This window comes from Leptodactylus fuscus, chromosome 3 (genome assembly GCF_031893055.1).
Source record: "Leptodactylus fuscus isolate aLepFus1 chromosome 3, aLepFus1.hap2, whole genome shotgun sequence".
Classification (NCBI taxonomy): Eukaryota; Metazoa; Chordata; class Amphibia; order Anura; family Leptodactylidae; genus Leptodactylus; species Leptodactylus fuscus.
The window spans coordinates 202,971,149-203,087,472 of record NC_134267.1 but is presented as its reverse complement, the minus strand read 5'-3'; the positions used below and the strand labels follow the sequence as shown (position 1 = coordinate 203,087,472).

At 43.4% G+C, this 116,324-nt stretch overlaps 1 protein-coding gene and 2 non-coding genes across 4 annotated transcripts; 2 read left to right on the top strand and 1 right to left on the bottom strand.

The window, feature by feature from the left end:
• Positions 1 to 11,704: 11,704 nt before the first annotated feature.
• Positions 11,705 to 92,462, top strand: NCK1 (NCK adaptor protein 1). 2 transcript variants are annotated; one of them, XM_075269059.1, is made up of 6 exons: positions 11,705 to 11,859; positions 46,650 to 46,722; positions 52,862 to 52,906; positions 62,746 to 62,992; positions 86,533 to 87,242; positions 90,417 to 92,462. In XM_075269059.1, the coding sequence occupies exons 4-6, from the start codon at positions 62,764 to 62,766 to the stop codon at positions 90,609 to 90,611; spliced, it is 1,134 nt and encodes a 377-aa protein (XP_075125160.1). In that variant the 5' UTR covers positions 11,705 to 11,859; positions 46,650 to 46,722; positions 52,862 to 52,906; positions 62,746 to 62,763; the 3' UTR covers positions 90,612 to 92,462. The 2 variants fall into 2 exon arrangements, with proteins under 2 accessions (XP_075125160.1, XP_075125161.1); XM_075269060.1 differs by lacking the exons at positions 11,705 to 11,859; positions 46,650 to 46,722; positions 52,862 to 52,906; positions 62,746 to 62,992 and adding an exon at positions 73,409 to 73,610.
• A 9,323-nt stretch (positions 92,463 to 101,785) lies between these two features.
• Positions 101,786 to 101,858, bottom strand: TRNAK-CUU (transfer RNA lysine (anticodon CUU)). Its single transcript has one exon. It is a non-coding gene; the product is annotated as a tRNA-Lys (tRNA).
• Positions 101,859 to 101,967: 109 nt separating this feature from the next.
• TRNAG-GCC (transfer RNA glycine (anticodon GCC)) lies at positions 101,968 to 102,038 on the top strand. Its single transcript has one exon. It is a non-coding gene; the product is annotated as a tRNA-Gly (tRNA).
• The last annotated feature ends 14,286 nt before the right edge of the window (positions 102,039 to 116,324 follow it).

Sequence of the window (116,324 nt, the reverse complement as noted above, 5' to 3'; positions counted from 1 at the left end):
AAGGGCATACAGAATTTTTTTTAAAAACTGCATGCCCTATCTGTTGTACCACAGGGACGATTATATAATGCTATCTCTGATGGAACGTGGCATAAAAACCTATATTTGCAGAGGGTGCTGTGTTATGGTTAGAAGTTACTTGTTCAGAAAGGAAAAATATCTTTGCACCGTGTTAGCCAGTGGATATGAAATAAAAATTTTTGGAGAAGTCTTCTGTAGTTGATACCTTTATTAATGGCTAACTTAAAAAAAAAATGATGACATATTGTGAGCTTTCGGGAACTACTAGAATGGTCCCTTCATCAGGCTGGTACCAGCCTGAAAGATCGCAATATCTCATCATTTTTTTTAAGTTAGCCATTAATAAAGGTATTGTTCAGAAAGCTAACACCAGGTTCATACCAACACTGGCTCTGCGTTGTTCTGGTCCATCAGAGGACCAGAAAAATGGAGTGACAGACTGCTAAAATAGTGGCTCCATGAACAGCCATTGACTATAATGGGGTCTATTGTTTAAAAACAGCAGTGTCCAATGATTTTCTGCAGACACTGCGACGCAGTCTCCGAGTCTCTAGTGCAGATGGGATCAGAACACTGTTACAGCATCAGGACTTTGGCAGCACTGGCCAATCCAAGTGCAGGATAATGTTACATAGTCAGAGGAAATGGAGACAGGGCAGGGAATCATGTCCCTGTATATACTCAGGCACAGTCCAATCAATGTTGACAGTACCAAACTGTGCAGGGATCACTCCATTGACATGAGGAATGGTAACACCCAGTTGTCAATTTATACAAAAATATTCAGGAAGAATAACAGAGGAACAGCACAACGCACAGTCCTAAAACAACAAGGGAATTAAGTGCAGGATTCCCATAATTCATGGTGCACATCTTGTCATGAATTAGGTGCATCCTTCAGGAGCCTTTGTACCTTGGATAAAATCTACACTAGCTTCTTATTAGTGAAGATTTCTGCTGTTATGTACACAACAACTATGCCCATATCCCTCCTACTTTGAGAATAAAGACAAGGGTGGTGTAAAAACACCACAACTACCCACTGCTTACAACTATTCAAGTAACAACTGATGTTGCAAACCACTGGTTTGCAATTCTTCTTACACTAAAAAAAGTGGATAAATTTCACAATGAATCTTACGCAATATTTTCCAGAAATGTTATTTTTCTTGTTTATACAGTGTAGTTTTACAGACATTGTCATCACTCACTGTTCCCAGAACGGCTCACAATCTAAATTCCCCATCAATATGTCTAACCGCTTTCTGGCATCCGTCGTAATAGGACAGCAGATGTCGGGTATTTAACTATGGCGGCTGCGCAGGAGCTGAGCGATTGCCATATCTGTCGGGTCTATGCTGAATTATACAGCAGAGACCTGGCGCTAATGCCAGCAATCAGTGCCAGAGCTGGCAATCCACTGCCATGACAGACGGGAGCCTATTGAAAGCTCACTGGCTTTCTTGACATTCATTTGTATGGAAGGCTGCTTTATGCAGCCTGTCATACAAATGTCGGTAGTTTGCAATTAGTATGTAATAGACATTGTAATCCCCATTGTAATACATTGCATTAATATTCAGGCTCTCTGGGGTTCAAGACTGCTGGGGGGGTGAAGAAATAAAGTATATAAACCCCCCCTAAAATAAACAAAAAAGAATTAAAAGTTAAAATCACCCCCCTTTCCCTAGAATACATATAAAAGTAAGAAATGTGAAACACATATAAATTAGGTATCTTTGTGTCTAAAACTACCTGGTCTACAAAATTCTAAAAATATTTTTCCTGTACGGTGAATTCTGTAGTGGGGGCGGGGAGGGAAATAAAAACTGCCAAACTGCTGTAAGAAAGTCGCACAGATGCACTTTTTCTCCACTTCCAACCCATTCTGGATTTTTTTCCAGTACATTGTACAGAATAATAAATGGTACCATTATGAGGAAGGGGTTAAAGAGTTGGAAGAAACTAATATACTAAGAGGAAACCCATGCAAACAGGGGAAAACGCTATGCAGAAATTGTCATTAGTTGGAGCTGAACCCAGATCTGCAAGGCAACAGTACTAACTACTGAGTAACAACATAGCTGCTGTCATCTTTGCAAAAATGGCTACAACAACAAAACCGAAAGATGAAAATATCCCAGTAAATTTTATACAAAAACATTGGGGAATGTATTAGGTCGTACATTTCCTTCACTGTTCTTAATCCATTTCCCTATAGGAGCTAGACATACCAGAATCATTCAGAGGCTGCGGCCACTTAATAATTTATTCGCACATCGGGAGGTCCCTCTGAACTCTCATCTACTCATTACTCGCTAATTTTCAGGTTTCCATGTAGACTATCATTGGTGGCCCCAACCATGTAATCAATTTATAATAGGTTGAAAAAACTTAGACAATTCCTTTACTATTTATTCAAGAATACAGGACTTTGAATGATGAAAATCTAATATATTTTTTTTATTACATTGAATACATTTTTATTTATACAGTGCCCAGATACTCTATAGCACATTACATAACTTCTATGGAAAGTAGCTCCATATAAAGTAAGTGAAAACAGAATGGCAAAACAAAATACATTTGCAAGAATCATTATGTTTCTGCAGTTTTCATAAATTATCACTTCAATTGACTAGAAAACGATGGGAAGCGCTGAGCTTCTAAATTTGGCAGCGGATCTGATAGCAACAATATGGCTATTGTGGCACAGAATATTCAGCAGTGATATCATCGACTATGTCTTCCCATTGTTGTATCCATAGTGTTTGCTTGTAAGATCTTTAAAGTAAAGTAAGGGTAAGTTCACACTGAGTTTTTTGGTCAGGGTTTTGAAGCTGTATTCGCCTTAAAACCCTGACCTAAAAGACGTCTCCCATTGAAATCAGCGAGGTGCTCATTCTTGGCCTGAAGACACTCCCTTCTCCGGACTAGGCCCATTCATTGGGCCTAATCCGGAGCAGAGTGCGCGGCTGGATGCTGGTGCAGTGCACCTGCTTTCAGTCGCGGCTGCCCAGTTTTTGGATTGGAACCGTTCCGATCCAAAAAATCCCATGTGAACTTACCCTCAGGATCCACATTGTTCTGTCTTTGGATGACCTGCTGCCAGTCTTCTGCTATCTAGCAACAGCAATACTGTGACAAGTAGGCAGATGCATGGCGATGACGTCACAAGCCTCTACCTACCTTCTCTACATCCTGGACTGCTTAATAAACACTCCGACTGACGTAGGGCACAACTGATTTATGTAGAGGCTCCAGTCTCCATTGATGGTTAGGAACTGGTGTGAGTTATAATAAATATGTCAGGCCGAGACCCCTCCCGCCCTTGCCACCTCTGCTCTCCACCCATTCATACTTGCTGCAAAAAAAGCCTTGTGTCAAATGTGCGTCACCATGTCACTTTTCTTTGCCAAAGGGATTGATAAAAGTCCCCCATTATGTTATTCTTGCATTCAAAAATACCAGAAAGGCCATGAGAACGGAGCCGAATATGAAGGCTATAAAATAATCCAAAAATATATGTGCCAAAATGTGGCCTATTATAATATACAACTATGAAAAAGTTATATTATAGAGCCCATAGATACATTGCACCTCAAAAATAGTCTTGAGTGGACATGTCTGTCCTTAAAGGGATTCTATCATTAGAATCCCGTTTTTAGCTAAACTCGTGTAGGAATAGTCTTAAGAAAGGCTATTCTTCCCCTACCTTTAGATGCCTTCTCCGCACTGCCGTTCCTTAGATATCCGGTTTTCGTCCATATGCTAATTAGTTTTCTTGCAGCACTAAGGGTGTCCCCTGTGCTGCGAGAAAACTCTCCAGCACCGCCTTCTTCTGTTCGCTGCCTCAGTCTCTTCTTTCCTGGTCGACCACAGGAAAATGGCGATGAGCTTGCGCAGTCGGCGCTTTTTGAAGAAGACGTGACAAGACAAGGAAGAAGAGGTGGAGGAGGCGAACAAGAGAAGGCGAACACGTCAAAAGTTTTGATTGATGGGGGTCTTGGTGTGAGACACGGAGTGCTGAGCTGAGTACTGGTGCCCTTTTAGCTATGATCATCTTGATATACAGGGCACATAAGGACTGCAGGCTGTCCTAAAATCATAGTTAGGATGCTAAGTACCTTTGAACTGTTAGAATCTTTGTGATAGTCACTTGTGACTGTAACTCAGATAATATGACTTTTAGTCTAGGGCTACACACTTACAATTCCTGTCGTGCGACTAAGGATCACTGGGTCGCCCTGCAGCTCATTCACTAATGTTAGTGAATGGAGTCACATTGCAATCCCAAGAATGCCCATAACTTCAAGTCGACAATTGCTTGACTTTTTTGCAACCTGAAGTCATGTTCAAAGCACTCTCTGGGTCTCAACGTGAGTGAAGGAGTCGCAGGTGACCCAGTTATTTTTGGTCACGCAATTGTTATGTAGCCCAAGCTCCATTTTCAATTGTCCTGTAGACCTAGTCTCATGTGACTAACCAGGATCCTGAATACACAGTCATTGTAGACCACCACAAAGGGTAAATGAATGGAAATACCCATGGTGGTCTCTGTGTCTTTCGGCTCCTCTTATGACTTCTCTATAATAGTAGTCTCTATGTAGTTCAGGTCTTAGGCTGTCCATTCACCTTAGATTTCCATGGTTGTGGCCAACCATCTAATGCATATGTGGCCTCCTCACTCTCTCCCAATGGCAGAATGGCAGATATCTTCTTGTTCATGGGGAGATAAGCGGCTTCCACGGGAGTCTGGCAGTGGCTTTCTCTCCTCTGCCATTTCAGAATATATACACTACTCACCATATACATGGAAGTGTCTGGCCAGACATCTAGTGGGCCAAACTTTCATCTGGCCAAGAACTATCTTACATGTATGGCCAGAATTACTGTAAGCTCAGTCTTTGTGACAAAAGATAACACATCACATGTACAGTAGACATAGCCTAGAGACTATTAGGGAAGTTCTTTACGAGCAATGCTCTAATAATACTTTCTCGGGTAATAACACATTTCCTTTTGCAGTTTAGGAGAAACATTATTGAAAAAACTACTACTAATAATAATAATGGATGAGTCAAAGGTCCGGACCGACCATATCCATAGAGTGATGTCATTATTACTATTATGTGTACTTATGACTTAGATTGATGTGCCCGTCTGTTATCTAAAAGATTTGCTCTCGATTTCCGGCATAAAAGGGAACCTGTCATGTCATAAATGCAGTTCTGTGGGTAACATGTTAGCGTGCATTCACACGGAGTAAAATGGAGTGTAATTTGGAGCGTTTACGGAGCATATATGGAATGTTTACGGAGCGTTTACGTAAACGCTCCGTATACGTTCCGTAAACGCTGCAAATTACACTCCATTTTACTCCGTGTGAATGCACCCTTAGAGAGGAGATTGATATATAGTTTGTGGTAAAGGATTCAATAGTACTGTGCTTAGGAGTCCACCTAGTGACTGATAGCTGCCTTTATATGCACAGGGAGGACTGTGAATCAGTAGGTCCGCCCACTGGACTCTTATGCATAGAAAGTCCAGGGATTTAAATGAATAAAATATAAGTTATACTGAATTTTTTCCCATTCAACTAAATACTAATCTGCTCATATCCTCTTGTTCTATATATTGCTGCCTGCAGATCGGACACCATGTCCGACATGACAGGTCCTTTAAGGCCTATGGACATTTGTATGCGAGAACGTAGAGTCACTCTGTAAGAGCGGCTTCACTCTAGCTGACCTGGCTTGTCCATGCATTTCATGGATGTCCACTCATGAAACATCCCCTTTAACAGCCATCAGCTTAAGTGTAACTTCATTATCTGATGTGTAATTTGGTTCCTGACTTTTAAAGGGAATCTGTCATGGACTTTTGGATGATAAACTACCTACAGGTCTTTATGGACAGGTGGCTGTGTCCCAAATAGCACTGTCTGTAGCCGTAAATAAAGACATAGAGATGAATCCGAGGAGTCTCAGTAGACTCATCTCTGGTGCTCCCAATGTCTGTGCAGCTCTTCACTGATGCTGGGGAGGTATACATCACTTTCCCTGCGCATGCGCATAAGGTGTGGTGCACGCACACTGATGCTGGGGAACACTAATTGTAGACACAAACTCTAGGATAAGGCTGTTTAGGACTTTAAGCCACCGTTCTATAAGGATTTTTGAGTGGTTTAATGTCCCATTAAGGTTCCCTTTAAAAATAGCATCAAACATATTTAGGGTCAGCTTAGTCAACATGAACCATGTCCCAGAAACTTATCTCAAAACAAGACTGCCACCTATCTGGAAATGTTTTATCAGACGTAGGGTACGCAATATGAGTTTATTACCGCTGACTTACCTCTGCAATTTACTATGAAGTAAAAAAACACTACCTGTAATAAAAACTAAAGCGCATTTAGTTTTTTTTTTCTGTTTAGCTTTAGACTTTGGGATCTCTAGGTTTTTTCCCTGCACTTCCTCCAAGCAATGCACTCTTGTAATGGAAGAGTTAATAATTAACGTTCATGGAAAATCCATCCTCGCAGTCCGCCCTGGGAATCAGGCCAGCGCTCACTGCTGCATTTTTCATGGATAGTCTTGCTTTGAACATTTTCCATTTGAGTGCACGGCTTTGAGGAATCTTTCTCATGTCCCCGTGCCATGTAGTATTGGTGGTGGGATAACAAAACCTAGCTCAACAAAGACGCCCAGTTCACTGCCATGCTAGAGAAGATACATTCTGCCAACGTATTTTTGTATTGTGCTGGTGAATGAGTGCCATGTTTTTGTCTATGAGTGTCAATTGCACAATAAAAAAATCAACAACATTTTGTGTATTGGTGGAGTGATATCTGTGTAACACACTTTCTTCATATAGTCCTGTCTACAGCAGAAATACGTATGTTAATAGGGGGTATGACTTACAATAGGGGATAAGTGTCAGATCGCTGGAGGTCCAACTACTGGGACTTCTAGTGATCAGGACAATGTGGACCCAAAAGTTTTCCTAAATGATCCATGTGAGCGTGGCCCTATACTCCATCTGCTTCTATGAGGCTGCTGAAAGGGTGTTCGGATCTTCAGCAAGCAGACCTTTATTCTCTATCCTGTGGACCGAGGATAAGTATAATTTGTTGGAAAACCCCTTTAGGTCGGGGCCCCATGGGACGTGCTGGAAAAATCACGGCGTTGTACAGTGCAGGCCTGCGAATCCCATCCCCACTTTGTGGAAAAGATTGCAGCGCGGACACACCGTGATTTGCAAAGCCGTTGCGGAATGCGTTCACGCAGCGGTTCTTCCCGCAGCGCTTTAGTGCTGTGGATACGGCCCGTGGGGCCATAGCCTTAGGCCACATATTGCGGAAACACAGCTTCTTTTGTTGCAGATTTTGCTGCAGTTTTTTGAGCCAAACCTAGGTGTGGCTACAAAAGGACTGGGAAATATATAGAAAACTCTAAGGGGGCATTCACACGGAGTAACGCCGGGCGTGTATCACAGCCGTACACACCAGCGTTACAGCAGACTGCCGAACACTTCCCATTCACTTCAATGGGAGTGCTCGTAAACGCCGCTGTTACGAGCGCTCCCATTGAAGTGAATGGGAAGTGTTCGGCAGTCTGCCGTAACGCCGGCGTGTACGGCTGTGATACACGCCCGGCGTTACTCCGTGTGAATGCCTCCTGCTTCTACATTTTGCTCAATCTATTCTTGGCTTTGGCTCAAAAAAAAGCAGCAAAATCTGCAATAAAAAAAGCTGTATTTCTGCAATGTGAGGCCTTAGCCTTAAGGTACGTACCCCAACGTAGCATAAACATTGTAATTTGGCTGTGGCGTTTTACAGTATCTGTAATGTGGATGGGATTCTGGCTATTCCTATCCACACATTGCAGGAAAAAATCTGCAGTGGAAATGCTATTTACACTTGTGTTTGTAAATCGCAGCATGACAATTATACCTAGAGAAATGCTGGCGTTTTCCGTATAGGTATAATAGAAACAGAAAGTCCACAGAGGAAAACTCTGTGGACTTTCTTTGAAAAGCGCTGTGGGAAAAACTGCAATTTGTTTCCACTGCAGAGATGTAGCAGTGCTGAGTATACAGTACAGCAGGGACGAAGCAGAAGAGTAGATAGACAAGTCAATGTACAGTTATGGAGATGTAGCAGAGTCCAGTATATGACACAGCAGGGAGGAAACAGAAGAGTAGATAGTATCTATCTACTCGCGAACTTCGCTCAACTTACCTGCACAGATCCACTGCCGCTCTCTGTTCTTCTCGCTCCTCTTCTCTCTCATTAACATGCCTTCAGAGCACCCTGCGCGCCCCCGCCTCCATAAACTAGTGTTAGAGATGCTGGGAGAAGGCGGGGCTTGTGGCTTAGGAGAGTGTGGGCGGGTACTGGGAGGGGAGACGTGATCTTTTTTAATCACTACACAGCGTGGAATCCAAAAATTGAAACAATTTTTGGACTCCATACTGTGTATTGAATAGGATCATTTTTAAAATCCGATCTTCTATTATTAAAAAACATCCCATTGGCTTGAATTAGGATCGGAATTGGGTTCGGGTTCGAATGGAAAATGATCGGAAATTGGATTTTAAAAACGATCCTGAAATTTCAAGATCGGCTCAACCCTACTCCTTACCCTGTATAGCGGCCGAGTACCAAGCACCGAAGTCTATGGGAGCTAAACTGTAGTACCTGTTATCAAATACATAATGGCAACAAAAACCCAGTTTCCCATTCATGTGTAGAGTGATATAAAATATAACATTTATTAAATTCAAGTATAAAATTTAGTCCCAGTTCACTTCTGCGCTTGGGTTTCCATTCGGGGATCCGCTCTGAAAGCAAACCTAATCTGCATCAAAACGTGGTTGCCTTAGGAAACCCGCAGACCCCATAGACTATAATAGGATTCGTGTGATTTCTGCTCAGTTTCCGCACAAAAAATACATTTAGAAAAATGCTGCTTGCAGGAATCTTCTCTCTGCATTTTTCATGTGGAGAGGGGAACAGAATGATCTGAACACAAATGTGAAGCGGGCCTAAGAAATAGATGAGCAAATATTAAAATTGCTAGTGACATGTCCTCATGAAATGTTGACACTATATAACAACCAATATGTGGCTTCTAAGGGTATTCCCTAAATCCTTTCCATTACCACAGCCATAGATAATAATGACCTATGAGCAATCACAGCGCAGAGAAAGAACAAGATATGATCTCTGATGAAAGAAGTATACGCGTCTACGCTAGATTAGATCTAATACGCCTGCCCAGAATGCACTATATGGCAGTCATTTCTCTGACATCTGAGATTAAGTGTGATGAATTTCCTAGTGCTTGTGCACTATGGAGTCTGCACATGCACTTCAATTAATATCTTCTCACCGATGACCTGAGAGAGTCCTGTTTCCATGCCACTGTGCGCACCTATGAATCTGATCATGCGCATTAGAGACTCTGTCACTATAAATCACTTTACACAAGAAAGGGAAACTGTTTTTTTGTTGTAATATCAAACCCTGGCCAACTGTTCCTGCCCTGTGTTGCGTATTTGTAACGTGTTTCCCCGAAAATAAGACAGTGTTTTATATTAAATTGTCATCCTAAATATAGGACCTGTCTTATTTTCAGGGGACGTCTTATGACAACCGGCAGTCATGCCGGCACTTCCTTAGCGGAGCGCCGTCATGACTGCCGGTTGTAGGTATTGTAGGGGAGGAGGGTGGGGAAGGTATCATACTTAACTTTCCCCTCTTCATAGCAGCGCTGGTGCAGCTGTTCGTTCCGACAGCGGCAGTGGTGGGCGGGGATTAGCGAGGCTTCCGGCGGTGGCGCTGGAGAGCCTCACTTTACTGGCATTGCAGCTGGCTGCATGCTGTGCACTGTGCTCCGTGTGCACAGTAAAGCCGGCTGCTGCCTCTTCTGTATGCCGGCTGCTGCCTCTGGGAGAGCCCATCCTACAGCAGCAGGGACAGTGGACACAACAGCAGAGGCAGTAGCCAGCTTTCCTGTGCACACGGAGAACATCACACAGTGTTCAGGTCAGTTCAGCACAGTGCTGCAAAGATTTTTGGGCATGCCTTATTTTTTGGGGCGTGCCTTATATTAGGCAATTCAACAGCAACCCCCCGCATGCCTTACTTTTGAGGGGTGTCCTACTTTCGGGGAAACACGGTAAGGATAGGTCATTAAAAAAAAAAAAAAACATGTTGAACAACCCCTATAGAATTGCAGGGGTTGTCCAATGAATAACAGTACAGGATTATGTGCAAATATTAAAAAGAACTACAAACTCACCCCATTCATCCCCCACCACAGTGCAGTGGTAACATTACAACACAGGGACATCTGACCTATTCTTTTCTATGGGCCTGTACAGACAACCATAAAATTCATGGTACTGCGTGTGAGAGGACAGTCCGGGCCACAAAATTAAGAACATACCCTATTCCTGTCCAATTTTGCAGCCCGTGCTCCGTGACTCCTATTCAATTAACGATAGGGGCTGCAGAAGCACGGCCAGTGCACGGGTGGCAAACGGGTGACATCCCCATGTCCGCCGTGGGTTGCCCATGCTTTTAATTCACAGCAGGCCGGTTGCAGTAGGGTCGCCTGAATGTTCACACGCCGGAAAATGAAGAGGAACTTGAGGTGGGCATCAGCATTGGATTCCTCTTCATTTTCCGCCCACCCGCGATGGAGAGCATACCGTTGCAGCTTGAAAACAATGGGAGGCAGAATTGGGGTGGAATCAGCGAAAGATTGTGTCATACTAACAGGCCCTTAGGCTACAGGTCCATCAAAGATGGCACGTGAAGGTTATACGTGTACCTTCACCCATCCATTCACTTTCTTAAGTGAGCCCTGGCTGTAATATGGGCAGGAATAGGACATGTCTGGAGTGTCTCCTCTGACTCACTGCCTCATACATAGGACAATTTTGAGATGTGATGTCACAATATGACATCATGATACTCATTTTGTGGTGCTGTGTTCTAGCTTAAATTGCTTCCATTATGTCACAATGATGAGACAATAGCAACCAACCGAACTATTGCCCTGGACAAAAAGGCAATCTGACACCAATGTGTAACATGGGACAGTAACACGACCAAAGCTTGCAGGGCTGCTCTCCATAGGCAGCTACTACTACCCCCAACATCCATGCCCCTGTGACATATCATGATACCATATGTCTGTCATGGGCATGCGATTCAGTCTAGACAACTTCTAAGTTTTGCAACAATTGCATAGGACCATGACGTCATAGACCTCTACTACACAGTGATAAGCTGTGCACACAAAAAATCCAGCGATTACTACAGTCACGACATCACTGCCAGCGTACAGTACATTTTTGCGCATGCGCTTCTCTTTAGCTGACGTCATCCAATCATTCACCCTCGATGCAGGAGGAAACGGCTCCAAGGGGCGTGGTCATAACCTTCTAGCGTACTACGTCACCATCGAGAGATGATTGACGTTTCATGTGCCTACTGTAACTGACTGTATTGCTTGACCACGCCCAGTAACTCTTTGGCTGCCTCAGGTGTCTGTGGCAGATTTCACTTTTGATACTGTCAAAGTGCACAGGGGGGGCGGAGGGGTTAATAGGCTTTTTCCCTCAGAGGGGGAGGTGGGGAGCAGATGGGCGTGGTTATCGGAGGTGGGTTTGGACACGTCATCTGGGCGTGGTTAGTAGGCGTGGCCGGGCTGGTTCCGCTGTCTGTAGTCGGTGGAGGTAGAGATTGCGGGTGCTGGGTAGTGTGGCGGGTGATCGGGGCGCTCCAGGAGCCGGGTCACCAGGGTGTTGTGCCGCAGGATTCAGGTGAGTGTGTGCGGCCGCCGCTGTGTGCTGGAGGCGCTGCATTGTCTGCAGTGTGTGGTCCTGCAGCGCTCAGTGTGAGGCCTGGGGAGCTGGCAGCAGCGGCTCACTCATCCTGCTGGAGTATATATACATATATACAGTATATACCCTATGTGCTGTGCCTTGTCACTGACCGTGTGGAGCCTGCTGCTGGGCGAGCACTCACTGTATATACATGCCCGGTATATACTGTATGCAGAGGCATTGTTATAGTGTGCTGCAACGTATGCTGTATACCTAGGCTTTGTTACAGTATATATACTGTATATATATATCTATAGAGAGTGAGATACACAGATACTAGAGCAGTACTGTATATATAAAGTGCTATATATATTGTATGTATAGGCATTGTTATAGTATATAGCTATTGTATCAGCAGTGACTGTATACAAACAGCATATGCTGTATGCCTAGGCTTTGTTACAGTATATATACTGTATATATCTATATATATAGAGATACATACTAGAGCACTACTGTATATACAAGTGCTATATACTGTAGGTATAGGCATTGTTATAGAATATAGCTATTGTATCAGCTGTGACTATACAAGAAGCATATACTTTATGTCTAGGCGTTGTTACAGAGTGTGTGTGTGTGTGTATATATATTAGAGTAGTACTGTATATGAAGGTGCAATATATACTGTTATAGGCATTGTTATAATATAGAACTGTTGTATCAGCAGTGATACAGTTTATACTGTATGCCTAGGCTTTGTTATGGTATATATGTAGCTACTGGTGCACTACTGTATATACATGTGCTATATATACTGCATGCATAAACATTGTTCTAGTGTGTTTAGCTTCTGGAGCAGCAATGACTGTATGCAAGAAGTATATACTGTGACTAGGATTTGGTATAGTGTGTACTCACACACACTAGAGCAGTACTGGATACACAAGTTTTATATATACTGTATGATATAGGCATTGTTATAGTGTGTGTGTGTGTATATAGTAATGGAGTACTGACTGTATACAAGAACTATATACAGTATGCTTCTGTAGTGACTGTATATACTGCATGTATAGGCTTTAGTACATATAGCTATTAAAGCAGTACGGTATGTACCAGTGATTTAGGATACACTGTATACTGTGTGTACAAGCATTGTTATAGTGTATATAGCTGTTGTAACAGTAGTGATTGTATACAAGCTCTGTATAATGTCTGTATGCATTCATATTGAGACTGTATATTCTTGCTTCTGGGACCCCCACTTACCTGAAGAATGGAACCCCCTTATGTCGCTTGCATGTCTCTTTCCATAGTTGCCATTATTGTATAGAGCAAGGCCTTGTCGCTGCCATTCATTTTCCACAGACAAGGTGGCTGCAGCCTCCTTGTCTGATGTGATGTGTCAGGTAAGAGCCGGGCCCAGCACTTATACGATACTTATAGTATATCCTGTGGCTATGCCTGGAGTGTTTATATGCCCAGGCTATGGGGCAGCTTTAGCTTGTAGATTGGTATGGGAGGTTTACTTGGCATATGGGTGGTTTTACCGTGGCACCACTGTGGGCGCCTAGCACCTTCATATTGTATGAAGAAGACCCTGAGTGTCTTGACATCGCCCAATAATTGTATTCTTTTGTGTAAGTGACCAATATAAGGCAATCTCTATATTTTTGAGGCCATTGTTTGCTTTTCTGTTTTTTCCTCCCAACAGAATTAGTTGTTTTTTTTTCTTCGTTAATTGGTGTGAAAGTTGGCAGTGCCATCCACCATAGATATAGTTAGGGTATCAGTAAAGACGAGCAAATGATCGTGTATGCAGGGCAAAGGTCAGCCGATAATTAAAGGGGTTGTAACTGGGAGTTTAAATTGACTTTCCTGATCCAGTGGTCAATGATGATGGACTTGTAGGTTCTGGCCATGTCATGTGATCAGAAGCCTACACCGATCCCCAGGTCGCTCCTTCCCCTTCCTCCTTGCCCGATTTCACAAGCAACTATGAGGACTGGCCTTAGGTCTCATGTGCACGACCGACAGTGTGTACAGTCAGTGTGCTAGCCATGTTTTTCACGGCTAGCGCACTACCCTTTCATTTCTATGGCCCCATACACACGACTGTGTATTTTCACGGTCCGCTATATGGAGTCGTGAGCAAAACTCAGGACATGTCCTATTCCTGTCCGTTTTGTGGACCATGTTCACTGTTTTCAATGAATGGTTCAGCACACGGGTAACATCTGTGTGCTATTCAGTCATCGGATCGCAAAACACTCACACGGTTATGTGCATGTCGCCTTACTATGGTACTACAGCGTAAAAGATGTGCAATTGCCATGACACATCTCATCTTGCGTTGGTTGGGAAACATCTTGGGGCCCAATTCCCTGCCACCAGTTTGAAGGTAATGCCTCAGTGTTATAGAATCTCGCAACCTATCTGTCACACTTCTCATAGGTGGGGTCTTCCATTACATATACTAATGTTTTAAGACCCCCATAAGAAAATAAATCAGTCAAACCATGTAATATTGGCGAAATATGTCAACTCTCCTATATGGCAGGGAGATGATTAATCTTCATAATCGATGATGGGCTTTGTTGAAATGATCAGACTCAATCTTGTGGTTAGATACGTCATTAGAGGGGACCAGCAATGTCTTTATGGTTATATGGGTTGTGTTTAGTGACCTATCATAGTGCCATACCCCGCAGTGTGTATTCCTATAACAACCCACTAAGGTCTGTGTAGATACAAAAATCTCTAAGATTGAAGGCCTGTGAGCTGGGGATATATATTTGGCAAGAGCCCCATTACGTTGACCCTCTCCGCTCACTAGAATGACTTGGCTCTGTAGCCATGTGGCAATCCTCCATCCATTAGCTATAATGGGATAACCAAGCGACATCCAAAGAAAGCCGAGCCAGCAGGAGACACTATGTCTGGAATATGGCCACGTTTCCATAATTTGTTATGGATGCACATATGTATTGTATTTTTATTGAACAAACTTGGCTCCCCATAAGGTTTTGTTTTCCTATCGCTTCCTCCCAACAGCATCTGTTGAGTCTAGTATTTGCAGTTACATTGCATTAATGCCTCATGAATGACCTCTTAAAGGGTTAAACATGGTGCCCTAACATGTTACTTGACTCTCCAAATGCTTGGACATGTCCACTGGCTTAGGTAGGTCTCTGCTCCGACTGACACTAGGCTCACACTAAAATTGGGGTCCCCATGGGGACCCGAAAGACAGTGCATGTATGCTTAAATCCGGTCCCTGCGGACCCATAGATTATAATGGGGTCCACTGGGTTTACACCAGTTTTATACTGAAACAGGCTTGGAAAAGTCCTTCTTGTAGGACTTTTCTCTGCCGATTTTAGGTGGAGTCTCCAATGCAGATGGGAACCTAGCCCAAGAGGACATCTCCAAGCGTTTTCTGTTTGTTGAATGGCACCCGAAAGTCAAAAGTAGCATTGATCCCAGGCAGCGTTGGGTTGTGGAGAGGCGAGTATGGTTTTCTTATATTAGGGCCTCCATGTTTAACCCTTTTAAATATGATTTTTATCCTCCTAGAAGACCCCTTTAAGTGACAAGTTCAGCTCTGCGGCATCTGTACTAGCTTGTTGCTTAGATTTGCTTTGTCATGTTTATACTACTGAGGCAGGATGTAGTACTTTTATTAGAAAAATTCGGCATTGTTTACATAGTCTGCATTGTTACATGGTTATTATCTGTCCGTGTTTACATATACAATATTGACCAGTGATATATATGTTGCAGCTTTGTGCCCGGAGCGCTGCTCGTCTTCCTGACGTCTATGCAGTTTCTTAAGAATAGATAAACTGTAAAGGATAGGAGCAGAGATAACATAGACTCCCCCAGAGGCAGGAAACCGCTCACAGCGTCAAATATCTCGAATATCTCTTTTTTTTAAATATCCTTTTTTTTTTTTTTTTCCATGACAAGACTACAGGACTTACTTAGGGTATGTTCAGATTTCATCCGTTCTTCTGGTCCATCATAGGACTAGATTGGACCCTCCTCCTTAAGACTTCTATGGTTTATCCTTTCTACATGCTAGAAATGTCTGAGATGGTTTATATGGACACTGTCGCACGTTTTCCAATGCATGGTACCAGTTCGACTTGACCCGCTTTTGATGGTTTTCCATTATATGGAAGTGTAGAAGGGTACTTGTTTTTGGCAAGGCACCAAGCCAAAGCGAGGTCATGTGACACAACAGTGCTTAGATAATTGATTGACAACATCTACCACGCATGATAGGGAATGTGTCCCAACATTGAAGGTCTGACCGTGGGGTCCCCAGCAATTGGAAGAATGCAACCAATTTGATCTGGTACCTTGCCATGGAAAATTGGTTTTGTGTATTGTTGGTTGAACTAGAGTCCGACCAGTTGGATATTTCCCAATGTCTAAAAGGAGGTGTCTCTGCTGCTTCTAGCATTTCTCGGTGACAACTCTCCCGGGCCTTCTGCTGTGCCAGGAATTGCAACATATCCTTATTGAAGTGAGGAAATGTATTCTGTTTGCCTGTAGTGTTCTATCTTTTCACAGAGCTAGCTGGAGCGTCCATAGCAGTAGAAATATTGGGTGGAGCAGAGCACTCCATAGCATTGCTGACACTACCATCCCACCCAGTATGTCACCATATAAGCTTAATGTGCAAGTCGGGGCACATTCACGCAACATGTGACTGCTGAGGTGGTGACCACAGTGTGGAGGATCAGGGAAGCATCGCCAAGGTTTGGGATAAGATATTACTGCTTTTATTTTATAGGATCGCCATCTGTTTGTGAAACTTGGCGTTGGAAACCCCTTTAAAAGGGGGTGCCCTGAGAGTTTAATTCACATTGCAACCTCTTTCAATTTTATGAAGCTTGGCCTAGGAGTTTCGGGCTGGTTCCAATCCTGGATCACATCATCAGAACCAGCCCTCGCCCCCAGGTTTTTTTGCCTCCTTCCTCCTTTTCCTTGTTCACAGGTGCTATGGTCCTAACATAGGTTAACGAGAAACGGCCTGGGGTCCGAGGGTTCAGCTTCATAAAATTGCTGGAAGAAGGAAGGTAAATTAAACTCCATGGACATCCGCTTTAAAGTTGGGACTAAATGGTATATTAAGTCAGATGACTTCCAAAGTTTTGTGGCACTTACCATTGTACAACAGTTTTAGAGATGCCCCCCCCCCCTCCCAAAAAACCCCCATACAAACAAAACAAAAAAAACACATCACCAAATCAGAGATCAAATCACAGGGAGGTCACATTTGTCTGCAGCTTAAATTTTTGCTGTGATGACAAAGTAATGGGATTTCCATCTTTGCGATGATCACAATTATTTCAGGTTGCTATTAGAATACCTCCGCTCCCTTAGGAATGTGTTGTAGCGGCCGCACACCAAGGGGTTAAGCGCCGGCCGCTAACATGCATTCCTATGGAGCAAGGTATTAGAATCTAGTATTCGAATCATCTCTTGTCGCTATGTGACCCCATTGACAATCCTTAGATCTAATGTTGAGTGACAATACCTTCATGTTGAGTAGTCAAAGTTGTGTGTAGTGATCCCTGAGGGTAAGGTCACACAGTTTTTTTGCGCTGATTTTGACGCTGAATCCGCCTCAAAATCGGCCTCCATAAAACCCCTCCCAATAGAGTTCTATGTGGACAGGTGTAGTACTTGCTCCAGTATTTGTGGCTCTTTTGTGCGTAGGGGGCCACTGAAATGTTTTGGTTCGCCCTTTTATCCGCAATTATGGATGTGTGCATGGGACCTTGTATAATTCTGGGTTTAAAACATTGTCTTTTTTGCCAATAGATTACCGTATATGCCATATCCACTGTGCACCATTACCTGTATCTGTCTTCTTATAGGTCTTTAGTAAAGCTTGCTGTCTCCAATCTTGGTTGTTTTAAATGATTTCATCATTAGAATCCATTTTTTAACTAAGTACACGTCGCCATAGCCTCTTCTCTTACCTTTCTTTTTCTGATCCGTGCCACCGTTCCTGAGAAATTTCTTATTTCTTCCATATGTAAATTAGCTTTCAGACAGCACAGGGGGGCATTCCCCTTTGCTCAAAACAGTACAGGAGCCTCCCCTGTGCTTTCCGAAAACTCTCCAGCAACACCTCTCTCTTCTTTTCCTGTCATCCTCTCCGCTGGGTCATCCGCCACATCTTCATCCAAAAGCGCTGTCTGTTCATGTCTATCGGCCATTTTCCTGTGGCCTCTTACGCAAGTGTCCGTTTGGCCACAGGAAAATGGCTGAAAGACATGCGCAGTCGGCATTTTTGGCTGAAGATGCAGCTGATGACCTAGCGAAGAGGCGCTTGAGAGAATATTCGGACAGCAAATTTGCCTTCCATTGTTTTGAGACAGTAATGGATGCTTCTGTTTTCAGCATGCTGCACATAGTAGCTTTCTGCTTGGCTTTGCCGCAGATTTCGCGGCTGATTCAGCTGCAAAACCTGCAACTCAACATTGAGTCTGCGTCTGAGGCTAATACGTGAGCAAACCCTTTAGGAAAGCTGAAGCTCTGCTTTGGTTTTCCATATGGGATCCACGGGGGCCAAAATTTGGAGATGAATTTTAGGCATAAGATGGCCTCAAATTCTTTACCAATTCTTATGTGAACTTTGGAGGTCCAGTTATCCTCAGGATGATTTAATACATTGCTCTAATGAGCATCTTTTTCAGTTGTATTGTCCATAATTCACATCACAGATACATGACATGGGACGCCATAGATTTTTGTGTGTTGCTTTCTGTAAGCGGTGGTGCCAGAGCTCTGGCAGCTGCTTATCCTATTTCATTTACTACAGGGATCTCAAACACGTAGTCTATGGACCTTCTGTAGCTCCGAGGTTCTAATCTGACGCACGGCTTTCTTCCCGGATCTGCTGATCCTGGATTGGCCAAACTGGGGGGAAAACAACCCCCAACCGAGTTCTAAAGCTTCATAGTAGATACTTAGCTCTCTGCTCCCTGACAACTCCTACGCTCTTCACTTGCTCTTGGCGCTTTGTTGTGACGTATATGCACCCGGACCAGGAGAAGAGAGTGCTCCCGAGAGCAGTGAGGTAAGTAATGGCTGGGGTCCAGTGATGGGTGACATTAAAGGGGTTGTCCCGTTACAAGGATCCTATCTATAATGCTTGTTAATGTGGATGTAAGACTTTTCCTAAATACATTGCTTCAGCAAAACTGCTTTGTTTGGCCACTATCTCACTTTATTCATTTTTTTTGTGGCCACAGCCCTGACCTAGCTGCTCCTGAGTCAAGTGATGTATCAGCCTGCTCTCAGGGGGAGGGAGGAGGGGCTAAGTGCAGGGGAGCGAGCCTGGAGGGGGGGGGGGGGGGGAGGGGGAGTTTACCCTTTGGGGGAAGATGCCGCCAATACAGGGTTAGACGCCGGCACAAGTGAAGTCAGCAACACCTCTATGCTTCTGCCCTGCATGAAGCAAGTAGCGGCAGAAGCGATGCTGCTATTCCGGGGCGGAGGAGCGGAATAACAGCATCGCTTCTGCCACTGCTGGCTTCATGCAGGGCAGAAGCATAGAGGTGTTGCTGGCTTCACCTATGCCGGCATCTAACACTCCCCAGTATCCGCTGTAATAGAGAGGCGGATGCCGGGGACTGTTAGACACCGGCACAGGTGAAGCCAGCAACATCGCTATGCTTCTGCCCTGCATGAAGCCAGCAGCGGCAGAAGCGATGCTGTTATTCCGCTCCAGGGTCACATATGCAAAGCCAAGCGGCGAGATGCCGCCGGCCCTGCGTGCACGATCATACACCAGTCTAGCCTTCACAGTGCAAATACAGACCTGAGACCCTGTCTGGTCTGTATTTGCACTGTGAAGGCTAGACTGGTCTATGAGCGCGCACGCAGGGCCGGCGGCATCTCGCCGCTTGGCTTTGCATATGTGACCCCGCCCACCAATGACGAGACAAAGCCGGAAGACAGAAGAATTCACAGAAACGAAGACTGGTAAGTATGCGACGTGGGAATAACCCTTTAAGCTGTGTGGGGCCACGGCTGGGGTTATTGAACAATACATTTGTATGGTATAAAATTTGTAAGGAATGTGGCCCATTTGCCCAGTTGAGTTTGAGACCCCTGATCTACTACAATAACAAAAGTATGATAGCGACAATAGCCATCTGCGAAAGATTCTGCTGACCGGTATTGGAAGTCTATGGACGCCTTACCTGGGTGATTCAGCTTCATGGGCCTTTAAAGGAACTCTGTCACCCAAATCACAAAACGGTGTTTTCCCTTTGTGAATATGGGACTCTGTTACAGAGTCATTTTTGTCAATGTCCAAATAAGCTTTTTGGAGCAACAAGGGCGTTGCCTTTGCTTCTAAAAGGTAAGCTGAAAACCTCTTTTGGCTCTAAAGTCATTTGCACATTGACACAATTGACTATATTCAGGCAACAGAGACACCGATTCACAAGGGGAGAACACCGTGTAATCCAGGTCCACCTAACCCATCTTGGTTGGCAGGCTCTGGTGGCAGATTGCTTTTAAGATGGGTTCAGCTGGCGACTATATGCATTATTTTAGTTTGTTTTCCTTTAAAACAGATGAAGCAGAAGCTATAAAAGTCCCAAAGGCGACCTAATGGTTATTAGCGGAATAGTTTTTAGTGGATCATTTTCGGACAGTACCCCTCGCTGTGTTTGCTGCGCGGGTAGTGTGAGAACTTTATTCCATGTAGCGCTGGGATTACACAGCTGTGAAGTGCTCCCAGTCCGCTCGCTCTTAGCAAACACAGCAAGCCATGTGAAATTCTGAGGAATGTAATAGCATGGAGCTGACAGGCCGTCCTTGAGCGCATCCTGGGCACGTACTTCCATTACTAAGTGTCTTGGGAACCTTGTTATTATTTAACCCCCATGACTACCAAGCACTTTAATGACAGGTTTGGGTATTGTGGCAAGTTCTGGTTTGTTACTTCTAGTTGTGTTGTAATCGTATTAATAAGTATATAGTGTAAGGTGTACTTAAAGGGAAACTCCACCTTCACCTTACTCATTGTTAGGAAATGTAGTAGTTATCCAAGGCACAGAAGGAGAGGATTGGGGGACGGAATCCCTGCACGGAGTTCGAACAGTGTTGTGAATCCAGCCTTAGTGTAAGTTCACACAAAAAACGCCTCTCAACTCTCCCATTCACTTCAATGATTTCTGCTTGGTTTCTGTCTGAAAAATATGGAGAGAAAAATCCTTCTTGTAACTAGTAGCGGAAAAAAGACACGAGATGCCCTATCTTGCCATGGACGACGTGGCTGATTCAGTCCGCGCCTTGAGACATGCTCCTGTTCCGGCCTAATCAGGAGCGGGATTCTGCGATGGATTGCCGATTCACTGCATCCCGTCGTGACTAGCCGTGCGGAAGTTTGCACGGTGGAAACCATTTTGCGCGTGTGAACATACCCTTATATTATGCCGTATTGGTATTTTGTATTGCACAGGACACTTTAAGGATACATCCACATGTAGCTGCAATGCTGCAGGTTTTCTGTCCAGATTAGTCTCAGAAAAGCCACATATACATAGCAATGCCAGTGACTTACACTGGGTTCACACCAGCATTCGATCTCCGATCTCCGAGACTTTTCAAGCCTATTCAAATGAATGGGCTTGGAACATGCCGGCAGGTTTCCGTCTCCTGCCCCTGTTTTGTGCAGGAAACGGAAACCTGCAGAACGGAGACTGGGCGCAGATGTGAACAAGCCCTAACACCAACTGAGTTATCCAGGAAGATCCCCCGGGCTAAAGACTTGGTATTCCAACAACCACTAAGCTCCCCCTAACTGCTAGGAACCCACAGCGACCAAGACCTTGCATCTTATATATACCTAGTACGGAGGATAGGCAGGTACTGTGTGCACTGGCTCATAGCAGGAATACATGGAATTCTCTGATGGTTTTAGATGCTTCACCTTTTGATACATTTGGAGCAAATCACTCTGTCTCCTATACATAGACTGACTTAGTATATACCAGTTACTGTGGGTCGCTTTCTGGCAAAGCAGGCATTGCTTAGTGGGCCAGGTTTTGTTATAGGGCCCGTAGTCTATTCCCTATTTTTATGTAAGACCCTCTATCTCTCTTGTGTTCAGTTGCTCTTGCTGACTGAAGGATACATGCACAGTGTTCTCCCCCATTAGGGGTACCAAACCCTATAACACTGAACCCCATGGTTTTTGCAATGTAACCTACAACAGGATCTGACATAGTAATATCCCAGTGACCAGAGTGATGTAAAGCTATACTTTATTATAGGCAGTATCAGCAGCCACATCTAGTGCTATTATGTAAGGAATAGAGATGAGCGAGTACTGTTCGGATCAGCCGATCCGAACAGCACGCTCCATAGAAATGAATGGATGCACCTGGTACTTCCGCTTTGACGGCGGCCGGCCGCTTAACCCCCCCGTGTGCCGGCTACATCCATTCATTTCAATGCGTGCGTGCTGTTCGGATCGGCTGATCCGAACAGTACTCTCTCATCTCTAGTAAGGAACAATCCGGAAAAAAGAGAAACACAACGTAGACTTTTTTTTTTTTTTTTATTGGCAACATTGTAACTAAATTATTACTGACACTTTAAATTAAATTATGGTCACAGTGTCTGACAGGTCAGGAGGTCAGGCGCGATGGATGGCAAAGAACTTTCTGTTCACTTTGATCAGTCCTACCGTTGTCCTTAGATGAAAGCCACTGGACCCGAAGATCCAGAGGAAGGTGAAACAAACCCGCCCGGAGAGTTATACCTCAGGGGGGCCAAAAATTCCTTCCTGACCCCAGAAATGACTATCTGATATCTCCCTGGATCATATTTGGCCTGCTGCCTACTCCAGCGTCCAGCAAATCCAACGTTGTTGTTTTTTTTGTTTTTGTTTTTTTTTAGATTGTGAGCCCCATATAGGAATCACAGTGTACTTTTTTTTTTTTTTTTTTTTTTTTTTTTTTTTTTTTTGTATGTCTTTGTAGAATGGGAGGAAATCCATGCAAACATGGGGAGAACATACAAACTCCTTGCAGATGTTGTTCCTGGCAGATTCAAATATAGAACTCCAACGCTGCAAGGCTGCAGTGCTAACCACTGAGCCACCATGTTGCCCCAAGTTTATCCCCATTCCCTTGAATTTTCTTTAAAGTGTTCTGCTTCGATTACTGGGTGTCTGGGGCTGGTGGTCTGCTGTATCTACATGAGAAGTGGGGAGGGTCTCATGTAGCACAAAAGCAAATCCAAGCCTAAATGCACATGTGCTATGGATTTGTTGCTGATTTGAAAAACCTGCTATGGAAATAGTATGCAGCATGTGTATTGTTTCAGTGGTTGTGTACGGGTCCGTGGAAAATGGAGGGAGCGACACATAGATGGCATCCATATGCATTCTGTGTTTACTAGAGATGAGCGAGTACTGTTCGGATCAGCCGATCCGAACAGCACGCTCGCATAGAAATGAATGGACGTAGCCGGCACATGGGGGGTTAAGCGGCCGGCCGCCGTCAAAGCGGAAGTACCAGGTGCATCCATTCATTTCTATGGAGCGTGCTGTACGGATCGGCTGATCCGAACAGTACTCTCTCATCTCTAGTGTTTACCACAGACCCGATCCATAGAACAAGGCATCTCATAGAGCCTATCAATAGAACGGACTCAGCCTTAAGAATGGACAGGAATAGTATCTGTTGGGCAGTAACACTGTGTTTTCTGTGGGGGGGGGGCGAGTAGTGTTGCCACACACTTGGCTAGTATACACTAATTTGCGTTAGCAGAAAGGCTGTCTTCATATGGAGGAATTTGGGGGGGCGGGCGGGTTTCACCCCGCATCTGGGGCAGATTCCTCCTGGCATCTGGGGCAGATTCCTCCTGGCATCTGGGGCAGATTCCTCCTGGCATCTGGGGCAGATTCCTCCTGGCATCTGGGGCAGATTCCTCCTGGCATCTGGGGCAGATTCCTCCTGGCATCTGGGGCAGATTCCTCCTGGCATCTGGGGCAGATTCCTCCTGGCATCTGGGGCAGATTCCTCCTGGAATCTGCCTCCCATTGTTTTTAATGGGAGAAAGAGATCGTAGCAGAAAGCGGAAAGAAAAATGTCCGCAGGCTGAGACTTCCTGCCGATTACGGCCATTCTTACAGGCCTAATCAGAAGTGGGAAGCTGCGATGGAATATCTATACACTGCATCAGCAGCCTGTAGCGAGTAGACCGCGGAGAAAATGCCAGTGGCAGAAAATGAAGAGTGTTTCCTCTTCATTCTCCACCATGTGAACATACCCTTACAAAACCTATATGTTTGGAATGGCTGTACAGACTTCATTAATTATTGGGCTTTTAAACTTTATAACTTTCTTGGGGGACGTGTTACTATATGGAAGGTCCATAATGCTGAACATGGCGTCCCTACATCTCCATAATACATGGGTGTGCTGTTATACAGGCTCTGCTCATATGGCTTCACTGTGTGAATGAGGACTAATGTTACATTTCCTTGTTTCATAGACAGCCATCTATATGACTTGTAACCACAAGAGGAGGGGTCCGCATACAGCAATTACAGGCAGGGGCCTCTTCTGTCTTCCTCCAGCTGACTTTTGTCAGCATTATTTTTATTTTGGCTCCCGGGAACTGTGGGATCTGATCACTTTTCCTGTGGGGGTTGTACAGCTTAAGTCAATGGAAAAATCTTAAAGGTGCAGGACATCATTGCCTGTCAAAATAAATAGATTTGCAGCAGATAACATCTGCTTTTCATTTCCCTCCTCTGGTTGTCTTCTGACTGTGCGCTATACATGGTAAATAAGTCTTTTTGGGCTCCACCTCTTCTCTATGTCATTTCAGATAATTATTTATAGGTATTTCAGCATGTGGAATTACCAGCTCGAGCGTACATGTGGGATCTAGCGCATCCTTTACACGTGATCGGTTTTATTCACCCTTATACGTGAAGTGTGCTGGGATGCCATTAGGGATCCTTGCTGCCAAAAATAATCCCATGTAAGTCAATTAGCTGTATCAAAGACAGCCATGATGTTAGTACAAATAGAGCCCAACACAATATTGTAGCCCTTTTAGGCCTCGTGTACAAGTTTTTTGTATTAATAACCGCCATATATCCATTTTCAGAACAATGGAAGCCAATGGGAGTGTTGACTTGTCTGTTTTTGAAATTACCCATGAATATGATCTTCTAAAAAGCAGCAACAGAACCAGAACAAGTCTATGGGGCCGTTTTAATGGCCATCAACATGAATTTGCATCTGTATGACAACTGAAAAAACAGATCAATGGGTTGGGGTGAAAAAAAAACAAAAAAAGGTTATATTTTTCTTTTTGTAATGAACCATAAGACAGTCTTATATTATTGTTTTTCTCAAAAAAAGGGCTAGGGCTTATTGTTATTGTAGGCCTTATTTTTCAGGCTGTGGAGTGAATCAGAATCTTTTCTGATTCACTCTAGACAAATCTTGTAAAATATATATATATATTTTTTTTTTTTACAAGATTTGCACACTGGCACTCCTTTCACATGGAGGATTCAGGGGGATGTTGGTCCCCCATTCTCCTGCTTAAAGGGGTTCTACCATTATGGACACTTATCCTGATTGCTAGGGGGTCTGACTGCTGGGTAGGGCCCTCTTTAGATAAGGGATCTGCCCTAAATCCCTTTCAAAGGCTCCATTTAGTGTACGGCTATAATGCAGCTTTCATAGAGGAACATCTTGCCTCCCTGCCTTCTATCCCTCTGTATACGTGTATAATTCTTGGATTTCATATGCCTTGTTGCATCCAGTTCTTTATGTGGAAAGGTCTTTCTTCTCTAGAAATTTCTGAAAAAATATCTTTGTACATTTTTGTTTCCATTGGAGACAGTAGTGCAGTACAGTCCGTTCTACAGAGCGCTCTGGTCTCACTGCACTGCCATATAGTGCATATGTATGGTAGGGAGAAATCACTCTGAATTTAGTAGAGATAGAAAAATATAATTTTCAGCTCACCATATACCGTAAGTTCAATAAAATCCTCAATCCTGGGAGACGAGAAAAGACTATGTGGACTGTGTGATGAATACAAAAACTTTTGGTAAAAAGTTACATCGTTGCATAATGCTACGCGTTTCGGCACACATGTACCTTCCTCATGGCATAGAAACAGACTGAAATATAAATACAAATCTTTAAAAACCATGCAGGTTTCCTAGTAACAATAAGTCATGTGTCGATCACGTGACCTGTGATCCACCAATCAAAAATCCAGAGAAAGAAGCAATTCATTCATTATGATAAAAGGGATAACATTATATACATATACATAAATAACAGTGTCTAGAAAAGTTATAAGTAGGATCTTAAATGTTTACAATAGCTGAAGGGGTATAAATATGATCTTGAATATTTTTAATAAATGTACAATAAATCAGATTGAACATTGAGTCCTTAAGGCCCCGTTCACACGCGGGGAGCCGCGTCACTCTCAGGCCACAATCCGCCTGCCACGACCGTTACGGATTCTGACAGTTGCGGCTTTTCCCTCTGGAGTAGGCTCAAATGTATGGGCTGACCTCGGAGGTTGCTGCTGCGAGGCGGATGCTGCGGCTCAATGAGCTGCGGAATCCGCCTGAAGAAAGGGCAGCTCGCAAGCGGTCTCCATAGAACACCATTGTGAGGGGGCGGATTATGATGTGGATTCCACACCATAATCCGCCCCCTCTGTGCCCGTGTGAACAGGCCCTTAGGATGCCTTGTTTTAAGACGCATTATCCAAAAGGTTTCTCGTAACAAAAGTTTCTTTTTCCAGTCTCTCCCTCTTGCTGGTTTCTGTACATATTCTATTACAGGAGCTTCAGTAGTTGGGTGAGTACTGACACCCCTTTACTGTATATCAGGTACAGCCCTGTATTTGGTGTAGCGACTGTACCTACCATAGCAGCTCTAAACTGACCTGCAGAAGGATCCTGTGACTTCATTCAGTATGAAGAAGCTACCGAAGTATATTACAAAGTTGTGCAACTTGTGACTCAATGATTAAGCTGTATTTGCATGAAAGCTGGAAAGCCCTCTAATGGAGAAATCCTCGAATTCTTTTGGCTTAAAGGGGTATTCCCACCTCACATACTCATCAGTCTTTACTGCTGTAAAATCTTCTTTCTTCCTGGTTTCTTGCATCATTTGGTGGGCGGGGTTTCACATGCAACCTGTCGTTTAGCTCCGCCCCAAATTTATATGTAGCTCCGCCCACCCATATTGGACTATGAAGTACAGGCAGCAGCAACTCCATTCTGTGTTACATACAGAGACTGCCTGTCTCTGCCATAATGAACACAATTGAATTAGCTAGCCTGATAACTGGGAGAACAGAAGAAATGAAAGCAGCTCCTCTATCTGAAAGCAGGAAGCTAGGTCACGTGGTGTAGACACAGGAATAGCTAGATACACAGGCTCGCTCCGTGCACTTAGCCCCTCCTCCCTCCCCCCTGAGAGCAGCAGATACATCACTTGACTCATGAGCAGATAAGTCAGGGCTGTGGCCACAAAAACTTGAATAAAGTGAGATAGTGGACAAACAAAGCAGTTTTGCTGAAGCAGTGTATTTAGGAAAAGTCTTACATCCACATTAACAAGCAGTATAGATAGGATCCTTGTGATGGGACAACCCCTTTAAATTAGAAATTCCCTTTCAGCATTTATCCTGCCTAGCCTCTTTGGCCATGCATGTCACGTTGATGTTTAGAGGGAAACTTAGATGGTATTTTTTTCCGGTGGCTATGGTATTTTTGTTTTAAACTATGTATTCCTGGAGGGTCATGGAGATTTTTTTTTTTCTCTAGCAAGTTATTAAGTAACTTTTATAATTTGGATTTTATTCAAAAAATGTTCTAAAAGAAAATATTTCAGCAATTTTATACGCCAGCCTTAACAGGGTACAGCTGACTTATGAGGAGTGTCTGGCATCTTCATGAATGGGGCGTACTAGATTGGTCATAGGAACAGGCATAGCTTTCCATTATAACTCCTGCCAGAAAACCGATGTAAGTTATAATAGATATGTTGGACCGAGGTGCCCCGCCGCCCACATTTGCACATCGGGGGTTGTAGGCCAAAATAATATCCCTTAATTGATAAATCTCCCCCAGTAACTCTTCTGGATACTCGAGGTGGATATCCACTTCTGTTCTCCATCTGGTCAGGTGAATGGACGGTCTTCAGTATGCACTGGTAGCTGCACTGGTACATGCAGTAAAGTGGTTCAAAACTATGGTAGTGGAAGCAATTCAGATAATAGAAATACATTGCTGGTGGTAAACTAGAGCTCCATCTTTAATAATCTTGCTGCACTACTAGGTTTGTTTATAAGGTTTCTGGAATGTCTCCATCACGACCGAGGCTTCTGCTCCTTCATAAACTGCCTACGATCTTCTCATTTCCACTATTTGCTTTAGCTGTGTAGGATGCTAATGCTGCAAGGTCACTATGTAAAGAGAAGCAGATGTTGGAGACAATTAAAGGTCCAGCTCTACTATAGTTTGGCCTGACGGGGGCAGTCTTGCCAATAGATATCAAGCTTGCCATGAAACATTGAAGTTATGGTATAGCTAGTGGTGGGTGTATCAACATAAGGTCTCACTGCTGCTCCAAGATGACCAAAGAATGGACCATGAACATCAGGGATCCAACAGCACGAGCGCCTGCTGGTCACATATTGATGGTGTATTATCTTAAAGGGGTTATTCAAGACCAAAAACTAGATGTAGTAGCACATCTCAGCCACTGTGCCGTGTATGGCACTGTCTGCTTCTGACTGCATAGAGAGCAGCTGATTGGTCTGACGCCTGTACCCCCGCCCATTTATCCTCAGGATAGATCATTCATTTTTGGTCCCCTTTTATAGACCATCAGTGTTTGTCTCAGAAATCCCCTTTAATTATGAAGAAAATCTGGCGACTCTGTTGACGTTCATGTTTTAGTAAGTCCTTGTATTTTCCATGACCTAACTTTGGTAACTCTGTGTGTTGTTCCTCTGTTATTCCTCTGAGAAATTCCCTTTTTCAGAAAGGGCGTGTCCCTACACGTGATGCTGCAGCACTGATTGGACAGTGTAAGGCACGCCCCCTACTGGTAACACCCAGCTATCAATTTATTAATACATTTCTTGGAGGAATAACAGAGGGACAACACAAAGTTAAGCCTCATGTGCACAACCATGTACCATACATCTTTTTCACACTGACTTATTCCTTTCTATGGCCCTATACACACGACTATGTACTTTCTAGGGGTCGTGAACCCGGGGCAAAACTCAGGACAGGCCCTATTCTGTTCCTTTTCGGCCTGTGCAGGCTGACATCAGTGAATGGGGCTATAGCGCATGGATATCACACATATCTTGTCTGTGCCATTTAAATACGGCCCCAGCTACATCGTCTTATAGGAATTTATGCTACAGAATAGTTTCATGGGGGGAAAAATGGACAAGCCTGGAGTGGCAGCAGTAAACCGATATAACTGCATAATGTAGCTTCACACCTATGTTGGAATTTCTGTTCTTCGGGTCCACTTGGGAAATCCAATCTGCTTAAAAAGTAGTTACCCATGGACTCCACAGACTATAATGGGGTCTGAAAAACAAGCAGGACATTTCTCACTGCATTTTGTCAATTGGAATGGGGGGCTGAATTCCCGAACGGTCACCCAACGCAGGTGTGATTGTAGTCTTAAAAATAACCAAAAATAATGTGTATTTTTCTAATGCCAGGGCATATATCATTTTTTCCAGAACTGAGGATGAGAACTCATCTGATAACACTAACTCGGTATCTGACTCTGGTTGTGGTATATGTCTGTGAGATGATGCGTTTCCGGCCAATAATGAGCTCCAGACCGGGTGATGTCAGATGTCTTGCTGTGCTCGATCACCGCACATCCATGAGGAGGAAACACATTTGTTTATTCATTGTGCTTGATTTTTTTTTTTATTAAATTTTTTTTACTGTGGGGATGAAGCTTTGAGTTTCTGTGAACACACTGCCTACTAAACGTCCATTATTATTATTATTATTATTATTATTATTATTATTATTATTTTTATTTATTTTTTTATTATTTGGGACTCTAGACCACCTACAGTTCCTTATAGATGGCGGGTTTAGTGTCCCAGATCGCCCTGTTTTAATTCCATCCGTGCCCGCAATTAAAAATAAATGAATAAATAAATCTTTATACTTAGAGGTGAGTCTCATCGGACTTCCCTCTGGTACTCCTGGCGTCTGCACAGTTCTCCAATGAAGCTGAGGACGTACACCCCGTCTTTACTGCGCAAGTTCTGGAGGTACGGCGCATGTGCACTGAAGCTGGGGTATACCCCTCTGGCTTCAGTGAATGGGCTTGAATGGCTTTATTTCAGGGCGATTTGACAGGTTGCCTTTTAAAGGGTCATGGTGGTGGTGGGGGCTCTGATTTTATAACACTTGGATGACTTGGTGCTTTCTGTTCCCTGTTCACTTTGAAGGGGGGTTCCGTTACAATGTCACGAAGCATCAGAAGAGACTTGGTGTGCACATTTGGTCATATACATAAGGCCTAAGTAAGAAGGACTTTCCGTGGAGGAGGTCATGTGCTCCTGATCCTTCCTATTAGGCCGTACAACAACGGGTATGTGGAAAAACCCATTGATTTCCTGCAGTGAGCCATGGTCGCAAAACGAACAAGAGCAGTACCTGTCCTGAGTTTTTTCCCAGGCTCATGGGGACTGTGTATGTATGATACATGGACATGTGTATGGGACCACAGGAAATAACGTGGAGCCTTAGCCAGAGGGGTGAGCCACTACAAAGGACAGTTCTTGGCACGTGTGTCCGATATATCCCGTGTCAGCCATCCATACCCCTTGATGCAGATTTGTGGTTGTTGCTGAGTGCGTACATGTATTGTTACTGTGTGACAACCTGAATAAATTCTAGCAAATAGATGTAAAAATATCTAGAAAGTGATTGCTTGTAGTTATTGCCACGGGTAGTGAACCCCTGTATTTGATGGGTTCACGCCTTAGTAAGTTATTTTATTACACAGACTGACCATTTTTATTCTTCAGATTCTTTTTCCGACTGTTCTGTTCAATCCAATTTTTTTTTTCCCACTTTGTTTCTGATCCAGGCAATTTTAGAGTTAGTTTCATCAGTGTCGTAGAAGCCTTTGATGGCTGGAGAGGGCCTTAGTTGTGGCCGAGATCACTCACCATGACCGCCTGTGAAGTGAAGGACTTTTCTTTCTTCAAAGATCACACGCTGTAACTCCACTGACATGTACAATGTCTTATGACTAGTGATGTGTGTTGGGGTGGTATGTCGCTGTAAAGGGATCATTTTAGTATAAATCTATGAAATGACTTCAGATATACATAGAAAGCGTTGACTGAAAATGGCTCTGGTCTCTTTAGCTCTTTTTGTGTCAGCTTTCTGGAAAGCAGATATAGTATATAGCAGTCAGTATGGCTGCCAGTATACGAATAAGTTGCCATCCAGTTTCTTAGTGTTCTGATCATTAGAGTCTGTTTACTTGGAGCTGATTTAGTAGCGGATTTCACCTCAAATCGGCGCCAAATTTTGAGAGGCAGAAATCAAAGTAGAACACTTAAAAAAAAAAATATCCTTGTGGACCATGTTCAGCCCTACATGCGAATTGTTTTTCCTCAGGATGATGGCATCTACCAGCAGGACAATGCGACGTGTCATAAAGCTCGCAGTGTACGTGCGTGATTTGAGGAGCACCAGGATGAGTTTACCGTACTCCCTTGGCCAGCAAATTCTCTGAACTTAAAACACAATCGAAAATCTGTGGGACCACCTCGATCGGGTTGTTCGCACCATGGATGCTCAACCACGAAACCTAGTGCAGCTGGCCACATGAATGGAGTTGGCATGGCTCAACATCCCAGTGAACATCATCACAACATGCCCTCTCTTCCTGCACGTCTCGCAGCAGTCCGCTCTGCTAAAGGTGGTTATTCTGGATTTTGACAGGTGGTCACATTAATGTAACTGCACTGTGTATTTGAGAAATCCTGGTCAAGATGAGGATAACTGGCTGCAAGTCCTGACCACTAGGGACTTACAGAAAGTGCATGGAGCAGTGCTGCTCAGTTGTTTCCGTAAATCCTACCCCCATGGACAGGAGCTAGTTTTTCCCCATCTGGACCATGGTTTGCTGACATAGGAATAGCCCTTTATGGCTACTGCTATATGGCAATACTGGTCTTATGACCTTCACATCACAAATATTACAAGGCCGGTTGCTCCTAATGTTAGTGATGCAGTTGCCTATAAACTCAACAGACTTGGATTTTTTCTGTCTAGCTGCAGCAATGTGGGGTTTACAATGCAACCCCCTTTCAATACCCTGCATGTAAGAATTTAAAATCAGCCCCCATCCTTAAAGGAGTATTCCCATGTACATAATCATATTTATATTTGTAGACAAAAGTTAAACATTTTTGCAAATATAAGTAATTACAAATTCTGCAGAGTTTTAAAGATTTTCTGTAACTTTCTTAGTGGTGACAGTCTTTTATTTTGATCGGTTGCCACGGATGTGACCACTAATGCAGAAACTTTCTATGGTCTGGGACTTGTCAGGCACCCAGCTATGATTTTCTTATTGTACCTGGGTTATCAGGCAGGGACACTACATGTATGAGAAGATATCCCGGCCACAATAAAGAAATCATGGCTGATTTTCTGACCTTAGAAAGTTTCTGCATTAGCGGTCGTATCCATGGCAACCGATCAAGATAACAGACTGTCACCACTAAGAAAGTGAGAGAAAATCTTTAAAACTGCAGAAGTTTTAATTGCTTATATTTGCAAAAATGTTTAACTTTTAATTATCTACAAATTTAAAAATAATTATGTAGATGGAAATACCCCTTTAACCGGTTAAGGACCGCCGTACGTAAATTTACGGCCTGCGGTCCAGGTACCTAAAGACCGGACTATTGTCAAAATACGTCCTGTCTTTAGGTACCTTCTTGGCGGGGGGAGGGGTGCGGGGAGGACGGGGGTTAGGTGTTACTAACACCTAACCCCTTCCTCAATAACGTCCAGTCGGAACTGAGTCCGACTGGACGTTTTAACCCTTTCGATCGCGCCGTGAAACATCACGGCGCGATCGAAAGGCATCCGCCAGCAATTGAAGCTGATCGGCACCCCCCGCGGCGAGATCGGAGGGTGCCGATAGCAGTAAAAGGTAGTCTGGGGTCTGGCCAGTGACCCCAGACTGCCCGGAGCCCCCACATACCTGGTGATCCTGCCAGGACCTTCTGATGTCAGGCTGTGCGTCTACACAGCCTGACATCCTGCTACGGAATGCCATGTGGGACACCTGCAGGCTGTGTCTCGCATGGCATTCTATATCAGCACAGTATTGCTGATTGAAGTGTCCTAAATGGACACATAAAAAAGTAAAAAAAAAATAAAAAAAAAAATAAAATGAAGTGTATGAAAAAAATTAATAAAGTAATAAAGCCCAAAAATCCCTTTTTCTCTATAGAAAATGAATTATATAAAAAAAGAACTAAAAAGTAATAAAAACAATGCATATTTGGTATTGTCGCGTCCGTAACAATCTATACAATAAAACTGAAATAATATTTAATGTACACGGCGAACGCCGGAAAAAAAACCCGGAAAAAACTCGCCGGAAGTAATGATTTTTCGCCGTCTCACCTTACAAAATATACTATAAAAAGTGATCAAAAAGTCATATGCATCCGATAACAGTACCAATAAAAAGCGCAGGTTGTCCCGCAAAAAATAAGCCCTCAACCAACACTGTCAACCGAAAAATAAAAATGTTACGCCTCTCAGAAGATGCTATGCAAAAAACATTGATTTATGTCCCCAAATGTGTTTTTCCTCTGCAGAACTAGTAACACATAAAAAAATAACATAAATGAGGTATCGCCGTAACCGTACCGACCCGCAGAATAAAGGACACATGTTACTTATACTGTACGCTGCATGGCGCAAAATTAAAAAAGTAAAACTCAATGCCAGGATTTATTTATTTTTTATTTTTTAAATCCAGCAAAAAAGGGTTAATAAAATGTATTCAATAAGATGTAGACACCCAAAAACGGTGTCATTACGAAATGCATCTCATCCCGCAAATAACAAGCCCTTATATGGCCGCGTCACCAGAAAAATAAAGAAAATATAGCATCTAATAATGTGAAGACAAAAGTCCGCAAAAATCGCCAAATTATTAGAACACAACTGGCTGCGGCAGGAAGGGAATATATAAGCGGTGCGAGCGGATATCAGGGGACACCCCAGATTTACAGCTTATGAGGGAACGGACACCAGAAGTGACCCCTAAAGTGACCCCCAGAGTGACTCCCCCAATCATAGGAGCTACTGGGACATAGTAGGGAATTTGGTGTCCCCAATGTCCTCCGCACCGCTTATATATTCCCTCTTCGCCATCCGCTGTGCAGTCACATCTGGCATACTAATCCTCACTACACCCCCTGATACATTCTTTGAGGGGTGCAGTTTTCAAAATGGGGTCACTCCTTTGGGGAATCCACTTTTCTGGTACCTTACAGGCTCTACAAACATGACATGGCGTCCAGATACCAAACATCTGAATCTGTACTCCAAAAGCCGCATCGCGCTCCTTCCCTTCTGCACCCTGCTGTACGTCCAAACTGCAGTTTATGCCACATGTATGACATATGTATGACACTGGTGTACCCGGGATAACGGACGTAATGTCATATGTGGGTATAAACTGATATTGGGGCACAGCCGGACACAGAAGGGAAGAAGGGTTATTGGGTTTTTGGAGCGCAGACGGTTTGGTTTTTGGATGCCATGACACTTTTGCAGAGCTGAAACGCCAGTAACGTGGAATCCCCTGATATGAGATGTTATTTTGGAAACTACACCCCTGAAGGATTTATCCAGGGGTACAGAGAGCATTTTTAACCCCCAAGTGTTGCTATAACTTATTATCCATAAATGAATACGAAGCTGATTGTGAAAGGTGAAAATGACCATTTTTCCAGGAATACGTCCTTTCAGTGCATAATATGTTATGCCCGACTTGTATCAGAGATGAACGCTCTGAAAGCTGTTGTGCCCAGGATACCCGCTTAACAGTTTTTGGAGTGTCTCTGCTGACATAAAGTCGGGCACAACATGTTGCACACTGAAATGGCAAATCAGTAAAATTTTCATTTTTAACTTCTCTATCAGTTGCGATTTCATTTCTGGAAACTAAATAAATGCAACACTCAAGGGTTAAAAAAATCTCGCTACACCACTTGATAAATCCCATCAGTGGGCTAGTGTCCAAGATGGGGTGACATGTCTGCGGATTCCACTTTATTGGCAATTCAGGGGCTTTGCAAAAGTGGCATGGTGTGCTCCAAAAACCAATATAGCGCTCCTTTCCTTCTGTCCCCGGCTGTGCCCAAACAGCCATTTATACCCACATATGGCATTAAGTCCGTTATCTGGGGTACACCAGTGTCATACATGTGGGCATACACTGCTATTTGGGTACCCAGCAGGGCGCAGATGTGAAGGAGCAATATGTGCTTTTGGAGTGCAGATTTAGATTCTTCGTTTTTGGACACCATGTCACATTTGCAGAGACCCTAAAATTGCCCCTACAAAATGGGGTCACTTCTTGGTGAATTCCAGTTTACTGGCACCTCCAGGGCTCTGCAAAAACAACATGGTGCCCAGAGGGTCCCTCTAAATCTCTACCCCAAAAGCTAAAACGCACAGTGGTCCTTCCCTTCTGAGCCCTGCTGTGTGCCCAAGCAGCAGTTTACACCCACATATATAATTTTTTGCCCCTCGGGATGGCCCCTTAATAGTTTTAGGAGTGCAGGTCTCTGACAACACAAAGTGGGTGCAACGTATTGGGCACCGAAATGGCATATTTTTAAAAATTTCAATTTTCATTTTGTACATTAATTTTTGGGAAGCATTTTAGGCTCAAAATGATAATACCCCTTGATACATTCCTTGACAGGTGTAGTTTCTAAAATGGGGTCACTTTTGAGGGGTTTCCACTGTATTGGTACTTTAGGGGCTCAGCAAATGCGACATGGCACCTGAAAACTATTCCAGCAACATCTGCCCTCCAAAATCCAAATAGCGCTCTTTCCATTCTGAGCCCCAACATGTACCCATACAGCAGATTATGGCCACATATGGGGTATTGCCGTGCTCAGAAGAAATTGTGTAACAAACTTTGGGGGGATTTTAATTCTTAAACTATTTGCAAAATTAAAAATATGGCGCTAAATGGACGATTCATTGGGAAAAAAAGTAATATTTCATTTTCACGTCCCAATGTTAATAAAATCTGTGAAACACCTGTGAGGCCAAAATACTCACTCTACCCCTAGATAAATTCTATGAGGGGTGTAGTTTCCAAAATGGGGTCACTTTTAGGGGGTTTCCACTGTATTGATACTTTAGGGGCTCTGCAAATGCGACATGGGATCTGAAAAATATTCCAGCAAAATCTGCCCTTCAAAAGCCAAATAGCCCTCTTTCCATTCTGAGCCCCGCCATGTTCCCATACAGCAGATTATGACCACATATGGGGTATTGCCGTGTTCAGGAGAAATTGTTTAACAAACTGTGGGGGGGCTTTTACTCCTTTAACCCCTTGTGAAAATGAAAACTTTGGAGATAAAGTGACATTTTAGTAATTTTTCATTTACACATCCCAATGTTAGTAAAATCTGTGAAACAACTGTAGGGTCTAAATGCTGACTATACCCCTTGATGAATTCTGTGAGGGGTGTGGATTCTAAAATGGGGTCACTTTTGGGGGGTTTCCATTGTTTTGGTACTCTAGGGTCTCTGCAAATAAGGCATGGCGCCTGAAAATTATTCCAGCAAAATCTGCTGTTCAAACACCCAGTGTCGCTCCTTCCCTTCCATGCACTGTCGTGTGCCCAAAAGTCAGTTTATACCCACATGTGGGGTATTTCTGTGCACGGGAGAAATTGCACAATAAACTATCAGATGCATTTTCTCCTTTAACCCTTTGTGAATGTGTTAATTTTAGGTCTAAATGAATGTATTAGTGAAAAAAAATGAAATGTCTAAATTTCACTGCCATATTATTTTTATTCTTATGAAATGCTTAAAGGGTTAACAAACATCCCAAATGCTGTTTTGAATAATTTGAGGGGTGCAGTTTTGAAAATGGGGTAATTTATGGGGGTTTCTATTATACAGGCCTTTATAATTACTTTCAGAACTGAAGTGGTCCCTAAAAAATTGGTTTGGAGAATTTTCTTGTAAATCTGGAAAATCGCTGTTACACTTTTAAGCCTTGTGACGTCCAAAATAAATTAAAAGACCATCAAAAGATGATGCCAATATAAAGCAGAGATATGGGAGATAATATTTATTCATGTATTTGGATGGTATGACTATCTGCTTGAAAAGTAGAGAATTTCACATTTTGAAAATTGCAATTTTTTTCAAATTTCCATCAAATTTCCTAGTTTTTTTTTATAAATAAATGCAAAAATATTGATTAGTGTTTACCACTATCATGAAGTATAATGTGTTACGAAAAAAACAATCTCAAAATCATTTTTGTAAGTTAAAGCGTCTCAAAGTTATTGCCATTTAAAGTGATACATGTCAGTTTTGAAAAAAGAGGCCTGGTCTTTAACATACTTTTGGGCCTGGTCCTTAACCGGTTAAAGGGGTATTCCCACGTCGCATACTCACCAGTCTTCGTTGCTGTAAATTCTTTTTTCTTCCGGCTTTGTTGCGTCATTGGTGGGTGGGGTTACATATGCAAAGCCAGCGGCGAGATGCCGCTGGCCCTGCGTGCACGCTTAGACCATTCTAGCCTTCACAATGCGAATACAGACCCGGCATCCGCCTCTCTCTATTACAGCGGATGCCGGATCTGTATTTGCACTGTGAAGGCTAGACTGGTCTATGAGCGTGCACGCAGGGCCAGCGGCATCTCGCTGCTTGGCTTTGCATATGTGAATACAGACCTGGCATCCGCTGTAAATAGAGAGGCGGATGCTGGGGAGTGTAGACGCCGGCACAGGTGATTGCAACATCGCTATGCTCCTGCCCTGCATGAAGCCAACAGCGTCAGAAGTGCTGCTGTTATTCCGCTCCTCCGCGCCCCCCCGGAATAGCAGCATCGCTCCTGCCGTTGCTGGCTTCTTGCAGAGCAGGAGCATAGCGATGTTGCAATCACCTGTGCCGGCGTCTACACTCCCTGGCATCCGCCTCTCTATTACAGCGGATGCCGGGTCTGTATTGGCAGCCCCTTCCCCCCAAAGGGTAAACTAACCCCCCCCCCCCCCCCGGCTCGCTTCCGTGCTCTTAGCCCCTCCTCCCCCCTAAGAACAGCAGATACATCACTTGACTTATGACCAGATAAGTCAAGGGATGTGTAAAAAAAATGAATAAAGTGAGAGAGTGGACAAACAAAGCCGTTTTTGCTGAAGCAGTGTATTTAGGTAAAGTCTTACATTCACATTAGCAAGCAGTATAGATAGGATCCTTGTGATGGGACAACCCCTTTAATGTCTGTGGGTCTTTTGACTCCCTTGTTTAGTAGATGTTGGAGGAGAGTGTCAAAATCACTGGGATTGGCGACCGTTACTCTTTGTATGGCCAATTTAAAAACCTTTTACTCTCGGGCCTGTTAGAAAAGTACTTGATGTAAATTGTACTGAATGTAATTTCATCAGTGGCTGTTTATTGGAGTTCTCCACTCCTTCTGGTCCTCAGCGGTGTCATGTGACTGGCACGGTAATTGTTATGCCTACAGTAAGTCAGTTCCTCTACTTGCTCCTTGTGAGTCTCTTAGAAATGAATAGAGAAACTGATTTCCTGTTGGCACATAAAACACTGTAGCGATTGGAGTGTTAAAGCTGGTCACATGACACAGCTAAGGACCAGAAGCAGCCATCAATTAGATTACCTTCACTACCATTTACTTCTTGTCATTTTTATAACAGGTAATGCTACCTTTAAAAGTCTGTTCCAGAGAACCCAGCATGTCTGTCTAGCTCTGCAGATCGATAAGTCAGGGTCACCTGAATCAAACAGTCTTTTCCCTTGTAAGTCGTTGCCTAGGGAGCGCCGTTTTTGTCAATATGCAAATTAGTTCTTTGGCATTACTATTGCTCCATAGAGTTAAATGGCATCTTCCTTGTTGTTCTAAAGCTCGTTTGTATATTGACAAAAACAGCGATATATTGGCACCGATTCACAAGGTAAAAAAATCTGTTAGCTTATGGTCTCTGGAATTGGTCTCTGCAGGGCTGGGTGATGGGCTACCTTTTAAGAATGCAAAGTAAAAGCTGAATATCCTGAGTATTGTCTCCCCTTCATACTGAGGTGCATCCCATTTGTGGCCTGTGATTCGGCATACATGGTATACAATTGTCTGAACTCCATAGTAGTATAATAGACGCTCTCGGGGTAACTTGCATCTTGTAGATTCCCTGCTCTCATGTCTGATACAGTTCAAGGGTTTCTGGTTTTATGTTGAAAGTTCACGCTGCGCTTTGTGTATTGATTTGAAAAAAAAAAGTGTTAAAATGTGTAAATTGCCTGTATTGTTTCTGTGCTGTTAGAGAAGCGACCGCAGCAGACAGGAAATGTAAGTCCTGATGTGTATGAACACAAGCGCTATTTGTGGTGAATGACCTCTATTTTTTGGCTGGGAGATGGTCCTGCATAGTCTGCTTGGTCTGATAAGTGTTAATTAAGATTGTTGATTTTTTCGGGTGGCTCAACTTCTTCATTCATAACCCTGACCATCTCTGTGCGGTCCGTAACAGAGCGGACGATTACGAATACGATTTACCACAGTCCAACGTTAGGCCTTGTCGTGTGTGTAGTGCGAGGGGGAAGTTCTGATTACTCTGTTACGAGAATTATGGAGAATGTCCCATCCAGCTCTGTAAAAATGGATCGTAACAGGACCCCCCCCCTTTAAATCATTTTAGCTCTGAAGACCCTTGAGATCGGAACCCCCTTGGCCATGTTCATGATGCCTCAGCCGTCTGTTCAATTTGAGATCTGTCGGTGCCCGGGCCTTTCAGTTTTGCCCGATTTCAACGGCATGTCAACCCAAAGAAATCAGTGTTCCCATGCACACATTGCAGTTTTTGTGAAAATATGTTAGAGCATGTCCAGTGTAGTAACACCTCTACAGGAATTTTCCACTTCTGCATGTTACACCTACACGCTGGCTTTCACATGACTAATTTAGAATTTGCTGACCTCTTTGAGGATGGGCCACGTACTACAGCACTGGCCACACACCGAGCCGTCAGTGATTTCACTAAACAAGGTGTTTTTTATTGGCTATTATTTTACAGGTAACCCCCAAAAAACATGCAACAAATAGCACCTCAACAGAATTCCCTGGAGTCCCACCATGGCATATGGCAGCTTCCTCAATCTCTGCTGATCATCAGTACTTCTTAAAGGCAAATACCGCAGCACTTGTAACTTAATACTTGGCGCTCTTGCCTTGCAGGATAACGTGGGGTCACATTTTTACATAGTCACGTGAAAGCAATTTTTGAAAAGGCCTTTAGGGTTTGTTCAACCAATGTTTTTTCCACAAAGATTTGTGGTGGTTCCCACAAAGATCCTTGAGGAAACCGTTAACGAAGTTTCCTATTGACTTATTGGGAAACCGCACCCTATATTCATCAGGTCAGGTGCGTTTGTTGCCATGTGCGCTTCTTAAAAACCATGCCATAGAAAGAGTTGACGTGTCTATTATTGGTGTGGAAGCCATAAAAGGAGACTTGAGGCGCAAATTCATAAGTTCCTGTGTGCTAGGAAACTGGTGTATAGGGATGACATTAAGGCGCGCATTTGAAAAAGCCTTGCGCCAAATATGTGTCTCAAGCCCTGGTTTACGCTCTACCCTTCATGTTTGGTGAATGTGGGCGGTACGGGGATCGAGGCCCGACTAATTTTATTAAAACCCGTGCCAGTTTCCTGGCGTGAGTCAGATTTTAAATCTGTCAGTTCCTACCTGGCATAGATTTACATTTTGGTGATGAGACTTCTGACAGGCTTAGGAACAGGCCGCAGCCTCTTCATAAATCTCTCGTCATTGCACAAGTCGCGCTGTTTATTAAGACTGGTGTATGATACGCCAGTCTTAATAAATTTGCTCCAGGGTAATTTTTTTTTTAGCGCCGATAAATCCTATTTGAAAAAAACTTCTACTCTAAAACTCCTTGAGCTTTACATGAGGTATTGGGTGAAGTTTTAGTAATGGCCACAAATATTTTTATAGGACGGTGAAGAAGTCTCGTTTAGTCGGGGAAATACGGTCAACATATTGGCCGTGTTTCAAGGACTGAATTTGTGCCGAAAAAATGTTACACTTGCTGTACCTCTATTCTTTTTGTGATTTAGACACTTTCTAAGACTGGGTTCACATCTGCGTTCAGAGATTCCGTTCCCCGTTCCGCATTTATTCAGGTGGAAACCCCATTATAGTGTATGGGGTCCTCGAATAACCATTTTCTAAGCAAATTGGGTTTCCATTTTGTGGGTCCCCAAGTTGATTTGAAGAATGGGAACCCAGGCACAGGCGTGGAGTTGGAGTAACACTTATTTGCTCAGTTGCACCTTGTCTGACAGGAGTTGGTCTTTTTGAATGGGGTTGAAATTGGGAGCCTGGAAATGCAACAAAATTTTGTGGCAATCTAAAATAACTATAAGGTTAGACTAGACAGTCCAAAAATAATCCAGATTTTCAACCAGCATTAGACACTTTGGAAAGTCTGGTGCGTTTTAAGACTGTCTAGTCTGACTTTGCGCTGTCTAAAAGTTAGACAGTATTAGTTTATCTGTCCCAGTGTGAATACACTTTAGGTTTCCTTCTGTGTCTTCTCACAGAGATCCATTCTTTCTTTTATTTGAGGAAAAACCTGGGCTGGTTTGCAGAAGAAGGAAGGCTGGAAACATTTAGAGGAATGGTTTAGTAATGTTTCCCCTCTTCCTTTCTCATGAGATCTCGTCCTGTGTTTGGTTGGAAGATTATTGGGGCTTCAGCACACGTTGTGACTTGTGTATTCTCAAGCCTGAATGAAGGGAATGCGGCATTTGTCCTATCTTATTTAATGAGCTGTATAAGATAAAAATAATTTTATTGGCCGGGTAATATCCGGTCATCAGACGGAGCAATGAAAGGAATTAATTGCCGAGAAATGCTCGCAATGTATGATGTCATGTGATTTGACAATGAGTGATGATATCTGAACAGCGCTGCCAAATATGTTGGCGCTATATAAGTAAAATAAATGGCAGTTTCCCAAAAGATGAGCGATGTTAATCTGTACAATGGATATGCTTTTTTAAAGAGGTCCAGTGATAGCTGTAGAGATGTGGGCATGGCTGAGCTCCTGGTCATACTGTACGTGACATGGTCACTTTATGTGACATGACCTGCACATTTTGTGCCCATGATATGCTCCGGAAGGGGTCGAGCCTCAGTAAAAGGAGTATGGTCATGCAGGACTCTCAAGTTAAGTTAGCAAGTGTGTGTGGGGGATATATATATATATATATATATATATATATATATATATATATATATATATATTAATGTGTGTGTGTTCTCTTTTTAGAAACCATGTTCTCCATAGAAATTAGTCACTGTCTTTATTGCATTTTGGCGTAAACACAAAAAAAAGTTTGCATTTTATGTGCTGAACATGCTGTATAGCCCCAACCTTAAAGAGGTACCACAGGACAGGGGATAAGTGTCCAATTGCTGGGTCTCCCCAGTGATCAGGAGGATGGGGCAATTGTAGTCCCCCTAAGGCCTCTTTGTGAATGTAGTACCAATGTGCATGCGTGACCAGCACTCCATTTACTTCTATGGCACTGCAATTCGTCTGCAACCCCATAGAAGTGAATGGAGTGCCAGTACCGCAAGTGCACTGCTGCTCCGTTCACAAGAGGATTTGGGGAACCCCCTGCCCCCAATCGCCAGGTCCCCCAATGACCAGACACTTATTCCTAGGACAGGGGAAAAGTGTCTATAGCTTCACAATCCCTTTAACCCGAAGATCTGCAATTGGTTAAACTGCTGCATCGTGATATCTTCGCAGAAGTCATAGGTGTAAATTTTCAGTAACATTTCATAATTTTTTATTTTTTTTCCTTCTGAGATAAGCTATCACACCGCAGCAGTCTAACCAATTGCAGAAGTTCGGATTATCTCTACTATTTCTGTCCATATATCTATCTATAGGCAAGCTCTTCACTTCAGAAGGAGATTTACTGATATATACCCTCTACTTAGAAACAAAACCCGATATGTTAATGGAATATATAACATGTCTATACATCTGAACATATAGACTTCATTGAGAGTGGCTCCTACTTGGCGGCCGTAAGATGTACATGTGTTGAAGACAGTTGCAAAAATATTCCGGTTTATAGTCGCGCCAATCCACACATTTGCATATTTTTTGACAGTATTTACTTTTTAGTTTTATTTCTCCGAAGAGAAACTACTAAAATTAGCATCCTCCGAATGTACCTGTCATGCAGTTATGACAAATGTGAATGTAATAGTGCAGGCGAAGTACAAGCTGACATGTCTCCTGCTCCTATTAATATTCATGCTACAAATGGCGCTAAAAGCTTGTTCTCACTTCATTTCACCCCCTCTTACTTAGCAATGTATTTTTCTGTTTGACATTATTGAGGTGGGGGCGAGGCCTCACTCCTCAATCCATGATTGGGAGTACATGTCCTTTTGCATGGGCAGCGGAATGAGCAAACCTCAGCCGAACGTCAGCAGAAAATTAATGGGTTAATTCTATATCAGGCTTTAAAAATGGTGGCAAATTTATCGAAACATTTGTAGAGATGGATCCCACTTTTCTTTATGCCACCTTGTACAAGAATTTTTTTGTTGCGGGTTTTTTGAGCCAAGGCCAATAATAGCTACAAAAGGAATGGATAATATGTAGGAAGATCTTCTACTTCTACCTTCTCTATCCACTCCTGACTTTTGCTTAATAAAAAAAAAAAAAAACGCAGAAAAATCTGCAACAATATCCGCAGTGTGGGGCTTGGGGTTAGGGTAGGCTATTACAGCTATAGGATCACACTACTAATAGCTGGAATGGTGTCGGAGCTCTACTGAACTCAAATGTCCTATTCTATTCATGGGCTATAAAGATATTTTTTGATAGGCTTTTTTGATAGTAAGTGGATAGCCCTTCCTATATTGGTCTATACCAGTGATGGCGATCCTTTTAGAGACCGAGTGCCCAAACTGCAACCCAAAACCCACTAATTTATCACAAAGTGCCAACATGGCAATTTAACCTTAATACTGTGCGGATCCACAATTGTGGACAGTTATGGACGGTCTGTAATAATATCATGCATCTGCTATAAAACTGATACTATGTGATAAAAATAGTGAAATGCCCCCCACACAGTGCAATCTGCTCCACAGTGGCCAATACACAGTATAATTTGCTCCACAGTGAGCCCCACACAGTGTAATCTGTTCCACAGATGGGTGCCCACAGAGAGGGCTCTTAGTGCCACCGGTTCACCATCATGGGTCTATACTCTGTGGAGTGCTTTAAAAACAAAACAAAAAGGATGGATAGAAACATAGCTGTAATGTGATGCCCTTATATAGTACACAACTCTTTGGACCTTTCAATAGGTGCGCCTCCTCTGAATCTGGTGCAGTTGGATTTTTTTTTTTTACTCTATGGTCTCCATGGTTCCTGAGCAAATATTTCTGATAATTTCAGCAACCATTATGCTAATTAGACTCTCTATTATCAGGTGGGGCAGATGGAACAGACAGACAAGGACCACCCACCTGACAGTAGGGAGAGTATTTGGCATATTTCCCATAAAACAACCTATGGAGGCTACACATTAGAACTAACCGAAGGCTCCATGCACACAATTGTGTGTTTTCTGAGTGTGCTAGCCTTGTTTTTCACCCCTTTCTTTTCTGTGACCCCATGTATTATAGACCCGTGTATGTCATGGTGATCTTGGGACAAAATTGAGGACAGATCCTATACCTGGCTGGATTACTGAATGAAGTGAGTGGGTCTGTGGAGACATGGTTTGCACATGGATATCATTAATGTAATGTTCAACCACAGACAGTCTACACGCGCACGGTCTTGTATATGTAGCCTTAAAGTCTTCTTTATAATGACAGATCTGCTAGAAGTCCATTTTTCATGTGTCCCCCTATATTACAGCAATAGCTCTATAATACGTCCATGACTCCTGTATTGGGTCTCCTATATCTCTCTGAGTGCCTTACTACACAACACAGTGCCATGCAATAGCCATGTACACGTGGCCTTAGAGAAACTGTCTTATCTCCATGTTCCTGACTGTCCTCGGAGTGGGGGTGTAACTTGCGTAAAGTTTGGAATTTCCTATTTACACGATTTATGTTCTTGGAATTATATTGAGAGTATAAACAATGATCTTAGAATCGGCCAATGTGTTTTCATTTAATTACTGGAGCGGAGCCGTGACTCTTACTGTCTCCAAGTGTCTCTCTTTATTACCCTGAGAAGCATCCTCCAGAAGCCGCCTCGTCTTAATTATCTCTATTGGATGTTCATTTACAACATAAGATCTTCTTTCTGCGAGATGTTCTTGTTATAGTTCTTTATTAAGTGGTTAATATTCTGACACTTAGGCTGGTAATTTGGATAAAAGGGAGCGAGAGAGCGTATCTTATTACCTTAGCGTGTACTTTTTACCTTGGCGTGTATTGTTGCCTATAGTGACCGATCAAAAATTACACCTTGTAGATGGTCCCATAAAAGCAACAAACTTATTGAGGTTAACTCCTTTATAGATCCCCATACAAATGTTACGTGAGGCTTAAAGGAAACACAACCTAAAAATGTAGACTAAAATTAGTAGGGCAACTACAGTATCTTGTCTGTTGTAGGATCATTCAGAAGATGATGCAGACTGAAAAATCCTACAGCGACCAACGGCATCAATATTCTGTTGATATGCTCCAACATAGATTTTACTTGGGGCGTTGCCAAGGGGCAGGGCCTTAATAATCTTTTTGTCCTACTGTAGACAGGCAGGCTGATGCTCCAACCAGTTGTCTTACCAGTTGTATAATTTGCCGTCACATATGAATATGGTATGGGTGGTGGTCCCGTCCACTTCTTGAAAAGTCATAAGGATGAAGCCGAAATCATAACATAAAAATACCACTTGTGACTATTTCAGCCGCAGGTGACAATAAATAGTCACAAATGGGTGATGTGCAATTATTTTACACCACTTTTGAGGTTTGGCCACAGTGACGATTCCCTCCGATGTACTTTTTTGGATGGTTTGTTTTTCTTTCATATCATATTGATTTGAGTTGGGGGACTAAGGAGACATTATAACCCATAAAAACAAAAACTCATCAGAGTTGTCTATAGCATAGGTGAGATGAGATGTTGTTCCATCCCCACTTTAGAGATGCAGTACTAGTATTATTCTACTATATCCAGATCAGTATAGGATTTGTTTTTGGGATCCTTTTGACTGTAAGTCAGCGGGCTAGTTGTACTACGCAAGTCGTATTATACATATATCTACATACATATATATATATATATATATATTATTATATATTTATATCGTATTATTAATAGTTGGCCTTATCCTTATTCTTTTACAGATGGATTTCCATCGTGCCTAGATAAAGGAGGAGCCTCTCGTCATACGGTGTCCCCCTTGTCTTACCATTTAAGGTAATAACATTTTTGTGGTTTATGGTTGGTTATTGGGATTTACAGGATGTATTGGGAGTACAGGAACGTTAATGGCGTATGTTGATATAATGTTAGATGAACAAGTATTAAAGGTGGTGATGAAATTGTATTTGGCATATGGCTGTTGTCATTAATTTGTAGTCGGACTTTCAAGGCATTGTTTGATTGGGCCTCAGCAGTCACATAAGGTGCGTCGATGTCATGACTCTTAGGCTAAGTTCACACGGGGGGCGGTATAGCGGGTTTTGGCACCGAGAGTGACGTGGGGAGCCACGTCACTCTCAGGTCAAAACCCGCCTGCCACGACTCTCACGGTTGCAGCTTCCCCTCTGGAGTCAGCTGAAAAGAATGGGCAGACTGCGGAGGTTGCTGCCGCCTGTAGAAAGGGCAGCCCGCTGCCGCTCATGGAAATAAATAGCCTGGAAGTCTACGTAGACCACCATTGTGAGGGGGCAGATTATGACGTGAATTACGCGCCATAATCCTCCCCCTCTGTGCCTGTGTGAACGGGCCCTTAGACACAGATGTCTAACATCAAATGCTGACGTGACCGTTGAAGCCCAATCACAGACCTCAATGGTACTGGATCCATCTGGACATCACCCAGTAGGCCAGAAGATCAAAGAGAGAGAGAGAGAAGACTGGATGCCGCGGCAGAGCCTCAGTTATTCTTTTTCTGCATTACTCAGAATGTAATAATGGCACTTCCAGATCTTCACTACTATTGCAAGGTTCACTCATTACTAATGGTTATCTTTTTAAAGAGAGATCAACATCTGAGTCCGTGCACTTTGCTACCATTCGTCAGTGTGTGTTGTGTTTCACTGCAATGCATCAATGTGCGTCATTACATCTTTTACACAACATAACTATGAGAACCAAAATGCCACCTCTGCAGAACAGAGAGAAAAGAGAAGAAGATGGGACAGCATGGTGGCTCAGGGAATACAGATAGGAGGCCTATATGGGACAGTGATTGATAACATCTGTTTTACAGGGGCTGTCCGGGGGAGGGAATTAGGTTTGAGTGAAGCACAAGGCATCATGGTAGTTGTAGGAAAACTGATCAGGAAGCTACCCATGCAGAAGATGCCAGGAGCTCACATAGAAACCCAGAAAATCACTCAAAACACTGCTAAAGGTATTTGGTTGGTATTTGGTAAATGCCTTTTTTTTCTTTTCCCCAATATGGGAACTGCATCGTGAAAATGACCTCGTGTGCGGCAATGCATGCACGTGATCAGTTTAGGTTTCCTATCACGGGCGACATCCCACTGGAGCACGTGAATGTCCCGTTTCTATTCCTCAGTGACAGATGTTGTTCTTAGGCGAGTTAAAGTACCTGATCCCCAATTGGGGATCATGGCAGTTAATGGGTTAATGGCACTAGTAGAGCTTTTATTTTTTTTTTCCTGGAAAACCCCTGTAAGCACTGCGGAATATGACGGCACTATATAAGTAAGCCAAATAAGATAAAATACAAGAGTTAATATCTATTGGTGTTTTGATAGAAGGACTTTCGTGTTGTGCATGAGTAGAAATGCCGAGGCTTCTATTTCCACAGGTAGCGGATGATGTCAGGTCATTGGAATGTCGAGCTTTTTTTGGGTGAAATTTTCAGAAACCCTTCTGTTCGCTCTGGTTACTGCGCACTTCATTGTTTGCTCGATCTTACATTCTTCCTCATACAGAGCCTGTAACTTCTGCAGATTTTAGGTGTGTTGCCATGTTAATTTTTAGACAGTGCTATATCTGGATTCAAACAGGAAGAAAAAACTGTGTACCGGCAACTCTCCATTAAGTAAAATTTAACTTTTAATTAATTTTCATAAAACGGAGCAGAAACTTTTTTTTGCTATTTTTTGTTGATATAACTATATCTGGATTACCTCTGGTGAAACCACAGTGTTGAATAATATCTCTTCTGTCCAGTTACGTGGATAAGATGGGTATAATTCTGACATCACATTGTTTTTATGAAAGTGGCGAGCCGGGCAGAGACAAGGATGGACTGGTGACCCAACTCTACCCCATAACTCTGTACCTCTATCCAATTCTATTCCTGTGTAAGGATCACTAAAGGGTTACTGTACTGAAGTGAAGGTACATAATACTGTAGGGGGGCGTAAAGGGTGCAGTACCTATAAGAGCTCCTCGTTCACTCGGGGTAAGAGGGGGCGGATTATGGTGCTGTATCCACGTCATAATCCGCTCCCTCACAATGGAGGTCTATGTAGACCGCTAGCCCTTTCTGCAGGCGGATTCCGCGGCTGATTCAGCCGTGGCGTCCGCCTCGCGACACCACCCTACGGACTAGGCCCATCCATTTGGGCCTAATCCGAGGCAGAAAGCCACGATGGGATGCCGTGCACTGCACCAGCATCTGCGACTGAATATGTAGAGCGGAATCCAAGTGTGAACTCAGCCTAACTGCTCACACTGATGTGAAGGTGTACAATACATGGCCGTGTGAGAGACAGCATTCGAGGGAGAATACAGGATTTTCCAGTTTTACATGGAATTTTATTGCCGTGCAAGTGAGAGGGCCCAAAAAGTGGTGACTACCTATTGGAACTAGTCAATTAAATAATAGTTGCAACTTAATTTTCATAACTTCGCTAGCGAAACTTTAGAACATGGCACCCAACTTTCCCAGGATGGGACATTGATTAATCATAGTGCAGCAGTAATTTTTGCTTAGGTGGAGTGAGTGTTTCTTGTAAGCTTCAGCATTAGAATGGCACCCTCCTGGACTTCTCTATAGTGTGGCCATGAGAATGTAGGATTTTTGTACTATTTGACTTTATATATGGATATATGGAATTTTTCTGAACTTTTATGCTTGTTGTATGTGCATTAATAGCAAAGTATTTTAAGACGTGTTATCTATTATTCACGATTTTATTACATCCCGCGTATACCCGATTATTTACCCTGTATACCTGACTGCTTTAGGATTTTCAGTGAGCTTCCTTGGTTGTCTGTTTTGATGTAATGTAGTATAGGGCACCGGGTTGGAACCAGTTGTCTCCTTTTTGGTTTATGGGTTAGGTACACAGATACTATACAACCTCTCACCAGTAACACATAAGTGGCGGTTATATAACTTGTGAGCCGCCTTAGTATGGGAAGCATAGTGTGAATTACCGGGGTGAGCATGTTACTGCTTGTTGCTCTTGTCATACTTGCTTACAGGAATGTCTCGGAGATTGTCAGGGCTGTCACTGCTGGAAAGAAGCTTCTGCCGTGTGCTGAGAATTCAGGTCATGCCAGTTGGCGTGTGATATGTTGTGTATCAGATTGTCCTTATGACAAGTTGTAATTGCAGGTGCATGACAGGGCAGCGGCAATGCTTTCACATTGCTTGCACCTGCCTTTTTGGGAGCTGCGAATGCCGCCATAAGGTGGGGGTGTTCCTGTGGTTTAACACTCGGCTTGTTTTAGATCTTCCGTCATAAAGTGTGAAGTAGGATTTTAAGCGCCATGCACATAGCTTGTAGTATAAAATAGATACGGTTATTTTAGCTTTTGCACAATTAAATAGTATTTGCTGTATATGGAGAATTTGGGTAGGAATCTTTACATTTATTAATATCTCTGCTTTCTGTCAGTGAATGGAAACCATTACATTCAATGACTGTCGATTCTTTGCCTTCAATGACTCAGTCAGACAGTGGTCCACCCCAGTCAGAATTTTGGCTGCAGTGAGTTTTATTACTGAACGATAGATCCATACCTGTGTTGCAGTCTCTGTAGGAGAAATGTCTATTGGGTCCACTGATTTTCAGGTGTAACCACTTTTTAAGCGAACAGGGTTTTCTGTCTTTCAGGTCCACATGCGGACCCGAAGAACAGAAACCCGAACGTTAGTGTGAACCTAGCATCGGTTTGACTATAATAACCTAAAACATGAAAAAAATGAAAGTTGTGAACAAGACAGCTGCTTTAGAAGACATCTTGGCTATTTTATAAGAAAGATCCATGGTGAAATGGTAGTACTTGTGTGTCGTGAGATTACCACGATCACATCCTGGTTTTGTTTCCCTAAGTGAACTGTTGAGGTTGCAGTGATCCTGCCAAACATGGATAGCTCTTCACCACAAATCTCTTTTTATATACACAGGGAAGTAGGAGTGTCACGTATGTAACGTCCTAACATGTGATGTTGGTGCGGCTGTCAGGGGTCAGTTCACTCCACTTACTCAATTTTTGTACACTGTTCGCTCAGACTGTAAATTGCACCTCAACACAGTCCACGCACCCAAAATACATACCGCCGCCGCCCATTGTATTCAGAATCAGTATTGGTTGGAATCCCAGACACACTACTACTACCAGCAGTCATACGCAAACACACTCCAAACACAAAGTACCATTAAATTGAATTATTTAATACCTAAAGGATTCAGTGCTATATATAAAAGGCTAGATGACGAGACAAGCAAACAGTTTTTAAAATAAAAGGAGAAAATAACAGAATAAGGCCAGGGCCCCACATGACGTAAATGCGGAATTTCACAGTCTCTGCAAAGTGGATGGGATTCTAGTGAATCCCATCTACACATTGCAGAAAAATACCCGCTGCGGAAATGCTGTAGTTTCCAAAGCCAATGCATTTTTGGAAATCGTAGCAGGTCACTTATACCTACAGGAATGCTGGCGGTTTCTATGTAGGTATAATTGAGGCAAAACTCTCTGGACTTTCTGTGAAAAGCGCTACAGGAAAAACCGTAAAGCTTTTCCATTTTCCTGCAGCCCCCTTTTTTTTTTTTTTTTTTTTTTTTTTTTTTTTTGCGGTCACCTGCTACGTGGGCCCTTAGCCTAAAACTAATTACTTTTGTTTCCATGGAGCTTGGATGATCTCTGAGATAGAATGGGCACACCCAGCTTGTTTGCTGGCTTCCGAAATGTGACCAAATTCTCCTGAATTCACAGTCTTTTTTAATGTGAAGCTTTTGTCTTGTGCTTAGCCATTACCCCGACCAGGAAAGCCAGGCCAGAGATGCTTTGTCTGAATAGACTTATAGCTTTTATAGAGTTAGGCCTAAAATTTCTGCATGTTCTTTACTGACATGAATTTCAGTTATGTGACACAGGAGAGCGCCTGAATTATTAAAGGTTTTTTTCCATGAATGCGGGTTAATTGCTACCTATAGTATAGGAGACGAATTGCAGATCAGTGAGGGTCCGACTGCTTAGAAACCCACTGATCAGGTGCCCGCTACAGGTGAAGTCTATGGACCAGTTTGTGCGCAATAAAGTTTCCCGTTCTCCTAGGCAGTGGGGTTTGAGCGGTTGGACCCCACTGATATTCAAGTTGTCCTTTATTCTATGAAAAGGGAATACATTGCTTTCATGAGAGAACCTATTTAAGAGGCTGTGACATTAGGAAATCACTGTGCCTATATAACTCCTGTTGGTTTCGCTATGTTTTTTCATGTGGCCACTTGGAAAAAGCTGAGCAGCGCCACTGGGCTATAAAAGGATGCCGCTGCCACTCTGTTTTATTCATAGCAGAGTCACAGTATTTGGTTCCTAAGACTATATTAAGACAAAGAGTCCGTCTGAAATTTCCAGTGAAAAAGTAGCCATGACTTCCTCATCTGGTGACGTCTGGGAGAATACTGCAAATTCCCTACGGACTCCATTTTAGTGAATGGGATCCATTTGGATCCATTGTAGTTCTGTATTTACTGTTTATTCCATTTTTCTGTTCCTATAACATGATATATACATACCCTTAGGGCTAGTTCACACGGGACAAAATGGTCAAGATTTTGATGCGGAATCCGCGTCAAAATGCTGCTCAAAAAACCGCCTTCCATTGAAATCAATGGGAGCTGGTCATTTCCTTGTTCCCACTCGTGGAAAAAAGAAGCGAGCTGCTCTTTCTTCAGGCGGATTAATCAGCCGTGGACATCCAACTCGCGACACCACCCTCCGGACTAGGCCCATTCATTTGGGCCTAATCCGAAGCGGAAAACCGTGATGGAATGTGTACACGTGGAACCCCGTGTGAACTAGCCTTTAGTGAGATGCTACCAATATACGTATCCAAGTGTTGTATCTATGTATTTAATGTGTCATTTGCTTATGTCTTTATTTTCGTTTCTTTTAGGTGGCTCTCTGGTTTTGGTAAACGTAAAGATTTGATGTGGCGAAGGTAGGCGAGTAATGTTTTCTTAAGATTGTACAGTATACTTGTACGCTTATGTGGTTGGTGTTTGTCAGTGGAGAAAGTATCTTTGACATGATCTACATACCTAATGTGGGGCATATGTACTCATAGGTTAACATGCCCCATATCTTTGTGGTCTCTGACCTCTTAGGGAGCCTACACACGGAGTTACGCTGCACTCATTCTGATTCTAAAAACACGTTCAGAATGAGCACGTAAAAAGCAGCTCCCATTGACTTGAATGGGAGCCGGCATACGTGCTTCTTTTATCCTGCCTAAGGGGGGGTCAGCTGAACGGCAAGCTCATCGGTTAGGTGGTCGGCAGCATTATCAGCAGGGATTTTATCGGCAATAGGTGTTCCTATATATTGCTAATATTAGCCCTAAATATCGGCTGTCTCATAGGGCCTTTTACTGTGCCATTTCCATCACCACCTTTCTCTCCCCTTCCCTCTCCATAGACTAATAGGCAGAAGTAATCTTTAAAAATATTTCATTAAGAGGATATATTACAAAGTTTCTTATATTCACCTGCACCATTCATTTATACAGAGCTCACTTGGGCACTTGTAACTCTTTTAACCTTAGGAGATTGCTTTGACGTAACTGCAATGTATCTCTGACGCCATCAGGGCACGGTGAGAGTTGTAGTTTCCTAGTAACTGGAGGGGCACAGGTTGTAGTCTTCACTATATAGGTTCGTCTGATTTTGGAAAGGGGGTTATCCAGACAACAAAATGTTTACTTCCTCCCCCCTTGTCTGATCCCGTCACTCCTGTTGTCATGCTTCCTAGGACTCTCTGTTTTTCCTGCCCATATGGCCGTATGACTGCTATTACATATTGTGGTGTTCTCGGCATTTTTTTTTTAGTTAGTTGGAAATACCCTTTATTATAGAAAATGTGTGACTAATGTAAATATTCGAGGATTACTCGTGAGACCGTTTTCCATGTCCAGTTTGTAACAGCTGACCTTATAGTACTGTTCATCATACTACATGAGAAACTGATTTTTTTTATTTATTTTTTTTGTTTCTCCTGAAATTTTTTATGTATGAAACTTGGCAATGGCTGTGTCACCTAGGGTGTGAAAATGTCTAGAGCTCTTTAAATGCTGGACATGAAGACTTATAAGTGACTTAATGTTCCTTATTGTTAACTACACATTTTTTATCAAGCACCTTATGTCATGGGGGGAGAGAGACAGGATTTATCCTACTGGTTTGTTAGTCATTTGGCCTTAGCATGTGTTAAAGAGGTTTACTGGCCCCAAATTAAATTTTCATATTGATGACCTATCCATAGGATCGTTCATCAGTATGTGATTTCTTGGGGTCCAACACCCAGACACTGCACAGATCTGTTTAGCAGTCTCCAGGTGCAGAAGGCCACTAGTGGAGGGACAACAAGTGCTATTACAGTAAGAGGAGCAGGGCCGCAGTTCATCAGAGCCACCACTATGCTGTGGACGGGGGCTGCTGTGCCGATCCTATTACTTGTATAGGAGCAGTATGGCGCACACAGGCAGTCTACTAACAGCTTCTGGCACCGAGTGGCTGCTATAAAATGTGATCTGTGTGGGTTCTATGTATAGGACTCCCAACAGATCACATGTTGCTGATCCATCCTTAGGAATCAATGACTAGTCTAACACCTTAGACCCCCACAAGAGGCTGCAGCATTAGAGTGAACACTGTGCCCCTTTAATGAATCCCAAGCACACCGCCCTACATTGCGTAGGGTCTGTGCTTGGTATGAATGGGACAGAACGGCTTCTGTTCCATGTGACTAATGAATGTCATATCCTTGACGAAGGGAAAATGTTGCGGTGCTCGTGAGCTGTCTGGTCTCTCAAAACAGCTGATCTATGGCATATCTAGATGTCAGACCCCACTGATGGTTTGATAATACATTCTTAAGTTTAGGAATTTTTGACTACTTTAGTTTTTTTTTTAAATGTCCCAAACACCACAACGGGAGATAAAGGTAAAGGCGAACCCCATAGGCTATAATGGGGGCCCGTCAGGTTTCTGCCCAAAAAGGCCAAAAAATACAGATAGAAAAGCGCCACTTTTTCAAGTGGAGAGGGGAACAGAATCTGCGAACAGAGAGCCAATGCTGGTGTGAACCCAGCCTAATTTTACTTTAAAAAAACCCCCCAACAAAACACAACAAAAAAAACCCAAGCTATAATGTCCCTATTAACAATGTCCTAGCTAAAAACTGTTAGGGAGACTGTACGCTTGGTAAATGCGATAACTCTTTATATTCACAATACAAATGTGTACAGACTTTCCTTAGTAACAGCTCAGTTAGAGGGGTGCTAAGGTGAATGTTACAGCCTGTTTTCTATTAAAGGAAGTTAGATAGGTTAATACTACAAAAATGGTCACAACCCCACAACATTTCGGAAAAATAAATATAATGGGAACTACACATTAAATCAACGGTTTGTCTGACCTTTTGCTGATGTAGTTTTTAATTTTCCATGTCGTTTACGTTTAAAAAAAAAAAAAATCCCTAAAAATATTGCAATTCACATTTTTGCCACTAAGCTGAAAATAGTTTACTTCTGGAGATGGACCGAAGACACACTGGTCTGGAGGAGACCCAGTTGTATTTTATGGAAATATTGGAGTTTTCTAGGCATGCTCTGTGACATCTCTGGAGGTCACCGGACAGAGGGGGAATAGATTACACTAGGTTCACACTAGCGTTTGGACACTCCGTCCCAGATTACGCTTAAAATCGCCAGAGAGAGAACTCCAAGAAGGACTTGTATTTCCTATAGAAAACGGAAATTGACTGTATATTATTTGACTTGGTGGTCAGAATCGCAACTGCAGAATTTAATATTTAAAACATTTTTTTTTAAATTGGAGACCCTTTCCCTTTAAGGTATGGTCTAACAGAGCATGAGACTATATACTTCATTGCTGTTGACAAATGTATTAGACATCACGGTCCATGATTCTATGTAGCATGCTTGAAATATTTCCCCACATTGCTCAACTACATGTGGTCAAAGGTTTTTTTTTTTGCATCACACTCTCTACTTCCTTATGTTTCTGGCCGCATGGTATGAAACTTTTCTTAGAACGCAGTTAAGCAATTTGGAGATCTGTGCTGGAGACTGTGACAGTATTATCACTAAACAAACCAAACCTTAGTGTAGCCTATTGAGAAACGGCTGCGGTATGAGCCTTCACCTCCGTTGTGCTTTGTACAAATGTACTGCAACCAGACATCCGGACCTATGAATTAAAGGGGATTTTCAGGCAAACATTTTTCATGACTAGTCCTTAAATATGCAAAAAGTTATGTACTGAATTATACAATATTCCAATGATTGTGTCTAAGGCTACGTTCACACTTGAGGTGGAATTTGTCACAGAGTCCAGCAGAAATCCCGGATAAAAAAGGCCAGATTTTTTCAGTATCTGTTGCTGTTTGCCATTCAACTGTGTTTCGATTCTCTTCCTCCTGTGAAGCACCAAAAGAATGAATAGAATATGATGCAGATGTGAACTTAGTTATATAATATTTAATCAGTCGGTAACTTTTTTTTTTTTTCTTCCTTCACCCATAAGTGGCCCAGACTCAGACTCCACATCCCTGCCTTCAACCGGCAAGCCACCATACCGCCATCACTACTTCATAGTGCCTCTTGTGGAGTTCCTTGTCTTTTTCAAATGCCAGTTTGCTGCCGCCATCCACAGAAAAACAATTTTTATTCTGTATACAAACTTGGTACTTTAAGTCAAAGGGGCTATTTGAAAAAGTCAAGCTCTCCATGCCCAAATTCAGCCCCTCGGCTGCGATTAACGTCCCTTAGTCCTGAGGGACATCAGTCTCATTGAAGGAGCTGGGTATGGGGCGTAAAGAGCTGGACCTCTTCTGTTAGTTTTTGACTTGAAGAACCTAATCGCAATGCCCCTACCTCCATTTCAAGAAATCTATAATAATTTGCTGATTGAGGTGTCCCTTGTGCCACCAAATGAATGGAGTGCCTGGTCACGCATTTGGGGCTCCTCCATTTAAGAGTACAGCATGCTATCTCATTGAGAATGAATGGAACAGCAGCATGCATGCTCCACTTTGTCCATTCCATTCAGACCAGCTTTATACAAACTCCTCCCTCTTCCTGCTAATATCGAATACTGAAAGGAGAGAGAGGAAGAACAGAGACCAGATGAGGCCAGGAGTGTTGTGCTTTAGAATGTGTGACAGAAGCAGCAGAACAGCCGCCTGGTATACAGGTATTACAGACTCTACAGCAACAGCATGGTAGGAAATCTTGTAATGCATATTCCTTAGAGAGTTGGTTTATTTTCACTTGGGCAATCGAACAATGAAATTAAGTTAAGTTTCCATGTGACTTATATACATGTGATGAAGCCCTAAGCGTCATGCGTTTTTTGTTTCTTTTTTTTTTTTTCCCTCGAAAATAATTGTTAAGCAATCTGGAGTGCGACAGAAATGGTAGTGTAAGCATATCTGTGTGAGAAGAGCGAAGCACTTTGGTTATCACTGTCCTGATATGACTCTTCTGTTACTGTGAGATGGCTGATGTTTGCAATAAAAATAAAATCTCAATTTTTTTTTTTTTTTCTACCAAGTTTATGGGTGATTGTGGAGTTTAATTTGAAATTTTGTGTTTGCTTAAACCTGGTGGATTCCATTGACTATAAAGGGGCCTTTCGGGTGTCTGTTTTACAACTGAAAGCGGCTGGGGAAAAAGCCCATGGATGGTGCTGGATGTTTTTGTCCGCTGATTACAGGTGGACATTGCAACAGAGTCTTCTATGAAGACTCCAACACTAATGTGAACGTAGCTACGGTATGATCAATTTAATTCAGTGTATAATAGGCTGTTTTCATGTTGTATCTCTTCCGTGTGAAGGTTTTATGTATTCTTCCATCTACAGTCATATGTGAATTTTTTTTTTCTTGGTTTTAGGCTGGGTTCACATTTGTGTCAGAGACTGGCACAGATCCACCTGCAAACCCAACTCTTTCATCCAGTTAAACAGAATGGACAACCGATGGAACCCATTATAATAGTATATTCTAGTCAATGAGGTCCCTCAGGCCCCGTTTTGTCCGTCATAGGACAGACTCGTTTTTCCATTTTTGTGGCAAACCAGAAGAACGGAAATAACTACTCAGGTGTGATTATATGAGCGAGTACTATTCGAAACTCCCGTTTCGAATAGCACGCACCCATAGGAATGAATGGGCACAGTCAGCACGCAGGGGATTAAGTGGCTGGCTGCCGGCAACGTCTGTGTGCCGCCCGCTTCCATTCACTCCTATGGGTACGTGCTATTCGAAACGGACGATTTGAATAGTACTCGCTCATCTCTATAACCTAATTTTTCTTTCTCCTTACTATATTTGGATTATCTTCCATGGGAGAGCAGCACCATTGAGATTATTTTTGTCTCTTGGAGTTCTAATTATTATTATTTTTTTAAATCCTATTTTGGAATATGCTAAAGAGAGCCTGCAAACATACAGGGAACCAGTAGGGGGCATTATATGTCTCTAGTCTAAATACTAGTCAAAATCTTTCAGCCTGTTTGCGGCCACTTTCTCTTTTCTGTACTGGTGTTTTTTCGTTCATATAAAGTTGTGTATTGTTTCTTTATTACATTCTCAGGAGTCACCATGAGATCACATTAAACAAGTGAAAAGAATTTTCAGATAGAAAGAAATAACTAAAGTAATAATTGAGATATATATATATATATATATATATATATATATATATATATACTGTATATAGCAGGTATGTAATGACAGAAAAAAAATACAGATTTTTTTTTTTAAGGAGGATTATAAAAGGGGGTCCCAGTACCTGCCCCCCTCGCTGAGACGTTCAATTTCTCCAAGGCCTTGTGCAAAACAGAATACTAAAAATTTCCATTTTGTGTTGCCACTTTCAGGATAATGAAAGCCTATTGGTGTATTCAATGTATACAGTCAATAACATTAAAAAGACAAGACAATGGCTTGATTTTTAACGTCTCTCAGACTTTCATATGAGTGACATATCAGTGGGATGGGTAAAAAAAACCCAAAACACTGAAATTCATCTGCTTTTTTAACGGACGGATGACAAACGGACACCAAAAGTGGTCAGATGGCCAGGAAATAGATTAGAATATGTGAAATGGCCATTAAAGGCCATTTCCTCTAACAGCTTTTATTGTAACGTTTGTGTGCAAGCAGCTTTAGGGCTCGTTCACACGTGGGCAAGGAGGCAGATTTTGACAGCGGATTTCGCCACAATGGCGGTCTATGGAGACCGCTAGTGTTCTTTTTTCCGCTATCGGCATGTTGCTGATAGCGGAAAAAAGAAGCGAGCTGCCCTTTCTTCAGCCACGGTTTCCGCCTGGTGGCAGCAACCTCTGGTGTCGGCCCATTCATTTGAGCCGACTTCGGAGGGCCAGTCGTGGCAGGCGGGTTTTGACTCCCGGTGCCAAAATCCACCCCCCACCCCCGGCCCCCGTGTGAACTAGCCCTAAGAGGTTATATAGACACGGGTTGGGTTATCTTTATGAGATGGCCCCTTTTTAAAGTGTATTCCTAATTTCAATGTACAAAAGTTTTGTGCATTGATTTAATGTGTGGCTCCTGTCTTTTCGTATATGTTAGATTTCTACACAACCAGTGGACTTTACTGGAAGAACCTTCACATATTAAAAATAGGCGTCCTTGGATTTGCAGTGAACTTGGGAACCTTGGCTCCCCTTCCTGAGGCCGTCGTTTCATGCATTGTCTGATTAGACTTAGAAACAGGAAATGGTAACACTTCTATTTAATGGCAAACAATGCTCCAAAACCTCTGATTACTTCTTTGTAATCGTCTCGGGGCAGGCACTACAGCCTCGGGCTCGGACAGTTCAGGTTGGCACTTACCCCATTGTTTGAAATATATGATGCAAGGAAAAATCCTTCAAGCGATTTACTAGTAATATCTGTTTCTGAAGCGACTTGATTTTCTATCTAGAAATAGACTAAGGCTGGGTTCACATCTGCATTATATGACTGTTCAGGGATTCCGTCCCCCATTCAGCTTGAGAAATGTGGAGAGACACGTCCTGCTCTTTTCTCTCCGCATTTTACAGGCACAGACCCCATTATAGTCTATGGAGTCCGCAGGTTTCCATTGGTAACCGCTTTTTAAGCCGATTGGGTTTCCATTTTATGGGTCCCCAAGCAGACCTGAGAACCTAAACCCCGATGCAGGTGTGAACCTTGTATAAGAATAGGTTCACATTAGCAATCGTGGACTATGTCCCCCACTCCCCTTACAATATGCAGAAAGAAAAGTCCTGCAAGCATCTCTCATCCCTTATTTCAGGTGGAAATCTAATGGACCCCATTATAGTCCATGGGGTCTGTGAGTAACTGCTTTTGAAGTGGATAGGGTTACTACCCCAAATGAACCTGAAGAACAGAAACCCAAATGCTAGTGTGAACTTAGTACTAGGGTTAGTTCAGACTAGTTATACTTTGCTCTGATCTGTCACAGGATAACTGCATTGTGTAAGCTGATGGCTGGTCAGGTAATGGAGGGGGTGTACATCTCACCCAGACTACTAAGGTGGGTGAGATGAGAAAACTCCAGGAATGTTTGTTCTCAGCAGATAACTTTCATCTGTTGAGCATTTTGGTAAATGCTCAGTACTGGGCTGGATTTTTAGGAATGACAGGTAGGATTGGTAGTGGGACCTGTCATTCCACCCCTCCTCCAGTCCACACTTTGAGGATGTTCCGGTAGCGACTCAGCTGCAGAGAGTCTGCTCATCAAGGGAGCTTAAGAAGCCAGCTCCAGCAGCAACACTTTGGCAGAGCTTGGCTGGAGAGCCAACAGGAAGGTCAGACCATTAGAGCTGTCCTGGTTGATGCGACCTACTGTTGAGTCTGCTATTCTAGGTGAGGTAACCTATTCTATGTTTAGTTAGAGCCTAGCCGGGCAGGGATTTATTTTTGCATTGTTTCCTTTTGTTGCTGCACTATATTTTTGAGTGAAAATAAACTCTACCTTTGTTTTGGACTAAAGAAACTGGACTTTTGTGTCTATGCCACCTCACCTAGCAACCCCAGACCCTGACAAATGATACAGGTGAAGCCTCCCTCTCAGAGATCCATCTGATTTTACCCCAATATAGGAAACTTGACTACAGCTTTTGGATAGAATAAAAACTCCTGCATGCAGAACTTATCCTCTATTACAAAAGTAAACAAACAAACCATACAGAAGACAGTCAGTGGGAATTGGCCAAGACATAGGGGGCTCCTTTTTAATGTTCTTTGCTGTCTTCCTATGACTGTATTAACAGTAGCCCAAGACTACGGTATCATCTGGCAGCGTTCCTGTCTATGTTGAAAAGGAGGATGCTTTTCACCACTCGTTTTATCCCCTGTGGTGATTTTTAGCTTTTGCGTCGCAAGGTTGAATACCGTGATGAACCCGTAGCAAAAATTTGACCAGCTGTATGGTCGAAACTTGTGTGTGTGTGTGTGTGTGTGTGTGTATATATATATATATATATATATATATATATATATATATATATATATATATATATATATATATATATTTTATTTATTTATTTTTTCTTTAGTGTAGGAAAATGGTTTGTTTAAATCCCATTCAGTACGATGACACAGAATATTGCAGTGGGTTACACCCTAGTGATCACTGCCCCTGGCTGGTTATGGGCTCCATATCGCCTATTTTAGATCTGCAGCAAATGCCTGTTGTTTAAAGATCATTTACATGGCTGCCTGTGTGTGTGTATTTAATTTAATAATATATATAAATAAATATATATACACATATATATATATATATATATATATATATATATATATATATATCTCAAAGGTATTGAAGCAGGCACCATGGTAGTAAAGAATATGCATATAATGAGATTATAAATCCTCGTGGGCCGGGCTCTCTAGGGCTTGTAAGTGTTTGTGGGCAGGCTATACCTCCAATATTCTATCTAAAGAGGACCTTTCACCATATCTGGGCACAGGCAGTGTTATATACCGCCAGAAAGCTGACAGTGCGCTGAATTCAGCGCACTGTCGGCTTTCCCGATCCGTGCCCGGTGTAAAGCGCTATCGGTCCCGGTACCGTAGCGCTTTACAGTCAGAAGGGCGTTTCTGACCATTAGCAAGAGACGTCCTTCTGCCTCGCGGCGCCAATCGCGCTGTGCAGTGGAGCGGGGAGGAACGCCCCCTCCCTCTCCTGATAATGCTAGTCTACGGACAAGCTGTGTGAGCAGAGGGAGGGGGCGTTCCTCCCTGCTCCACAGCACAGCGCGATTGGCGCCGCGAGGCAGAAGGACGTCTCTGGCTAATGGTCAGAAACGCCCTTCTGACCATAAAAGAGCTACGGTACCGGACCGTAAGCTCTTCATACCGGGCACGGATCGGGAAAGCCGACAGTGCGCTGAATTCAGCGCACTGTCAGCTTTCTGGCAGTATATAACACTGCCTGTGCCCAGATATGGTGAAAGGTCCTCTTTAAATAAATCACCAAATTATAAACACATTTTCTGTTTAAGCTCATTATATAAAAAAAAAAAAAAAAAAAACCTTTAAAGATGTATGACATGGCGCCACCTTGTGTTCAGTCAGTCAATAGCACCACGTAGCCACTGAGCGGAGTTTTGGTGGCCACATGCTCAGTCACTCTTCACAGCCAAATGTTTGACACAGTTCTAGCATCCTGTACACTGATTCCTCTACTCTAGTTTGTATATAGAAGAAATAATTTAATTTTTCTTTTTTTTTCCATTTCAGTGCCAATAAGATTAGAAGATGACAACAGAAGAGGTGGTTGTGGTCGCCAAGTTTGACTACGTGGCCCAGCAAGATCAGGAGCTAGACATCAAGAAGAATGAGCGCCTCCTCCTTTTGGATGACTCAAAATCCTGGTGGCGTGTCCGCAACTCCATGAACAAGACTGGCTTTGTACCTTCCAACTATGTAGAAAGAAAAAACAGCGCTCGAAAAGCCTCCATAGTTAAAAATTTAAAGGACACTTTGGGTAAGTCCTCTCATGGGCTGTGCATTGTCTAATGAGCTTTTTAGAAATGTGTGATCACAGGATGGAGCAAAAGCACTGAGATCCACAGAGAGCTTTAGCTCTGAGCCACGATCCACTTGTATCAGACATTATTATGCTTTGTGATGATGTAATGCACTGTCATAGTGTTATGTTATAATATGTGATGGGAAGATATTCTCCAGAGGAGTTTGTGGCCAGCCATACAGCCAGTCAGATGAATGGCTGAGTGTTATATTGTTAATGATTGACCAGGTCCTCCAGGATGAGAACGACTTTTTGCTACTAATATTCTCCTATGGTTAAAGAGGTTGACCCAGATTCAGGCAAAATAGATGCTGATGACCTACCTAGCCACAGAATATGTCATCAGTATTAGATTAATCGTGGTGCCTGTACTGATCAGCTCTTTTGGCAGCCAGAATATGGCTGGAATCAGCTCTCTACTCTCTATTGAAGTAGATAGGAGCACAGCTGCACTTCCCTATATTCTACTGTGCACGGCCTCCGGCCCCGGGCACTGTGCACGGCCTCCGGCCCCGGGCTCTGTGCACGGCCTCCGGCCCCGGGCTCTGTGCACGGCCTCCGGCCCCGGGCTCTGTGCACGGCCTCCGGCCCCGGGCTCTGTGCACGGCCTCCGGCCCCGGGCTCTGTGCACGGCCTCCGGCCCCGGGCTCTGTGCACGGCCTCCGGCCCCGGGCTCTGTGCACGGCCTCCGGCCCCGGGCTCTGTGCACGGCCTCCGGCCCCATATACTGCAGTGATGCTACTGATTTCATTCCCTTCTATAGAAGCGGAGTTGCAGCCGAAATAGCTGATCATTGCAGGATGTCGGATCCCGTCATGAAGATGACCTTCCCTTCCCCCATAGGATATATGGATGGAGCTTAGTTTGAGACTTGGAGGACTAAAACCTCAGGTAATGCTGAGAGGTGAAATGATGCAAGGCCTGTGTCATCTGTAATGTAGAGTCCTGGCAGTGCATTCTTATGAGACTTTCCCTAGGCATTGTTACATAATCTCTAAATATAGAACATTTATGAGAAGATTGATATTTTGTTGTCTTCTTCCTGTAAGGTGATTTTTTTATTTATTTTTTTGTGCTTTATATCTCATTTTAACGGCAACATTGATTTTTAAATACCAAATGTTTTCCATGGGTCTGTAATGAGGAAGGAGGGGATACTCTGAAAAAGAAATGCTCTGCAACGTGCATCGCTATTACTTTTAATAAAATGACACCATGCTGGGACCTGAAGGATTCCATTATAAGACTTCAGAATCCTCCGGCTTTGTTTCTATCCATCATTGGACTGATCCATCACAGCTTGAACTAAGTTTATCTCGTTCTGTGGTAGAAATGAAAAATTGAATTCCTAACGCAAGTGTCAACCTGGCCTAAAGTGGGAGAGACTAAGCAAAGTCGTTCCATTGTCTGTAGAGGGTGGACATGTTCATGACGGGTCTCGTTATGTCAGATGCCTATTTATGGCTTGGTAGAAAACCTGGGTATACACAGATAAAAACCTGTCGGTAGAGCCCCATGTACACTGTTAGTTTGTTTTTTAATTTGGTTGTTTGATTTCATCATGCCTGATCCCTGTTTTTGGACAGATAAGCCGCCATCAGTAGCTTAATCCATACTTGGCATGGACAGTGGAGGACGATCAGGAGAGAGAACACGTTCTTATTTGAATGACAATGTCTATGTTTACCTATGTATCCCATACACAAGAACACTCTGCTTGGTTGAGTGTGATTGTCCTGATGGGAGAATGTCTGTAACAGACTCTGTGACGTCCTTAAAAGCAAAAACACTACCTGAATTTTCATGAAAAGTTGAATTATGTGCAGGATCTTGCTGGGCAGTCTGTTCTGTGGCTATATAAATCTTCATCGTGGTGTCCTGGCCACTTTTCTGCTCCTAATAGCCCCATTATGGCTGCAGAACATTTTACAATTCTCTCTCAGGCTGAGAGCCTGTCCAGTAAGGAGCAGTCTGCCTCCTAAATGTAAAATAGCAAAGAAATTGTTGAGAAAAGCCCAGGAGAATATAAGATCTGTGGACACTGAATATCAAATCCTGGTTACGCAGCTAAAAAGATTCCTGGGACCTAAAAGAGAAAACCAAGCACCGTAAGGAAACCAGTTTGTTTACATGCATTCAGCTATAACACAGCTAGTCAGAAATAATTATACTCATGTGAGAAACTTCTTAGCGGTATAGAAGTTTGGAAACCTCCCCTCTCCATTTGCTGGGTGAAGAAAACCGAGCCTCTCACTCCTGCACTCATTATACCCGTCTTGCTTTTCAAGATATCTATGGATGGACCTTCTTTAGTAACATGGAGAGAACAGCAACTTATCTAGAAAGAAGAAACCTAGTGGGAGCTTCTTTAGAGATGTTTTTTTCTTCATTAGAAAACAGTACCATTTCTAAGATGACACTGACTAATCCCACCAAAAATGCTGGGCTTGACAGTCATGCATCTATATAGGTATGGCCACCCTAACTCTATACACACAGATAAAAGTAATTCCCTGGTCTCTGGGGAGGGGGATTTTCTTCGTCACTTTTTGTAGTGATGAACTTGTAGAGACTGTAGTAACCCATGACATTTCTCTTTCAAATGATTCCTCTTTAATATAGGGAATATAATGTTTATAGGAACAAATAGTTTTTCTTCTTTTGTAGACCTATATCTAAGGAACCGGTATAAAACGTGAGATGGATCCTTCAAGTAATTGTTCTCAGTTCTTACTCCTACAGGACCACTCCTTTGGTGGCCAAGCTGTGGGAATCCCAGCTTTTATACCCCTATCTACTCATACTATTATAATATTATAGACCAAATAAGAAAATTATATGACTTGGATCCTGCGGCTATAAATATAACGTGTTGTGACATGGTTGTGTTCTGTAATTTTACGTTCTTCTGATTTGCGAAAACATTTCACTTGTTATACAAGTTTGGGTCATGTCCTCACCTAAATAGCATGAGAGCAACAGTTTTTGCTTTTCCCTTCTCTGTCCTTTTTGATGGTTGAGTGTAAGTAACCAAATTACGTCACGTGGAGATGCTTGAATGGTAGTAAGTCCTTCCAAGGCTGCTTTTCTACGTCTTTGCATTGACCCATGTGTCCCATGTGTACTTTGATCACTATTAGCCAAGCAGTACAATATTTTTTTTTTCTAAGCTGAGTGGATCTATTTCTATAGTATCTGTCCTTATACAGGGCACAATAGTTTGCCAGATCTGCGTAAAATTTTTTTATGTTACCTTTGTCCAATGGGCTTTATGTTTAGGCATCTGCTCAGGCTTTCCATCCAAGTATTCTGTGTAAAGATATTATACATATGAAGGGGTCATCTATTTGTGAATATATATTTGTAGTAGGGCTGGGCGGTTTTGACATTTGACATTAATCAAAATCACTATTAATCATGGATTTTACCTCAATTGCGATTAATGGTGATTATTTAGATCGTGCCCCCTTTAAAGTATGAGAACGTGTTCGTGAGGTTAGCCTGGCAGTTTCGATCAAACCGAAACTGGTATTATACTCTGGGATCTGAAGAGATCTATATACTTACTATATATATATATATAGTAAGTGGAACCCCAGGGTAGGTAATCAAACATAACACAGTGTTACTCTCCTCTCCTGTGCTTCAACGTGACTATCTGCTCTCTTCAGGTCTTTTATGTCTGTCTGCAGTCCCTGATGTTAGGCAAGTGTCACAATGTTGACGTGACCGTTGAGGTCCAAACGCAGGCCTCCGCAGTCCCCGACATCATGCAGAAGACCACTAGAGAAAAGGGAGTCATTCTGGAGCCCAGGAGAGTTGAGTAATGCTGTGTTTGATCACCTCCTCTGGGCCTTTGCTTATTATACTCTGGGATCTGAAGAGAGTTTCAGTTCAGACGTGTTGTGTCCGAACAAAACAGCAGGTGGAACCTCATAAAAATTGAAATTACTGAAATGTGACAACGTTACATTTAGTTTCAGATATTTTTCGTTTAATTTCCTAGCCCTAATTTCTAATACTTTTATACGGGATGCTTATACCATTTACAAAATAGATTAATGACCCCCGTCTATATATATATATATATATATATATATATATATATATATATATATATATATATATATATATATATATATATATATATACTGTGTGTATATATATATATATATATATATATATATATATATATATATATATATATATGTATGTATGTATGTCCTAATACTTTGCTCCAAAACATTTCCCTAGGGTTCTCAGTGCCCACTCTTGCTGCAGTTGAATCTTGGTGAATTGGAGTAGGTTTGTGTAATTGTTGCTTTTTCTTATCCTCACCAGTTTCCCCTGCAATTGTCAAGAAACTATAATTATCTAAAAATTATCCTTCATTAACAGGCTTAGGAATTTCCTATGGCTAGACGTCGGTCGTACTTAAACCCAAACAGGTTTCGCGCTTTCTGTTCTTGATGTTTTATCTAACCCGGTGGTCACGTTTTTACACAAACAAAAGACTAAGGGAGAGATTTACTAAAAGTGTCATTGCAATAGGACCCCTGAGTGTTTGTTAGGGGCTACAGTGCCTTGGGTTATGGACGGGCAGATTTACTTGTAGGTTGCTTTACATTATGCAGAATGGCGTTGCTGGTCTCCGTTTTAAGCCTGGCATACAGTTACATCAGCTTGACATTGTGGGAACAGCAGCCATGCCTGTATATTCACCACAGATGTACTTTAAAGTATAACTAAAGTTTGGGAGAACTTTTGATTTCCTGGCAGTCTTTATCATTGATACATATTGTAATATACTTTATTAACACATTTGCCTCCTTTCTGTGAAATCCTGCTTTTTTTCCATTTTGAGAGCCGTCTCTGCCTCTCACTGACTGTTACTGTGTACAGTGAATTATATCCAGAGATATCACTGGTTGAAAACAGTCGGGATTGGGATTTTTATATCATACAACCTTAGTATCGTATGAAAGAATAGAATCTCCTCTTTCATATGACATAAAAAACCAAGTTTGTGTGTTTTATAATGTCCAAGATATGTGTTTGAAGCTCCTTCACTAGTACAGCAGTTTAGCAGTGAAATGAGCATGTGAATTTGTCGCAATCGCCAGCCAAGCGTTTTTGTATGTATCCTGAGACCATTGTAACTAGAGGAACCTCTTTCTAGATGTTATCATATATTGCATATCAAAATACAGCCTTGGGTTCTCTTCATATTGCATGTCTAAACAGAGGAGAAATTTCTTATGCAAAATGAGTGTTCTCTGGCATAGGAAATTTCTCCAGCGTTTAGACCTACAATGTGAACTCAAGAACAGAACTCAATGCTGTATTTTAATATGCAACATATGATAAACAGATACCGAGTTCCCTCTGTTCACGTAGCGAATTATATGCTGTGGAACATATGCATAGTGTCATTTATAGGCTAATAAAGGTCATATATTTACTCCATGCACCTTTTGCTTAGCAATTGCAAAATGGTCATAGAGAAGTGATATTGTGGTATACATTTGGCACATTGGGCTTCCTTGTGGCAATCCTACACCACAATCCCCGTTCTATTCCTCACTCACCACATTGTACGAATGTGGATGGATCAGGCCGAGGTGGTGATGCCTCCGTACAACATATATGTCGTGATCTCCATTCTGGCTTATGCGCATGTACCTGATGCAGTTGCCAGTCAGTTCCATTATTAAGACTAGCGTATAAATGGCTTTACCTCTGGGGTCAGAACTTTGGAATATATTGGGATAAGCAATTGGAATAAAATGGTCCAGTTTTCAGGTACAATACTATATATGCTAAAGGTCGGTTTCAGATGATCATATAACAGATATACACTCACCGGCCACTTTATTAGGTACACCTGTCCAACTGCTCGTTAACACTTAATTTCTAATCAGCCAATCACATGGCGGCAACTCAGTGCATTTAGGCATGTAGAAATGGTCAAGACAATCTCCTGCAGTTCAAACCGAGCATCAGTATGGGGAAGAAAGGTGATTTGAGTGCCTTTGAACGTGGCATAGTTGTTGGTGCCAGAAGGGCTGGTCTGAGTATTTCAGAAACTGCTGATCTACTGGGATTTTCACGCACAACCATCTCTAGGCTTTACAGAGAATGGTCCGAAAAAGAAAAAACATCCAGTGAGCGGCATTTCTGTGGGCGGAAATGCGTTGTTGATGCCAGAGGTCAGAGGAGAATGGCCAGACTGGTTCGAGCTGATAGAAAGGCAACAGTGACTCAAATAGCCACCCGTTACAACCAAGGTAGCCAGAAGAGCATCTCTGAATGCCGCACAGTACGTCGAACTTTGAGGCAGGTGGGCTACAGCAGCAGAAGACCACACCGGGTGCCACTCCTTTCAGCTAAGAACAGGAAACTGAGGCTACAATTTGCACAAGCTCATCGAAATTGGACAATTGAAGATTGGAAAAACGTTGCCTGGTCTGATGACTCTCGATTTCTGCTGCGACATTCGGATGGTAGGGTCAGAATTTGGCGTCAACAACATGAAATCATGGATCCATTGTGCCTTGTATCAACGGTTCAGGCTGGTGGTGGTGGTGTCATGGTGTGGGGAATATTTTCTTGGCACTCTTTGGGCCCCTTGGTACCAATTGAGCATCGTTGCAACGCCAAAGCCTACCTGAGTATTGTTGCTGACCATGTCCATCCCTTTATGACCACAATGTACCCAACATCTGATGGCTACTTTCAGCAGGATAATGCGCCATGTCATAAAGCTGGAATCATCTCAGACTGGTTTCTTGAACATGACAATGAGTTCACTGTACTCCAATGGCCTCCACAGTCACCAGATCTCAATCCAATAGAGCATCTTTGGGATGTGGTGGAACGGGAGATTCGCATCATGGATGTGCAGCCGACAAATCTGCGGCAACTGTGTGATGCCATCATGTCAATATGGACCAAAATCTCTGAGGAATGCTTCCAGCACCTTGTTGAATCTATGCCACGAAGAATTGAGGCAGTTCTGAAGGCAAAAGGGGGTCCAACCTGTTACTAGCATGGTGTACCTAATAAAGTGGCCGGTGAGTGTATTTGGGCACACATATTATGGCCACAAACCCCAGCCTCAGCAGAGTTCTTATAACCTGGACAGACAACGTCTTGGATCCCTATAATGCTGCTACCCCAGGTCATTAGAGCCACGGTTGGGCCTGCATTTGCAGCTATTATGTTGGCACATAAATGTGCCCACAGTATACCGTATATACTCTAGTATAAACCGAATTTTTAAGCACAATTTTTGTGCTGAAAAAGCCCCCCTCGGCTTATACTCGGGTCAAGCAAAAAAAAAAAAAAAAAAAAAAAAATTTTTGGGGGGTGGTGGTGGTGGGGTCTATGACCAGCCGCAATAGTAATGTATAGAATCTCCCATAGAATAGTGGAAAAAAAAAAAAAGCTTTAAGAAAAGCTAATACAGTATAATAAAAGTAGAAAATGACTGTGACACACATACACATTAGGTATCCCTGTGTCTGACTGCCCGGTCTACTGAATATAGGGTATCTGCAGTGCTCCTGTTCCGTCGGAAGGGGTTAATAGGAGCACTGCAGATACCCTATATTCAGCCAGACTGAATTCCAAGTGAGAGGAAAAAAAAAACAATCCTCAAGCTCAGGGAAGCGGCAGACAGACAACCAAAACACCCCCTCCCCTTCCCCAGCACCCAGCAACTACTGCACCCAAAAACCATTTTAATTTTTGAAATTTCCCAGTAGCTGCTGCATCCCCCCCCCCCTTCCTCGGCTTATACTCGAGTCAATAAGTTTTCCCAGTTTTTTGTGGTAAAATTAGGGGCCTCGGCTTATACTCGAGTATATACGGTAACTGCAACTGGACAAAAATGCAGTAAAAATTGTTATTACTGGCAAATGAGATTCCTTACAAGACTTCTTAAAGACATTTTGTCTTACCTTTTGCTTGAAATGACATTAGCATGTGTCTCTTTGCATAAAAACAAAGTATGTAATAAGGAAGCGAAGAGGTAACAAGGAAGTCGGCAGCAAAAATAATGACCTTTTACAGTAACGTGACTTATTTTTGGCATATTGTATCTTACTGCCCAAGGCACATGGCGTCCATAGGAGGTAGTGATTAGCTATTGTAATGGGGTAGCCTATACCAGCTAATTATCAGTCATTAGTATGCAGGACCGTCTCCATAGTAACCTCACGGAAAGTTAACTTCTCTGTATTAAGCACCATAACAATACTACGGCTGGCGTACATGAGCAGGTTTTGTTGAGAAGTTTTTAAATTTAGGTTTTTGGTTTTTTTTTTTAAATTATTTATTTAGCTTTTGGATTCTGGAAAAGGGGGAGAAGCCAATTTACCAATTGAGGTGGAAATTTCGTAGCTAGTTTTGTTAGATGAAAACAACAAAAACGTACTCTGAGGATCAGAGCAATGGACTTGAATCTGATAGTTACCCTCCCATCTGTATCGGTTCCCATTCACTGTAATGTAAAAAACATAATGGACACTTTCTTCTGTCTTATTTGTTTACTTTTCACACGGAAGAAAAGTTCCGGCAGGTATCACTTTCTTACCGTTAGAAAAGTAAGCATATATGATGGAAGAAAACTTCAGTCATGTTTTTTTACATTACAGTGAATGCGAACAAACACAAGCAGAGGGGCCCGGTCCACTCCATCGCATTTACTCGGGTACTCTGATCCTTTGACAGATGAGACCAATGGTCTTCACTAATAGTAGTGTGAACCCAGCCTTATATGGATGCTACTCTCCTTACCTTCATGTGCCAGGGCTTCCCTAGACCTCCTGCTGGTCTCTATGTGCTGGTCTTACTGATGGTGTGTCATACGACTGATACAACCAATGCAGTCGTCCTTGGAGCAGGAAGAATAATGACCAGCTGGGAACCAGGGAAGGCTTGGTACAGCTGTGGCAGAAGATTGATGGGGAGAGTACGGTATATATGTATATATTTCATTCATGTATTTTGGAATCCTTGATGGCTAAGGCCCTAGTCACATCTGCATTTGGGGAGTCCACTTGCGGCCCCCCCCCAAATGGAAACCTATCTGCATAAAAAAATCAGTTGCCTAAGGAAATCTGCGGACTCCATAGACTATAATGGGGTCTGTGTGGTTTCTACTCTGTTTCCGCACAAAAAATGTGGAGAGAAGTGCTGCTTGCAGGACTTTTTTCCCTGCATATTTCATGTGAATAGGTGAACGGAATGGCCCAAACGCAGTTGTGAACTGGGCCCGAAGTCTTTGATATGGTGCTAATTCCATAGAATTGGCTGTATTAAATTTTGACCCATGTGAATTCAACCTAAAGCTAGTTTCAGGTAAGCCTAATACAGACTGTACTAACGTCAGACCTACTTAGCCGGCCACAGGTCATAAGGCCTGAACTGACAGCGTCATAGATAACCCTGTATTACACGTGTATGAAACTGACCCATAGCAAAGCTGAAAGTTACACCCAGAAGTGCCCGACAGGTAAGGAGGAGTTATATGACTCATTCATAGCAATGGCAGCCCAAACAGAAACCTCGAGTATCAGAACCCCGTACCTGTAGTCTAGTCCCTACAGACTTAGTCATCCATCTATATCTAGACGTCACCAGCAGATACTGTTAGCAACAAAGTGAATCACAGACTATTGTTATCGAATACTTCACGGTCCCACCACATGCCAGCTGTGTGCCTGGTTGACTTCATGTAAAGGAGTCCTGTACAATAGCATTACTATACCATTACAGGCATTGTGGAAGCCGGGCTTGACTTTGACTGATCTGCTCCTTCCCCCTGGCCATAGGCCTCCAGGTTATCTGCAGGTTTACACAAGTCCCCCTCCAGTCTGTAGTTGCATAGCTCCTAGGGGTCAGCAACTTGTGACCTTGTGTCTCCTCTAACCCCCCCAATATCCTTTTTTTTTTTCTCAAGTTGAACACTTGTGGTATATAATAGCTGGGCCGCTCAATAGGCTTTACTTTTAACCCCTTCTGTGACCTCTTCTTGGTTCCAGTTCTCCAAGGTATACTAAAAATAGTTTACATATAATAGTACGTTTCTTAAGATTGTCTCCTACAGGACTACGAGTCCCATCGTTGTTTGAGATAATGTGGGTTTCCTTCTTAGACATGTATATTGATACTTAGTACACAGTACAAAGCTTCAGGAATCTTTCACACGCTCTTAAGAATGTGTACTTCTGTTTCTGTAACATTGTTTTACTATGTTACTTTATTTTTAGATCCTTTCAATCACAAAGTCCAGGCTCTAGAAACCGGTCCAAGGAATGTCACCATACAGGAGCGTCCTATAACAATGACGTTCTGCCTGCATTGGTATCTATAGGGTTAATTCCGAGGTAGGATAGTCCAGAGAATTCTGTGTTTCCGTAGGAAGGGCCAGGTCATGTGACGACTGTTCTCCCCCACCCCAGGGCCAGGAAGTTTTAGGCTGTGCTCCAGAGAGGAGAGAACTTTCAGAGCGAGAGAGCAGGCACTGAGGACAGCATGGATATCCCAAACTTCTTCAAACACTGGTTCAGTAAGTAGCTCTCGAGAGCCATGGACTCCACCTTCACGGTGGTCGCGACGCACTTGTATCCTGCGGACAACTTGCTTCTTTCTTCGTGACTATGTAGTGTCCCTCCTCCAAGGCTGAGATGTCACCCTTGAGGCGACATGCTTCAGCGCAGGTGGAGTGCCCTATCCAAACCTGGCTTGTGCCCTACGAAAGGTGGAATTTTGGCTCTAATATTAGGCTATCGACAGGTTATTTTTTACTGCTAATTGAAAAGACGGTAACTAAAGAGTTAAAGTCGTTCACGCTGAAACTATTCAGGTCGTTAACGCTTGGTGTGTTCTCATGCATTTGCCAGGTCTGTCGAATGATCTAATACTTTAGGATGACAGCTGCTGTCACTTAGAATATATGGATGTAGCAGAGCTGACTGTGTTGCTTAGCGCTTTGAGTCGCTCAGCAGTTCTGATACGATTTGCGTGTGATATGACGCCAGGGGGATCTGGCACTTGTTTATTTCCCGCTGCTTGGCTGAACACTTGTGGTGTTTGGGAAATTGGACAAGATCATTGGATGGAAAATAAGTCCTAGGCTTCTCCATTATGACTTTGGGCGTTTCGGATCTTCAAGCAAATAAATGTTTGCACGCCAGAGCTCGGTGGCCCTTGAAATGCCTTCACCTGTAGATGGCGGTAGTGAATCTCCTCCTTTGTGTTGTCACCAGAGGTGTAACTTCAAGCTCCTAGGCCCCAATGCAGAATCTGTAATGGGGGCATTTATAATAGTTGAATATTTTATGGGGCCCCTCTCAAGGTCCAGTGCCTGCTGGCGACTGCTACCTCTGGAACTCTACCCTTCCATTAACTACCAGGTAGCGACTGACTTTTAATCCACATAAAACTTTAGGATAGGCCGATTGTTGATTTTAAGGGACAGGTTAGACCCCCCTCAAGACCCAAAGGTACAAAAACGACAAACGTTTAGGCCTCAGCAGACACGTACTATGGACCTGGACCCTGAGTCATCCAGGGCTAATGTTGTGACTGTGATATCATCGTGTGCCAGATGACAAACCCCACTCTGCTACATTGCAGGAAGACCAGTATGCTTTGTGTGTAGTTATACATTGAGGTATAGCGTTTCCTATTGTTATGTAACTTTTGCCAGGTGGTATTATGGTAGCGGTGTAAAGCACAGAGCAGTAACGCGTCCGGCCTATCTGCGGTATGTTTATTTCAGGCGGGAGACACGTCGGACAATGCTCGGTCACCAGGCTCCAGCAGACTTTGGCAAGTAGTCGTTCACAGGAAATAGATGTGAAGTCAAAGCTCCTGGCGGGATTAAGAGGCACAAAGAAGGGGTTAAGCAAGTTTTGCGTCTTTCTTTTTTGGGATTAAGAGCTTTCTGCTTCTTTCAGGTCACAGTAACACAAAGCTACCTTGAGCAACCAGATTAGTATTATTTCACATACGGCTCTGCTCCAGTGTACACGTTTCATGGTGGCAGATAAAATTTACAACATCATGAAATACTACCGCAGCTTCCGAGAATCTCCTAGTCACTACAGAGTCCTCGGCTTCACAGAATGGGGGCTGCTGGAAACAATGGAAAGTACCAGTGAGCTGGGGAAGCAGACTGGAAGTAATCTCTGCACTAAATAGGGGGTTTGTTTCACGTCCTGAAGAGCGATGGGACAACATAGTTATAAGAATACCAATTGTACCGGGTCTACGTTTACCCCAAATACACTGGCAGAGATTGATAACAAGTTATTGACCCCCATCTAAACTTTCTAATAGGCTTTGCCCACTTTACTAAGGCCCTTTCACAGAATCGCACCGTCCTTTTGCCAAATTTATCATTGATTTTCTGCAACAAAAATATATGCCTGCGCCTTGCTGGACTCCAATAGCATGTGGGTTTGTCAACATCTTAAAATGTGTCAGATTACTGACCTGCAGCAGGGGTCAGCGCAACCTTCTACACTCCAGCTGCTGTATAACTACAACTCCCAGCATGCTCCATTCAATTCTATGGGATTTATAAGAGCAGCAGAGCAACTATGCATGCTGGGAGTTGTAGTTTCACAACAGCTGCACTGGCAAAATTACTGACCCTTTAAGAAAACTAGGTTGGATAAAAGTTGAAGGGGTGTCTAGACTAAATGGGCAAACCCACTGCTGGAAGGGGTTATTGGAAAAACAAAAGGGAAGACGAGAGCTTCTACTTTTGGCGCTCCGTTCTGGTTGCATAACATCTATTCTCTCTACTACTGACATATCACTGATTTTGGACGTGACCTCTGAGGCCTGTGATTGGCTGCAGGGAGGGGGGGTCACAAAACTTTAGATCCGATTAAAACTGGCAGCAGACGTAATGGGGGATGTGATGCCAGAACGGAGAATTAGCAGTAGGCGAGCATGCAATCGGTCTTTACCTCTTGTGACCGTCGGTGAGTTTTCCGGTTAGCCTAGACAATCCCTTAAACTTAGAGGAGAGCGTCTAACTTAGAAAAAGATTAACCAAATCTATCACACAGCATGTGCCACGGTAGGTAAGTTGACGCCGAAATAACGAATAGACAGCATTAGTAATGTATTGATGGGTTTTGGGACACATGGTGAACCAGGAAAGAGCACATGGTGACAACGTGGTTTATCCCTTTAAAGCCTTCGTCCATAGATTTGCACAGTGAATGTGCTGATAGAGGGTTTTTTTTTCCTCTTTGTGTTGGTCCGTCATGAGCGCAAAAATATAACCAGTAGTAAAGAAGTGAGATAAATAAGTTGCAAGTAACAGATGAGAGGTTATCTTGGTAACAGGAAACATCTGTTGGCTGCAGGAAAGGAGTTACAATGTGGCATCACTCAGCTGGGACAATGAATGGTCCCCTGATTGAGATAGGACTCCATCATGATATCGTAGATTTCCTCCCTGATGGTCGGAGCATCAGCATGGAGTCATGGTTTAGTCATGATGAAGAAAGCCGTGGCAGCCTTTCAGAATACTAAGAATTTCTAAAGCAATGCAGGAAATGCAACTCGAATACGTGATCACTTGTGAAGAAACATTGTACCATTTCCAGTTTGGCAACTCAGCGATTGTCAGTGGCACCTGAACCTGAAAGACACCAGGGCACTACTTAACGTATATAGATCTGTATATCCTTCCCTTGACCGGTGCTTTTTGCCTTTTTTTTTCTACATAGACATGGTCAGGTCTCTCAATCCTAAGTATTCACAATGGAAGCACCAGGAGAGGTATCAAATAGTAATGGTGTGCCTACACATTAGTTGACCATCGGTTGAACCCAGTGGTTTCGGGGCAGACTGAATAATAGCTTTTTAGCTAATATCTAAGATGTCCAAGTCAGGAAATTCATTTTGCTTCAACCATGGGTAGCATTAGATCTCATCAGACTCTCCAAACATTGATACATAGTTACATAGTTGATGCGTTACTCCAATGCTTTGAGGAAAACCTAGTATGAGAATGAAACTGGAACAGGAGGAGAGTCATCCACTTCTCTTCACTCAACTTGATTGATGGGTCTCATCCTATACACAAATAGGGAGAGACCTGTCAATCTGGTCAAGCCGGGCAAGGAGAAGACTATGGACATCCACCCTGCAGCCTTGGATCTATATTTATTTTGGAGCGTTCACATACTTTCCTCACCACTTTATATCAGTAGAATGCATTTGCTATGCAAAATGCAGTGATTTATTTATTTTTTGCATATTCAAAAAAAACAAGGACTAATTTGCTTTGGACCTGTCTTATCCAAATCTATAACCTTTTCATTTTTTTCATGTACCCTCTGTGATGTCATTAAGAGAAACAATATAGTAGTCTTGCAGGTCTATCTTTTAATAGCTAACTAAAGTATCTGATATTACAAGGCAAGCTTCCGAGATCAATTGGGTGACTTCAGCAGGCATAGTATCCCAACACTCCCTTTTCTCTCAGTCCAATATCACTGTTGATAAGCAAATTTCTAAAACCACATAAGTATTAAAGTTTATTTGTTTAAAGAGTGTGTATATTTCAGACCTTACCGAAATCACACCAACAATCATTCTCCTTTGGAACTTTGTGGCCTGAGTTGGAGTATCGAGGTCTACTGCTTCCATGGTCATTACTCTGTATGCAAAAACATCTGAAGTCTGTGGTCAAAAGTCAAAGTTTTATACAAGGGTTGGAAGAACGCTTTGGCAAATTGTAGCCAAAAACACAAAACAATGGCAATTTAAATTCTTGCAGAGTTGAATGCAAGTTTAAAGGGATCTGTAGTTGCAAGAACTGTCAGACGTGCATTGTAGAAAGACTCATAGATTGCAAGCCCTTGTGGGCAGGGCCCTTTATCCCACTGTCTCAGTCGGTCACTGTTAGTATTAGATTTGTTTTGTATATTTTGTGTACTGTAGGTAAACCCTCAAATGCAAAGCACCATGGGATTAATGGTGCTATATAAATAATAATAATTATATCCATGGAGTTGCTGCAATAGCCAAATAAAGGAAAGCTTTGACTTTTGACCACAATTGTTTTTGCAGCAGATGTTTTGTGTATCTTTGCATGAAACCAAAATAGTAGACCCTGACAACTCAGGACAGACACCACTACAAGGCACACACCAACAATCGGTCTTCGTTGGAGTTCTGTCAAGTCTGACATCACACCTGTAGAACAAACAGATTTTCAGAACGGTACAAATAATAAAGTTTGTGAACCGTGATATAAGTAACGTGACTGAGATGAAAAATAATCTGTATTACGAGCAATGGCAGGTGTGTCAGGACTCTGAGAAATGTACACAGCAAATGAGCTGGAAACGCATAGAAGAGTCATGAGCTTCTCCTCACACTTTTTGGATGATTGATTTTCACCTCTCCCTATAACAAGTAGGAAGAGACCTGTCAATCTAGCCCAGCTGCGTGAGTAGAAGTCAATGGGTCGCCACACTGGTCTTTGTGCCTTCCTTTAAATTCGACTTTTTTTTTTCTCCCTTTCTGACTCCAGCGAGACTACTAAGCATAGAAGAGCAGGAAGTAAAATTATTTACTGGAATTTTTTCTACAAAAAAAATTCCATCCTGCTGTTTAACATTCTAAGTCATGATCTACAGGTAGACGTAAGATTTTTGCATTGTTAGAATTGTTGCCTATGTTTCAGTACTGGATGTTTCTGACAGGTTTTCAGCTCCAACATGAACAAGGAGGATTTATCTGAATACCTGAAATATCACATGTTCATCTAGTAGTAGATTGTGTCGACTGACTCGACCATTTTTAAGTCATATGCAGCAGGTTTTAGCTGCACGGAGAACTTGGTCTCATGATATAGTCTACTTCATTTGTTTTAAAAAAAAAAAAAAAAAAAAAAAGCCAGATTATTATACCGATCCTTTTTGCTTTAGAGGGAATTGTTTGCTGATATGTTGGAAAGATTTTGAATTATTAGATCAGTATGATGACAGGTTACTGCTAGAAAAATTAGCGCTAGAAAAATTAGTGCTAGAATAAATTGAGTTCAAAATAACAAAGAAAATTGGATAATTTTTTTCAGTATATAGAACCGTGAATTAATCCTTAATGTCATTTTGAGGTTTCTGTTCTGTATGGTCAGGAAGCTGATATCATGCATGATTTTTTTTTTTTGGGGGTGGGGGAGGAGGCAGTTCTTGGTGTAATTTTTTTTTAGAGTTGAAGCCTCCAAAGATTACAAAGAGTTGAAAAGTACCAGTATTTTCTTTTTAGCCATATATATTTGCCCGCTACTTCGTCCGCGTGCTGTCGCCTGCGCTGACCTGTGTATGCGTAGGCAATTGCTGCTGGCTATGATGCACCTGCGCCCGCATGCCGACTGTGTTGCATCTCAGTATATGCGCCGTGTACGCAGACGTGCCCTGGGCTCCCAACCCACCTAACGTGTGCGCCCCCTCCCCACTCCTGCTTTCTCCCCCTTGCGCCCCCCACCCCTGCGGCCCCACCATCATGCGCCCAGCCCTAACCCGTGCCAGATTCACCCAGCGCACTTAACGAATGTGCACACCTGATACCATGTGCAGTGGCTCACACATGTGGCATGGTCCCTACAGTCCGGACTGTTCCCCACCGCACACTCAGCAGAGGCCGATCACTACAGTCAGCCGCCGGAGTCACAGACCGGCCCAACTGATGGATGTGTCGGGTCCCGGAAAGCACAGCTGTGTGTGTCCTTCTCTCCGCCGGGTTGTGTAGACTCCATTTGCTGCCACACTTACACTCTCCTTAACTCCACCCACATAGTGTCGTGATCCAATTGGAGAACAGCTGAAGGGCCTGTGATGACGTCATCTTAGGTACTTCAGCCTACCGGGAACAGCATTTCAGCGTTAGCGGTTGCGCGGTGTGGCTACTTACCGGGCTAATACATAGCCTATGTTTCAATCCAGGGTCTGTATGTGCTAAATGTCAGGTCATTGTGTGCAGCTGTTGTCGCGTGATTGAGGAACAAACATACAAACACACACAAGTTATTATATTATATATATAGTAGGATAGGATTATAATAGTAGTAGGATAGGATTCCTGACTTTGATTCTGAAAGCTGCATCAGAAGGGCTTTATTCAAATATCTTTTAATTCAGTCAGATGACTTTGGTTTTATTTGGATATTTTATTCTATACAAATAAATTTATGGATGTTGTATAGTTTTTTTTAAATTTTATTAATTTTTAAGGCTTACATTATTTTATGCACAGATTTGGGAAGCTTATGATCAATGTCCTTGATCTTTTCTCTGTACATGCCCAGACACTTAAACAAAAAATCATAACCCCTCCACTAAATTGGTTTTCTAGAGTCTGTTCACCTCAGGGTCAACATACTGTCAAAAGGACATGAGAAACTTCTACCCTTTTAATCCCCAAAGCAGGATGGCGGAGGTCACATCAGCTGAGCCTACAGCATAAATGGAACATTGAAGATTCCCATAATCAAATCTTGATTCAGGAAAACCTCCAAATGTAAAATTCAGATGTGGATAGGACATGGTAATATGTTCTGCGGAGTGTCACACGGCTTCTTAAGTGCAGCGTCTTCTGTACAGCTGCCCGTCTTGAAGTCTCCTGTCAGTATTATACATCTAAGTTCAGTTTTAAAGCTGGTATTAATATTGACCAGAAATAGTTGCCAGTAGTAAATATAAAGCATAGGGATTCTTCTTCCCACCATGTCACCATCCTTGTGTCTGTTATTCTGATCAGTCAGGGGACTAGAACAAAATGGACACGTGGACAGCTAAAATAGCAGACATAAGTGGTGCCCTGTGGACCCCATTGACTAGAATGGGATCCATCAGGTGTCCGCTCTTTTAAACTGAAGTCAGACTTGCAGCACTTTTTCATTCGGTGATTTTTTTTTTTCTCTCTGAGGTCACTGCGATGGAGTCTCCATTATATGCAACTATACTGCTAGGAGTCCCGCTCCCAGCACAAAGTTCAAGCTGGTAAATCTGGCTGACATACGGACCCGTGTTTCACAGGCGAAACATGGTTGTGTTCTGTTGAAACTTCTGCTCTATGTTGAGGAGTCCAAGAGGCGGAGCTATGTGATTGACGGGAATCTCTTTATGCACAGTCAGAGGGGAGGCTGTCAATCACCGATAGCACCTCCTCCTGGACGTCTCAACATAGAAATAGCAGAAATTTCAACAGATAAATGACAGGGTATATGGAGTCTTTTCCCAAAAACCTATTCCTCAATCTGCTCCGCTCCTCCTGCTCTATTACATACTGCCTGCAGGTTGAGGGCGGGTTCACAGCTGCGTCCAGTCTCCGATTTCAGGTTTGTCTTCTGCCCGAGAAACTGGACAGGAGACTGAAACCAGCAGTCAGTTTTCAGGTTTGCAAATTGTCCGCCCGTGAGCGTCTTCTGCCTCTCCACGGCAAAAACATTTTTTTTTAACCGGACCCACAGTCGGTCATGCAGGACTTTGTTTCCGGTTAAAAAAAGGTATCGCCGCGGAGAACAGAAGTGGCTCACGGGTGGACACTGACTGCCGGGTTTCCGTCTCCTGTCGGCAACCCACAAAGCGGAGACCAGACGCTGGTGAGAGCCCCCCATAAACTGCATTTTCCATGTGACTGGTTCCCGTTAAAGCTTTCTCTAAAGGACATGTATTGTGCTATTACAGCAGATGTTGGAGTTATGGCGCACACTTCGGTGCTGTGCAGGCCCCAGATGCTGGGTCTCGGTTTTTCACAGCAAGGGCCTGGTAGCAGAGCTCCATCATGGGCCTTTAACCTCTCAGCTCCTGGGGTCATATACAATATTTACTACCACTTTGTTTTACCATTTGCAGCAGAATGGCACTCTTCTTGCAGATTTTATAGAAGTTGAGCTCTCTAGCAGAGATTTGAACAGAGCCTTAGGGTCCTTTTACAGCTACACATGGATATGGAGTGAGCGTCAATCGGTGCTTGTTTCTATTGACTTTTGTTTTTAGGCCCATCCAAAGTTAATTGGGGGAGGAAAGATCGCTACTGTGATCTTTGCTCCCCCAGTCAGCGGCATGGATTATCAGCAGTACCTATCTGTTTAGGAGGGGTGACTTGTTACCAATAGTGTGCATGTACTGCCTAATAGCGCTGCCATACTATGACTGCAGCATAGCTACCCTCCAGGCTAGGCCACCAGTGCTTATACTCCCTACAGTCTACTTCTCTCTATTACTGTGTGGCCATGCAAGTCAAATCCAATATTTGGGTTCTTTAAGGGCTTACACAAAAATGTACTGCCCACTCTTACAAAGCGCCATCAAATCTGCCATGTGTGCGCAGACGTCAGTTATATGCAAGCAGTTGTGATGAAAAATATCTCTATTCAGTGGCGTAACTAATGTCTTGTGGGCCCCCGGTGCAATCTTTTGTCCGGGGCCCCCTACCTCATACCTACAGTGAATTCTTGATCGTGATGGTTATGGGTTAGGGTAATCTGTGGGTCTCCTTGGTTTATAGGCCAGATGGAAGCTGCAATCTCATTACTGCCAGTGCTTAGGGCCCCCTAAGGCTTCTGGTCCCAGTGTGACTGCACCCCCTCAAGTTGCGCCCCTGTCCCTATTTATTGGCATCTCTGCTGAGGTTATAATGTGTCGGGTAACCGATCAGAACCTACCTGTACATCAGCTCTGTTGTAAATCTTCATCAGTTGCAACATTTACAAAGTCCTTTTTTAGCGGATTGAGCAGGATGCCACTGTGCACAACAGGAAGAAGACATTAAAGTCTCAGGATGGAATGTTTGAAATGATTCCAGCAGCCAAATGTTAAACAGCTGAAAAGCATCCGGCTTCACAAACACGGAGGCAGGATATCTAGTGTGTGATAACCAGCATTGAGAACACTATGGAGAATCATGTCAATGCAAACCAGGGAGTGGCTTTGTAGGTTTCTCTCATCTATACTGTCTGTGCTTGCTACAGGTGCGCTACCTGGAGTGCTTGCCGAGGTGGACGATATGTCTGCAGAGGTGGAGGATATGTCTGCCGATGTGCTCAACCATTGCCGCTAGGGAAAAGGTGTGCAGCCTAAGGCAAAGTCATCACCTTGCCTCATGGATGCTTCACTCCTGCCCATAACCTTTCTTCAAGATCCTAGGCTGAGGTCTTGTTAGAAATGAGCAACTATGGAACCATACACATAAGAGGAGATCTATCGAAATTCTTGGAAAGGGATGAGTGGATGGAGTAGATACCAGGTTACTGAATATAGTTTCCAAAGGTTGTCTAAAATATCAGTGATAGAGTATGACTTGTGGTCATGGCCAGCTACTCCATACTTTTCATTTTAAACTTGTCTACAAAGACCATTGAAAGGAGCATTTCTTTAAGATGGCCGCATGCTACATGAAAGTTTCTGATGTTCCCCTTGGAGATTCTGCTGCCTTGCACCCCTTACCCTTTGAAATAAGCATGAAAGCTTCTATGGTTGTAGTTGTTTGTGGGTCGGAAGCGGAGGGCGTGTTTGTTCTGATTGTCTGTTTTTTGGATTTCTTCAGGGTTAGTGTTAGTTCGATAAAAGGGAGAGTGGTACAGCATTGCCTGGTCATTTTTACTAAAAACTGGCTCCCAGCCAAAGACGAGGCTGTCCAGGCCCCACACCTTTTCCTAACCTATTGTTCACATGCTGTAGTCTCAGGATTAGGTGGAAGGAGAGAGAGGCAAAATGAATGCCCCCCAGGAAATATATAGGGGACCTTTTTGTTATTGTTCATTCTTGGCAGGAAATCTTGGCTTGTGTGGCTCATAATGATGGTAGAAGCAATTTACAGGGTTTGGAGACTTAAAGTGATTCACATTTTGAGGAATGGGTGGGGAAAATGTTTTGTTATAGTAGGCGATACAGGTCCTGTTTTAGTCAACAGTTCCTCTGTTATTCCTCCTAAAAATGTGTGTGACATCTGAGTGACTCTGTGAAGACACTCCATTGAAAATGCAAAATGCTAACAGTGAAGTTAGGGTATGTTCACACTGAGGAAGTTGTGGTGGTCATCTTCTTCATATTCCTTTCCAAACTCTGGTCCTGTGGATCACACGGCCGAAAGGTGAAATAGAGAGTCAGCTTTCTGCCAAGGTTTTGCACAATGGGACTGATCAACCCGAGCCTTGTAAAAATTCTGGACAGGATTAACAGCTAATTTTTGAGGTGGTATCTACTCAAAATTGGCTGCAGATGCCATCGTATGGACCTACCCTATAGAGAGACGGCATAAATCAGTGACAGGTCCTCTTTATACAGATTTGTCCTACATTCTAAAGCCCCTTGCACATGACCGTATGAATCAGGGGTAGGGAACCTTTGGCTCTCCAGCTGCTGTGAAACTACAACTCCCAGCATGCTCCATTCACTTCCATGGGAGTTCCCAGAACAGCAGAGCCAGTATGCATGCTGGGAGTTGTAGTTTTGCAACAGCTGGAGAGCCGTACGTTCCCTACCCCTGGTATGAATGGTCAGGGTGTAATCCAGGTTTTTCCCGGATAGCACATTGACCCATTCATTTATATGGGCCCGTACACATGACCATGAATAATCACATGGGCGGGCTGACAAGTCCTGGTCGCAAAATTTGGAACCGGTCCTATTCCTGTCTGAGTTTGCGGTCCTACTACCAGGGCACCTTTTCATTGAATGAAAGTGGCTGCGGACGCACGTCCTGTGCACGGGCAGAACATGGATGACATCCATGTGTCCCCTTTATGCCGCCCTTTCCGTTCATTCATGGCAGCCGGTTAGCACACAGTCGTGTGCACTCGGCCTAAGACTGTATTGCATAGCCTTCATTATCTGTAAGCTTTGTGATGGTGGTTTTCAATGTTGATATGTTAAACCTTTATATACTAAAGCTCTGAATATGATAAATCCTATGTTTTAGGCGTATAAATGTTATGTACGTTCTGGTAATAAGTCATGATGGGACAAGTTTCAGTATATATTACAAAACAGAAGTTGACGTGTCAGCAGATTTGGGATGTGCGTGGGCAGTGTGCAATGAAGCGACTCTGACTTAAAACTGAGTCATTGTCAAGAACATAGATTGTGTTTGGCACATCCCTAGGTGTGAACATGCACTTATCCTGACCAATGCAGTGTGCACGCTGTACAATGCAAACTCTAGACCGTATATTTGGGAGTGGGGGTAGAGTGCGCCCAGACTCTGCGGACACTGAATAGACAGTCTTGAACTGTTGAGATGAGTGAATTGCACTTATTATGTTGTAACCAGGGCTGTGGATTCAGGAGGCCAAACCACCAACTCTGACTCCATTTCTTTGTAGTCCAACTCCTTCAAAATGGCCGACAGCCATGTTCAGTCAGCAGAAGTAAAAATTCTCCAGTTCATTATAAGGCTAGTGATTGATTCCAGTTAAAGTAATTCTGTATCTAGTTAATTATACCATATCAATAATTGTATAATAGAAGTTAATTTTCATTTTTCTACTGAACTTAATTTTTGTTTTTTTAGTGTAGTTTGTTGAGCCCTGTATGTTTTTCCTATCAGTATGTCTTTGGAGTATGGGAGGAAATCCATACAAACATGGGGAGAACATACAAACTCCTTGCAGATGTTGTCCTTGGCAGGATTCAAACCCAGGACTCCAGCGCTGCAGGCTAACCACTGAGTCACCGTGTTGCCCCCTGTAACTTTTTTTTTTTTTTTCTGACCACCCAAAATTGCCAACTCTAACTCCTTGACTCTAACACTAGATTCACACCAGTGTTGGGATTTCCATTCTTTGGGTTCACTTGGGGTACGAAAAACAGAAACCCAATCCGCTTAAAAAGCTTGCTGACTATTCTCTCCACCGCTTTCAAGTGGAATGCTGGATGAAATCCCCGCGTCACCCAACGCGAGTGTGACTGTAGTCTGACGTCATAACCTTGACTAAAGCAATAATTAAAGGATTCCCATTGAGTGTTCATAAAAGGTCCTGGGATCAAGTTAGTTGACTATGGTCGGGTTCACATGTTCTGGAGTTATCAAGGATCTTAGAGGTTGTTTTTTTTTTTTTTTTTAGTGAAATCTGCAAACATTCTGCCTGCATGTGAATGAAGGTTTTGATTAGCCCGAATTCCAATCACCTTGCAGGTAATGCAGCGTTTTATTGCTGTGGCGTTTCCATCGCGGCCAGAAAGCTGCATTTTTGTAACGTGGGATCTCAGCCTTAGACAGTTACCCTGGATCATGGGCAGTCTTTCCTCTCCAGTAGAAGTGGCCGAGTGCACAGTAGATTGTGCTCTTTTCAAGACAGATTGCCTACTCCCGAGATAGCAGAGTTCCTTCACAGGAACCAAGCAGTATTCATGCACTAGTATCAGTATCCTGTATGGACAAACTTGCAGAAATAAAATTGAGATTGATATTTGGGAAGTGAAAGTATTCTGACTCCTGTGCTTTATTTATAGGTATTGGGAAGGTGAAGCGAAAAACCAACATGCCAGATTCTTCATCCACCGCAGATGAGAGTTTCTCGGACACAGAACGGTTGTATGATCTCAACATGCCGGCTTACGTCAAGTTCACATACACAGCAGAGAGGGATGACGAATTGTCTTTAGTAAAAGGCACTAAGGTGATCGTAATGGAGAAGTGCAGCGATGGATGGTGGCGTGGAAGTTACAATGGACGCATAGGGTGGTTTCCATCAAACTATGTAACTGAAGAGAGTGATAGCCCTTCTGGTGACCAGGTGGGCACCTTGTCTGAAAAACTAGCAGCTGTTGTCAATAATCTCAATAATGGTCGCTCACTACATGTCGTCCAAGCTCTGTATCCATTTAGCTCATCGAATGAGGAAGAGCTTAATTTTGAGAAGGGTGAAATGATGGATGTTATTGAGAAGCCAGAAAATGACCCCGAGTGGTGGAAATGCCGGAAGAGTAATGGTCTTGTAGGACTGGTGCCAAAGAACTACGTTACTATTATGCAGAACTTACAGCCCAGTTCGGGTTATGAGCCTTTACCACCACGATGTGACTACATTGGGCCCTCTGTGACTGGACGTTTTGCTGGCAACCAGTGGTATTATGGAAAAGTGACACGGCACCAAGCGGAAATGGCGCTCAACGAGAGAGGAAATGAAGGAGACTTTCTAATTAGAGACAGTGAGTCTTCGGTAAGTGAATGGAGTCCGGATAGCCTGTATATAGTGTCATTGTAGTCCAGCTAACCCTCAGAGCTGAACTCATGATACAACTCTGAATTCAATCCTTTGTGCATTTCATATGTTAAAGAAGTTGTACGATTGTAACACACTTACCAGACAGTGGAGGCGAAGTTGCTTACAGGTCCACTACAAATTGTTTGATACACTTATAGAGGGGCTCCTCTATGCTGTTAACTGAGACTTCAAATATTCATTGTGGGGAAGGTAGCTCGGTAGACGCAATGATGCGGACCCAGACAGTCAAGACAGGGACACAAACTGTGCAGCAAACAGGTTTATCTAGAAAAACAGAAAAATAAATAAACCTTGACTTCAGGCACCTATAAGCAAAACAAAATACAGCCTTACGCTGGGTTCACACCTGCGTTTGGGGTCTCCGTTCTATGGTTTCCGTCTTCTGCATGCCAGAAGACGGAAACCATAGACCGGGTCTGGCCGTGCGCGGCGGTGAGCGTTTTAGGCTCTCCGCCGCAAAACCGGATTTTTTTTATCCGGACACAGAGTACTGCATGTCCGACTCTGTGTCCGGATTATGAAACCCGGTTTCGCGGCGGAGAGCCTAAAACGCTCACCGCCGCGCACGGCCGGACATCTCTCTCACCCATTCAAATGAATGGGTGAGAGAGACTCCTGCAGGTTTCCGTCTCCTGCCTGTGTTTTAGGCAGGAAACGGAAACCTAAGTGCGGAGTGCCGGGCCGCAGATGTGAACGAGCCCTTAACTTCAAGCAAAAATAAAACAAATTCCTGCTCGTCCGAGCAACTAAACAGAAGTAATAACTTAACTACATGTGTGGCTTACTACCAGCCACATGAAAATCAAGCATAATTTGGGCTCACTGGACTCAGGGTTACAGGTCAGGCCCAGTCGCCTCCTCTCTTCCAGGATCTGCACCCTTTTATGGGCCAGTAACTAGAGATGAGCGAGTACTGTTCGGATCAGCCGATCCGAACAGCACGCTCGCATAGAAATGAATGGACGTAGCCGGCACGCGGGGGGTTAAGCGGCCGACCGACGTCAAAGCGGAACTACCAGGTGCATCCATTCATTTCTATGGAGCGTGCTGTTCGGATCGGCTGAACTCGCTCATCTCTACCAGTAACAAGTCTCAGGAGCCACACCTAGGGCTGAAACCTATTCCAGACCTGCACTGGACCACACATAAGTTAGGAATCTGGGGCTGATATAACGGGTCTCCAGCACTTTGCCTGTCACCTTCTCACAATATATACAACTATATATATACAACTATACAAATGGCCATATACAACTATATATATAGAAGCTGATCCACATCTGTTTTTCAGTCAAAACCCTTGGGTACCATTGCCAATGTGCACAATGTAGAAAAACAAAAATAAAACAATTATGGAGATAATTCAGTGGCAAACATGTGAAAGCCCAGATTTCTGTATAATTATTTTCTGGATAGATGCCCAGAATTGGAGAAACATTACTGCTTTCTTCCACAACAGTGTCTCATCTATACACGGGTTGGGTCTGATATTGCAGATTTTATCCACTGGCACAGAACTGTAATACCACATACAACCTGTGGACTAGTGTGGTGCTGTTTCTTTTGTAAACTGCAACCTGGCACAAATTTTTTTTTTCTCCTAATGTAATACTATTAGCAGTGATTGTATGTTTTTTACTGTCTGTGACTATCACACCTTAGGGGAGGAAGGTGGGGGGGTGATAGAATAAGGAAAAATAGACGCATCACCTGCATGCTCTAGCTCTATGACTAGGCATACTTATCCTTCAGGGCCGGGCTGCTCTCAGCACCCCAAACTAATTTTTTTTTCCAAGAGAAGGTGCCAAAATTCACTGACCTGGTAGTCTCGCAGATAAATGTGCAAGTTTCCCTGAAGAACAGTGCAGTTCTTTTTTTTTTTAGCTTTTTTTTTTTTTTTAATATACATTTTTTATACATTTTTTTTTATACATGTATTTAATGTAAAAAAAAACCTTATAATTCTAGCGGTAAGGATGGAGTCGCATCAGCTGTTTTCAGGATCAAGCACAGAAGTGAATACAAAAGAGGAGACCTATTGAATATTTTTTTACTTTTGTTTACCGCGTCATATTAGCACCTAATACAAACGGATTGAAAGGTTGCAGTCAATAAAGGGTTAAACAATAATTGTCCAGCACCCTTGAAACAAAAAAGGGATATCAGACAGTTAGAACCTAAGCAGGACCTTTCTGCACCGATTCTGGCACAGTTGGAATTCTTTCTCCAGCCGTCGTTCCGGAGCAATTGATTCTTTACTGTCATGAAATAGCGCCCACTTAACAGTACAAAACCTACTTAGCAAATTAGCCACCAAAACTAACTGCACTGATTGCTTGGGAACGGTGGGGCTAGAGTAGAAATTGCCACTACGCTGGTATTGGTGGAGCTGCACATGGTTAAGGATGTAAAGCCTAAACCACAGACACGGGGTCTCCCATGACACACATCGGTTTTGCTCAGAAACACTATTGTGTTAAAAATGAGTTGTGAATGAGGAAATTAGTCCAGAGGGTGGCTCCATAATGGCTTCTCCCCTCCCAATTCAGCTTGCCTGACTGGTCTCCCACTTTTTGCTTTTAGGGAGAGACCTGTGAGTCAAGTGGAGTTGAATGGGGCACAAATCAGGGATCACTTTTCCGCATCCCCAACTTTTATTATTATTATTATTATTATTATTATTTCACTATATTAGCATCATTTAGAATAGTAGTTTAAAAAAATATCTAAAAAAATTCTCTGCACACCCTCAACCTAAATGTTTGAAAATTTATGACGTGTCCTGGCACCGCTCTCGTTTCCACTGCATTTGACCCATGGAAATTCAGACCCACTTGCCAACTACCAGCTAATTCCTCGCTGTGACCATTGTTGGATGCCGGTAATCCTCTACTTTTTTTTTTGTTTTTTTGTTTTTTTCCTGGTCTTTGTCCAACTCTTACTCATACTTTGTAACACTATAGTCATAAGTACTTCCTCTAGTTTTATTGCAATGATACAATAAAGTTCGGTAATACTTTTGATAGTTTGGGTAGGCGTCAGTTTATTTTTGTTTTTTAACCTGGTTTCTTTTTGTCTTTTTATTTTATTTTTTTTCCATTTTCTTAGCCCAATGATTTCTCCGTCTCCCTGAAAGCCCAAGGAAAGAACAAGCATTTCAAAGTTCAGATGAAAGACAATGTTTACTGCATTGGTCAACGCAGGTTTAACACCATGGAGGAGTTGGTAGAACATTACAAAAAGGCCCCTATTTTTACCAGCGAGCAAGGCGAGAAACTCTATCTAATCAAACCTTTGTCCTGAGACTGTCACGTGGAGAGTTGGAAACTGGACTCCAGCTTTAGGTGAAGTCACTGAAAGACCGAAACCACAGAGACCCCCCCTCCTCGGACCAGAACCAAAGTCGTCTACTAGCCCTCGATGAGAATGACATTCGTTACGTTAAGAATTGGATGATTCGCTGTAATTTTTTTGGTTTTTTTTCTGTTCAGTGTCTTTTGCCATGAGCGCCCCCTATCTTTTTATATTCTGCCTTACTATTGTAATGTACCTGAGATGTAGAATTGCGTAACCTTCTCTGCACTTGGAGGTTCCGAGCAATGTGACTGTGGTTTGTCCCCACGAGGATCCTCGTACCTATTAGAAGTCCACATATCACATCTACTTGCTGCTTTTTGTTTTCACCGATCCGTGCTTCGGACGATCTCATCGGCACGGGTCAGATGCTGTTTCTCACTGTGGATATGCTCTCGTCTTTCGTCCTCCTCGCGTTGTATCTGACTGGCACCGTGTCTGAGCAGTGTGTCTTCATTCGTACTTCTTATCCAAGACATTTCATATTTATTTGTGTAAGAAGCATAGGGTGCCTTCAGGTCAGTTAGCGGCTTATGTATTTAATGTACCCACATACTGTACAAGATCTCCATATCGTTCAGGTATTGTACCATTCACAGTGCTGTCAATCATTTACTTTGTTTGCTAGCTTTCATAGCAAAAATTTATATATTACACTTTTTGTTTCCTTGTATTTTTTTTAATTTCTTTTAATGTTTTTGTTACCCATCTAAGTGGCTTTGGGCAGCCGTTCACACTTAAGCTATTCGTGAATTACAAGTTCCTTTGTGTCTTGGTTGTGATAGAGGAGAGTTCAGGCCAGAGCTTGTACTTCTATACACTCAATATGGCACACGTGGACCTAGTGACTGCATGCGGGCGATGCTTTACAGGTGGCATAAATGCCAGGACCCTATTGCCATTGCTCCAGGGCTGTGGAGTCGGTAGCCAAACCTCCGACTCTGACTCCTCTGTTGTACTCCTACCCTGACTCCATGGACAGTCAGAAGTGGTAAGAATATTCTGATTATTAGTGATCAAATTCCTATAAAAGTAAACAGATTATACATATCGTATGAATTATCATATATTATGCAAAAATAATACAAACCTTTCCACTGCCTAAAATTGGTCCCAACTCCGACTCCACAGTCCTGCTAAAAACACACCAGACAACATCAGGAACCTACATAATCCCTGGGTCCTGCATGGTAAATATACCGTACCTATATGATATAGCCTTATGTTCCCTCTATGTTGGGCGGAGGAGTGCTAAGAATGTGACATTATATTAGGAGGGGCTTGTAACCTTTTATTTTATTAAAGAACCAACTGAACAAACTAGAATATTGTGCCAAATTTGCATATGTCTTGACTTGTTACTTGTTTTAAAGGGAATGTGTCGCCAATTAAAAAAAAAAAAAAATCGGAAAAAATATATCACATTTTTAAAAAAACTCTGCCATTTGCAGATTTGATCATTTTTTATTTTCTGTACATGACTATGGGTGGCTGCCATCTTGCGCGGGCGTCTCCTTTTTTAGCAGTATTTAGCAATATTCTTTACAGCAGGGTCATGACCAGAATAGTATGGAGCCAACTTGAGGTGGAGGGAGGGGTTGTAGATAAACTGTGACCTAATCTGTTGTCGGTGGAGGATGCGTCAGCAATGTTGACCATAGAGGGATTATTTTCTACTGTAATCCTGTCTGTCTGTAATGTGAATGTGTTGACTGATGCAAATAAAACCCCAACTGAATTGGTAAGTGGCATGCTATTATTGGGCTTAGTGGTCAGAGTTAAAATTGCTGTATTTACCACTTTTTTTTTTTTTTTTTTTTTGGACAATTTAATAAAATCATCAAAACTTCTTAACGATGTTTACCATGAAAACTTGGATTAAAAAATAAATCTGTTTCTGGTGACACATTCCCTTTAAGTTGTGTATTGGTGCTTTTCTTGTTTTTTACTTTTTTTGTATTCATGTTTATTTGATCAAATTGCACCAAAGCCTTCAGTCATTGGAAGTGTTATATGTTCCAGAATGTCTTTCCATCAGTGGAATGGATGTACTGTAGGCACCACAAGTCATAGATGGCATATAGATAAAATAAAGAGTACCGCTATAATACTAAACCCACCAGACTATATACCATGAGTATATCTGACTATACCCGTAACACTTAATTATACGCATTGTTTGTATAGGCCATGCAGTAAAATAATTTTTTCACTTTTCTCATTAATTACCCAAAGGATTGTTGTGTTGCTGGCGTAAGAGATACTACGGATATCATTAGGCGCGTTGCACAGATGTAGCCAAGTAACAAGTAGTATGGGATACGGTGCACTGCACGTTCTTCATTATTACGTTATCGCTGTCAACACCAAAGATTTGTGTCCTAAGTCTTGTTTTCTGCAAAGTTAGTGCAGATTTGCTGTGTATCTCCTTAAAAAAAAATTACAGCCCAAGGATATCAACGTCATTTTTCCAGACTGACCCAGTAGTCGGAGGTCTGTGTCTTTTGCATTGGTTATGGCACAGGCCCAATACAACTAACCATGACGACATTATGCCAGGCACCAACAGTTAGCGCAAATTTTTCCCCGACCTATTGATTTACTGCACATTATAGCAGGATATTGGGTATTTCTGTCCTGTTATTGTACTCACGTTATGTAAAAAAGTAAAAATTTCCATCCCTGTTCTTCCAGGAGGCAGCAATTTATCTTCCATATGTTGCTGGATAGCGAATGGCTACTAAAATCTTGCTGCAGAAGTGAAGTGGCTGCTTAGATCATACCCGGCTGCAATGATCCTTCTGCCAAGATGTTCACCAAGAACGTCCTCTGCCACAGGGCAGCGGTAACATATGAAATGGTTTCCAGCTAAAGCATTTTCATTAGAGGTAGGTTATATGATGGGTGGAGATTTGGACATCAGTGACACCCAGGACCGTAAGATAGGCCATAAGTATCTTAATGGGGGGGCTGAATACTTCTGGCACCCATACTATACACAATTGCTTCTGTGCCGTGTATAGTGGCCGGGGCTAATACTACCATTGACTTCAATGGGAGCTGGGCTGCGGTGATGGCCACCCTACAGGGAACAGATCTTCCTGCTTCTGACCCTATAAAGCTGTTTGATGTCGGGCCGCTGCTGTTTGCCCCTCCACTGCTCAGATATTTATGGCTTATCATAAGAATAGATCATAAAATAATACAAATTCTGGTTTTTAGCTGCTTTCAGCTGGAAAAGCTTGTGGATCACTGTCCTGGTGCGGTTTTGGACTCCTCGCAGGTGCACCTTGGCTATGACATGTGAATGAGCCTCAGAAGAGATTTCATGGCGGATCTGACAATACCGGATTGTTGGACAGGAATGTTCCCTGCATGCTTCAGTGAGAAATGTGCTGAAAAGAAGCTGCCCTGTAAATAAACTGGGATTTTTATGAACACGTTTATTTCTTCCTTGTTACTTCGTAAAGTGTAGTTCCATGGCACACTTACAGTTAAAGGGGCTCTATCAGCAAAATCATGCTGCTAGAGCCCCACATATGCATGCATAGCCTTTAAAAAGGCTATTCAGGCACCGTAAATGTTATATTAAACTACCCCCCAGTTTTAAAATAATACCCTAAAAAAAGAATATGATCTACTTACGCATCGTGCACGCTGGGCGGGCATTGAGGGTGCGCCGTCTTCTTCATCTCCGCCTCTTCTTCCTCCGATGTCCTCGGGTCCCGTCCTCCTCCGGCGCTCATGAACTGACATTGATATAAAAAAATAGCCTGGGCGCATGCACAGTAGCATGCGGCTTCTACTACGGCTACTGTGCAGGCGCCCAGGCCACTTTTTAATATCAATGTCAGTTCACGAGCGCCGGAGGACGGGACCCAAGGAAGAAGAGGCGTGGATGAAGAAGACACACCCTGATTGCCCGCCCCCCGTGCACGATGCGTAAGTAGATCACATTCTTTTTTAGGGTTTTATTTTAAAATGGGGGGTAGTTTAATATAACTTTTACAGTGCCTGAATAGCCTTTTTAAAGGCTATTCACGCATATGTGGGGCTCTATCAGCATGATTTTGCTGATAGAGCCCTTTTTATGTATATCTACATGCTGATGACTCACTTTGTTCCAAACCGTGCACACAATAGTCAAGAGCCATTGAGATAACATGCATCCATGTAGCAGAGATAAAAAGGAATGGCACGACAGAGTGGTATAGGGCCATACTGCATACTGTACACTGTGAGTCTGTAGTACACTCTATGGGGCAGATTTATTAAGACAGGCCTGACCAACGCAGAAACCTCTTCGTAAATCAACCGCACGTAAAATGAATATGCCTGGACAAGGTGTTCTGATCCACAATGAGCAGAGCAGGGTTTGTGGTGGAAGAAAGGGCCTTTCTCAAAATGTATCCCTCTGTACCAGAAAAGTAGCATAAGGGGGATTGATAAATCTTCCCTTTTTTGTTTAATTCCTTCTGGAGTCCTTATGAATACGTGAGAAAAGAATTGTGGTGTGCACTGCTGCAAGTCATATTACACCATGTTCACATCTGTGTTGGTATGCCATCCAGGGGAGTAGGCTTGGAGACCACCCCCCACCCCACACACACACACACACACACCCCCACCCCCAATCGGACTACCAAACGCAGTTGCAAGTGCTGTGCAGTGAAAGCTCTCGGACCCCATAGACTATAATGGAGTCCATGTGCTTGCCACTTGCTGCCCACACGAATCATGCGGACAGGAAAGTAGATTGTGAACTACTTTATGGTCCGCATGATCCCTGCAGAGATCTGGCAGCAAGCACACAGTCCCCATTATAGTCTATGGGGATCCGTGTGCTTTTACTGCACAGTGGTGCTTGTAATTGCGTTTGGTATTCCATTCTGGGGGTCCCCATACAGAGTCCCCCGGACGGATTCCAAATGCAGATGTGAACGAGGCCTTACATGACTGTTCTCCCCTAGAATGAGTGGGGTAGTAATACCAGATCTGTTCATAATTCCGTTATAAAATAGACTGCAGTTAAATTTATTTTTTTCGCTGAATTTACGCTACCAGAGTCTCAGATTGATATTCGGTGGTCTGTCCTGTACATTACACCAGAAGAGGGACTCCTAGCATTATAGTTATCATTCTAGCCCCCTGGGCCTCATTTTGTTCCATAGTGGTTAAAGAACGGGACAGTAAGTCACTGGGAGGCCGGGACTGCTAGAATCATGCAGAACTATAATGCTAGGAGACCCTCTCCCGGGTAATGTACAGTCCAGTAATTCCAACACTCACACATACTGAGTCTCATGTCCACAATTGAATAGTGTGAAAAAGCTGCTTCCGTAGGTATAATTGACATGCTGCAATTTCCAAAACCACGTTTTTGGTAATCGCAGGGTATCCGTTGGGCATATTTTTCCACAATCTGTGGATGGGATTTGCTAGACTCCCATCCATTTTGCAGGGATTGGAAAACGCTGCGGCATTTATGCCATGTGGGGCCCAGACCTCTATCTTGGAAATGCTGTTTTGCCTGTAGAGATATTGTTTGCCTTAGATATTGGTTGTTGCTTTGAGGCCAATTTCTAGAAGGACCTTATGAAAAACCTTGTCAGGAAACATGACTCCTGGTTAGTATTACTAGATGACAACCATGGGACAAATATGCAAATCTGACTTCCATGATGTAATTAGGAAGCCAGTGCCTCAAGTATGCACACCAATAGAGGGCACTGACTGAGAATGTGCAAGTCTGTCTTCCATGATGTAATTAGGAAGATAGAATCTCAGTCAAACAAACCTATAGGTGGCGCTCCCTTTAACATCATGCCGACCTTCTCAGAGGCCTTTGTTTGCAATGATGTCGGGATTATACCAGATACAGTCTCTCAGCCAAGGACAGCTGTTTTGATGTACTTGCATCTCATCAGCTTGGCGCAGAGAGGACTGATCTGGCAGAGGTGAGAGGCTTAGACAGGGTTGAGGGGATATCGTCACTCCATAGGGAGAGATAGATGACAACCAGTAATGTTCAGGGCAAAGTCTATATCCGATAGAACAGAGGAGTCTAGTGGGCACACCTTCATATGGCCTATGGAGTTTCATACCTTATTCCTTCTATACATTGGTGCCTAAAATTATAAACCGCACATATACACCCCCTATATATGTGTATAATATATTGTACTGTTGTATGTGTGATTTTGTTGAACTATTGGCATGTTTTATATGTATTTATACCGATGAATTAGGCCGGATACAGTAAAATATAGAATTCCCATATGGGTCTCGGCACACACTTTCTCCGTCATGCGCACACACACTCCCTTTGAAGTCTTATGTGGCCTCTTATGATGTCTTTAATGCTCAGCGTCTTGAGTACCGTAATGTCAACAGTCTTGAGATGAAGTTGCGTCCCACCGTTGAGAATGAAAGATAAATGTACCAGTGGTATTGGAAACCTGAAAATGATGTGATAAAGAGATAATCCCGTTTTACTATCTTGAGACTGTCTTAATGAATTTTCAGACATAATAAAATTTGTTAATAATTTTACTAAAAGGAAGACGTTTTTGTGCGGTGTGTACGACAGTCCTGCTGCCTCTACCGTCACCATGGACAGGTAAGCTGGGATAGCGACTTCTACCCTACAAGAGGTTTTCTGAATAGCCTTCAGTTCGTTCTCATTTGTCAGAGAGGTCATGCTTGTCACATACATATGACCAGATCTGTCAGAACTGTTCACATATATATCAGGTCCTAGTCATTGATTGATTGAGTCGTTGGGAGAACGAATGGTCCCACACATATCCATGAATCAGCATGGTTGCGTGGATACAGGCCTGTTCACATGGCTCTGATTGGGTTGGGAAATTCTGTGTATCTGCCCAATTTATGGACAGCCGGTAAATCTGGAGGATCATAGACTGAGTTCCCTGACCCAAACTTGGCCAAGGGAAACCACATCTGGAACCCGTCCCGATCAGCTGTTTCTGCCCCAGGAAGCCATCTACTAGGTAGCCCTGCTACTATTGAATGGGTATTAGCCTATAGTGAATAGGAGGTACACATTGGGGCAGATTTATTAAGACTGGTGTTTCTTGGGCTACCTTTAATAAAGGACCTAAGAGGCCACTTATGAATCAGGTTCATGTCCGTATCCAAGAATAGAAGTCTATGCCATTCAGGAACTGGCGTGTTATAATAAGTGTCAGCCAAGGCACCCTTGCCCACTCCGCCCCCATATTAACAAAATGGCGAGCGAGGTGCAGAATGGAGAATGTCACATATAGTATATACTGTAGTGCAGTTATTGGCCTTTTTAATTTATTTTTTTTTTAAATCCCATCACCTACATGATGTATGTTATTGAAAGGATAGCCATATATGTATATAGACAACTATGTCGGGAGAAGCGCTATTCCTGGCCATTTAACCCGTTCAGTGCCCAAATTAATACTAAGGCCCCAGCACAGTACAGGCTCCGGCGGAGTTAACTCCTATGGCATGATGTCATTGCAGGCAGTGTTATCTAGGTTAATGGCTTAGATCAGCCTTTTTCATCTGTGCCCAAGAGGTAGCTGTAACCACGGGTTGGGCGATTACATTTTGCAAAATTAGATGGTCTAGTGGATCTGTTTTAGCTGATGTTACAGTTCAGTTCCATAGAGGCCTGTATTAAATGGGTATAAGTTGCGCTGCATGGTAACTTGGCTGTATACCTGGTATTGGCAGACATATATTACACCATACCTCCCAACCGTCCCGATTTCCGCGGGACAGTCACGATTTGGGTGACATGTCCCGCGATCCCGGTTGAAGGAAGGTATGTCCCGATTTCAACTCAGATCTGCGTCCAGAGGACGCAGGTCTGAGTTGAACACAAATGCGGCTGAAGCAAGGAGCTGACACAGGTCAGCTCCTCGCTTCGCCGCTGCGCGCCTCTCTCGCTGACACATATGCGGCTGAAGCGAGGAGCTGACCTGTGTCAGCTCCTTCCTTCAGCCGCATATGTGTCAGCGAGAGAAGCGCGCAGGGAGCGGAGGAGAAGGTCAGTTTAATGTGGAGGTGGACGTGAAACTGGGGGCAGATGAAGGAGAGGACGGCATGACACTGGGGGCAGAGATGGAGAGGACGGGATGACACTGGGGGCAGAGATGGAGAGGACGGCATGACACTGGGGGCAGAGATGGGGAGACATGAATCTGGAGGCAGAGATGGGGGACATGAATCTGGGGGCAGAGATGGAGGGGGGACATGAATCTAGGGGCAGAGATGAAGGGGGGACATGAATCTAGGGGCAGAGATGGAGGGGGGACATGAATCTAGGGGCAGAGATGGAGGACATTAATCTGGGGGCAGAGATGGAGGGGGGACATGAATCTAGGGGCAGAGATGGGGGGACATGAATCTGGGGGCAGAGATGGGGGACATGAATCTGGGGCAGAGATGGAGGGGGGACATGAATCTGGGGGGACATGAATCTGGGGGCAGGTGAAGGGTGTATATGAAACTGGGGGAGAGATAGAGGGGGGACATATAATTTACGGGTGACTGTAGGAGGATTATACTGTGTGCGGGCACAAGAAAAATTAACGAGTGGGCGGAGTCAACACAAAAGTGGGTGGGGCTAAATTTGCCGTGGCACGCAGAGCGCGCCGCACATTTTGTCCCTCTTTCAGTTCTTCAAAAGTTGGGAGGTATGTTACACACACTCTGGCAGTAAATACATTTTAGATAGAAATACAGGAGTGAGACCCGCATAGTTGTGTGTATTGGTTGTTTATACAAGTTAAAGGGGTTGTCCAGGGAGTTCAGATTCACTTTCCTGATCTGTTGGATGCTGATGACAAACCTGGAGGTCCTGGCCACATCATGACCCCCGGGTGACGTGATTGGGAGCAGGGTTTTGCCTCACCCTCTCCCCCACTGATCTTATATGTGAAGTCGAGGAAGAATGGAGGGGGTGGAGTGCTGCTTGCAATCACATGACCCAGGGTTTGTGATGTGCCCTGAATTATCCACATCCACTGGACAACCCCTTTAAGGACTTGTGTCACCCTACATATACATGTGCTCTGTTGGAGGACTTTCCTTGGGGTGAGTTTATTAAGACTGGTCAGTTTTATTGAGTTCTCCCTCTGGCACAAGATGCCCCTAAATTATTAACATACCCCAGCCTTCCTACATTTCTGGTACACTCCCATGCATCAGAGGTGACATGCTTTATGGCTGTTTGCAGGAGTCCTAAATGGCAGTGACTTACGACGTGCTGTCTCTACTGCAGCCTTAATACTTCTAGGATATAGTTACTGCATATTAGGAGGCGTTCACATTACCGTTGTTCGTATCCATGAGAAAATGTTAACAACAGACACTAGCAGATCTGTCAGAAATCTGTTAAATATCCTATTGATTGCAATGGCAATTTGATCTATTGTTCGTTATTGTCTGTTTCCACCAAATCCATAACGCAGGGTGCAGGGCTTTTGCCTCCATTGAAAAAAACGACTTATGACAGATGTGAAGTGGCCGTTTATTTATTTTTTATTATAATTTTTTTTTTCAAATTTACGATCCAATATTTTTTTTATCTATATTACTGTATATTAGCAAGAGGACCCAGCTTTGCATGGGTATATTTCATTTTTTTTGTCTATGTAGTGGCCATATAAAAATTGCCCAGTTTTGCACTGGTCTGTTTTGTATGTTGTTTGTGTGTGTCCATAAGCGTCATGTGATCATGTGTGTCTCAGTTTGGATATCACTGAAAAATGATCAGTTGTTATGGATACCTGGAGTAAAACTTTGTGCATGTGACCTTGTGTAACGGTGTCATCAACAGCACCCTGCCCCTTTAAAGCTGACATACAGCAGTGAAGAAAAATGGCTGGGTTGTTATGGAAACCTGGAGTACAGCTCTTATGTGTGATACTGTGTGCTGAGCTGTATATCTATTCCCCTGATGTGTGATGGGTGTATGCTGAGTTGTGTATCTAATCCTCTGATTTCTGATATTGTGTGCTGAACTGTGTATCTAATCCTCTGATATGTGTATCTCAGCTTGAATATCAGTTATGGAAATCTGGAGTCATGCTGTGTGCAGGTGGAGTGACTGTGTGCATGGCAGTTGGAATATGAGTGAAAGACTTGCAGGTTTGTATTGGCTAATGCAGGTCATTGTTTTGGGAATACAGTATCTCAAGAGAGGTACGTCCGAGAAAGTTGAGACCTGGTCTAAAACCTTACTGGACACCTGATGTATCTGTGTGCCAAATTTGGTGAAGATCAGTCCAGTCGTTTGGTCGCACATAGAGAACAGACAGACAGAAACTCATTTTTATATATATGAGATTTTTTTTAATTTTTTTTTTACAGACTTTCAACAGTAGTGTGAATGCCCCCTTAGCTGTATTGGTTTGTTTTCTGCAGTTAGCAGCCACAGTATCCACTTTACTACAGGAAAAAAGATCTAGAGTTTTATTGTGGCTCTTTGTAAAATTTCTATATCAATGTATGTATTGTCTGTCTTTTTCATGAGTCTTTTTCTGCTATTTTTTTTCCCTGGGTTTCGGCTTACTGTTCATAGACAATCTGTCTGTGCCACCTAGTGGGTTACTGTATTTCTGGAAATCGTACAAGTCATTTTTTATTGGTTAAACCTCTTAGCAACGTAAAAGAGGTAAATTCTCCTCTCTTATACTATCGAAGCCGTCTCATTGCCAGAATTACTTTATTTATTATTTTTTCTGCTATTTTGTTCATTTTACCAATGGATATTATTTTCTGCAGTAAACTTATTGAAGTATTAAACATGATCCTCAATATTTTTTAGGGAAAAAAAAAAACCTCCTCCCTTCCCAATTATCTAAAGCAAGAGCGTATTTTTCCTGTGAAAAAGCCTCCAGTAATTTTGTTTTGCGCTATAATATACATATATATATATATATATATATATATATATATATATTTTTTTTTTTCCTATTTCCTGCTACTCTTTTTCCTTTGTTTTGGGTTTTTTGTTTTTTGTTTTTTTTGTTTGCTTTTAATAGTTTGGTGATTCTCCCTTTTCTGCAATCTTTTAAAAACATGCAGAAAGGAGAATAAAGAAAAAAAAAAAAAAACAACGCCCAACGTGGGGCTCGAACCCACGACCCTGAGATTAAGAGTCTCATGCTCTACCGACTGAGCTAGCCGGGCTTCTGCATTGTCTGCATTTCACAACGTCCTGTGGGTGTGCATGAGCACATGGCTTGTGCAGGCACGAACGACAGCTGTTCAAAGTTCTCGAGAGAACAGGGATAGACAAGCATTGGTGGTTCAGTGGTAGAATTCTCGCCTGCCACGCGGGAGGCCCGGGTTCGATTCCCGGCCAATGCAGTCAGTGTTTTGTTGTTGTCTCTTTTTTGTTTTATGGATAATATTTTATTTTGTTTAAAAAAAACAACAAACAAGTATAGTATCAATATTTAGTATAGAAGATATTGCAAGCCATGGTCTTTGGTACATAAATGGTTAAGAGAATGCTTCTTAGCTACAACGGCTTTGTACAGAGGTGTGGTTATGTAACGCTGCCAAACCCGGAGGTCTGTGCTTTAGTTCTTGGCAAAAATGCAGCAAAACAAATCTTAATGTGCAATACATTTATATGAATATTAAAATCTATATGGGACAAAACAACAAGGCTGGGGTATGAGATAATCAAATATTTCTATATAGAGAAAAGGGTGGGGCGGGGACTATATAAAGTATGGTATTTGTTTTAACTCCTTAACTCCTGGCTGTTGTACTTTTTTTTTTGTCTTATGTAATGTACCCTTTTTCATATGTATAAATAAGGGGGGAGGACCCGAGTAGGGTAGAAGCTGTAGTAGCTCCGTAACCATTGTCTATCGATCCTTACATCTGAACTTCATTACTGAAGCCGAGGAACTTTTTTTTCTTGAAACTTTTTTTTTCTTTTTACGCATGGAAAAAAAAATTTGTCCAGGGGCAAGATATTTTTCACAAACACCCTATAACTTGGAAAAAAATTGTAGTTCTCTTACTCATGTGACTGTTATCCCATGGATGTTATGCAACATTACACAATAGCCCAGATTTACGAATAGATACACAGTAGAGATGAGCGAGTACTATTCGAAACTGCTGTTTTGAATAGCACGCACCCATAGGAATGAATGGAAGCAGTCGGCACGCAGATTTTGCCGGTGGCCGGCCGCTTAACCCCCTGCGTGCCGGCTGCGTCCACTCATTCCTATGGGTGCGTGCTCTTCGAAATGGGAGTTTTGAATAATACTCACTCATTTCTAATACACAGTATAAACTTGGCCAAGTGTATAAGAGCAAAATGGACACTCGAAACAAGTAGTCTGTCATGTAATGCTAAGCATTTAAATGTGTAATAAAGATCTATTGTAACATTAATGCTGCTGGACCAATGAAACTATTCTTATGGACATTGTTACTTGTAGTCCTACAAGTACCCCACTGTGCATTGTGCTGTGACTGTAGTGTTCACAGTGTTACACATACACTGACCAGGTCACACTTTCATTGCCAAAAACAAAACAATCAAATACACAGTGTCAGAATCATCGCCAATCACTATTATATAAAAAGTGAAGTAAATTGACTGGAAAAAACATGGGGACAGGCTAGAGGAGCACGATTAAACACTCATTGGTGGACATCGTGACTGTAACGTATGAATGTGGGTGGCAACAGCAACACTACTCCTGGACTTAGCAGCACCATTATTAGCTGCAAGGTTGTTGTACTTCCTGAGAATTGAGGTTTTTTTTTTTTTAAAAAAAAAAAAAAAAAGCTATGGATGATAGAATATGATAGAAAGAAAATGGTTTTATTTCTTTTTTTTAATGCTCTACTATGATAAATTTGGTATCGTTATAATAGTACCAACCTGGAGAATAAAGGCAACTTAATTTTAACTGCATGTGAATGCGATAAAAACAAAATCAAAGGTGTAATTGTGGTTCTCTTTTAGGGTTTTCCCCCCTCGTTCCCATCCCCAAATAATTTTTGTCTCCGTTTTACAATATGCTATATGGAAAAATAAACTGTGGCCATAGAAAAAATTATTTGTTCTGCAGAAAACAAGCTTTCATTTAATTTGTGCAATAAAAAAAATTCTAGCTTTTGGAATGTGCAAAAAACAACAACAGAAAAAACCTGGTAGCAGCAGAAAGGGTTAAAGTTCTAGTTACGTTATAAAGTCTGTGCAAGGTAAAATTCTACATTACTTTGTGGGGTGAAGAAATCGAATAATTCCTGACAGTTCATTGTACACAGAGGACATTAATACACTGGTGTAAGTGAGGAATTTGCATCCTGCTGTGTCAGACTAAAGTAGCGGTGATTGTGTTCACTGTTCTGTGAAGCACAGACATCGTCTGTCAGTACGTCTATATGACACTAGGTGGAGACACTGACTTATTGCAAACGTGTAAATAGAAGAAACAGAAGGATTGTTATCAGTAGAGATGAGCGAACAGTGTTCTATCGAACTCATGTTCGATCGGATATTAGGCTGTTCGGCATGTTCGAATCGAATCGAACACCGCGTGGTAAAGTGCGCCATTACTCGATTCCCCTCCCACCTTCCCTGGCGCCTTTTTTGCTCCAATAACAGCGCAGGGTAGGTGGGACAGGAACTACGACACCGGTGACGTTGAAAAAAGTAGGCAAAACCCATTGGCTGCCGAAAACATGTGACCTCTAATTTAAAAGAACAGCGACGCCCAGCTTCGCGTCATTCTGAGCTTGCAATTCACCGAGGACGGAGGTTTCCGTCCAGTTAGCTAGGGGTTAGATTCTGGGTAGGCAGGGACAGGCTAGGATAGGAAGGAGAAGACAACCAACAGCTCTTATAAGAGCTAAATTCCAGGGAGAAGCTTGTCAGTGTAACGTGGCACTGACGGGCTCAATCGCCGCAACCCAGCTTTCCCAGGATCCTGAATGGAATACACTGTCAGTGTATTCCCGTATACTCGATATATACCCCGATACCCGTTCCAACGGTGTGCCCCCCCATCTTCACCCCAGAAATACCCTGCAAGTCCCCTAGCAATAGAATTGGGGCTATATACACCCACAATTTTTACTACTGGTATACAGTGCCATTGTCTGACTGGGAATTCAAAGAGTATATTGGGAATACAAATACCCTCATTTCTTGCTACTGCCATATAGTGCCAGTTTCTGACTGGGAATTCAAAGAATATATTGGGGTTACGTGCACCCACAATTTTTACTACTGGTATACAGTGCCATTGTCTGACTGGGAATTCAAAGAATATATTGGGGTTATAAATACCCTCATTTCTTGCTACTGCCATATAGTGCCAGTTTCTGACTGGTAATTCAAAGAATATATTGGGGTTACGTGCACCCACAATTTTTACTACTGGTATACAGTGCCATTGTCTGACTGGGAATTCAAAGAGTATATTGGGAATACAAATACCCTCATTTCTTGCTACTGCCATATAGTGCCAGTTTCTGACTGGGAATTCAAAGAATATATTGGGGTTACGTGCACCCACAATTTTTACTACTGGTATACAGTGCCATTGTCTGACTGGGAATTCAAAGAGTATATTGGGAATACAAATACCCTCATTTCTTGCTACTGCCATATAGTGCCAGTGTCTGACTGGGAATTCAAAGAATATATTGGGCTTACATATAACTTCAATTCCAGGGAGAAGCTTGTCAGTGTAACGTGGCACTGACGGGCTCAATCGCCGCAACCCAGCTTTCCCAGGATCCTGAATGAAACACACTGACAGTGTATTCCCGTATACCCCATATATACACCCCAAATCCCCGTTCCAACGGTGTGCCCCCCCACCTTCACCTCAGAAATACCCTGCAAGTCCCCTAGCAATAGAATTGGGGCTATATACACCCACTATTTTTGCTACTGGTATATAGTGCCATTGTCTGACTGGGAATTCAAAGAATATATTGGGGTGACGTGCACCCACAATTTTTGCTACTGGTATACAGTGCCATTGTCTCACTGGGAATTCAAAGAATATATTGGGGTTATGTGCACCCACAATTTTTGCTACTGGTATATAGTGCCATTGTCTGACTGGGAATTCAAAGAATATATGGGGGTTACGTGCACCCACAATTTTTGCTACTGCTATACAGTGCCATTGTCTCACTGGGAATTCAAAGAATATATTGGGGTTATGTGCACCCACAATTTTTAATACTGGTATACAGTGCCATTGTCTGACTGGGAATTCAAAGAATATATTGGGGTTACGTGCACCCACAATTTTTACTACTGGTATACAGTGCCATTGTCTCACTGGGAATTCAAAGAATATATTGGGGTTATGTGCACCCACAATTTTTACTACTGCTATACAGTTCCATTGTCTGACTGGGAATTCAAAGAATATATGGGGGTTACGTGCACCCACAATTTTTAATACTGGTATACAGTGCCATTGTCTCACTGGGAATTCAAAGAATATATGGGGGTTATGTGCACCCACAATTTTTACTACTGGTATACAGTGCCATTGTCTGACTGGGAATTCAAAGAATATATGGGGGTTACGTGCACCCACAATTTTTGCTACTGCTATACAGTTCCATTGTCTGACTGGGAATTCAAAGAATATATGGGGGTTATGTGCACCCACAATTTTTAATACTGGTATATAGTGCCATTGTCTGACTGGGAATTCAAAGAATATATGGGGGTTATGTGCACCCACAATTTTTAATACTGGTATACAGTGCCATTGTCTGACTGGGAATTCAAAGAATATATTGGGGTTACGTGCACCCACAATTTTTACTACTGGTATATAGTGCCATTGTCTGACTGGGAATTCAAAGAATATATGGGGGTTACGTGCACCCACAATTTTTACTACTGGTATATAGTGCCATTGTCTGACTGGGAATTCAAAGAATATATGGGGGTTATGTGCACCCACAATTTTTACTACTGGTATACAGTGCCATTGTCTGACTGGGAATTCAAAGAATATATGGGGGTTACGTGCACCCACAATTTTTACTACTGGTATATAGTGCCATTGTCTGACTAGGAATTCAAAGAATATATGGGGGTTACGTGCACCCACAATTTTTGCTACTGCTATACAGTTCCATTGTCTCACTGGGAATTCAAAGAATATATTGGGGTTATGTGCACCCACAATTTTTAATACTGGTATACAGTGCCATTGTCTGACTGGGAATTCAAAGAATATATTGGGGTTATGTGCACCCACAATTTTTACTACTGGTATACAGTGCCATTGTCTGACTGGGAATTCAAAGAATATATGGGGGTTATGTGCACCCACAATTTTTACTACTGGTATACAGTGCCATTGTCTCACTGGGAATTCAAAGAATATATTGGGGTTATGTGCACCCACAATTTTTACTACTGGTATATAGTGCCATTGTCTGACTAGGAATTCAAAGAATATATGGGGGTTATGTGCACCCACAATTTTTAATACTGGTATACAGTGCCATTGTCTGACTGGGAATTCAAAGAATATATTGGGGTTATGTGCACCCACAATTTTTACTACTGGTATACAGTGCCATTGTCTGACTGGGAATTCAAAGAATATATGGGGGTTATGTGCACCCACAATTTTTACTACTGGTATATAGTGCCATTGTCTGACTGGGAATTCAAAGAATATATGGGGGTTATGTGCACCCACAATTTTTACTACTGGTATACAGTGCCATTGTCTCACTGGGAATTCAAAGAATATATTGGGGTTATGTGCACCCACAATTTTTACTACTGGTATATAGTGCCATTGTCTGACTGGGAATTCAAAGAATATATGGGGGTTACGTGCACCCACAATTTTTGCTACTGCTATACAGTTCCATTGTCTCACTGGGAATTCAAAGAATATATGGGGGTTATGTGCACCCACAATTTTTAATACTGGTATACAGTGCCATTGTCTGACTGGGAATTCAAAGAATATATGGGGGTTATGTGCACCCACAATTTTTACTACTGGTATACAGTGCCATTGTCTGACTGGGAATTCAAAGAATATATTGGGGTTACGTGCACCCACAATTTTTACTACTGGTATACAGTGCCATTGTCTGACTGGGAATTCAAAGAATATATGGGGGTTATGTGCACCCACAATTTTTAATACTGGTATACAGTGCCATTGTCTGACTGGGAATTCAAAGAATATATGGGGGTTATGTGCACCCACAATTTTTACTACTGGTATACAGTGCCATTGTCTGACTGGGAATTCAAAGAATATATGGGGGTTATGTGCACCCACAATTTTTAATACTGGTATACAGTGCCATTGTCTGACTGGGAATTCAAAGAATATATGGGGGTTATGTGCACCCACAATTTTTACTACTGGTATATAGTGCCATTGTCTGACTGGGAATTCAAAGAATATATTGGGGTTATGTGCACCCACTATTTTTACTACTGGTATACAGTGCCATTGTCTGACTGGGAATTCAAAGAATATATGGGGGTTACGTGCACCCACAATTTTTGCTACTGGTATACAGTGCCATTGTCTCACTGGGAATTCCACAAATAATTTGGGGATTCATTCACCCTACATCTCAGGCTCTTGCCATATTCACCCAGGTTGTCAGTGCTGCACCAGCTCGTTCCCAGACAGCTCGGCCCGAAAAACACCCTTATAATGATGATGACGCCAAAGTCACTGTGGGTGTTCAGAGCTCACAGCTTTGGGTGACATTTGTCTTGCTCTCTGTCGGTACCAGCTGTCTTTTTGGATACCGTAAAGTTATGTTGACTTTATTAACAGCTATAGAAGCTTTAGCCAGGTTGTGACGGTGTGTAACCCTAACAACACTAAGTGGGATACACATTAATAGTCAGTCTATGTACGCTAAACGTATCACTGAAGTAATTTTTTTTCCCTCTCCCCTAATATAAGAAAGGAACAGACATTAGACCTAGACCGGGGTTCGAGGCTTGAAAAAATCCAGTATTATTTGTTCTTCATGATGTGAAATATGTGTTGAAAAGCAACCCAAGATGAAGTCAGCCATGTGTGCCAGTGTGTTACTTGGCATGCCTTTGCTGGCCCCAACTGTAAGGGTCACTCTCCATTTCCTCCATTTTCCACTCCCCTTCACACCATTTGTGGTGAAGCAATGGGATGCACTGAAGTGCACCCTCTAGCCTCGTGTGGGATAGGGACATCAGATGCCACTCCAACCCCCTCGTCTTCCTCCGCCAGCCAACGGTGCGAAGATGAGAGGAGTGTGCTCTGAATGTTTTCTGCCTAGCAGAGGCTAGTTCTCACTTACGAAAATGGCCCCACTTTGACCTGTATATCAGGCACAATGGTGTAGGTTTCAAAGAAACATGGCACCAACAAGTTGGAAAACGTGGGCCATGCGTGGACCGTGTTTGAGTCTGGCAAGCTCCAGATCTGCTACCAGGTTCCAGCCATTATCACAGGCGCAAAAATGCCAGGCCCCAGGTGTAGCAGGGAAAAAAAAAAGCCATCTCAGCCAGGATGGCATCCCTGACCTCGGAGGCACTGTGCTGTCTGTCCCCCAAGCTGATCAGTTTCAGCACGGCCTGCTGACATCTCCCCATGCCAGTGTTACAGTGTTTTCCGCTAGTAGCTGGGGTGGAGGTTGCAGCTTCGTAGGGTTTCAGTCTACTCCTGCCATGAATTTTGGCCTGGGAGAGGAGATAGGCCACCCCAGTTTGCACCCGGGGAACAGACTCCACCACATTCACCCTGCCTGTCATTAAAGATAAGCACTGCAGCATCCCTGACCACAGGCGCTTGTCCATGTGTCGGTGGTCAAGTGGACCTTGCAGCAAAGCGCAGAGCTCTGGGCCCGACTGATGTTATGGGACACATGCAGGCGCAAGGCAGAGACAGCACACCAAGAGAAGTAGTAACGGCTAGGCCCAGCATAGGGAGGTGCCCCAGCTGCCATCTGCTGACGGAAGGCCTGGGTCTCCAGAAGCATAAACAAACACCAACATCTCCAGGGCCAGCAGTTTATCGATGAGGCTGTTACAGGCTTGGGCATGGGGGTGGGTTGTATTGTACTTCTGCCTGCAATGAAAAGCTTGGGAAATGTGGAGTGGCTGGGAAGAGGCGCATGATGGTGCAGGCCAAAAGGGCGCATGAGGGTGAACTCCCCAATGTGTCAGAGATAGGTGTGTAGGTGTCCTTGCATCATATACTTGCACCATATTTGGCTTTGGAAGTTAATTTTGTGCCAAAAAGTGGTTAAGACAGCGATCCCTCAGCTACTCCCGTTACACTGTCTATTGAAGTTACCATCTGTGGAAGTGGACCACCATTTCTAAGATCCCAAAGGAAGCAGGCAAGAGATGTGCAGTTCAGAAAAAAAGATGAGAAAATAAGTTTAGGCTGTAGAGCACAGAGGGATCGGAGAGGACAGAGCTGGTGTCGGCCAGGTATTCCCACAACATGCGCCTATACTTGTCCCTCCTGGTGACACTAGGCCCCTGAGTGGCAGTAATTTGTCCAGGGGGGCCATTAACGTGTTCCAGACCTAGGAATAAGTCTTCCAACAGGGTAGAGTTTTGCATGCCTTTGCTTCTACCCACTGTTTTTGCTGCTTAGCTTCCCTCCACATCTACTCTGCTTTCACCCCTAAACATCACCCCAGTTTATGCCTTTGCTTCTACCCAGGTTTTTTGTTGATTTAGCTTCCCTCCACATCTACACTGCTTTAGCCCCTAGACATCACCCCTGTCCATGTGGGGTCGGTGGCCTCGTCATCCACCAACTCCTCTTCCAATTGCGCACTGCCCCCTTACTGCAAACCGCACATGACCACAGCTTGCCTTGATGGCAACTGTGTCTCATGATCCCCACTTAGGTCCAGACAAGTCGGTGGCGGGTCCAAAACCCCAAAATTGGAAGGAAATGGCAGATGCTGCAGTATTTCTAACACCTGTTCCTGGTGCTCGGGCCTGGTCTGTGTTGTACCCTGCACCCTGCTTAACGCATCTGCCATATCCGAAGTTGTGCTGAGCGCATGCTAATGTTTCGTGTCCAGTGCAATGGATGGGATGGGATTTCACATAAGTCTGCCACCCATGGCCACTCATGGTTGAGCAACTGAGGGAGTTGACTTTGACGAACCCGAGGGTTTTGGAGTTGGAACTACATCAAAGGTCTGTGCTGCTCACACACTCTGCTCAACACATGATATGTTTAGTGCCAGCAGTGTGGAGACGTCGCACAACAGCCGTTGTTCCAGCAGGTACAGGCGTTGTAGGAGTGCATAGAGGCTAGCAGCGGCAACTATACACTTTAAAAACTATCCGCACAAGCACCACACTTTCACCAGTAGCTCAGGAACATTGGGGTACCTTTTTCAAAAGATTAGCAGCAATGAGTTAAAAACGTGGCCCAGGCATGGAATATGTTGCAGGCTGCCAAGCTACAGAGCCAATCCCAGGTTACGGCCATTATCACACATGACAACATGCCTGGGCCCAGGTGCAGTGGCAAAAACCACATTGCCGTCTCATCGAGGATGGCATGACTCACTTTGTAGGCAGTGTGCTGTCTGGCCCCCAAGCTGATGAGCTTCAGCACGGCCCGCTGACGTCTCCCCACACCAGTGTTGCAGCGTTTCCAGCTCGTAGCTGGGGTCAATTTAACAGCGGAGGAGGGTGGTGTTTCAGCCCTCCTCCCAGGAATGTTGTGTGGGGAGACAAGTCAGGCCACCACATTTTGCGACCCGGTCCACGCCTCAACTACATTCAACCACTGTGCCCAAATTGAAAGTTAGCGTCCCTGTCCGCATGCACTTGTCCATTCGTAACTGGTCACATGGAACTTTAGGGCTAAGCGCTGAATTTAGGGACCGCCTCATGTTTGGGGGAAAGTGCTGGTGTGGACGGCACAGTGCGGTGGCGCAGTAGACACTCTGCCCAAAAAGGGCAGAGTGTCCCCCAGCCGGGATTCCAACATCTCCTGGGCCAGATTTCTTGAGATGAGGCCGTTGAAGCCTTGGGCATGTGGGTGGGTTGCGCTGTACTTTAGCATGAAATGAAAGGCTTGGGAGATGGGGAGTTGCTGGGAAGAGGCGCATGATGGCGCGGGCAAAAGGAGAAATGGCAGGAAAAGGTGAGGATAAGGGTGAACTCCCCAAAGTGTCAGAGGCAGATGTGGAGGTGTCCTGGCTCCAGGTCTGGACTGCAGCGCCAGCCCTGTCAACAGTGGAAGAGGCAGTGGCCGCCAGGCCAAACGACGATTATCCTGCGCTTGCTCTCACCCACTGAGCCCAGGGCTTGCCTTCCAAATGATGGCACCCGCAAGAGGTGGTGAGATTCCTCTCCGCAGATCTCCAAACCATCTTGGACTTGCAAATTGCACTAAATTTGTCATGTAACTGACATGTATATGATGAGTCTATCCATTGTCTGTTCATTTTGGTGAAAGTCAGCCTGTCAGCTGACAGACAGCTGTGCTTGTCAGTGATGATGTCACCGGCTGCTTGTACCCCCAGTTTTTGCTGCTTAGCTTGCCTCCACATCCACACTGCTTTTGCCCCTACACATCACCCCTATCCATGCCTGTGCCTCTAGCCATAAGTCTGCCACCCATGGAAACTCATGGTGCAGAAAGTGAGGGAGCTGACTCTGAGGAACCCTTGGGTTTTGTAGCTGGTACTCCATCAAAGGTCTCTGCTGCTCACACACCCTGCTGAACATACGGTATCTAGGGTTAGAGCGTGTGGTGACCTCGCACAACAGTAGGTGCTTCAGGCAGATGTAGGCCTTGCTGGAGTGTATTGCGGCTAGCTCCAGGTACTGTAGACTTGGGAAAGTGGGTGTCCAAGTGCCGCACTTTCACCCTTAGCTCAGCTAATTTGGGGTATGTTTTTAAAAATCATTGCACCACTACATTGAACATGTGGGCGAGGCATGGAACGTGTTGGAGGCTGGCAAGCTCCAGAGCCCTCCAACAAGCTAAAAAACCTGGCCCCAGGGGCAGCGGGGATAAACAAATTGCCATCTCATCCAGGATGGCATCCCTGACCTCAGAGGCAATGTGCTGTCCGTCTCCCAAGCTGATGAGCTTCAGCCCAGCCTGCTGACGTCTCCCCACACCAGTGTTGCAGTGTTTTCAGCTCGTAGCTGGGGTCAATCTAACAGCGGAGGAGGAGGAGGGTGGTGTTTCAGCCCTCCTCCCAGGAATGTTTTGTGGGGAAACAAGTCAGGAAAATTCTTGAAACGGGAGAGTTTTGCATCTTTGTCCTTGCTGCCTATGGACATCCCTTTGCCTCTAGCCACCATTTTCCCTGCTTTGCTTGCCTCCACATCCACACTGCTTTTGCCCCTAGACATCACCCCAGTCCATGCCTTAGCTTGTACCCCCAGTTTTTCCTGCTTAGCTTGCCTCCACATCCACACTGCTTTTGCCCCTAGACATCACCCCAGTCCATGCCTTAGCTTGTACCCCCAGTTTTTCCTGCTTAGCTTGCCTCCACATCCACACTGCTTTTGCCCCTAGACATCACCCCAGTCCATGCCTTAGCTTGTACCCCCAGTTTTTCCTGCTTAGCTTGCCTCCACATCCACACTGCTTTTGCCCCTAGACATCATCCCTATCCATGCCTCTTCCCCTAGCCATAACTCTGCCACCCCTGGAAACTCATGGTGCAGAAACTTTGGTTGCTGACTTTGAGGAACCCTTGGGTCTTGTAGATGGAACTCCATCAAAGGTCTGTGCAGCTCACACACCCTGCTCAAGATATGGTATTGTAGGGTTTCAGCGTGTGTGAATGACGGACAACAGCCTGTGTTTGGACAGATGTAGGCCTTGCTAGAGTGTTTTTAGGCTAGCAGCGACTCCTGTGCACTTGCAAAAGTGGGCGCACAAGCGCCGCATTTTCAACAGTAGCTTCGGTACATTTGGGTATGTTTTTAAAAAACTTTGCACCACTAGGTTAGACGTGGGCCAAACATGGAACGTGTTGGAGGCTGGCAAGCTCCAGAGCCGCTACCAGGTTCCAGCCATTATCACAGGCGTAAAAATGCCAGGCCCCAGGTGTAGCAGGGAAAAAAAATGCCATCTCAGCCAGGATGGCATCCCTGACCTCGGAGGCACTGTGCTGTCTGTCCCCCAAGCTGATGAGCTTCAGCACCGCCTGCTGACGTCTCCCCACACCAGTGTTTTAGCGTTTGCCGCTAGTAGCTGTGGTGGAGGTTGCAGCGTTGTAGGGTTTCAGTCTACTCCTGCCATGAATTTTGGCCTGGGAGAGGAGATAGGCCACCCCAGTTTGCACCCGGGGAACAGACTCCACCACATTCACCCTGCCTGTCATTAAAGATAAGCACTGCAGCATCCCTGACCACAGGCGCTTGTCCAAGTGTCGGTGGTCAAGTGGACCTTGCAGCAAAGCGCGGAACTAAGGGCCCACCTGATGTTGAGTGACACGTGCTGGTGCAAGGCGGGGACGCCACACCGGGAGAAGTTGAGACGGCTAGGGATGGCATAGTGAGGTGCCACAGTTGCCATCAGGTCCGGGAAGGCGGGAGTTTCAACAAGCCGGAACGCCAACCTCTCCTGGGCCAGCAGTTTAGCGATGTTGGCGTTCTAGGCTTGCGTGGGTGGGTGGTTAGCGGTGTATTTCTGCCGGCGCTCCAATGTCTGAGAGATGGTGGGTTGTTGTAAAGAAGCGCCTGATGGTGCCTTTGATGGTGCAGGAGAAGGAGATAAGACAGAAACAGGGGAGGATGAGGGAGAAGTCAACAAAGTGGCGGAGGCAGATGAAGTGATGTCCTGGCTCGTCCTCTGGAGTGCATCGCCAGCACTGTGAGCAGAGGCAGTGGCATGAACGGCGGGCGACGTTTGTCCTGCCGTTGCTGCCTGCCACTGATTCCATTGCTTGGATTCCAAATGACGGTGCATTGAAGTGGTGGACAGGTTGCTCTTCTCAGGGCCCCTACTCGATTTCGAGAGGCAAATTGTGTAGACGACACTATATCTGTCCTCGGCGCATTCCTTGAAAAAACTCTACACCTTCAAGAAACGTGCCCTCGATGGGGGAGTTTTTCTGGGCTGGGTACTAAAGGGAACATCTTCGGACATTCCGGGTCTGGCCTGGCTTCGGCAAAGCAGCTGACCTCTGCCTCTGGACATGTCTCTGCCTCTAGCTACCCTTTTTGGTGCTGCACCTGCCTCAACATCCACACTACTTTCCCAGCTTGACATCTGCCTTGTCCAGGTGGGGTCGGTGTCCTCGTCGTCCACCACCTCCTCTTCCAACTCCTGTCTCGCCTCCTCCTCCTGCACAATGCGCATGTCAACTGGCTGCCCTGACAGCAACTGCGTCTCATCGTCGTCGATGAGGGTGGGTTGCTGGTCATCCGCCACCAAATCGACCGGAGATGGAATGGAGGAGACTCTAGTGTTTGAGCATCTGGACACAGATACTCGTCTGTTAGGTCCGTGGAATCGCGAAATGGAGGGGCAGGTTGCGGTACAGTCAAAGGAAGGGAGAACAGCTCTGGGGAGCAGGGACAGTTGGGGTTATTGTTCTGGGAAGATTGGGAATTTTGGGTGGAAGGAGGACAAGACTGTTGGGTAAGAGGAGGTAGAGGCTGACTGGCTGGTGGACAATGTGCTTTAAGCGTTATCCGACAGCCATTGCAAGACCTGTTCCTGGTTCTCGGGCCTACTAATCTTTGTACCATTCAGCCTAGTTAATGTGGAACTTTTGTGCAAAGCGCAGAACTTAGGGCCCGCCTGATGTTAAGGGACACACGCTGGTACAAGGCTCAACTCACCCTAAGTGCCAAAAACATTGCTGGTGCAAGGCTCTACTCATGCCAAGGGCCTCAATCTCTGCTGGTAGCTCAGCTTAAGGTCATGTAACTTTGTTTGGAAGGGCTCATGTTAAGGGCTAGAAAAGTGAATTTTGGAAGGTCTTACCACATCACACACACACACACACACACACACACACACACACACACACACACACACACACTCAAAATGACAGTTAAGGGTGAGGGCTTTTGGAATTCCCATTGCCTATTCCATTTGTGGTTGTCATGGGGAACGTGATTTAAAGGGGTGGTTGTTACTGTTTGTTGAGCTTAAATTGGGGTTTGTGTCCATCCATTTGGGGAGTAAAGAAGGTTTCCAGGTATTTTCCCACTTTGATAGAGGTTTTTTTGAATGTGGAAAGTGTGTAGTTGTTAGGCAGTGATGTTGGGGTAATAGAGGGTCTTTGGTGTGTTAGATGCCCCCAGACATGCTTCCCCTGCTGTCCCAGTGTCATTCCAGAGGTGTTGGTATCATTTCCTGGGGTGTCATAGTGGACTTGGTGACCCTCCAGACACGGATTTGGGTTTCCCCCTTAACGAGTATCTGTTCCCCATAGACTATAATGGGGTTCGAAACCCGTTCGAACACACGAACATTGAGCGGCTGTTCGAATCGAATTTCGAACCTCGAACATTTTAGTGTTCGCTCATCTCTAGTTATCAGTAATTACTGAATCCGGGGGTTTACAATGAACACCCCCTGAGCTGGCTGCAGAGAACCAAAGATACATAATAGGTTATTAGCTAGACAGGAATACATAGTAATAAATGGTTAC

Excerpts from the sequence above, each read along its gene's own strand:
- NCK1 (XM_075269059.1), top strand. The coding sequence starts at position 62,764 with ATGACAACAGAAGAGGTGGTTGTGGTCGCCAAGTTTGACTACGTGGCC. Across the intron at positions 62,993-86,532 it reads AAATTTAAAGGACACTTTGG|GTATTGGGAAGGTGAAGCGA; the intron begins GTAAGTCCTCTC and ends CTTTATTTATAG. Across the intron at positions 87,243-90,416 it reads TTAGAGACAGTGAGTCTTCG|CCCAATGATTTCTCCGTCTC; the intron begins GTAAGTGAATGG and ends CCATTTTCTTAG.